Consider the following 140,396-nt stretch of genomic DNA (forward strand, 5'->3'; position numbering starts at 1 on the left):
CACTTTAACAAAACTCCACCGCCTCAATATTTTAGTTATTTAATGTAAATATACCCTAATATACATTTACTCATAATTATGATTTAAATACAGTCATGTTCATAATAAACTTATGATGTAAATAAAATGTTACCTGCCATCCACATTTTTTAAAAAAAAAGTTCAGGCCATAGCCCTATGTTAAGATTCACTTTGACACCACTGCTCCAAGATACCCTAGATCAGCGTTTCTTAAACTGTGTTCCGCGGAACCCCAGGGTTCCATAGAGATCATTTCAGTTTTGCAATACTTAAGTGCCTTTTTTCAAAATTTTAAATCGATCTCTGTGTTAAGTGTTGGTACATTTCGAAAGATGAATATCCTCAATTGTCACAGAAGGCCATGTTGGCACATTTTCCATTTGTAACCTAGGTTGGTTAGTGCGCACTTATATGTGTGAAACGGGGTTTACCACTTATGTACCAACAAAAACAAAATACCGCAACAGACTTGATATCAAACCTAATATGAGAACACAACTTTCATCAATAAAGCCCAATATTAAGAATATTTGTAATAATATATATATTAAAATTATAATTTAGAAGTCCTGTTATTGTCTGTTATTTAAAATATTTTTTGAATTAAATACAGAATAGTGTGTACATATTATTATTAAATGATGTTAATATAATTTTTATTGAAAACAATCTTTACATCCACATTAAAACTATTTAAATAAAATATGGGTTCTAATTGTCGAGCTATAATAACTTACTGTTGAAAGCTAAATAAAAAAAGCTGAAAAGCTAAAAAAAAAGTTGGGGTTCCGCGATAAAAGTGGACATAAAAAGGATTCCACGGATAAAAAAGTTTAAGAAACGCTGCCCTAGATAATAATCACATCTTTAAATTGTATCATTCACTGTAATTTTAAAAATAACAGAGTAAAATAGATTATTGTTAACTTACAATTTGCTATGCTGTGTCTTTGTAAAACAGAAACAACACATATAGGTAAGTAAATACTAATATGAATATGAACTATCGGAGTAAAATATTAATGTTTACAATATTTACATATATATGGATATTTTAATTTAAGCATAAACTTTTTCTGGTAATTAAATATAGTGCTTGCTTAACCAATTATTATTTATTAAATTAATAGGATGGTATACTGCAAGATTTAAGGTTTCTTAATGCACCTATTAATTTATATTTTTTTATTTAATATATTTGTAAATTAAGGTTATTAATAATAATTGATGTTTTATTTATTTATTAAAAGTATGCCCTGCATTAAAATTACCTACAAAGATATAAGTATATTTAGTAATGACAGGAACAATTATTGTCATAGTTTACTTTATCTGATAAGTTATAAATTGTATTATACAATTTTAATGTTTCAATGTTAATAGAGTGTAAAAAAAATTTCAACTTAAAGTATTAAATTACTTTAATTGTATCTTGTCATAGTCTAGAAAAAGAAGAGTTTTGAACTTTTCTTCTCTTAAAAACTTGTTAAGGAAAATACCTGACATAAACGTGATAAAAAGTTAAAGTTAAGTTAATTTTAACTTTTTAAAATTAAATATTCATTAAATTAATTTTTAACTTAACTGATTTTTATTGGTATAAATTTAATAAATAACGAGTTACTTTTAATCAAACCCAAGTTACATTAATTTATAAATAATTAAATAATAAATATAATGAAATTATTATTGATGATGCATAATGCATAAACAATTTACTTTTTATTATTTTAAACCATATTACTGACTATTTATATATTTAAAAAAATATATATTTAACTTAAGTAAATTGTAAGTTTTCATATTATAAATATTAACTTACCTGAGTTGAAAATATATCAGGATAACTACTAACTTTAAACTTACTAAAATGTTTTCAATAAACTTAACTTAATTAAATTAAAAATTATCATTAACTTGTCCAGGATTGTCAAGGACACATAATATATTATTATTTCAATTTTATTCTTTTATTGGCTTAATATAAGGTAAATAACAAACACTTCATTTAAGTTTGATATTAGGTTAATAATCAATCCACTGTAATATTAAGCTAGCAGCTAACTGTTAGACATACATTTTGGTATATTTTGCGTTAGTAAGACGGTGAAAACATAATATGCGGATATGACGTTCTCTTAAACATTTTATAATAAGTAAAACCATAATATTTCTTATAGAAATTACATAAGAATAACTCTCATTAGCATTTAATAAGTAGTAATTATTAATAAATATTTTATATTGCACACCAAATTATAATTATCAAGCTCGTATCCATTTACAAAGTATTTAGTATTTAATAGACTATATTATTATCCTTATGGCCTATACTAGTATTTAAAGAAGAATAACTAAGGAAGTTTTCATTCAAATTTCGATTACAATACATCAACATTTTCAGAAAAAATATCTGAATCACATTTTGCTTTAAAACATATAGGTTGTCATTTGAAAAACAAAAGTTGCTCCTTAGTTCACTCCTTAAATGTTGTGAAAAATCTAAGAACTCGAAATTATCGTCTTTAATGAAACTTAAAAATTCCAAAAATCAAAATTTGAATATATGCATAATTTAAGCATAAAAATGGGGTGAGCATGCTTAAAACACCAGTGGTGGCGGTGGGAGACGACGGTGGTCGGGCACACGCGATCGTCGCCGCCGCAGCCACCCCACCATCGACATCAACCCCCACCAAGGGTCCCGCTGGTTTGACTCGTTCTTCGCTCAAAGAACGATTCACCCATGATAAAGGTATGTCAGAAACTTGTTGATACGCATCGCCGAACACTCCTCACCCCGTCTATTAGCTGGTTAGCCGCTGTATGTTGGCCTGGTAATTTAACGGCCAATGAAATGAGGCGAACTACGACCATGGTGGGGAAGGGTGGGATGCGCTAACCGGACTACGTATCGTATTGTTGCCGACATACCTAACTATTTTATCATGGATTCACCGATTCCGAAATCATTATCCACTATCCAGCCACCAGTTGTCGCGAGTCCCTGTGCGGTGTAACGTGGACGTAGTCGTTAACGTCAACGACTTCCGCAGCATCACTTATCGGTGCTAACGTTTTTTTTTATGAATTTACCTAAAAAAAAAAAAGCAATAAAAAGGGGTACAAGTCGTGTGTATGTTAATATCATTCTTTTACTCGAACTGGTCCACGTCGATTCGATATTTTCATCATCGCTCGAGGCGTCAAACCGTTTTTTATTGGGGTAAGTCAAGATACACGCACTCACGACATAATTTACTTCAATTGTGTTTTATAATATTTATATAATACCTATAATATGTGTTTACCACCGTCTACCTCTATAATATAATCTATAGATACATTATAATGTATAACAAACGATTGGTTTTTTTTTATGCACACACGCGTGTCAAACATATTTTAATCACCTTAATCACTATACCCCAGCTATTGGACAGGTATCTATTTCCTTTCGTTTTCAATCTGGCCGGACGGACGGCCCAGGTGTGCTGTACGCGGTCGCGGTATATTACGTCCCCGCGACATCGCGATAATCGTGCGAACGGCCACCGTACAGGAAAACGAATAATCGATACATTTGAAAAGCCCTTGACACCACTTCCACGTAATCCCCTTCGTGTTTAAACTTATTCGCCGAGGTTAACCTTTTTTACGAATACCGTCGGTCTCTTCATCGGCTGTTGCTAAATTCCACCGGAGCCGCCGCCTCTCTCTGTATACATAATACACGACCATTATAAATATTATATTAATATTCAGGACGGGCATTATAGTATCGAGTCTGGCGCGCGTGGCGATTATTTAAGACGTTTATCGTACACAATGATGACGATGATGATAATGATGATAATAATAATAATAATAATAATAATATTGTGTTTACGCACAACGTCCGGCTCACGGGTAACGTAAATTATAATATTTGTACGTGTGGTGTGCGAACGTGTGTATCTGCGTTATAATAATAATATTTTAATAAAATATATATTGTGCGCCGCTGACGGAGCACATCCACCGAACGAGAAAGGTAGGTCAACCGCGTCGCGGGGCGAACGAACTAAAATCCAATAGTGTACCTATAATAGTAGTAATGGATAATGGATTAATACCGTGTAATACCGTCTATGGGTATCGGTTCGTTTCTGTTTTTTTTTTTATTATTACGCGCGTCTTCCGCTGTTTGACAAACATAATATTATTTTACGAGTTAATGATATAATGTTTTGCCGATCGCAAGCGTCGTCGTGTACGAGCGAATACATCAAAACATGATTATTTCTGCTCCGTGCGCCTACTTACTACCTATAAACATGATGATAATAATAATAATAATATAGGTACGAGATCGCAATGCACGTCAGTGGTGGTGGTGGCGGTGGCGGCGGCGACCTTGTCCGATTTAATTAGTCATAAAACAATAATAAAATAATAAATATATACTAAAAATGAAAACTGAAAAAACAATTGTGAGCGTACGTGCCACGGCGATCTACGTGAAATCGAAAATGTTTTTATGCACGCTGGTTTTCGGAATTATATATATATATGTAATACTGAATAGCTATATACCTATCTACCACCACCGCGCGGCTGACGTAACCCGCCGCCCACGCAGCCATCAACTGCTGAACGCCGCCACGCCGCTCATGTCGTACCTACATACGACATAATATTATTACATATGGGTACCTACATAGATAATGATATTATTATTATTATTATTATTATTATTATTATTATTATTATTACTATCATGGCTACAACGGTAGTCGGGATTACGATTTTTTTGCATCAGAAAAAAAAATTGAACTTCACGACACACAATATTATACAAACGTGACTGACGTCCGTGTGTCGGGAAATTTATTCGCAAAATAGAAAATTTTTTTTAAATATATACGCGATACACCTATACGCCTATAAATGGTATTTATCTGTCAGGGACTATATTACTTTCACTCCACTTCTTCAGTAGCAATTGTCTTGTGTACTCGATCATAATAATTCATAGGTATATTTTAATTTCTCTTATAAATCATGCCAATTAATCAATTAGAAACGTGAGATGGAAGGGGGGGTACATCAAAGACGTTAAAGTGACTGTTATGTGGACTCTTACGTTCACATATATTATGGTAGGTATATGATACCATGATACATCGATGACAACGTTTCATAAAATTTCAAAAAAATATCAATCAACTTTAATGCAAGCCAAATAAATATGCCATTCGGAATTTTGATCCGGTCCGTTCTATAGTACTTCGATTGTTATTTTATTTTTAATAACTAAAAATGAATTATAATTTGGAAGGTTATCATTTTTACCACTTGCAGTGATGGTCCACAATTCCTATAGTAATTCAATAGAATAAGTATGTCTTGGGCGACCAAATATAGTGACTGCAATAATAACACTGAAAAATCTGTATTTTCTAGTTGGTTTGTGATTTTACCAGCATTATTTTAAAACCTATATAAATAATATCTATCGCTATATTTTTTATATTGTTATTAAACAACATAAATATATTTTATTATTATTAATAAGACATTAACAAAATGGCGAGCAAAATGGTAATCGTATAGTAATTATGATTTTAATAAAAGTATATAGTAAGAACATTATTTTCACTATAGTATAGAGGCATATATATTAATCTAAACCATATTATAATCGGCGTCCAAAATTTTTAGAACTTAAATTTTAAATTCAGATAGTGTTAGACAACTGTTCGCAGTGTTTCAAACTTGAGCAGTGCCAGACTTAATTAAATCAATACTAATACTGTCGTTCATATGACAGGGCGTGCCTATAGGGCCATTCAATTGGTAGTTGTATGATGTTCTCCAAATATTTGGAGAGCGTAGTATGAATGATGAATTTTTTCTAGTTTTGAGACCTGTGCCAACTCCTTTTAAATGCCTTGACACCAAACGAAAACGTTTGACGATCGATAGCATCAGACCCTATAGACAATTTTTTACAATTTTATACGGTCATTTTATAATATAGGTACTTAACAAATTTTACCAGATTAGAATTTCTAATATACCTATATTAATGTTGGCTTCATAATTGACCAAGTATTTCAATTTCAATTTTTTAATTTAAATTAATAAATTATTCATTTTTCAGAGTTAGAATTGAGAAATCCGCCGCGACATGGCGACACGTACATCCATTACAGTATTTGCAATACTATTGGCTTACGTATGCAATACAAGTGCCATTCTATCTAAACAGCTTGACTGTCCAGAAGATTGCGATTGTCATTTCTTCAGAATTAACTGGGTGACTGACTGTTCGGAAAGTAACTTGACAAGCATGCCATATGAAGGACTCGACGGCAATGTCTACATACTTAATATGAACGGAAATCTTCTAAAAGAAATCGAACCGTTCCCGGCCAATATCAAACTTAGGACATTACAGTTGTCCGAGAACTTTTTGACAAAAATTCAAAAAACAACATTTGCTGGACTCCATTACCTGTTGGATATAGATTTGTCATCTAACTTGATCAATTATATTGATCCTAAAGCATTTGTGTAAGTTTATTTAGATAAACTAGGTACCTAGCCTCCTAGTTAGTGTATATATATATAATATAAAGGTATTAGGTATTTCGTATGTATACGGTTGTACAAAGGATATTTAGCCTATGAAAGGACACGAGCTCTTACTTCGGCGTTTAACTTAAATCGTATTTAAATTAAAAAAATTGAGTCACAGTTTTCATGTTTACTTATTCAAGGTCGATTCCATTGTCGGGTGACGTACCTACGTACATTAAATGTTTAAACGGCTAAACAGAATAATGTTACTATAAATATTTTAATTATCTTTTTCTATCCATCTTATCTTAAAATTAAACATTAAAAAAATGTTAAATATGTTACCCATAAACCTAATTTCATTCTTGATGTTAATTACATGATTAGTATTGTCTTATAGCTTAATATTTGTTTAAGTAAAAACTGATACTAATATTATCACCAAACTGTTAGTTCATTTTGTAATGATTCTTTTAATATTAATTTAATCAATACCTTTTATTGTAATTAGATAGATTTATTACAATACAAAATAATAAGAATTAAAAATTAAGAAATTAAAAAATTATATCTATTTATAGAGAAATATTTGAAAATGAGAAAGTGTTTAAATACATTTTTAATAGTATAAATTATAAACTTATTTGACATTTGTTATATTTATTACAGGGATAGCAGTGGATTAATTACGTTAGAATTACAAGGAAATCCATTGGAACAAGTCGAAGGTCCATTCTTATACTCAAAGTCATTGCGGTACCTGTACCTGGCAAATAGTCATCTAACAAAATTATCACCACAGTTTTTCGCCAATATCAGTGGTCTAGACAAACTTGATATTTCCGGAAACCCTCTTCATATCATTGAACCAGGCATATTTGGTCCTCTTACTAGTTTAAAACATCTAATTCTTAATAACTGCAATCTTACACACATATCGAGCGTAGCATTCAGTAGTCTTGGGCACCTTACGGTATTGGAATTGGCTGGAAATAGTCTCAAAAGTAATGTTGACTGGACTTTAATACTGGGTAATTTAGGCAGATTGGAACATCTCGATTTAAGACAATCGGGTGTATTAAATTTACCAGAAAATGTTTTTTTCAATAATACTTGGCTAAGAGGTTTGGTGTTGGCTGAAAATGAATTATCTGATCTCGACGTGGCTACTACTTTAGGTCACAATTTAGTTCATTTAGGTTTTCTTGACCTCAGTTACTGTCATTTAAAAGGACCTTTGTCTGGAGATGCGTTTGCTAATGCTACGAAATTGCGTACCCTCGTATTATCTGGAAACCATTTATCTGCAGCAGACTTGGCAGTAGCTTTATCGCCTTTATTAAAGCTTGTGAAACTTGAATTAAGAGACTGTGGACTGACACGGTTGCCCGCTAACACATTCCATAAATTTCCTAGGCTACAAGAATTGGACATATCAAGAAATCCTTTGAACAATGCATTTACAGCACTTTTATCTCCATTAGAATCTTTGGAACATTTAGATATGGGTTATAGCAACTTGCAAAGAATATCAAGAACGACTTTCTTAAAAATGTCTGCTTTAAAAACGCTTATTTTGTCTGGAAATAAACTTAAAAGTCTTGAATCAGGTTTATTCCAAAAACTTACTCGTTTAGAAGTATTAGAGTTGAATAACTGCGGACTTAGTCGTCTAAATGATACAGTGTTCTATGATAATTTTACATATCCAGACTTGAAAGAGTTAAGACTTTCGGGAAATCCTCTTCAAGTTCCCGAAGAAGGGCCAATACTACCATCTCAATTATCTGGTTTAAAAAATTTGGATATGAGTAAATGTAATTTGAGTCATTTGCCTGTTGATGCTTTTTCAACAACGCCAAACATTAGCCAGTTATTGTTGAACGATAATAAATTAAAGAGTGACGAAGAAGGATCTATGAAGTTTTTAGAATCACTAACTGGGTTGGAACAGTTGGACTTAAGTTTCAATAATATAACAGCAATTAAACCCGATAAATTTGGATATAACCATCAACTTATATCGTTACGACTGGTCGGTAACCCTTGGAAATGCGACTGTTATGTTGTGGATATATGGGAATGGGCTGCATCATCTAAAGGAAATATAGAAGTGTTGGTTGGTTCTACAAAATCCATTGCTTCTAATGTAAACAACAAAAATACAAAAGGATTGGTGTGCAATTTCGATCCTAAGAGCACGCCTGTTCAGGAAGCTAAACTAAGAAGACCTGGAAGAGAGCTTACATCTAGTGTGCAACGCACGTGGGCCAGATATGTACGCGAGGCGAATTGTCCACACAGTCCAGTGGCAGCAAGACCAGCCAGAATCGTTACTAGAGAAGTTCACGAATACCAGCCAATGTTGTCAGAAATTGAAAAAGAAACAGAAAATAAATGGTTACCTCTTATAAGCTTCTGTGCTGTTTTGTTGTTGTTTTCAGTAGTGATGATGAGTGTTTTAATGAAGCGTAAAGAAAATCCAACAAAGAAAGATAGAGACATTTATTCACAAGAAGACAATAATATGGTGCAATTCAAAGGAACTAAAAATGTATCTCGTAAAACTATAAAATGACAAACTTGTACTAGATAAATTAAATTCCATTTATACAGTTTGTAAGTCTTAAGCAAATATTTTCATTATTATAATAATTTCTTTTTATTTTAGTAACTACGTTCTATTCAACGTTCTACGTATTAAACAAAACATTATAAAATGTAATAAATGAATACTTTGAATTTTGGAACTTTATCATTCTTTGTATTATGTTTAAATTATTATCCAATATTTGTTTTCCCAGCAGAAAAGTTCCTAATAGTAGTTGGTTATCAGTGGTGTTGGATATAGTCATCAAAATCAATGTTTCTCACTTTTATATTTTTATTCCTAATGCAAGGTCATTCAGTGCAGGGTAATAGTAAACTTGTACATTTTTAAATAAACAATATACTAGGTACTAGTCGAGTTTCACTGTTTGTTTTATTTTAATTATTATTCGGATTGACTTATAAAATATATATTTTATATTCTAGTTATGAAGCTTTAAATGTATTATTTATGGGGTCACCAAATGGCGGACCGCGGATGAATTTTGACAGGCCCGCAGATAAGGAGAAAAGAAGCAATTTAATACGAAATTATTATTACGGGCGACTGTTGTAATAATAAATGTTGCAGGTAATTTCTTATCTTTGTACATTATTAGGTTAAAAACGAATTCCGATCCCGACTCACCAACGAACACCTTAAAATGATTATGAAGATAGCGACCACAAACCATAACCACGAATCCCGACTTAAGCAGCTAGTTGAGAGCAAGATATGCCATTTTTCACATTAAAAATATTAATTCATAATTGTTTCACTTATTTATTAAAAGTAATTCTATTTTTCATTAGTTATAGTTATATAATACCTGTATATTTTTTTATTAAGAAATTAAATGGTTTTGGCCAATCAGCATATGACAATAAATATTATGTACTTTGAATTTGTATGGACCGCGAGAATTTTCCAAATTCTTAATGTGGCCTGCGGAAAGTATTAATTGGTGACTCCTGAATTTTAGATAACCAAAAAATAAAAATATTAAATAAATATTCATTATTCTTGTTATGATAATTGTATCTATTAAATTGAATGTATATCTTATTATAGTATAATAATTTTTAACTATATTTCATACCATGTTATTTGTCCTATTGTGATTCTCCTAATGATCTTTATCATTTTAATAGAACAAACAAATATTTAAATTTATAACAGTTAAACCTTTAAATTTCAATTACTGTAGCATTATTATTAACTATACTTGATGAGTATTAACCATACAATATGAATGTGCATTAGTTTTTAAATGTATTTTAAAACTCGTACAATTTAATTTTAATGATAAAATATTTTTTTAATTCTCATTATTTTAAAGTGAAAACACGATTGACATATATATTGCATAATAGGTCATTGCATACTTTTTTTAGTGACATTATACATCTCACTAAAATAAGCAAAACCAAACATGTATTATGGTTGCCCACTAGGTGTAATGCATTGAAGGCTCAAGAATCTAAACAAAAGAAAAATTAAATTGTTCTTATGAAATATCAAACTTTACAATGGAAATGATAAGGAATCACATTGTGTCAGATAGTTAATCATTAATTTTAATATTTAATCATAACATAAATCAACACAACATATTATATTTTACTACAGTAATTACCTAATATAAAAATGAAACAGAAAGTTATACCTACTATAAATTTACATTTCAATGGTTTTTAAATGCTGTTTTATCTCTACCGCTATATTCATATTAAATTTTTCATAAACTAACTGTGGCATTGGATTCAATATTTTTCTAAAAAACATTACAATGTTAGAAGTTACGTAATATTTTAATAATTATTTATTGTGCAATTTCTCAAAAAATTTGACACAAATTCTCGATTGCAATTAACTAATAATGTACAATGGCGGTATGCATTAGGTCTTCCCAACTTGGAAGCCGTTCCAGATATATATATATAAATTAAATTTCTTAATACATTAAAGCTGATGAATATTTTTTTCATTACGAGAAAATCAAACTAATTTAAGCCCTTAACTTTGTACATATTATCTATTACAATATCTTCTCGTTTATTAATTTCTGTTACAACATTCCATTCATTTTTTAATGTTTCAACAATTAGTTCTAAATTTCGTTTCTTGTCATATTGAGATTTTCATTATCATGAAATACTGTTTTAAGTACCGTGGTACACAATCACTCATTTCGATCAATGGACTGCACATAATCTCTTTTAAAACAAATTTATAATAAAAAATTTACTTGTGCAAGAACTAAGGCGAACCGATTGGTTTAAATGTGTTAGCTCCTTTCGCCATGCAACAAATTTGTAAGGAAATAGAAAATATACATTTTGCTACAATTATGATAGATACTTCTAACCATAAGAACCTAAAAATTGTACCCATTTTATTACGTTATTTCAAACAAAATTCGGGAATACAAATCAAAGTTTTTGAAGTAACAAATTTAAAAGGAAAAACAGCAAATATTTTATCAACTTATATAATTAAAAGTTTGATAAAGCATAAGTTGTCAGATAAAATTATTGCATTTTCTGGTGATAATTGCAATACTAACTTTGGAGGTGTTTTAAGAAAAGGTTCAAATAATGTTTTTTCAATTTTAAATAATAATTTAAAAACGAATATTTTTGGGGTAGGTTGCGCTGCTCATATTTTGCACAACGCAATGCAATCAAGTGCTAATGTGTTACCTGTTTATGTAAAAATCATAGTTAACAAAATTTTTCAATTTTTTCATATCTATACAGTTGAGTTGAACATTTGAAAGAGTTTTGTGAATATGCAAATGCTGATTATAAAAATATTCTTGGAAATGTAAAAACTCGTTGGCTATCCTTATTACCTACAATAACGAGAATTATTGATATTTACCTGGGCTTAAAATCATACTTCGAGAAACAAGAAAAGTGTCCTACAATATTAAAATCGTTTTTTAAAGATTCTATTTCTATAGTATGGTTTCATTTTTTGCAAAGCCAATTAAAGGTTGTCTGTGATACAGTAACAAAAATAGAAGGAGATGAAATATCAGCCTGTGAAGTTGCAGAGGAATTAGAAATTTTAGTTGGAAAAATAAAAAATAGAAAAAATCTTAACTTCCTTACAACAAATATTTTATTGCTTTTAAATGGTTTAAAAAACAATAATATGTATAATGAAAACTCATTCAAAAAAAGTACTGATCTATTTTATAATACTATTTTATCTTACGTAGAAAAATGGGGTTACCACTTTGACCAGTTGAAAATATTTCATTGGGTCCAACATATAAACTGTCCTACTTGGAAAAATGTTCAAAAATGTATTAAATTTCTTATGGAAAAGTGCGTAAGATAGCAAACTTTATGCTTAGCAGATCACGTTTAGCTCCGTTTGTTTAAAAATTAGAGTGAATTGACCTCTTATAAAATTTAAAGGAAAGATTATTATCTAGGACATCTCATAGGCTTTTTATTACATTTTAAAACTGTAAATTGTTTGTACATCTTAAAATACTCAGAACTGAGATGCCCTAGATAATAATCTTACCTTTAAATTACATAAGAGGTCAATTCACTCTAATTTTTAAACAAACGGAGATAAACGTGATCTGCTGAGCGTAAAATGTATTATGTAATGCACTTGTAAGACGGAGACAACAAATTTCCTCTTAATACTTAGCTCACTGAGCTTAACTTGGTAACTAGTTGGTTCTTTCTGGGACTGTCTTTAGGTTAGTCGTATATATATATAGGTTCAATATAAAATGTATTAAAATTAAATGTACCATGTACCTACATTATAATTATCAATGTAGATGAATAAATTAGATTTTGGACGATGTTTTTAAGAAAACATAAAAAGACAGGCACAAATATAGATAATAAACATACTGGTCTGGCACTCTGGGGTGCAGAAAGATAAGTGTCGAAGTGTCTACTTTCTAACACAGGTTAAACTGGATTTACCACAGAAACTGAAAATTTCAAAAAAATTTAATCTGTGCTTTTACGTTGAATTTTTAAGGTGGATAGTTGTAATGCTCTCGAAAACGATGCATCACACTGATGACATTTAAAATAATTTATATGAAGGCAATCTGCGGTTTTAGAAGTCGTTCATATGAAAATATTTTTTTACAAAATTTACACTGATTGCTTTTGTCTGTAAAATAATAATTTCTAAAATTATAATATGTTAATAACATTTATTTTAAGTTTAGGTACCTTTATTTGATTGTCTACAGTGATCTTTCAGTTTAGTGTAAGTGGAAAACATAATACTACAGTTAGGACAAGCACATGATTTTTCTTGAGTGTGGTTTTTTATATGGTTAACTAATCGGTAACGTGCGGTAGATTGTAAAGTACAATCTGAAAAAAATATTTGCAAAAGATGAAAATGATTAAAAGTTATAATAGATGATATTGATGAAAACAATTTTAAGATACATTTATTATTTAAAAACCTGTCCATGGGCAGATGAAGTTAGAATTGTTAAATTTTGAAAAATCTTAATGCTGAGCCACATGATATGCATAGTATTGCATACATTCAAATCGATCATTAAAATTTTTCCAACTACATTCAAATTCACTTGGTAAATCTGGTAAGATGTTACACCATCAACATTCAACTTACATCCCTTAACATAACATAAAATATGTATTATGTAGTAAAATTTAAATTGTTAATGTGCAAGTTTTTATTGTAGGAATGTACATACAGGTATTTCTATAGTTTCACACCGCGAAACACTACGGTGTATACTTAGGAAACTTGTATTGTCACAACGTTTTCAGTTTTTCACTATAATCTATTTGCGTTAGAAAAAAGTGTGTAAACTTACGGGGAATAGAATATATTTGGTACTTTGTAAGAATCATTCATTTAAATTTTTAATATTTTTGTAATTTACGTCTTTAAGTGACGTAGGTATGGGTGTTTTATAATTGACAACCATTTTAAAATGTACTTTTCGCCACGGAATCACCTTTATAAAAATATAACTGAAAACAAATTCATAACCAGTGCGTTTGTATATTGTGTGAAATTAAATCATACAATATAGGTACTAATTAATAAAAATATCGAAAATCAGGCTTCTTACGATTGTTAAAAAAATTCTTCTCTACAATTTTTGTAATAGGTAGTTTTGCTGTAAATCACTTCAATAAGCCGTATTCCTGGTATTGCGAAACCATGTTTTTATATCATATTTTGTCTCTAGTGCGCCCTAATTATAATATTAACATAATATAAAATATTCTAGGCTGGCAAACCGTTTCCGCTCGAAATCGTTTTTCGAATACAATAATATTATATGATTGAATTCAAATTTAACACCATCCATTACAGTCCATTATACATTTGTAATCTACTGTACAGCAGAGTCACACACATTTACCTGCTATTTAAATTTTAATCGTGATTTTCAAATTTTTAAATTATCACGTACCTACGTACCTGCGTTTAATTTCTATGAAATACTTTATTGAAATACAATATTTTCATTTTTTGGTCGTGGCAATGTGGTGGATTGGGCCCAAAGATAAAAAATATTTATTTTAAAAATGACCAAAAAAGATACTAACTTTAAAATAATAACATATTACATATATTAATATGTAATATATTATTAATGATATTATACAATATACTACATTGTTCCAATAGGATAATGTTCATATTATGTACTCTTATATATTTTTTTTTTTGTCTGAACGTCCAAAGACATTTTTTTAGTAGAAAGATTCGATTTTTAACTTTGAAGTTTGGTATTTTTAAAAATGTCCGTACTTATTTTTATAATCAGGTCGGAATCCGTAAAAATCGCAAATTATTTCTACATAATATTGTCTTCACTCTTCGCTCCAAATTGTTTTTCATCGTAATTCGTAAGCAGTTTAAGTTTATCAGTTTAAATCCAATTTAAATTAATTAATACATCTATTACAGCATACCAAAATTATTTTATAATATTATTATAAATTACTAATAAAGTAGTAACTAAAGATGATAAGCGATTACAAAACTGTATGAATTTAGCTATCCAAGTTTTCAATCATCCAGTTGTTTGTCAAATCAAAATTTTACGCATACATTAGTAGTAACTAGTAGGTACTTAGTAACATTTTATATCATTATAATATTATATACCTACTGTAACCATAAATCAATGATAGTAGTTAATCTACCTATTGAATCTGTCTATTTTTGTCTAATTTTGCCTATTTGCATTTATATGGCAAATTTATTCCCTGAATGATTTCCGTGATTTTTAATATTGTTATACAAATTAAATTATTCATTTTTTATCGCACATAATATGGTGATCGTCATGAGAGTTTTTTGGATGATAAATTTGCTAAAAACGACGCGCGACGGTTTACTCAGTTGGCTTATAGAATTGTAGAATTGTAGAAACTTCGTAGCAGGCACGATATTTTATATAATGGAACAGAATCTAATAGGAACGTATGCTATGGTCGTGATTGCCGTTGAACGAGTAGCTACTGCTGCCGCGCGTCGTCGCAACATCCGCCGAGCCGCCGCCGCCGAAACTGAAGAAAAGTAACGATTAGACCATGAGTTCCTGGTACTCCAGCCCCCAAATTTTTGATTTAGTTTGTACTTTGGTATCGTTTTTACTATCCCGATCGACTTGATCAACCTCACAGACCAACATTATTATTATTATTATTATTGTTATTATTATTATTTTTATTATTATTATTATTGTTGTTGTTGTTGTTCAGTTTGATGCAGTGCCACTGATCGTTGCGCGAGCTAAATAAAACTGCACGACGGTGTGTGTATATCGAAGCAGGCTCCGCCTATTTAAACTTTGTAAAATACAGGTAAATTTGTTATACGACATAATTAATTTTCTAATGCACCAATCAACTCCTAGTAAACTCCAAAACATCAGAAATATTGTGAGGAACGTGCTTTTGTAAAAAACATCAAAATCGTACGTTTAGAAATTGAGTAATAAATGAAAAAGTGCGAACTTTTCAATAGAAATTTATATTGAATTCAGAATCACGGTAGCCGTCGTCATCGTCGCATCAGCGTTGCCAATATTTGTTATCTAGTCATCGGGAAAAAAAATGACAAAATTACCGAACTATAAACAATATTACCGTAAATTCGCGGATCGAGAATGAAAAGGTTCTATGACACAATATTCTATTGTTCAGCAGAGCGATTCTTAACTTTAATACCCAATATCTTTTTTTCAGGTTACCTTATGAATATAACCATAATTTTAATGAATAAATAAATACAATATAGATATATTCAGATACATTGTTAGTATTAAGTATTAGACATCCACACATTTTATAAAAACCAAAAAACTGGAAAAAAAAGTGTTTTAGAATAAAAAAGTTCTGTGTATAGAACCTTTTCATTCTTCCAACTAAATTATATGATATACATAGAACTTTTTTCTTTTTTTGTAATTGCATAAAATATTTTTACATATTATCAGAGTTACCGACACATGCAACATCAATATTTATAATGAAATTTGTTTTTACATTATTTTAATGTTTAATCGAAAACAATTATTAACAATTTGAGCGAATAAATAATTAAATTGCTTATAAGCATTATAACGTACCTACCTACTTTTATTGTTTTAATTATATTACAGATTTAGACTACATTATAATTTATAACCCCGCTAATACTTTAACTATAATAAGTAATATCACATTATCACATCATCGATGACACGTCTTAAAAAACATTAAAACAAAGTTATAAATATAAATTGGTGGCAATTGAAATTGATAATATACTAAATAGTTTTTAAATTCAATTTTTAATAAAAAGATAATATAATTAAGTCTATATTATATTATGCTTACTTTTATAAAAATATTGTACGATATTTTTTGTTTTTATTGTATCATTGACATGTATTTAATGTACCTTTTAATACTAACCAGCATTGAATAACATGACGATAGAACCTTTTCATACTCACGTAAATTGGTAAACTTATCAGAATAAAAAAGTTCTATCAAACTACAACTATAATCACGATTCAGTAATTTTTCATGACAAAGAACCTTTTCATTCTCAGCCCCCGTTCTTATAGATTATTAGGATAAACAATTATTTAGAATAGTATATAAATATTAATAATAATATTTTTAAAACAATAATAAGTTATATTTTAATAGTCCTTCGCCATTTAATTATTTTGTTCATCACGCTTTGTTTCTTTTAAGAAATAATTCCTCGCCAAGTAAATAAGTTATTGAAACAAAATAAGCATACTTAAATTCAATATACTTAGCATTTATTCATGATATCACATCTTTACAGTGCTTGAAGATCTTATATTTTTTTTTACTTAGCCATTTTTACACGTAGTTTACGAAAGGTTTTTGTTGTGATATAAATCAAAATAAAAGAAGAATTTTAATAATATTCACGCTAAATGCTAATATAATATATGCCTATTATAACAATTATTATATACTAATAATATATAGGTACAATTTTGTCATACAAAAATCAGTGCCGCATTTAGACATTGTGCGCTCCGGTGCAAAAAAAAAAATTGGCACCCCCTAAGCCCCGGTGAAAAAAAAATTGCTCCCCCCTCCTAAGGGGCCTAGCCATGGAAAATATGGGAGATAAAACCTCATTAAACTTTTAGATTTTGAGCAAAGAAAAGAATATTAGTTTAACAATGTGTGCTTTTTTTTAAAAATATTGTTTAGTAATATTGCTTGATCCTCTCTCCGCAATGATACATTTGAAGTTATGTCACTTAAACCTTGCTTATAATAAAATTCATTGTATAAGTTGTTTTTTTTAACATATTTAAGCAGGTACTAAAATTGTATAAAACTATGCAAATTTATATTTTATATTTTTTTGTATATAGCATTTTATAAAAATAATGTAACTATATAATATAATATTTAAATTTTTCTTCTACTATGTAGTGTTGCAAATTAATTACTTCTTAGAAATGTAGTAATCTTGAATTACTTGATTTAAGGTTTTACATATTTTAAACTATTTATTTTTGCATATTTTTATTATGTTAGGTTAATAGGTTAACTCTGATTAATACATAGGTAGATATAACTTATATTGTAACTTGTAAGTATAATTTATGTTAGACATAAGACATGTAGTGTTTCTATATTTACTTTCAACTGTTGAGGTTTTTTCACCAAACAAGTCTTGAATTTTTTTAACGTTGTTAACAACATTAAGTTGTTTTGTGTGTTTTACGTTGTTTTAAAGTTTTTTTACGATTTTGACTACCACTTAGCTGCGGTGGCGGTAAAATTGTGTCCGGACTCATTTTGCCGTAACCGCTACCGCCACCGCCAACCTTGACCGCTGCGGTGTGTGGGGACTGGGGACCTTATTATACTAAATTATTTTGTATAATACTGTTATTAAAATAATTAAAATTATAAAATTTTAATAATTCACAAGCAAACAAATTTCTGCCCACAAAATTTGGCACCCCCAAAATACTGACATCCGGGGCAGTTGAACCCAGTAAATAAACATAACAAAAAAATGACAAAAATATACGTACAAATCATATAATGTGCTATAACATGGGTATGATACTATATCAATTTTTTACTTAATATTTTAATCCTTTTTTACAATATCCTATTAGTTACTCAAACTTAATCCATGTTTCAATTTTTTTTTACCACTTTATGGATGACATCCTTCGGTGTAGTCAAACCTTTCATTTTTCCATTTTTCCATAACCAAACACACAAATAAAAAGCAATCGCTCATAACAATATTAATCGGTTTCGTTCTTTGTCGGTTCTAATATGTCTTCATAATAATAGTAAAATGACGACTGAATCAGCCATAACTGGATAACGGATTAATTATGATATTTATACTATGGAATAGCTGTACAACGACCGTAATAAAATTGTGCACTTGTGGGATTGAAAATGCTTGAATATGCAGCCTTTGTTCACTTTTAAAGGTTAATAAATATTGCTCGTAGTTTACGTCGTAATGAACTACTCATCTATGCTTGATCGTTTACCGATAATAGCGGGGAGGTAACCGCCGAATAAATTAAAGGCCGTGTACCGTAATTGCCTACACAACGCGCCGGCTTACGGATATAAGATGTAATATTATTATATCAAATTGTCACCGTATAAAAATAAAATCAATACTTCTTACCGTTATAAAAAATATTAATTTTTTTATTTTATTGGATTTATTGCAAATTTATATTAGTGATAACTAGGATTCGGGACTTCTTGCATTTGTATGTTTTTTGTAGTGGTCGTAGTACATTCTAATTTCTAAGTGAGTTATAAATTTGTTTTATGAAATGACGAATTTAAATACTTAGTTTGAATTTGCATATTTTTGCATATTTTTGCATATTTTGTCATATTTTAAGGAAAGCACATATTTGAGCAATTTTTAGCATATTTGGACATATTTCACATTTTTATATTTTTATAAACGTAAAATTGTCGGGAAAAAATCATAATTGGATGGTCGTAGTCTGTCGTATCTAACACGTACGTCTGTTTACGATGATAGTCTCGTTATCGCTTACTTATCTCTACAATATCCTATAAACTACTTAAGCTTAATCCGTGTTTCAATTTTTTTTTTCCACTTTATGGATGACATCCTTCGGTGTAGTCATAACTTTCATTTTTCCATTTTTCCATAACCGAACACAAAAATAAAAAACAATCGCTCATAACAATACTAATCGATTTTGTTCTTTGTCAGTTTTAATCTGTCTTCATAACAATAGTAAAATGACGACTGAATCAGCCATATCTGGATAATGGATTAATTATTATAATTATACTATAGAATAGCTATATAAAACGACTGTAGTTGTGCACTTGTGCGATTGAAAATGCTCGAATATGCAGCCTTTGTTCACTTTTAAAGGTTAATAAATATTGTTCGTAGCTTACGTCGTAATGAACTACTCGTCTATGCTTGATCGTTTACCGATAATAGCGGGGAGGTTACCGCCGAATAAATTAAAGACCGTGTACCGAAATTGCCTACACAACGCGCCGGCTTACGGATATAAGATGTAATATTAATATATCAAATTGTCACCGTATAAAAATAAAATCAATATTTCTTACCGTTATAAAAATGGTGTAAAAATGAATTGTTGTCTTAATATTGATATACAAGAGAACAGAATAAATAACAATACAAAATACAGAAATATTTTAATGTTGAACAAATATGAACTGAGTTTTGAATAAACGCTTATCATTTTTCGTGATGGGGTTTAATTAGTGGCATATTTAGAAGGGGGAAGGTGGAAATTTCCCTGGGGAGCCAAATTCTGTGTCCTCAAAAGGGGGGACCGTCACCAGACGTTATAGCAAAAAAAAATTATTTATTTTTTTATTTTATTGGATTAGTCGAAAATTTATATTAGTGATAACTGATAAGTGATAACCTGTAACTTTCCTATAATATCTTTTACATTTCTATACTTATTTCTATATAATAGTATAAATTATATTATGTATAATGAATTTTATTATATTGTTATAAAAACATCTTACATCTAAAATTATAATTTGTTTTATTTGATTATAAAGGTTGACTTTTTTATTGGGAAAAAATGGAGTAGTAATGGTAAAATTAAAGTGTTCTTTTATCAGTGGAAGTACAAATGCAATAAGGGGAAAATATACAATTGTACATTTGTACACCAATTTTTTTTTTTCGATTTTATTTAAAATTTTTCAATACCGGAATTAGGAAATTTCGATTTCGGTTTCGATTTTGTACACCGGTTACACAATTTTTTCCGGTTTTGTTTTTTGATTTTGTTTTCGGTTTCAGTTTTTAAACGGCTTATACCGGTTACTAAAATCGGTTTCAAGGCCTGGACTATTTACATTCATTCTTAAAAATTGGAAACCGGTATTAACTTTAAAACCGAAACCAAAAAAATTGGATATCGGTATTATAATTAAAAAACAAAACAAAACATTTTTTAACTTGTTAAGTTAAGTTATTTTAAAATAATAAAGTTAAGTAAGTTAAAAGATACTCGTATTTTTTTCATTAACTCGTTTAGTTAAAAGTTAACTTTGAAAAAAAGTAACTTAACTTATTGTAAAGTTAAAGTTTGCTTATTTTGTAAAAATAAAAAATACTAGAAATATAGTATGGTTTATTAGATAGTTTTTCTTTACTCACTAGAAAATTATTGGGTAAATTTAAATGATACATCAAAGTAAAAACTCATTCAAACATTTACATTGTTCTTCGGAAGAATTGTTATATCTCAGATATTCTCGGATTCTAAGACTCAAAATGTTAGTCTACTCTAATAATTGGTTGCTTAAACATATTGACTGCATTATGTGAATAAAGTGAGTTTTTATAAAGCTATAAAGTTAGATATACATTATAGTTATAAAATTTGTGTAAAAATGAACTGTTGTCTTTATATTGATATTCAAAGTATTAACTATAATATTATATAAATAAAATCGTTTGAAATAAAAAATTAAAAATAATCGTCAAAATGGGATAGGATTCCTACTACATCGTTGTCCGGAAATATAGGATATACAATTACATTACTACATATCCGAGAATTGAATCATCGATAAGATTTCTTTATAAAAATCCATCCCGATAAACGATAAGCGTTAATTCAAGACTCAGTCCATATTTGTTCAACATTAAAATATTTCTGTATTTCGTATTGTTATTTATTCTGCTCTCTTGTATATCAATATAAAGAAAACAATTCATTTTTACAACGGTAAGAAATATTGATTTTATTTATATACCGTGACAATTTGATCCGTTTTTCGTCGGGGCAAATAATATGATCTATTTTGCAAAATATGCTTCGATTTTCAACATTCAGGGTGTAATTCATGTATACTTTGCGGGAAGAGGATGTTATTGTATGTTACCTATGATGTTATTTGATTATTGAGTTTAACGATGTTATACTTTTAAATATTTTTTTAAATTTTGATTTCCGTAAAACGTTGTTTAACGTAATAAATAAACTAAAAATTGTAAATTTATCGTAAATTACATTTTTTGCTTGATTAATACTGACGTACCTACGTAAACTATGAATTTTTTGAAATTCATGGGGTTATGCTAATTTCAATCATCCTTGAGTAGAATTGTTTAGTGTTAGTTTAGCTTTTGGTGTTAAGTCAACAACTTCAATAAACTAGAATGTTATAAATATATTCACAATACGTATTACTTAAACTAAATGATTTTCGGATCACTAAAATCAAAAATATAAATGATTTAGAAAATGTGTTTTAGCTACTCCGATTCAAGGCGGGATAGGTTTTACGTGTAAAAGTGTCTAGATTAATAAAACTATTTCAATCGTTAAAGATAATATTTTTTCATTTTTTTTTTACGTGATAAAATTTCTGATAACAAGTTTGAGTTTGTCATGAAATTCTCTTGCAAACGACTTTCTTATATTTTTAAATTCAATATAATCAAAATAATATAGAAAGTATAGTATACCATATAATATTATATATTATTATTACTATTAAAAAAAAAAACATTACACAATATAATATATTACTATTTTCTACTAAATTTAAGTTATATTCAATATCAAGTTTTTATTTATTTTACATACAATACAGGCATTTTTCCAATTTCCAATTATTAATATTTAGTACAGTTATTTAAAAATACATTTTTACAGTTAAAAATTATAATGCAAATTACCAGCTTTTATTTTTGTAGTCATTGCCAAAGTTTTTAAAAATACATACTCAATATTATACGTTTATACAAATATTATTATCTACTAAAAACTATTTAAAAAAAAGCATTACACAGTATAATATATTGCTATTTTTTATAAAAATTAAGTTAAGTTATCAAAATACATTTACAAAAACTATTATTTTTTAAAATGTCTACACATGCTTTTTACAAACTCGTACCTAGTAATTTTGCCAGATCTTTATAAAAGTATACGTTTTTCATTGTATTCTTGTATTTCCATCGTCTTTCTGTCTTTTGTTTTTTTGGGATTTTCAACACTATTCATTTTGATATACGTTTCTGTCTGGATGTCATTGCGTAAAATATTTAACCAACTTATGATTGATTTAGAGTTGAATAATAGTATTTATTGAAATATGAATGAAAAGATTCACACGCATTTGTTGTGAGCTGGATGCTCGTTGAATTGCATGCCCATAATGTTGGATTAAGGACACTGTCCTCAGAAATATAATTTTGTACTAAATAATCGCAAAACTTAACTAATTTTATTACATAAAAATGTTTAGTTTTTCAAGAAAAAATTATAATATTTTTTATTTAATCATTTACCAACACAAATGGTTCATTTCTTGTAGTAAAAGTGGTTTCTGGTGTATTTAAAGCCATATGTGATTCAGTTATGGTAGTCGGAATAATGGGAAGAACTTTACGCCTACTTCTGTAAATTGATTTTCTAACCTACAAGAATTATGATTATGTCGAAGATGGTCGTGTTTAAAATATCCTCTTCATTTACCACCTTAGATTTAGATGTGTATAATGTAGCCTGAACACGTACGTTTCACGCATCGCCAACAAATTTCATCAGTGCTTAAATATTTTGAAGCGAAATTGTATTTCTATTTATTAAAAACCACCATGTCTTTATCTCGCTTACTTTTTATAAAGAGACCAAGCACCAGTCTTTTACCTGATCTGTAGCAAGACCTACCCGGGCAGACTTGCGCATTTCAGGTAGAAATTTCCACATCCTAACCTATTGGACAGTATTTATATCGGTCAATAGTGTAATAGTTACTGTATTCTGTCATTGCACTGATCATATATCTGTCGCAGTTCATGGGCCAATAGTCGGAGTATTCTGGCATTGCACCGACTGTCATACCGTTCAGTAGATTCCTCTCCCCCGTTGTGCGTCACTTTACTATCGCGGACCTCTCGTAGTAAACTCAAATGTATATTTATTCTACTGTAAAAATTAAAAACTAATTCGTTATTATAACAACATCCAGTGTTTCTCTTTTATAAATCTCAAATTATTAATACAATATTTCCAATCCACTACACTTGTATTATATTTTCAAATTATAGTTTTGAATTACTGTCAAAATTACGAGTATTAGCCGCATATAGCAATATAATATAGCCGCGTGAATCGTGAATAACATACTATTTATTGAATATAATTTTATTTTAATGTATATAAGTTTTTTATGTAATGGAGTTCATAGTGATTTTACAATTTTATGATTTGTATAATGTTGTACGTTATCAAATTAGTTGTATTAACGTAAGATTTCGGACATAATTTGTATTATTATTTTTTTTATAATATCCATTTTACATTTATAGGATTTAAATTTTGATTTTAAACTACTAGAAACCTGTCATCGTTAGCGCGAATGTGTAATTGACCCAAGAACACGAAATATTAGTTAGGTATTTATTATTACCTATCTACACATTAGAAACATATACATAATTGTTGAATTTTAATTTTGAAAAAATTGGGAGAGGGGGGCTTACTTTAAAATTGGGAGTGCTATTACGCTCTAGGCTCCCACCCTAGATAATTGCGCCTATGTAACTATTTTTAGACATCATTATGTTCGTTTCAAATTTTTTTTTAGAATTAAAATCAGAAAACGTTATCTGTCTTTAATTTTGTCAATACAATAAGTAAGTTGCCATAAAATGCATTTATTCGTGATTATAATGTTATAATAATATTTTTAAACAAACAATTGATGTCTGGGTTAAGGCGTCGGTTGCGACCCACACCAGCGCCGGTTCGAACCCGGCCGAGGAGTCATGTTGTCCGGAGAGAAGTGCAGCCATCCCACACCCGGGCATGGCAGATACCTACGAGTGCCTAATAAAAAATCTGCTTAACCAAAACATACACGTGTTTACAAACTTACAATTTCTCCCCTACAAACCAAAAAACAAACAGCTAATGGCCTTGGTTGCCGGGCTTCGTGATCAATTAAAAAAAAATAAAATATTGTCAGTGACAAATAATACTTATTAATATGTACAATGAGGCACTGTTCAGATACACTGTAACGGTTCGCAACCACTATAATATCATAATAATGACGTATTATAAATATAGGTACCTATAATTATTTATTATTGATCATTTCCCCGTAACACGAACACAATATTACAAAAATCGCTTATTAAAATATACCTAATTCAACAATAATATTTAAATACTTATTATATTTATATCTAGGTACAACTGCAGGCTGTATTGACTGTGTTTACATAGGTACTATGCAGGGAAATAGAAAAAACAATGTTATTTGACTACTGATTAATGTAAATTTAATTTATTTAATTAAAATTATTATTTTAAGGTACAATTAATGTTGGTTATACTGTAGTTGTGTGTGTTTGCCGTTATTTCCTACTCATGTGTAATGGTCATCGGTTATGGAAAATAACAATACAAAACACGGAAATTATTTAATGTTGAAAACTATACGAACTGAGTTTAGACTAAATGTGTTTTGATTTTTTTTATGGGTTTTTATAGAACATCTTATGTTCTTGTTGATTATGCTTGTTGATTCAGTTATTCTATTACAGAATTGATCATATCTATTTGATAACATTTATTATTCTTATATTTAAATGTAGCCGATTTGATAAAATATTTTGTTAGATCCATGTCATTTTCACCAAAATATGTTTATTTTATTATTTTCCAAACAAAATATTTATACTAGTTTTGTACTATTTATGGTCATTTGAAATATGAAAAAAAAATTATTATGTCAATAAAAATGTTTCCATTTATGTTTGAAAATTTTAAATTTTGGTACAAAATTCCTCATAAGTTTTTATCACAATTACTAATATAAGCTGACAGACTGTATTCGCTCATGATCGTTTTTGGTATTAGACATTGGCCATTACTTATTTGACGTGCAAGACATTCATTATTTAAAATATATATTTAAAAATGTAGAGAAGCTGTTTTCATGTAAATTTCATGACGAATAATTCAATCAGGTTTTTAAAAACTTTTAGGTAATTATAATTATAAATAATTTATAAAACATTTTCAAAAGTATTTCTTATACTCTATAAATGTTTTAACACTGTTCAAACACTTCGAAGGCTTTGAAGAAGACTGAGAAGAACCCATGTCGTTGGTAAACTAAAACAAAATTATGAGATCGTTAAATTGTATATTTATTTATTACAAACATCAAAATGTATTATACCTTATTGGTAAGACAATAATTATTGATGTATATTATGCATTATATTTTTAGGATTACTAGGTATATATGCAGTTGTAAGTGTCGAATAAAACAAATGTTTAAATATATTATGTAAACAGAATCGCTCTAACATACAAAATAATGCACTTAATTTAATTTATCTTAAACAATTAATATTGAACCAAAAAATACGTTTTATTATTATTTAATTTTCCATCGTAATCTCGATTTTTACGTCATACGGAACTGCTCGAAAAATTAAGATAAATATTATTTAATAAGGTAAAAACAGCGCACTGCAAACAAAATTATTTTTTCCCGTAAAATAATAAAATAGGATTTTAGTGTTAAATATTCCCTAAAACTCGAGAACGATTGAAATTATCATAACCCGAACAATGCGAAATAGTTTTATATCCTTAATTTATATACATATCAGAATGGTTAATTATGTAAAAAATACCAATAAAATAAATTTTTGAAAAATAATTATAATTTATTACCTACTTGTAATGTAAAATGAAATCAAAAATGAAATTAATTTTCAAAACTATAATAACGTTAAACGAAAAAAATCATATAGCATTTCTCAAAAATATAATTTTATATCGTTTTTGTAATGGGTGATTTTACTCAAATATTACTTAAAACATAATATAAAAAGTGATTCTTCGTTAATGTGTTTTGTCTATGTTGCGATTGAGCCACAGAGAGAAAACAAATAGTGCACTGACATCCTTTTAAGACTATAATTCACATTTATGTGATTATGTGGTTAAAAAAGATTGAAAATTTAATAGAAGACTCCTATAGTATAATGTTTCAAAGGCAGATGAAATATATTAAAAATCCAGTCACAATTTTTTTTATAAGAATTTAAAGTTTAAATATTGACAAAATACGTAAAATGACGAACATTTGCAAATTATTTTGAGTTAGAAATTCATAAAAAAATTTTCTTTTTAAAACTAAGATTAGAAAATGTAATACAAGATTCCTCATAAGTTTTTCTGCTCTTATCAAAAAAATAATGTCCACAAGCAAATCAAATTAAATTTTAATGAGCGTTTGGAGTTCATATTTTTACAACATTTGATATTCACTCGATATCTTATATAACGATTTTCTTATTTTGTTGTAATTAAAAAACGAATGACTGTATATACTTGGAAATTTCACTGAATGTTTATATTAGCATTTTCTATACACCATACAATTTTCAAAATAATATGACTCATTTGGAGCTGTTTACAAACGTTGTCTGTTTTCAATTTTTTTAGTTTTTTATCTATAAATATTAATGGTAAATATAAATTTAATATATTGTTACAATAGCAGTTGAAAAATATTAAAAATACATAAACACTATTTTATTTATAAGCATTTATAGTTCGAATTTTGACAAATTTTATCGAATTTAAAATTTAATAATTATTTTGTAGTTAAAACTCAAGCGATAACACAAAAGACTTGAAAATATAATAAAACCATAAAATCTTATCGTCAAACATACCTATGCCCAACTACCTACTCTCTGAAAACTGTTTTCCAAGGCATTGTTATCAATTAAAACAGACAATTTAATTACTGTTGAAAGTGAAGCTTGACGAACTAATGACTTTAGTATTAATACAATAAGTAATAACACGACTATATTATGATTATGTATAATATAATATATAAGTAACGTACAACTTGGACAATTATCTGTGACTATACACACCGTATGACAGTGTCCGTGTGAGTGAGTATTACATACATCAAAGGCCCTATATATATATATGCACATTTTTAGGTCTTCCCGTATCCCTATATAATATAGAAGGGGATAGTAAAATTTTTGCACAGCTATATCGTAACTGTATAATTATCTATCAGAAATTACAATGTACACGCACGTGTGTTTACATGGTTTAAATATTAATATTAATTGTATATTTCAACATTTACCTATAAAAAACAATTGCCATATGTATTTAAAAAAAAGTTGTTTGATTGAAAAATGATCTAAGTGTACAAATAGTGTTGTAAAATTAACACCCGTCAATTTTTTTTTACAATTTATTACAAATATCATTAAATTTAATATACTTACTAATTTTTCTTATACAATGATATTATATTATTGAATTCAGATTGAACACCATCCATTACAGTGACTGACTTTTAACCTACTGTACAGCAGAGCGACAACCACTTGCCTATCTTTTTTACGTTAATATTTATTTATTTATTTTTTAACCTTTCGTATTGTCTAATAAATGTTTTGATGTCTCCTTGTCCGGAAAAACTATTGGGTTTAATTATCATTTTTTCCATGTTGTGTTTTATGTTCTAAATTATTTAATTTTTCAGGTGTGCTTTCTATTACAAATTTTGAGTTGCTAAAGAAGATGGTATTTAAGTTCGATTCAGTTTTAATTGGACTTTCGATATCTTCGTATATGTGTTCTTTTTTGTTGATTCGTTAGGATTTAAGTTAATTAAATTGTTATAATTACTGTCGGAGGTTTGCTCTTACAGGGTGTTACCACTGGGTATCTTCCCTAATCTAACTACTCATGCCATATTTTACCTTTCATATATCAAACCTACTTATTATACAAAAAGCATGTATAGATTGTAGATTTCTTCAAATAAATAAAAAAAAAAAAAAAAAAAAAAAGGTTTGCTCTTAACTATTTTGATATAAGGTATTACTAGTGTCCAAAATTTTGTCTGCCTGAATCATTAATTTATTTGCGTTAATTTCAAAATCGTGTTAGTAATTGATTTATTTTTAGTAATATTACTTGTTTCCGGACTTGAATCGCTTAAGTTACTTTGTATGAGTAAATCTTTAATGTTGATTTTATCTTTTATTGAATTTTCTTGAACTTCGTATTTTTGTCATTCGCTTAAGGTTTCTTCAATGTCGTCTAATTCTGTGATCCCTTTATAATATTTTGATAATCTAGCCCTTAGATTATCTACGGTTCCTACGCTTTTTAATTGTTTAAATTTGCATAGGTCAATAAGTTCTGATTTTTTTATGTGAATATTTATCGCTTACACTACCAGAAATTGTACAGTTAATCGCACTTCACTTGTACAATAAAATAAATATATTGGTGTACTCACAAGGTACAAGCGTTTCTTTTTCCGTAAGAAAAAATGTATCGAACGCATATGTGTTACTCACTCGGAATACACACGCACAAAATTGCGTTCTGTGTTTCTACTGCACCCAAAACACGCAAAAAGTATATTTTACTTTAACAGGTTTTATTATATTAGAACTCCTTACAAAAATAGTAATATCAGCTTGAATAATATTTAATATAATATTTTATATTAAAATATTATTTAAAAAGTTGACTGTTTTTGACTATACAATTGTGAATTGAATTTGTAATGAAAAGATTTGCACGAATTAGTTGTACAATAAATACGATTGCTTTCTCTGCCCAAATTTCTGGTAATAATGTTGAATCATATTGTCAATATAATTTTCTACTAAAAATCAAATTAACTTTTAACCTTATAAGTTACTATTTTTTCAAGATTAACGTGTTAACTTTATTTTATTTCAAAAATATCTAAATTAAGTTAATTTTGGTCCGAAGAATAATGCAAATGTTTGAATGAGTTTTTACTTTGATGTATCATTTTAAATTTCCCCAGTAATTTTTTCGAGCGTAAAGAAAAACAATCTAATAAATCATATTATGTTTCTGGTTTTTTTTTTAACTTTACACTAAGTTAAGTTACTTTTTTTTCAAAGTTAACTTTTAACTTAACGAGCTGTGTAAATTAGTAATCACATAATAATGAAATAAAAAACTATGAGTCATTAAATACCATGTATAAAAATAAGTTGTAATTTCGAAGTCGTACATATAGTTTATGACTTTTGATCGGAAATGATCGATTATTTTTTAACTTTAAACTTAATTAAATGTTGACATTTTTGGTACCTACTTCAATGGGCAGCACTCATTTCGCCCAAAATCAACCTTTCCCGTTTCGACCAAAGCTATTTTAGTCGTTTTCAAATTAATTTGGCTATGATTTTTAAATAATATAGAATGTATAGTATACCATATAATATTATATACTATAATTACTATTTAAAAAAAAAAAACATTATACCATATAATATATTACTATTTTCTACTAAAATTAAGTTATATTCAATATCAAGTTTTTATTTATTTTACATACAAACAGGCATTTTCCCAATTTACAATTAATATTTAGTACAGTTATTTAAAAATACATTTTTACAGTTAAAAATTACAATACAAATAACCAGATTTTATTTTTGTAGTCATTGCCAAATTTTTTAAAAATACATACTCAATATTATACGTTTATACAAATATTATTATCTACTAAATACTATTTAAAAAAAAGCATTACACAGTATAATATATTGTTATTTTTTATAAAAATTAAGTTAAGTTATCAAAATACATTTACAAAAACTATTATTTTTTAAAATTTCTACACATGCTTTTTACAAACTCGTACCTAGTAATTTTGCCAGATCTTTATAAAAGTATACGTTTTTCATTCTATTCTTGTCTTTCCTTCGTCTTTCTGTCTTTTGTTTTTTTGGGATTTTCAACACTATTCATTTTGATATACGTTTCTGTCTGGATGTCATTGCGTAAAATATTTAACCAAGTTATGATTGATTTAGAGTTGAATAATAGTATTAATTGAAATATGAATGAAAAGATTCACACGGGTTTAGCAATAATAAATAGTTTTCGCTGATTTTGATATCTAACGATAGGGTTTAATCCGTATTAATTTTCAATTAATGCTAATTTTGATGTCGGACGATAGAATTTATTATATTATATTGGTGATTAATTTATTTGCGTTAATTTCAAAATCGTGTTAGTAATTGATTTATTTTTAGTAATATTACTTGTTTCCGGACTTGAATCGCTTAAGTTACTTTGTATGAGTAAATCTTTAATGTTGATTTTATCTTTTATTGAATTTTCTTGAACATCGTATTTTTGTCATTCGCTTAAGGTTTCTTCAATGTCGTCTAATTCTGTGATCCCTTTATAATATTTTGATAATCTAGCCCTTAGATTGTCTACGGTTCCTACGCTTTTTAATTGTTTAGATTTGCATAGATCAATAAGTTCTGATTTTTTTATGTGAATATGTATCTGTTAATTTAGTAATTTTCGAACCTAAGGCTATAAGCTATTCGTCATTCATATCATATTAAGATTTAATTGAATTAAAGATTAAATTTGTAATGAAGGAGGTTGATTTTTATTAATATATTTATACTTAACAATAACTACTTAATTTTTGAATAATTTAAGAATTAAAATTAAAATATTTTTTGAAATAAACTAAATACAATTTTGAAAGACGAAAGAAAATTAAACTAATAAAAAAACTATTTAAATTATTAAAAACCAAATCTACAATCCTAATATTAATATATGAGTATATTACAAAACGTTGCTCACCTTGGCGTATATGTGTAGACGCACGGTTAGCAAAATTGTACTCACGCGGCACAAACGTTGCTTGTCGGCTAATCGCTTGTCGGTAAGACAAAAATCGAACGCGTATTTATTAGTTAATCGGTATACACGCACACAATTGCGTCCTGTGTTTCTACTGCACCCAAAACTCTTATAACTGTTTTTTTAACTTTTAAAGCACTAACAATTTTGGTCTCGCTTACACTACCAGAAATTGTACAGTTAATCGCACTTCACTTGTACAATAAAATAAATATACAGTAGAACCTCGATAGTCCGGACGAATTTAGACCGAGCATCGTCCGGATTATCGATTTTCCGGATTACCGGAGGTTTTTCAAAATTACCTACTCAAATGACTAAGATTTTATTTTTAATTTCGCCATCTTTATATTTATTGCATTTTAAATTACAAGAATAATAATTAAATTAAATTAAAACTAAACTAATGAATTACAAAAAAAAATGTTTATAATAATATGTATGTAGAACTTAAGACGTATAGTAATCGGTAATTTTTTTCTGAATAATACTTTTAATTTTCATTTCAAAAGCGAGTTCTCTTAATTGACGTACCAACAAAATATCAGTGCTATCCATGTTCTCATCTTCTGCCCATTGCAATACAGTATTCAGTGCATTCACAGCTTCTGAAGGAGAAACTTTACTTGTACTGATTGAGCCACTTTCATCCTCGTCGTCAATATCATCCTCTTTTGCTGCAATTTGTAGAATTTGATCATCAGTTAAGATTTCATGATTCGCTAAATCTTCGTCTGCGCCACGGCAAGCCCATTCCTGTGCTTGAGAATCAGACATTTTATTCGTACATGTTTCCTGTATCTGGTTTATGAGCGTAGAAAGTTGAATGTCATCGATTTCAACAACTTTGTCGATTTCATTTTCTGCTTGGAAAGGAAGTAAGTGTTTCCACGATTTCTTTATGAGCATTGGCGGGACCAATTTCCAACAATTTGCAAGACTGAAAACTACGTCTTTTAAATTTATGGCCTTTAGAGCATCAACAAGGTTTTCACCATGCACCGGATCAGCAAGAACATTAACTAAGAGAGACTTACGATAGTTTAATTTAATATTCTGAATTACATTTTGATCCATCGGTTGAATAAGCGCTGTAGTATTAGGAGGTAAAAACATTGCAAAAATGTTGCCATCATCACTACGTAATTCTTCTGCTGATGGATGTCCAGGGCAATTATCCAACAATAATAAAGCTTTTGGAGGTAAATTTACATTTAAAAGGTGCTCACGAACTATAGGAACAAATTGTTTTTGAAACCAGTCTAAAAATAAAACACGAGTGACCCAAGCATTTTTTTGTCCACGATAGCATACGGGAAGGTTAACTGATTTAAACGCACGTGGTTTTTGTGCAGTCCCAATAACGAGCAAAGGCAGCTTATGAGTTCCACTTGCATTAGCACAAGGCATGAATGTTATTCGAGCTTTAATAATTTTTCTCCCAGGGGCGTTTTTCTCATGACTTGATGCTAATGTATGCTCTGGTAACATTCGCCAGAATAAACCGGATTCATCAGCGTTATAAATTTGTTCTAGGTCCAAATTGTTTTCATTTATGACTCGCTGTAACTCATTTCGAAATGGTTCGATTGATGCTTCGTCACACGAAAGTTTCTCACCCGTTATTTTAAGGCGCCTAATACCATGACGATGTTTAAAATTGTCTAGCCAACCTTTACTAGCAGTGAAACCATCTTCCTTCTTTGTTATTTCACGGTGAAATAAACGTGCTTTTTCGCAAATTATTTCACCACTTATCGGAATGTGTTGTCTCCGCTGTTGCATAAACCACATAAATAAAGCATTTTCGAGAACAAGATTTTCCGGCTGTTTTAAAGTTTTACGTGTGCCTGGACCACGTTCAGTTGTGCTGACAAACTTCATAATTTTGTCTTTATTTTTTTTTATGTCACCAACAGTCGATTTACCTATTCCGTACTTCTCAGCAATTATACCATAGTTCTGGCCATTTTCTATTAGCTTAATTATTTCAATTTTTTGATCTAAAGTCAAAGTTACGTGTTTACGAGGAGCCATTGTAACAAACAAGAATAATAACCACTCGACAAGAAAGAAGTAAACGAACTGACTATCGGGTATCGATTTATTATGTACTAGGAACAGCAGGTAATAAAAATGACAAAATTGTATTTGTCGATAACAATATCTTATAGATTAATTGGGTTGCGGGAATTCTCGTAAAATCTATTTACGAACAAATGGAATTTTGCCGTCCGGATTACCGCGTTCACCGGATTATCGGGGGTCCGGACTATCGAGGCTCTACTGTATTGGTGTACTCACAAGGTACAAGCGTTTCTTTTTCCGTAAGAAAAAATGTATCGAACGCATATGTGTTACTCACTCGGAATACACACGCACAAAATTGCGTTCTGTGTTTCTACTGCACCCAAAACACGCAAAAAGTATATTTTACTTTAACAGGTAAAAACACTAAACTTGATTTGGGTTTTACTACCCGAAACGTACACGATTGTCGTACTTTGCTTGTACAAAAAAAAATTGGTGTGCCTAGGGAATTTTTCCCAGACCACACGTAAAAACTGTTGTACTTCTCGTACATAAACAATTCGAAAAATTAAACGTGCCAAGGTTGAGGTACCAGGACACACGCACAAAAAAAAAACAGCCCGTGAATAAGAACCCTGTTGGGCGCCACTTTGGTATCACCCGTATTAGACAATACTCGGTAAACCAACTATACGCCTTACCCTCGTATTCTCTAGTTAATGACACTCTCTAAAGTTAATTAGAATTGCACTGTTATCTCGTTGAGGTACGATGGTATGCGCTTGTCAATTCTTAGTTCGTTCCTATCTAGTTGAAATGACTCAAAGATTACATATACCTTGGCACTATTTAGTTTAATAAAACTTCATTGACACATAGTACGTATATGCCGGCGCTGCTCCGATAAAAGGTAAGAACGTAAGAAAGACCAAAATAATGTTTAACTCGGGTTTTCAGGTCGGAAAAACTTGTATTGTATTAAAACAAACATAAATAAAACACTTAGCAAATTCAGATAGCCTAGCCCGTATTACGATCGGCGTTTCACACGCACGTCGTACCTATGTCCTCACCGAATCACTCAGCGACAAAGGGGCCCCCGTGCCTGCGCGTGCGGTGGTGTTATATAGAAAATATTATTGGCCCCTCAGCACATATTGCTTTGCTTCCTAACTAAAAACTTGCACAATACTTTTGAAAAATTTATACCCTTTATTTTTTTGTTGAAGTTGCAATATTTTTGTTTTTACTACTTCTCCTTTTTCTCCAGGTATCTGCTCATGTTGTGTAAAAGTTGTTTCGATAATATTTATCATATCAACTAAGGGACCAAACTTTCGATATTTGTAACAATTTAAAGAAAATTAGTTTTAGTAAAAATCATTTTTTCATCTACAGAAATCCAAATATTATTTTCACCAATTTCATTTTTAATTTTCGTTAAAGTATTATAGTAGCTCGGCTAGAGATAATTTTTACGTATCTCACTTTCATCTGGTATATATTTGCCAGTGTATTTCTCAAAAAAATGTACGAAATTGAGGAACTTGCATTTTATACCAAGGTATAATAGCTGCTACTAAGGCTAGACAAAAATCATTGTTAAAATCTTTTAAGTTGTTTTCATTGGGAGTAGCTTCTGATAAAAATAATTGTTTTTATGAAGTATTTAATTTACGTTTTAAACCATTTTTGTGAACATTAGTATGTACATGTTGTGTTACCTGTGATTTTTTGGTACAAGGAATATTTCTGTCACAAACTTGACAAAAAATTGTTGCACCATCTGTCGTGAAAACCGTTTGTAGTTATTGTATGACGAAATCCATTGAGCACATAAACTTTTTAAACTGCTTGAAGTTTTCAGCATATTTGTATGTTATGGTAATATGAGACGATTGGAAAGACAATATTATGTAAGCAATAATATATCACACTCAGATATAAACACGAGACGTGACGGACGACTAGTAGACGACAAAATAGTCGTGACAGCTAACGAAATAACCAATGTGCTATCGCAATCGATAAGGAATACCATAATAACATAGGCCATTACTTATTTGACGTGCAAGACATTCATTATTTAAAATATATATTTAAAAATGTAAAGAAGCAGTTTTCATGTAAATTTCATGACGAATAATTCAATCAGGTTCTTAGAATTTTTAGGTAATTATAATTATAAATTATTTATAAAATATTTTCAAAAGTAATTCTTACACTCTATAAATGTTTAAGCACTGTTCAAACACTGTAGTATGTACGATTAGTATTTCGGTCAAGATTGGACTTAGGTTTATAGATAATTGTACCTATTCAAAAACGCACAAAATACAAATTGAAGTATTTTTAATAAACAGAAAATAATATAATTTAAAATAAACGCACTAAATGATGTGAATATTATATACATATAATTGAAATTGAAACCAATGTCTTCGACTGATATACAAAAGATAAAACATCTATAAAATATTACCTCAAGTCACGTTGTGTAAATTGAACGTCATATTTTATTACATGCATGAATTAGGTACAATTATTGTAGTTGTGATTATTAAGACATAATAATATATTTAATACAATTTTATTTATTTCTTTAATTATTATAGTATAACGATATTATATAATGGTATAATAATAATTATAATATAACTTAATAATATAATATAATATTGAATATAGTTTTGATGACTCTATGGTTTAGGTCTTTAGGAGACATCGGTTTGACATCATCATTGCGCTGTGCCGGCGGAAACGTTTTATTTGGTTTCGTGGTTCTGGCACCCGCAGGTTTGAAATTCATCGCAAAATACACACTAGTTATTGTCATAAACTATTCGAATTTGTAAACCTTCTTCCATTGTCCAACTTAAATTTGTTCACTGCGTTTTGACGGTCGTTGATGACTGTTAACAATCTTTCGAAGAAGAAGATTTAAAAGAAGAAGGATTGTAAGAATAAAACTTGGGAGAAGTTGAAAAAGAATAATAATTGAAAGAAGTAGATTTTGAAAGATAAGACTTAGAAGAAGGCTTTGAAGAAAAATGCTTTGAAGCTGAAGGCTTTGAAGAAGACTGAGAAGAACCCATGTCGTTGGTAAACTAAAACAAAATTATGAGATCGTTAAATTTGATATTTTTTTATTACAAACATCAAAATGTATTATACTTTATTGGTAAAACAATAATAACTGATGTATATTGTGTATTATATTTTTATGATTACTACTACTGTAGTCGTAAGTGTCGAATATATATATAAATAGAACCGCTCTAACAATACAAAATAATGCATTTAATTTAATTTAACTTAAACAAATATTGAACCAAAAAATATGTTTAATTATTAATTTTCCATCGTAATCTCGATTTTTACGTCGTACAGAGCCGCTCGATAAATTAAGATAAATATTATTTGATAAGGGCAAACAAAATTGTTTTTTCAAGTAAAATAATAAAATAAAACTTAAAACCCGGATTTAAGTGTTAAATATTCCCTAAAACTCGAGAACGATTGAAATTATCATAACCCGAACAATGCGAAATAGTTTTATATCCTTAATTTATATACATATCAGAATGGTTAATTATGTAAAAAATACCAATAAAATAAATTTTTGAAAAATAATTATAATTTATTACCTACTTGTAATGTAAAATGAAATCAAAAATTAAATCAATTTTCAAAACTATAATAACGTTAGACGAAAAAAATCATATGGCATTTCTCAAAAATATTATTTTATATCGTTTTTTGTAATGGGTGATTTTACTCAAAGATTACTTAAAACATAATATAAAAATTGATTCTTCGTTCATGTATTTTGTCTATGTTGCGCTTGAGAGAGAGAAAACAAATAGTGTACTGACATCCTTTTAAGAAACGTACGTTTTTAAGAATATAATCCGCATAAGATATTAAGATAGGTACACAAATATTACATTTTATTGTTTAAAACTAACCAATCAGTGATTTAAACATAATGTATAAAATACCCATAATCTATATATTATATTATATGATTTATATTTATTATTTATATGATTATGAGATTTCAAGAAAATAATTAAAAGAACATCTTAATAAAAATTATTTTTTTAGTATTTCAACTTACCTAAATAAAATCAATATTTCTTATCGATATAAAAATGGTGTAAAAATCAACCGTTGTCTTTAAATAGATACACAAATTACAAGAGAGCAGAAAAAATTACACGAATTTTTTGTGTTGAACAACTATGAACTGAGTTTAGACTAAACGCTTTTGGAATTTCGTTATAGGTTTTTATAAATCATCTTATCGATGATTAATTGCTTCATTAAACTAAATACCAATTACAACTATAACTGTAGATAATAATTCCGAGTGAAAATGAATTAATTGAATGGTTAATTTAAATGTAATATGCCACTAAATCGTGTTTAAGGGAAAATTAGCTCACTATTGATTCAATAAATATGATTATTAATGCCACCCGGCATTAGTATAATGATACCATTTTAATAATATTATAATAATTATATAGATATGGATTTTATTTCATCATTATATAGGATTTACATTTAAGAAAACCAATATTTATCAAAGACGTGACATTTAAATACGATAGTAATAAATGTCATAAAATAGATATGATTAGACATTTAATAACAGTACCTACTACGAGACGGTTTGAAACAAAGTTCCTAACAATATAAAATTTATAAAATAGGTATAAATCACCAATATAATAAAATAAATTCTATCGTCCGACATCAAAATTAGCATTAATTGAAAATTAATACGGATTAAACCCTATCGTTAGATATCAAAATCAGCGAAAACTATTTATTATTGCTAAACCCGTGTGAATCTTTTCATTCATATTTCAATTAATACTATTATTCAACTCTAAATCAATCATAAGTTGGTTAAATATTTTACGCAATGACATCCAGACAGAAACGTATATCAAAATGAATAGTGTTGAAAATCCCAAAAAAACAAAAGACAGAAAGACGAAGGAAAGACAAGAATAGAATGAAAAACGTATACTTTTATAAAGATCTGGCAAAATTACTAGGTACGAGTTTGTAAAAAGCATGTGTAGAAATTTTAAAAAATAATAGTTTTTGTAAATGTATTTTGATAACTTAACTTAATTTTTATAAAAAATAACAATATATTATACTGTGTAATGCTTTTTTTTAAATAGTATTTAGTAGATAATAATATTTGTATAAACGTATAATATTGAGTATGTATTTTTAAAAAATTTGGCAATGACTACAAAAATAAAATCTGGTTATTTGTATTGTAATTTTTAACTGTAAAAATGTATTTTTAAATAACTGTACTAAATATTAATTGTAAATTGGGAAAATGCCTGTTTGTATGTAAAATAAATAAAAACTTGATATTGAATATAACTTAATTTTAGTAGAAAATAGTAATATATTATATGGTATAATGTTTTTTTTTTTTAAATAGTAATTATAGTATATAATATTATATGGTATACTATACATTCTATATTATTTAAAAATCATAGCCAAATTAATTTGAAAACGACTAAAATAGCTTTGGTCGAAACGGGAAAGGTTGATTTTGGGCGAAATGAGTGCTGCCCATTGAAGTAGGTACCAAAAATGTCAACATTTAATTAAGTTTAAAGTTAAAAAATAATCGATCATTTCCGATCAAAAGTCATAAACTATATGTACGACTTCGAAATTACAACTTATTTTTATACATGGTATTTAATGACTCATAGTTTTTTATTTCATTATTATGTGATTACTAATTTACACAGCTCGTTAAGTTAAAAGTTAACTTTGAAAAAAAAGTAACTTAACTTAGTGTAAAGTTAAAAAAAAAACCAGAAACATAATATGATTTATTAGATTGTTTTTCTTTACGCTCGAAAAAATTACTGGGGAAATTTAAAATGATACATCAAAGTAAAAACTCATTCAAACATTTGCATTATTCTTCGGACCAAAATTAACTTAATTTAGATATTTTTGAAATAAAATAAAGTTAACACGTTAATCTTGAAAAAATAGTAACTTATAAGGTTAAAAGTTAATTTGATTTTTAGTAGAAAATTATATTGACAATATGATTCAACATTATTACCAGAAATTTGGGCAGAGAAAGCAATCGTATTTATTGTACAACTAATTCGTGCAAATCTTTTCATTACAAATTCAATTCACAATTGTATAGTCAAAAACAGTCAACTTTTTAAATAATATTTTAATATAAAATATTATATTAAATATTATTCAAGCTGATATTACTATTTTTGTAAGGAGTTCTAATATAATAAAACCTGTTAAAGTAAAATATACTTTTTGCGTGTTTTGGGTGCAGTAGAAACACAGAACGCAATTTTGTGCGTGTGTATTCCGAGTGAGTAACACATATGCGTTCGATACATTTTTTCTTACGGAAAAAGAAACGCTTGTACCTTGTGAGTACACCAATATATTTATTTTATTGTACAAGTGAAGTGCGATTAACTGTACAATTTCTGGTAGTGTAAGCGAGACCAAAATTGTTAGTGCTTTAAAAGTTAAAAAAACAGTTATAAGAGTTTTGGGTGCAGTAGAAACACAGGACGCAATTGTGTGCGTGTATACCGATTAACTAATAAATACGCGTTCGATTTTTGTCTTACCGACAAGCCAACGTTTGTGCCGCGTGAGTACAATTTTGCTAACCGTGCGTCTACACATCTACGCCAAGGTGAGCAACGTTTTGTAATATACTCATATATTAATATTAGGATTGTAGATTAGGTTTTTAATAATTTAAATAGTTTTTTTATTAGTTTAATTTTCTTTCGTCTTTCAAAATTGTATTTAGTTTATTTCAAAAAATATTTTAATTTTAATTCTTAAATTATTCAAAAATTAAGTAGTTATTTTTAAGTATACATATATTAATAAAAATCAACCTCCTTCATTACAAATTTAATCTTTCATTCAATTAAATCTTAATATGATATGAATGACGAATAGCTTATAGCCTTAGGTTCGAAAATTACTAAATTAACAGATACATATTCACATAAAAAAATCAGAACTTATTGACCTATGCAAATTTAAACAATTAAAAAGCGTAGGAACCGTAGATAATCTAAGGGCTAGATTATCAAAATATTATAAAGGGATCACAGAATTAGACGACATTGAAGAAACCTTAAGCGAATGACAAAAATACGATGTTCAAGAAAATTCAATAAAAGATAAAATCAACATTAAAGATTTACTCATACAAAGTAACTTAAGCGATTCAAGTCCGGAAACAAGTAATATTACTAAAAATAAATCAATTACTAACACGATTTTGAAATTAACGCAAATAAATTAATGATTCAGGCAGACAAAATTTTGGACACTAGTAATACCTTATATCAAAATAGTTAAGAGCAAACCTCCGACAGTAATTATAACAATTTAATTAACTTAAATCCTAACGAATCAACAAAAAAGAACACATATACGAAGATATCGAAAGTCCAATTAAAACTGAATCGAACTTAAATACCATCTTCTTTAGCAACTCAAAATTTGTAATAGAAAGCACACCTGAAAAATTAAATAATTTAGAACATAAAATTCCAAAACACAAAATGGAAAAAATGATAATTAAACCCAATAGTTTTTCCGGACAAGGATACATCAAAACATTTATTAGACAATACGAAAAAGCAGCACGGGTAAACAATTGGGATGACAATGAAAAAATTAAATTCTTATCAACTGCAATAATTGGTTGCTTAAACATATTGACTGCATTATGTGGATAAAGTGAGTTTTTATAAAGCTATTAAGTTAGATATACATTATAGTTATAAAATTGGTGTAAAAATGAACTGTTATCTTTATATTTTTTAGTGGAAATAACACAGTACAACTTCCGGAAAATTATTCACCGACTATGGTAGCCGACTTGCAATACTCTCCAGTGACATCGGTTGATATCGAACGGTCCTTCAGCATATACAAAAACATTCTTTCAAACCGGCGTACTAAAATGACACCGGAACACATGGAACAATATACAGTTATTAATTAATATTGTAAAATTAGTTAAATTAAATATATTTAAAACCAAATTAATAAAAAATAAATTTAAACTGAATTTTTTTTTTAATATTAAAAGAATATTTTGCATATTTAAGGACATAAAACATCCTATATCTGGTATTTTAAAAGAATATTAAGAGAATATATTTGTCTATTTTATGTGACATAAAAACATCATATTTTAAGGATTGTAAAATAATATAAATCCTACCTCTACTTATTAGCATATGCGGACGATATAGAGCTAATTGGCAAGACAGATGATGAAATTAAGACTTTAGCAGAATTACTTCTTTACTAGGAAGGCCAAGTCAAAGATGGATAGACAGAGTTAAGAATTAAGAGTGACCTACAAAATCTAGGAGTAATAAACGGCGAAGAGCTAGCTTATGATAGAGAAGCATGGAGAGATGTGGTGATTGCTGCAGAGGGCCAATGTCCTATACTAAGCAAAAAAACAAAACTACTATTAAAGTACTATTAAAATATTTATATTTTTTCGTGGAGACTGAAGAGTTAAACCTAAGAAATGCGTACCTAAACGTAATTGATAATGTATATTATAATATATAAAAACAAAAAACAATTAAGGAATAACGACTCGATAATGTTTAACAAGACGTGATGGGTACGCACTTTTTATAGTAAACGAAGGCCCCTACTTTAATTTTTCCAAGTCGAGCACTGCATATAATAATAATATAATGCAATATAAGCTTTATTATGAAAATATATGTAATAAAATGTTATTTTCTACCGAACGCGTTTGTTTATTTGCTTCTATTTTTGTGCATGGGGGGTGCCTACGCCGATACATACAAGTAAAGTAGTTTGTGGCTTGGGTACACCGACAATCGACAAACTAACGTTTGTAAATTATAAGTATTTCACTGTTTGTTGTCGTGTACTCGTATAGTATATTTCTTTTTATCCGTTACGAATTACTAATTAGACCTGTGCCCAGGTTAGATGCATCAACAATGCATCAACATTGCATCAACATTGATGCCTGTACTGAACTTTTTTAAATAGTGCTGAATGGTTAGTATGGAAATTTGAATAGGAATAAATTCCGTCGGCTATCGATTCCACTAAATATTAACATAAAAAAGATAGGCAAGTGGTTGTCGCTCTGCTGTACAGTAGGTTAAAAGTCAGTCACTGTAATGGATGGTGTTCAATCTGAATTCAATAATATAATATCATTGTATAAGAAAAACGATTCTGAGCGAAAACAGTCAATCAGCCTATGATATTAGTAAGTATATTAAATTTAATGATATTTGTAATAAATTGTAAAAAAAAATTGACGGGTGTTAATTTTACAACACTATTTGTACACTTAGATCATTTTTCAATCAAACAACTTTTTTTTAAATACATATGGCAATTGTTTTTTATAGGTAAATGTTGAAATATACAATTAATATTAATATTTAAACCATGTAAACACACGTGCGTGTACATTGTAATTTCTGATAGATAATTATACAGTTACGATATAGCTGTGCAAAAATTTTACTATCCCCTTCTATATTATATAGGGATACGGGAAGACCTAAAAATGTGCATATATATATAGGGCCTTTGATGTATGTAATACTCACTCACACGGACACTGTCATACGGTGTGTATAGTCACAGATAATTGTCCAAGTTGTACGTTACTTATATATTATATTATACATAATCATAATATAGTCGTGTTATTACTTATTGTATTAATACTAAAGTCATTAGTTCGTCAAGCTTCACTTTCAACAGTAATTAAATTGTCTGTTTTAATTGATAACAATGCCTTGGAAAACAGTTTTCAGAGAGTAGGTAGTTGGGCATAGGTATGTTTGACGATAAGATTTTATGGTTTTATTATATTTTCAAGTCTTTTGTGTTATCGCTTGAGTTTTAACTACAAAATAATTATTAAATTTTAAATTCGATAAAATTTGTCAAAATTCGAACTATAAATGCTTATAAATAAAATAGTGTTTATGTATTTTTAATATTTTTCAACTGCTATTGTAACAATATATTAAATTTATATTTACCATTAATATTTATAGATAAAAAACTAAAAAAATTGAAAACAGACAACGTTTGTAAACAGCTCCAAATGAGTCATATTATTTTGAAAATTGTATGGTGTATAGAAAATGCTAATATAAACATTCAGTGAAATTTCCAAGTATATACAGTCATTCGTTTTTTAATTACAACAAAATAAGAAAATCGTTATATAAGATATCGAGTGAATATCAAATGTTGTAAAAATATGAACTCCAAACGCTCATTAAAATTTAATTTGATTTGCTTGTGGACATTATTTTTTTGATAAGAGCAGAAAAACTTATGAGGAATCTTGTATTACATTTTCTAATCTTAGTTTTAAAAAGAAAATTTTTTTATGAATTTCTAACTCAAAATAATTTGCAAATGTTCGTCATTTTACGTATTTTGTCAATATTTAAACTTTAAATTCTTATAAAAAAAATTGTGACTGGATTTTTAATATATTTCATCTGCCTTTGAAACATTATACTATAGGAGTCTTCTATTAAATTTTCAATCTTTTTTAACCACATAATCACATAAATGTGAATTATAGTCTTAAAAGGATGTCAGTGCACTATTTGTTTTCTCTCTGTGGCTCAATCGCAACATAGACAAAACACATTAACGAAGAATCACTTTTTATATTATGTTTTAAGTAATATTTGAGTAAAATCACCCATTACAAAAACGATATAAAATTATATTTTTGAGAAATGCTATATGATTTTTTTCGTTTAACGTTATTATAGTTTTGAAAATTAATTTCATTTTTGATTTCATTTTACATTACAAGTAGGTAATAAATTATAATTATTTTTCAAAAATTTATTTTATTGGTATTTTTTACATAATTAACCATTCTGATATGTATATAAATTAAGGATATAAAACTATTTCGCATTGTTCGGGTTATGATAATTTCAATCGTTCTCGAGTTTTAGGGAATATTTAACACTAAAATCCTATTTTATTATTTTACGGGAAAAAATAATTTTGTTTGCAGTGCGCTGTTTTTACCTTATTAAATAATATTTATCTTAATTTTTCGAGCAGTTCCGTATGACGTAAAAATCGAGATTACGATGGAAAATTAAATAATAATAAAACGTATTTTTTGGTTCAATATTAATTGTTTAAGATAAATTAAATTAAGTGCATTATTTTGTATGTTAGAGCGATTCTGTTTACATAATATATTTAAACATTTGTTTTATTCGACACTTACAACTGCATATATACCTAGTAATCCTAAAAATATAATGCATAATATACATCAATAATTATTGTCTTACCAATAAGGTATAATACATTTTGATGTTTGTAATAAATAAATATACAATTTAACGATCTCATAATTTTGTTTTAGTTTACCAACGACATGGGTTCTTCTCAGTCTTCTTCAAAGCCTTCGAAGTGTTTGAACAGTGTTAAAACATTTATAGAGTATAAGAAATACTTTTGAAAATGTTTTATAAATTATTTATAATTATAATTACCTAAAAGTTTTTAAAAACCTGATTGAATTATTCGTCATGAAATTTACATGAAAACAGCTTCTCTACATTTTTAAATATATATTTTAAATAATGAATGTCTTGCACGTCAAATAAGTAATGGCCAATGTCTAATACCAAAAACGATCATGAGCGAATACAGTCTGTCAGCTTATATTAGTAATTGTGATAAAAACTTATGAGGAATTTTGTACCAAAATTTAAAATAAAAAATGTTTTAATCTAAAGAGAGTTATTTGTTTAAACAAACTGTTGGTCGGTGGCCCAATTTCTAGCTGATTCTAACTAATCAAAATGGTATATTTTAGTTAAGTTCACACACAAAACTTGCATCTAATAAAATATAGATATAGGTAGACCTTGACAAATAAATTTGTGGTAAGAGCTTTAGAACACAAACCGTCAGTTCTTTTTACGAGGACATTAATAGGTGCATCTGTGTCACATCGTATTTATTTATTATAAGGATAAGCTGACCCACACTAGCTCGTGGATGCACAGCTTCACAGAAAAACAATTGAACTCTAATATTTTTATATTCTTTTAGCAGTATTTTGACCTTCATTATTTGTACTACACAGTGTGGGATGTTGTCAGGTGCATCTAACATTTATGCTGCCCAATTTTCTATTTTCCTAAAGATAAAATAAATTACCTATAATTTATAATTTTTATATAGGTATTTGTAAATATTTAAATTTTTGAGTAGAGTATTTTTTAATATTTTTAACATTGATATCAAGCAAGCTTGATAAAAAAATATAAATACAGTGAAACTTCTGTATAACAAAGTTATAATATGGAAATGTCACTGTATATCATAACAAGTGGATTAACCATGATTCGTGAAGATAAACAAGCTGATCATTAATCAGGACTGTATGCACTGTGACGTTTAATAACTTTAGGCGCCGACAAAGATTCCAGTTTCTTAGTTACCAAAAAGAATTTGTTCATTGAGAAAATCAGCACACGTCTAAAAGGAATCATTCTGGAATTATTGAGTTCTACCCACTTTCCTGCTGGGTCAGTACAATTCTCACTTTGTACACAATATTCGAACTTGTAATCTGCTACCTGAAAAACACGTAAAAGACATTATGTTCTATTATTTATATATTAAATAAATAATTTTTTTTTTCCTATTAGCATACTATGTCAAAGAACTGCTCTTCTGCATTTCTCCATAATATTTGCGAGCCTTCAACATATATGTTTCCCTTCTTACTTTTCTCCACTTTGTACAGTTTGCATATCATAAACAAATAAGCAAAATTATTTAATGGGTTCTCAGTTCTTTTATTGGACAATTCCTTGCTGAAATTATATTTATTATATATTACACAAATGCAATAGTTTTTGAAACATAACAACACTTATTAATTAAATACATTAGATATTTTAAATTAAGTTTAAGATTCAAACAAATCTGCCAAATGCATACTGAAATAATGAGTGTTTTCTATGATAACTGATAAGAGACAAAAGTAAAGAGAAAAAACATAGAATAATATTATACGCATTGATTATGTAAATAAAATAATACCAAATGATCCGAAATAATGGCCCGGATATAGATGGAGGTATGTTTAAGTATCTTTCGTTTATCAAAAATCCAACTTGATTTTTATCATCACTCAACAATTTATTTACAAATTGCATTGTGCCATTATCACCATGTTTTTCACTCAAGATCAACATTAAGTTGTGTACATTTGCTATACTTTCACTTCTCTGTAATACATAGGTACATAAATACTTCAATATTATATTAAGTACAAATATTAAATCAGAATATTAGTGGCATTACCTGCTGTGTAATATTGATAATTGAAGATATTCCAAATACTTGGTTGTAAGAAGTATTCAAATTATCTTTACATTTCACGCTGTCAAAAGCTTGCTATATTATAAAAAAATTGCATTTTTACTAAGGAAGTTAGTGATATAAAATTACATTTTTAATTTTAAAACTCAAATGACCTACTTAAAGTTTTACAAATAAAATTACTTATACAATTTTCTGAATATTTTAATGTTATTATATCTATGATAAAATATACATTATGCTAACTACTAGGATATCAGCAGATATGATAAGAAGAAGACTAAGAAATAAATGTTATTGACCAATGTATTAACCATGTAGTAACAATGTATTAAATATTTCGCAATAGGTTTTTATATGAAAATCAGGGTTCTAATTATAATCATTTAATTAAAATGAACAGCAACCAAGTTTTATTATGTTTAAATAGTTTAAATTTTAAAAGTTTATGATATGACTTTTACAAGAGGACTCCACACTTGCATGTGTTGTGTCCGTCTTACAAACGCATAAGATAGCACATTAAGGTTCAGCAGTTCCAATTTTGTGTGTTACTAACTCAACTAGAAAAATAAACAACTCTTGAATCATTAAACTATACCTTAATCACTATGCTAATGTTGGATTGTTTAATCAATTCTGAAGACATATCAGGTAGATCAACTTTGACTTTTAAGAAAAGTTGTAGTAAAAACCGTTTAATACTATTAAAGTCTGAGTATTTTGGATAGCGGATAGCAAATTTAATGTTAAATATCTGAAACAAAATAACACATTAAGTTAATACCATAATATATACAAAACCAGTTACATGTGTATTATACACACGGTTTTATGCCATGGTGGTGATATTTACAAATTGTGGCAAAATTCATGTACCTACGTATGTAATAGGTGTTTTAACACTTTTATAAGTGATCTGAAATATGTTTGTCAAATAATCAATTTTTCTCAAAAACAAGATTTATCAATGATATTAATATTGAAACTATGTTATGAGAAGGATCGAATATAATATAGATATTGTGTAATAACAAATATTTTGGTGAACTAAGCCAACCATTTCCAGTGTTTGTAAATTTGGCTTGGAAACCAGCAACTTGTAAATATGTCAACTGTAAACTCGGATTATTATTAAAAATTATTTTGACAAACAAAGTTTTCACAAGATACAATGGTTGATACTTAGTCATTAAATTTTGTTGCTCATACTTAAATCCGTTTTTGTTTTTTCGACAAAAATTGTTGGATCTGAATCTTCAATCGGTCTTATTATCCCTAGCTATACGAGGAAAGCTGACACATTTTAATAAAATATTATGAGTGTTTGATCCTAAGATTTCGAATTGTCAACGGGATTGTTAATATATTTTTACTTAACCACCTGCTTAATATTGTTATTGTTGGTGCTCGATACAGCACGAACTATGGTTCGTCGAATTTTCGATTTGTTCTTGCGGGCTAGTGCGCGTCGTTTCTTTGCCCTCGTGGTCGTGACATGATTTGATTTAGATTGCATATTTCGCTTGAAAAAAAAACTAAAAAGATACGCGGTTCGAATCACCGTTGGCTAATAGACTAACAAGTATCTTTACGAAATGGTGACTTGAATTGTGTTATATTTTGATAACAGCGTTTTGTTTTCTAGCAGCTAGATAAGGGAAATAATATTCTGTCTCCACAACAACATTAAATATTGTTGTGGAGACAGAATATAAAAAATTTTTTGTAAACGTTTCGTTTTCATTGAAATGAATTATCTTTGATCAATGAGCCAAGTGATCCAATCCACAGAAATATACTTCTTGTATATAATATAATATATTACGGAGATTAAAATTTATATTTAATGAAAAAGAATGCTGTATAATAATATTTTTTAATGTTTTAATTGTAATAATAATACTTACCTAATTGTAATGCTTTAATTCATAATTTTAATAATGATGAATTATAATAATTTACTATAAATAAAATGTATAAAAAAATTTTCATTTATTTTTTAAATTAATTTTGCCCCCCCCCCCCCCACCCCCTTAGAAAAATGTCTGGGGACGTCCGTGTAATATATAATAATTATATTTATATATAATATTATTCTCATATAGATTTATAATATATCCGTGAATCAATCTAATTATACTACTTAATGTGTTTTGTCTATGTTGCGATTGAGCCACAGAGAGAAAACAAATAGTGCACTGACATCCTTTTAAGACTATAATTCACATTTATGTGATTATGTGGTTAAAAAAGATTGAAAATTTAATAGAAGACTCCTATAGTATAATGTTTCAAAGGCAGATGAAATATATTAAAAATCCAGTCACAATTTTTTTTATAAGAATTTAAAGTTTAAATATTGACAAAATACGTAAAATGACGAACATTTGCAAATTATTTTGAGTTAGAAATTCATAAAAAAATTTTCTTTTTAAAACTAAGATTAGAAAATGTAATACAAGATTCCTCATAAGTTTTTCTGCTCTTATCAAAAAAATAATGTCCACAAGCAAATCAAATTAAATTTTAATGAGCGTTTGGAGTTCATATTTTTACAACATTTGATATTCACTCGATATCTTATATAACGATTTTCTTATTTTGTTGTAATTAAAAAACGAATGACTGTATATACTTGGAAATTTCACTGAATGTTTATATTAGCATTTTCTATACACCATACAATTTTCAAAATAATATGACTCATTTGGAGCTGTTTACAAACGTTGTCTGTTTTCAATTTTTTTAGTTTTTTACCAAGTATATACAGTCATTCGTTTTTTAATTACAACAAAATAAGAAAATCGTTATATAAGATATCGAGTGAATATCAAATGTTGTAAAAATATGAACTCCAAACGCTCATTAAAATTTAATTTGATTTGCTTGTGGACATTATTTTTTTGATAAGAGCAGAAAAACTTATGAGGAATCTTGTATTACATTTTCTAATCTTAGTTTTAAAAAGAAAATTTTTTTATGAATTTCTAACTCAAAATAATTTGCAAATGTTCGTCATTTTACGTATTTTGTCAATATTTAAACTTTAAATTCTTATAAAAAAAATTGTGACTGGATTTTTAATATATTTCATCTGCCTTTGAAACATTATACTATAGGAGTCTTCTATTAAATTTTCAATCTTTTTTAACCACATAATCACATAAATGTGAATTATAGTCTTAAAAGGATGTCAGTGCACTATTTGTTTTCTCTCTGTGGCTCAATCGCAACATAGACAAAACACATTAAGTAGTATAATTAGATTGATTCACGGATATATTATAAATCTATATGAGAATAATATTATATATAAATATAATTATTATATATTACACGGACGTCCCCAGACATTTTTCTAAGGGGGAGGGGGGGGGGGGCAAAATTAATTTAAAAAATAAATGAAAATTTTTTTATACATTTTATTTATAGTAAATTATTATAATTCATCATTATTAAAATTATGAATTAAAGCATTACAATTAGGTAAGTATTATTATTACAATTAAAACATTAAAAAATATTATTATACAGCATTCTTTTTCATTAAATATAAATTTTAATCTCCGTAATATATTATATTATATACAAGAAGTATATTTCTGTGGATTGGATCACTTGGCTCATTGATCAAAGATAATTCATTTCAATGAAAACGAAACGTTTACAAAAAATTTTTTATATTCTGTCTCCACAACAATATTTAATGTTGTTGTGGAGACAGAATATTATTTCCCTTATCTAGCTGCTAGAAAACAAAACGCTGTTATCAAAATATAACACAATTCAAGTCACCATTTCGTAAAGATACTTGTTAGTCTATTAGCCAACGGTGATTCGAACCGCGTATCTTTTTAGTTTTTTTTTCAAGCGAAATATGCAATCTAAATCAAATCATGTCACGACCACGAGGGCAAAGAAACGACGCGCACTAGCCCGCAAGAACAAATCGAAAATTCGACGAACCATAGTTCGTGCTGTATCGAGCACCAACAATAACAATATTAAGCAGGTGGTTAAGTAAAAATATATTAACAATCCCGTTGACAATTCGAAATCTTAGGATCAAACACTCATAATATTTTATTAAAATGTGTCAGCTTTCCTCGTATAGCTAGGGATAATAAGACCGATTGAAGATTCAGATCCAACAATTTTTGTCGAAAAAACAAAAACGGATTTAAGTATGAGCAACAAAATTTAATGACTAAGTATCAACCATTGTATCTTGTGAAAACTTTGTTTGTCAAAATAATTTTTAATAATAATCCGAGTTTACAGTTGACATATTTACAAGTTGCTGGTTTCCAAGCCAAATTTACAAACACTGGAAATGGTTGGCTTAGTTCACCAAAATATTTGTTATTACACAATATCTATATTATATTCGATCCTTCTCATAACATAGTTTCAATATTAATATCATTGATAAATCTTGTTTTTGAGAAAAATTGATTATTTGACAAACATATTTCAGATCACTTATAAAAGTGTTAAAACACCTATTACATACGTAGGTACATGAATTTTGCCACAATTTGTAAATATCACCACCATGGCATAAAACCGTGTGTATAATACACATGTAACTGGTTTTGTATATATTATGGTATTAACTTAATGTGTTATTTTGTTTCAGATATTTAACATTAAATTTGCTATCCGCTATCCAAAATACTCAGACTTTAATAGTATTAAACGGTTTTTACTACAACTTTTCTTAAAAGTCAAAGTTGATCTACCTGATATGTCTTCAGAATTGATTAAACAATCCAACATTAGCATAGTGATTAAGGTATAGTTTAATGATTCAAGAGTTGTTTATTTTTCTAGTTGAGTTAGTAACACACAAAATTGGAACTGCTGAACCTTAATGTGCTATCTTATGCGTTTGTAAGACGGACACAACACATGCAAGTGTGGAGTCCTCTTGTAAAAGTCATATCATAAACTTTTAAAATTTAAACTATTTAAACATAATAAAACTTGGTTGCTGTTCATTTTAATTAAATGATTATAATTAGAACCCTGATTTTCATATAAAAACCTATTGCGAAATATTTAATACATTGTTACTACATGGTTAATACATTGGTCAATAACATTTATTTCTTAGTCTTCTTCTTATCATATCTGCTGATATCCTAGTAGTTAGCATAATGTATATTTTATCATAGATATAATAACATTAAAATATTCAGAAAATTGTATAAGTAATTTTATTTGTAAAACTTTAAGTAGGTCATTTGAGTTTTAAAATTAAAAATGTAATTTTATATCACTAACTTCCTTAGTAAAAATGCAATTTTTTTATAATATAGCAAGCTTTTGACAGCGTGAAATGTAAAGATAATTTGAATACTTCTTACAACCAAGTATTTGGAATATCTTCAATTATCAATATTACACAGCAGGTAATGCCACTAATATTCTGATTTAATATTTGTACTTAATATAATATTGAAGTATTTATGTACCTATGTATTACAGAGAAGTGAAAGTATAGCAAATGTACACAACTTAATGTTGATCTTGAGTGAAAAACATGGTGATAATGGCACAATGCAATTTGTAAATAAATTGTTGAGTGATGATAAAAATCAAGTTGGATTTTTGATAAACGAAAGATACTTAAACATACCTCCATCTATATCCGGGCCATTATTTCGGATCATTTGGTATTATTTTATTTACATAATCAATGCGTATAATATTATTCTATGTTTTTTCTCTTTACTTTTGTCTCTTATCAGTTATCATAGAAAACACTCATTATTTCAGTATGCATTTGGCAGATTTGTTTGAATCTTAAACTTAATTTAAAATATCTAATGTATTTAATTAATAAGTGTTGTTATGTTTCAAAAACTATTGCATTTGTGTAATATATAATAAATATAATTTCAGCAAGGAATTGTCCAATAAAAGAACTGAGAACCCATTAAATAATTTTGCTTATTTGTTTATGATATGCAAACTGTACAAAGTGGAGAAAAGTAAGAAGGGAAACATATATGTTGAAGGCTCGCAAATATTATGGAGAAATGCAGAAGAGCAGTTCTTTGACATAGTATGCTAATAGGAAAAAAAAAATTATTTATTTAATATATAAATAATAGAACATAATGTCTTTTACGTGTTTTTCAGGTAGCAGATTACAAGTTCGAATATTGTGTACAAAGTGAGAATTGTACTGACCCAGCAGGAAAGTGGGTAGAACTCAATAATTCCAGAATGATTCCTTTTAGACGTGTGCTGATTTTCTCAATGAACAAATTCTTTTTGGTAACTAAGAAACTGGAATCTTTGTCGGCGCCTAAAGTTATTAAACGTCACAGTGCATACAGTCCTGATTAATGATCAGCTTGTTTATCTTCACGAATCATGGTTAATCCACTTGTTATGATATACAGTGACATTTCCATATTATAACTTTGTTATACAGAAGTTTCACTGTATTTATATTTTTTTATCAAGCTTGCTTGATATCAATGTTAAAAATATTAAAAAATACTCTACTCAAAAATTTAAATATTTACAAATACCTACTAAAAACATTGTAGCATACATTTTATTATTTTAATTTTCTTTGGAGTTAACACACAGATTTTGCCTGTCTCTTATTTAAATAATTGGTTCAAAAGCTACCTCAACAATCGACATAATTGATTTAGTGGCCCATAAATTATTAAATTTTTTATTGAACTCGCTCGGCATGAGATTTTTTAATAGATAAATAATTATCAATGTTAATTTGTTTTTCTTATAAAAAAATGTGTAATTACCCATAATGCAGTACAAAAAGAATAAATTAAATAATAAAGGGGGGTATACAAATAAGGGGGTATAACGATTATGTATGAATATTAGACCTTATACTAAGTATCATCAATGTAGTAACCTCCTACATTTTTACTTGCTCTTTTGGAAAGGGGGTTGCCAGAAAGCCAGTCATATTGCAAAAATTATGTCAAACAGAGCAGCAGAACATGCAAGTAGTTTTTGAATATTACTGACACGCACTCCAAATTTGGAATAATATTCTAATGAACTTATATAGAATATACCTCATCAGATGGGGTGAGATAAACCGACACTTAACCGGCCGAATTCTGCTGGTAATAAAATCTGTTATCAGTTGGTTAGCGTTAACTGACACTTTACGGGACATTGTAAGAACGGCCCTAAGTTATATATGAGCTCTCATTGGCCCACACGAACCTGTTCAGAGGGGTCCATTATCTTTTTGAAAGAATTAATAAAAATAAAAAATCTGTACGGTGTTGTTGATATTATTATACAATAATATTATAATTAATTATTTTTACCTATACCTATTCTATATATTCTTTTTGACAGGTAAGGACTATGAATTTATTATTATTATACTATTAATTATGTTGTGTTAATTATTATAAATATAAAAATTATAAATTATAGGTAATTTATTTTATCTTTAGGAAAATAGAAAATTGGGCAGCATAAATGTTAGATGCACCTGACAACATCCCACTCTGTGTAGTACAAATAATGAAGGTCAAAATACTGCTAAAAGAATATAAAAATATTAGAGTTCAATTGTTTTTCTGTGAAGCTGTGCATCCACGAGCTAGTGTGGGTCAGCTTATCCTTATAATAAATAAATACGATGTGACACAGATGCACCTATTAATGTCCTCGTAAAAAGAACTGACGGTTTGTGTTCTAAAGCTCTTACCACAAATGTATTTGTCAAGGTCTACCTATATCTATATTTTATTAGATGCAAGTTTTGTGTGTGAACTTAACTAAAATATACCATTTTGATTAGTTAGAATCAGCTAGAAATTGGGCCACCAACCAACAGTTTGTTTAAACAAATAACTCTCTTTAGATTAAAACATTTTTTATCAAAATAAAAATATTCTCATAAAATGTCTTATTACACTTAGATGTAAAGTATATCCTTACTCTATTTTTAATAAGTGACTATTATTGTTGTGGTCTGTTTCATCAAAACATTTCTTTAATAACTCCATTAAATACTTGATCATCAGTGACAAAAATGTTTTCTTATTTAATAATTCCATAAAATGTTTGTTCATACCTTAAAAAAATTGAAATTTTATTATTATTAGGTAGATAACTAATGTATAAATTAGATACTATGTATAAATTGAATAATACATAAATTATTAAGACACTGTTCTTATAAAATTAAATTCTTTCAAAATGTAGTTTAAAATTACATTGTCTAATTTTACACTAATTATGTATTTACTCACTTGGAATTTATCGAGGAGTCACTAATAGCTGTTCTTAATGACCTCTTTATTGTTTTTTTGTTACTGTGAACATAAACCATTACGATTGGTACTCTTTATGTCATACCGTCATTTAGTTGTGTTAGGGTGTGCATTAAAAAAATGCATTCACACAAAATCATGTGATGTACCACTACAGCTTGTGACAAAGTGATGTAATTTGAGTAATACCACTAAATCAATACATTCAAATTGTTTAATTATTCTAAGTCTTCCTAACTAAGTTAACTTTTTTAACCTTAACACACCTTGATTCTGATATTTTGGAACACGTTCTTTAGTAGCTGGAGAATTTCTGTATCTATTATATTATATCCTCTTGGATTCTTTTGACAGTATTTTTCAGCATCTGTTGAAATAATGATAATAACAGCGCAATCAATAAAGTTTTATTATAAACATACTGCGATAATATAGTGGAGGCTTTAAATAACGTAGAATCTAATTAATTCCATATATTCTAAATCCCGTTTAACATATTGAATAATCACCATCACTGTATACCTTGATAATGCAAATCGCAAAACGTCCAAACGATACACAAATGTACCTGGCCTGATTTGAATATTTAATATAGTTTGATCAATTATATTAAATTAAAACTACTACCTATCGAGTATAACACACATTTTAGTAATTTACATAAATAACTGTTAGGTAAATTGCAGAATGCGGACTGGTCACAATTTTAAGTTAATTCGGTTGTAAATTTATAAAATTGAGCACAGCAGTTCATTTTGTGACAAAGTTATGTCATTTAAGTAATTCAACTGATTCAAATATTTTAATTCTAAGTCTGCCTAACTAAGAAAATTTTTTTTAACATTTACAAACCTTGAATCTGATACTCTCCGTAACGTACTTCATTAGCTGGATAAATTTCGGTGTATTTTTTAATGTTTCAGTCCATACGCAATGTTGTTCTGCTTCAACATTATTTACTTTTATAAAATTCGATTTTCCCACGGATAAATACACCAATCTTCAAGGATTTTGAATTGAAATTTGTAAAAACTCAAAGGTATATTATAAATAATGAATGGTCATTAGGCTACGAATTGAACAGAAGTATATTAAAAATGAATATCTAGTTTAAATAACGGGCTAAGATATACATAATTTAATATCTTAAGATATTATATCTTAGTCCGTGGTTCAAATCATTTCTTGCCTGTAAATTTTAAAGATGGATTAGAATAAATATTGTATAATATAATATGTAGTATATTCTTATCTATCTCAGTGATTTTAATCAGGGTGAACCGTGATAACGGTTAGTTTTGAACCACGGTCTTATAAGATCTTATTCATCCGAATTTTGGGCATAGCTGTGAACTAGTGGACAACGCATTCCACTCTGCCCTGCCCACTATGCACGGGAATCATATAAGAGGAAGAAGGAACGAAGAAAGAAAAGAGAGAAAGAACTTAAAGGAGGTAATCATTGATGTATGAAATTAATACTATATTTCCCCCCACGTTCTCTTTTCTCTTTTACTCTATATCGTACCTCTCTCTCTAAGCGCCGGCCATTAGTTTATAGGTCTATGGCTGTGAATCACATTTCAAAATTGTCAAAACCAAGTCTATTTACTGATTAATCACCAATCCACTACCGAAAAGATTTGCTGTTCACCGGACCACAGAGTAGTAGTATGTTTTCTGTGGTTTATATATACGCAGAATGGTCATTTCCACTTTAATTCACGGGCAGCGATGATAATTATTGATGATCTATTATCATACTGTGGTTGTCGAAATCGCCTGTAAGCACCTGTCTGTATTGCTTTTTCTGCGGTACATCTTCATCGGTCAGTGGTTTTCATCATCGTCAGGGTCCGAGACAATCATTGGTAAATATATAATTAGTATAATATTATAATTGTTTAGATACGTTTATTGTTTTACTATGCAATGATTAATTAAATTCTTACGCTTACTATTAGGTTTTTTACCGCATCATGATTTACTGGTTCTATACCCTGTTCCAAAAGAGAGCACATCAGATTTACATAAGAAAACCGTGTTTGCCCATGACCACCCGGTGTGTTCTCTTTTGGAACCAGGTATATACCTAGCTAATATTTATCTCAGATATACCTATTATAAATTGTTTTCTGCTTGAAATATAGTTTCCATTGAATTGTGATATGGTCAAACTACATTTAACTCTATGGAAATTACTAATTATTAATTTCTATTGTTTCTGATATAATAATATATACTATTTAAATGTCAATATGTCGGTGACCAATTAAATCAATTCAGTGTGCCACGATAGTGGAGTAAATCAATTTACATAATATTTGTGAGAACTAAATCCTTAAATCTCTTACAAATATTTTAAAAATGGTACAAATATTTTTACTTAAATTGTATAACATACTGTTTACTGATCGACATACTGTTTACGGGCTCGGTTACATTTTATCACAAGAATACAAAATAGACACATATCCTCGTTCACATTATCTTTGTATTATTAATTATCAAGTAACATAATACCTACTTATTCGTTTTATAAATTTGTATTCTTATTGGCTAATTTATTATTATATCTTTAATTTTTAGTAAAATCAAAATGAATAATCATGAGTCAGATCAAGACAATAACAAAAAACAAGAACCTCAAATTGGTATTGAATTATATGGCAGTGTAATTAAAATTCCACTATCAACCTTCAATAATATTATAGAATGTGTAGTCACAAAATATATTTTGGGAATTCAGAATAACAAGAAGGATATTATTGGCCTAAATGATTTGGTAAATAATCAGCCTTGGAAAAAAAAATATAATGATTGTAAGACTCGTGCCACAAATTTAAATTTTATTGAAAAACAGTTGGAGAGAGATTTAAAAATAAATATGTTTGCACAACCAATGAGGTGTCTTTCTGGTTCGGTTAAGCAATATGTTAAAATTACACCGATCATCAAAGCGAAAATGTAAGATATGTATAAAAAATAATATATATTTTAAGTAATTTATATTTAAATAATTCGTTGGTTCTTAACCAAACTCAATTTGGAGCTAAAGTGTATTGATTTTACAAAAATTTGCGAGTTTTTTTTCTATTTGTCATTACCCATTATCTTTTAGTTTAGTAATAATACATCGATTTTCAACTTAGGCCATGGTTTCCGGTAGCAAACTGGAGCTAGTTGGTACTTAGGTAGGTCAAAAATTTCAAGTTAACTGGTAACAATTTTTTATTATGCAAAACCAGATATGACAACATCAATTTTGTTTTTTTTGTGAAACAACCTTAGATCCATGAATTTTTCATTAAAAGTTTAAATAAGATTTCTATACATGTTTAAATAGTTGTCTCTTTTAGAGTTTTTTTCTATAAATGACAATACAATTTTTCACTGTTTCAAAAAGCTTGAAAATATAATAAGAAGTTCCTCATAACTTTTCCATCATTTACCTATAAAAAAGTACCGTAAATACATAGTTACAATATTTTTTAAGCCTAAACTTAAAATGTTGATGGAATTTGTCTAATTCCCAAAACTCGCAAATTATTTTGTAGTTAAAAATTATAACATTTTAATCATTCAAACCTAAGGTTAGAAAATTGAATTCAAGGTTCCTCATAACTTGTTATTGTAGTTATTTAAAAAAAAAAGTTTCATGCGTTACTTAAACAATATATTTAAACCACAGGCCTATAATAGGCGTTTGATCTATTTATAGGCATAAGAAATTTTCAATTTTTTAAGTTATTTTTCAATTATTATCGATGAAATAATTTTTGCTTAACTAAAAGTTTGAAAATTAATACGATGTTCCGCATGAGTTGATGTTATAGCCATTTAAAAAAATTAAAGATAGGTAAATCCACAATTCTTTTTTTTTTATAAGTACTTATTTGAAATAAATACATGATTTCTCATAAGTAGTTCATACCATACTATTTTTCAAATAAGAGCGCAGTGCTTCATTATCATAGGTAGCCAGCAACACGCCTCTATCACAAAATGAATAATTGCTGCTGAAACTGCCAGGATATGCGCGAGTTTCGACCAGTTTTCGTCTACCGCCCGGTGTATTCTTATTTAAAAAATAGTTTATAACCAAAAAATCTAAAAATATATAAATTCAGTTTTTTTTTATTCTTATTTTATTTAAGAGTACCAAATTTGTTCACATATTTAAAACCCACCGGGTTTTAATGGGTTGGACCCAGTACTTTCGAACCCTGCAAATTTGAATTAAATTAGATTTTTAAACAAAGAATAACAAATTAAATTATTTGGAGTAAGTGCCCTCCATGGAAAGTTTCTTAAATTCATTTTTTTTTATGGCCATTAAATCATCCTTTATTTTACCTATTGTTCTATATCGTAACAGTAAATTGTATTATGAAAAATATAAAATTAAAAGGTTTTTGTTGTAATTTAAAAATTGTATGTGTGGGTACTTAAAACTTTTAACATTTATATTTTATTCTCACAATTAAATTTTTAAATGCATAATTAATTCAACTTATTGTATTAGTAACTGTAATATAAATTACTTTAATATTTCATCAAAAATGCTTGTTCGTATAGGCCGACAGACTGTGAAGGCTTTTGATCAGAATATCATTGAATTCTTATATAACACATGCATTATAATGATTAATTTGATGAGGTACTATTGACCTCACTGTATGTACAGTTCCTTACTTTCTCTCTTTTTAAAATTTTGACTAATTTTAATTTAATAAAAATATTGAATTCTTTTCCTAATATTTATATTGGTAATCATGAATTTAAAAGTAACTTCACTTGTTAATTAGTTTTATCATGCATAAACAAATTGTTTAATGTGTCCATAAATCAATTCAATATATAATATTATAGTTACTAAATAGTATTACACTTTTTTAACTATTTTTTAGGGCCAGAGATGCATTTAAGAATTCTAAGAAGAAATATCAAATATGTACTATATCAGATAGTGAAGATGATTGCATAATAACTGATACGTCGAATATCAAATCAATACAAACTAAAAATGATAATATTATTGATTTTATTGATTTAGATAATGATACCCAAAACTTGGAGGTTAAATATAAGCCAGCTCCGAAATCGAAAACAAATTGTAAATCATATAGTGAAGATGATGGCATAGTAACTGATACGTCAAATATCAAATCAATACAAACTAAAAATGATAATATTATTGATTTGATTGATTTAGATGATGATACCCAAAACTTGGAGGTTAAATATAAGCCAGCTCCAAAATCGAAAACAAATTGTAAATCATATAGTGAAGATGATTGCATAATAACTGATACGTCAAATATCAAATCAATACAAACTAAAAATGATAATATTATTGATTTGATTGATTTAGATGATGATACCCAAAACTTGGAGGTTAAATATAAGCCAGCTCCAAAATCGAAAACAAATTGTAAATCATATAGTGAAGATGATTGCATAATAACTGATATGTCAAATATCAAATCAATACAAACTAAAAATGATAATATTATTGATTTGATTGATTTAGATAATGATACCCAAAACTTGGAGGTTAAAAATAAGCCAGCTCCGAAATCGAAAACAAATGTTTCTATACCAGATCTTAAAAGCAATGATAATAATAAAGTACTGCCAATTAATACTGAAGCCGGCAAAACTTTAAGTAATGGAGAATTTTTATCCACCACTATACATAAACGGAAACCTGAGCCAAAATCAAAGACAATGTTTGTTAGTGATATGATGGTTCCTTTTAATGCTGAAAATGAGGAAATTCCTGGGAAAAAAATGCGTTTATATGAGTATAAAGTTATTAATAACAAGGAATCAAACACAATAAATTGTAATTCAGTAAAGAAATTAGAAGTTCCTGAAAACTATAACTATAATTTAAAGTCATCAAATTTAAAGTGGATACCACCACCACCACCATATCTCTTAATACCACAACATAGTAATAATTCTTCATGGAAAAACGTGCCACCAATACCTAATATGACAATCAAGGTTTCAGGAAATAAAGTGACTTTAACTTGGGACTTGAATTTGACTTGTGAGACGGCACAGATCAAAATGTATGAACTATTTGTATACCAAGAGAAAGATTCACCTCCAAACATCTCTACGTGGAAAAAAAAGGGCAATATAAACGCAGAATTGTTGCCTATGTGTTGTGAACTAGAAGTGTTTGATTTAGGATATATTTACCATTTTGCTCTAAGAGCGGTGGATATCCACAACAGATGTGCACCTTTTGCTGTTCAAAAAACTAAGATTTAGAATTTCAAGTATAAGTGTTTTATTTTAACTTTTTATTATATCTAAAATATTATTAGCCAATGATTTAAATATTGTAAAATATTAGTTTAAAACAGTTGATAAATCTTTTTTTCTCAATGATTTAATGATAAGTAGGTACTTATATATTTTTTAATTGTAGGCTATTATCACTTTTTGGATTTGACTGTTAACTTTTGTATATTGATATCTGGTTCAAATATAATAAATACAAGATCTGATATTACATACTATAGGTACTTTTATATTTTCGTAATACCATTTTTTAAGACTATTATCATTAATATAAGCATTTTAATAAGTGAAAAATACTGAATTTTGAATTGAATACGTAAACATTTTCAGAAAAACTATCCTCAAGTAATTTACACTATAAAATGGTGTTCTTTTTAAAAAAAAAATAGAAATTTTTATCCCTGCAGTACCCTCCTTAGGTAGTACAAAAATCTTAAGAATTTTTGAAAATATGATTTTAAGAATATTTATAAATTTAAAAAATCAGATCTTGAATAACTGCATTATTGAAGAAAAAAAGCTAGCATGCTTAGTAAATCGTCAGGCGCAAAGTGGTAGCAAAATTCAGGGAATAGATAATCTACCAAGAAAAATTTAAAATTGTTCTAAATATATTAATATATATAATAACTTTATTTAAATACTTCCCACCACTTGAGTTGCCGACAACAAAATATTTTTTGACGTGAAAACGAAATTGACTGAAATAGTGAAATTTAATAAAATTGAAAACAAAATGAATTAACTTGACTTACTTCATAAAATAAAAAATTAATTTGTTAATTTCACGTTAATTAAAAAAGAAATTTGGTAAGTTAATAGTTAAGTTAATGAAAATTCAAAAGTAACTAGTTAAGTTAAAAAATTTAAATTAAATTAACTTTTTAACTTAACTTTAACATTAATGCCCAGCCTTGATAACGATATTATAAAATATTGGTTTTACCTGCAACATATAAGTTACTATTCACATTTAATTATTCAGGTTTTATAAATAAATGTTCGACAGTTTAACGGAAAAATAAACTAAGGTAGATTGTAAGATAGTTTAAAAAATGAGGGTTAGTGGATGTCTGTGGATGATCTTCTGTACAGTATGTTACAAGCTGTTATATGTTGTTATATGTTTCAATGTATAACGGATTTTATTGAACTTGAATTCAATGATATAATATCATTGTATCAGAAAAACGATTCTGAGCGGAGACGGTTAGTCAGTCTGGATTTTTTATATTATTTTTATTTATTATAGCCTGAAAGTTGAATTAATATAATATTATTATTTTTATTCGTTGCTATGGTGATGAACAAAGCGTTAGAAATTAAAATCATGTTTTTAGCGGTTTATCATAATTTGTCGGTGGTTTTAACGTGGCATTAAATTACTATTGAGTAAATTGAAAAATTACCTCTTTAAAGTACCATCTTGATCCAATTTGCTAAAATATAAGATACTATATGTTTTATTTTTAATATTATTTATAATATTGTAATTAACCTTACCCTGCCATGAGTTGCTTAATTCCAATATGGTAAACATAATTTTGTCCCACTTTTTTATGATAGCACCCAAGTTGTTTTATATCTTTTTCTAAAAAAGTTGTTCTTTATTGTATTTTTTCTTTCTCTCTTGCTTTTAATGGGTTTAGTTACAGCCATACAGTTAAGTTGTATACTTTCTGAAGACAGAAGAATTTAAAAATTCAATGAAAAAACTGGTTTTCGTTCTCAATACACGGTCCATTTATTAATAATATTAATGTTAATGTTATGTTTGACATATTATGTCTATAAGTAAAACTGGCAACTGCAGGCACAATCATTTATAAAAATATACAATTAGATGGTAAAAAATGTTTAGCTAAATTAAATATGTTTGTATAAGATCAAGATCAAGGCGAAGAAGAGGAAGTGATGCGTCCAATTAATATTTCAGACGAGCTTGAAAATGGAGTAGGTAATTTGTTTAATTTGACATTACCTCAACATCAAAGGTGTGCTGCCCATACCTTAAATTTGAATGCTACTACTGACATTGAAGATGCTGAAAAAGATAAAGCCTACAAAATATTGAGCAGATGCGTGTTTGGAAAATGTCAAGCTTTATTTAACAAGCAGAATCAATCATCGCAATGTGCTGATCAAATAAAAAATGTTCTAGGCACATATTCAATTACTCCTAATGCTGCAAGGTACATAATGTAAATTTATATCCTTGTGCATATTTATGTATTATTTAACTATTTTGAATAAGAAAAACTCATATTAGATAACTATTTTAATTCTAAATTACATTCTTGGTGGAATTCATTTTATGACGCTATTAAATGCATTGTCAGTAATTTGAACAAAATAGATGAAGTATTTTCTGTAACGTCATTACCACCATTTTCTAGACCACATAAAACTTTATTTTTAATTGAGTATTGCAAGGTATTTATATAATATATTTTGTTTCACATAATATGTATTGTAATACAGTTGAATATATCTAGTATTAAAGTACTTAAAGTTATACTATGTATTAAAATGTTTAGGTTATGTAGCCAATCGCAAAGAGTTTAAACATATTAAAAGGGGACAAACATGACGTGTGTCTTGGGTATTTACTTCCTACATTAACTGCCATTAACAAATCATTAAAAAGCATGTCAAGTTTAAATTACTGTACGCCATTAGTAAATGCTTTGAATAAAGGAATAGAAAAAAGGTATTAGATTTTAATTATAATTACTTAAACTATTTTAAACAATTATTGTATTGTATTTGGTATTAATAGGTTTCAAAGATAAATGAGTTCTAGCACATGTCAGATATCATCTGCTTTAATTCCTAAATTTAAGTTGAACTGGGCCAGCTCAGAAGAAAAAACAAGTATTAAAGAAAAGTTGGTTGAAACTTTAAAAACTTGTACTGAGGATGCAGACAGTACATATATTTCTTCACAACCTTTGGTTCAAAATGATTTGTTACATCAAAATGTGACAGAGGATGATGATTTTTTGAAGATGACTTGCAAGAATCCCAGAATAATTATGATTTACAAAAAATTATTTCTGATTTTTTATTAAACCAATACATAAAATCTCCAAAAGATTTGCTAATAACATTGAAAGCAGCCTATATTGAGTACAATACTGCAGTACCATCATGTTGAACGTTTGTTTAGTGCAGGAGGACAGGTTTTTAGCAGAATAAGGGGTTCCATGTCTGATACCAATTTCAAAATAGCGTTATTGTTTAAGTTTAACAAATATTTTATTCAAGAATGATAATATATAAATTATAAATATTATAATAATTTATTTCATTATTTGTATACAATATCTTATGAGCAAAAACTAATAAAAATAATCATATAAAATAAAATATTTTTTTTGTATGTAAGCTCAGTTTGAGTGTCTGGTTATCAGTGATAACCGGTGAAATTCTATTCAGGGGTGATTTGAGAGTAATTTGCTTGTGTGCTAGTAGCCAAGAGGTAACAGTGAACAGTATTTAATATTTACAACTAACTATTATTTTGAATTTTCTTAAACTAAGGATTTTTAATTTTTTTCATCACCCTTTGAAACAATAACCTAAGAACCTTCTATCAAATTTTCAAGCTTTTTTAACCAACAAATAACATTTTATTGATATTTATGGAAAAAAAAAACTAAAAAAAATGGAAACTGAAAATGTTCATAAACAGTTCAAAATAAGTTAAAATATTAGGAAAATGGTATGGTGGATAGAAAATGCTAATATAAACATTCATTCAAAATTTCATATACCTACGGTTATTAATTTTAGAGTTGCACCAAAAACCAAAATCGATTTTCTCAAAAACAGATTTTGCGTAAAAATTTCGGTTTTTCCTTAATTTTTATGTTATTTCTCCCGGTGCTTTTGAAAACTAATGGGAATTTTAAATTTTGACCTCCAAAAAGTACTAACTAGATTCACTTTTCCATCGAGCAAGGTACTGAAGTTGAAAATCGAAGCATTATTTCGACTGCTAATCGTGTACACAGACACAAAAATAAAAAAGTAAATAAAAAAACACATCATTGTAAAATCAATACATTCATCGAAATATATATTCAGCAAAATTTACAAGGTGAACAATTTGAGATTTTAATATAAATTTAAGGGGAAGAAAATACGTCGGACAGGAGACACAATAAACCAAGATTGGAGGATACGAGATAATTGGTACGGATATGCGGTGTTGTAGGCCACTGGTCACCTTTGCAAGTTCTCGCGACCTGTCCCGCGGGTTGACGAATGTCGCAGGCGCGTTTGCTCATCGAACGCGTGATGGCCTTGCCCAGCAGGCAGGTTACAATGTCATTATCTTTTTGGTTGCCGTCCGCCGACCACCAGCGACCATGTCGTTTCCAGTCAACTACATCTTAATCCGTGTTTACGACTCATACAACGACAAGTCTGATTGCCAAATGTATAAGAAGTTGCCTATACAATTGTCCTAAAATCCAGTAATACGGAGGCCTTTTAATGTTCTGGACAAACGGACAATGAAAATATATTAATTGACAATATTATTATAATCAACATTTAATATTATTAATTAAATAATCTATATAACATTTTGTAGTACTGCGTATCACAATTTAAATCCAAAAGTGCTAGTATAAGCTTTAAACAGTATACTCCTATACAAAATAAATAAATAATAGACCTTTTTAGCACTCACGGTGGACAATGCACTGAACTAAATGCCGTCAAATTACGACTCAATTTTTGACGCCGAGAGATATCACTAACACCGTTTTATCTAGATCGTGATTTGCAACCATGTTAACTACGTACTAACATAAAGATTACTAGCAAGGAGGATAGACAATGTCAAAAACTATGAAACAATGATTGTATAGTATTTGATAACGTTTTCTTGAAGAAAGACAAATAATGCTGTCTGATATGACATTTAGTAACCTAACTTATAATTTCTTTTTAGAATAAACGTGTTTAATTATTATTTATTTTATTTTGTAAGTTATAGTGGTATGATGCCTCGATTTGCTCAACCTTCTACTCTTTCAATAAATTCTTCTAGTTCACAGTCCAAAATAACTGTTGAAGAACCAGTGTCAGAATTGGACTCAGAAATGGCTAATAAGATTAATATGAAATGTAAAGACATGCTTCTTGAATATGAGCAAATGCAAAATTTAGATGTATGTATTTAACATAAAAATATTTATCATATTATAAGGTACCTATTATAGTTTGAATCATAAACATCATTTTAATTTTGCTGTCTTGTATAGGATATAATTTATTCATTATCGGAAGATGAAACTTCGGTGATCCGCACAAATCATGATGAGTTTGTGAAATCAATGTCACTTATAACTTTAGATAGTAATCCAACTAACCGAACAACAGTGGTAGGAAAAATTTTTGCAAAACTTTTATCTAAAAGAATACTTTCTAAGGAAGCCATAACTCGAGGGTAATTAAGTATTCATAGTTAATAATACTCTAATTCATATAATTTTTTTTAATTTAAAGAATCGATGCTGTCCTTAAAGATTGGAATGATTATTTGATGGATTACCCTCAATTTTTCTCTTATATTGCTGCAATTATTGGTAATTTTTTTATCTATGCACGTAATTGGAGTATACAAATATCCTAATTTAAATGTTTTTTTTATAGCTCCATTATTACTATTACAGACTGCTTTCTTTGATTTCAACAATTTAAAGGATTGTTGTACATCAATACGACCAGACAATTCTCCTAAATTTTTCATAGAAGTGTTAAATACAATTCTTAGTTCTGTGGTAACGCAGAACATTAATGAAGTAAGTTATAGTAGATACTAAAATAATTTGTTCTTTTAGATTTTGTGGATCAAAATGGATTACGTTTATGTGATTTTTTATTGTCATTTTTTCACAGAACATTTATAGTATATTCTGAAGTACCTATGACATATATAAGCTTAGTATTTAGATATTTTCTTATTAAATTCGATAGATATCAGCATTTTCTTATTAAATAACATTTTGGATAAGCAACACCAATTTATTGCTCATTGTTTTAATTTAGATTTGATTCATAAGTTGCTCATAGTAGCAGGAGACGAGTACATACATAATTCCCACTTTGTGCCAATAATGCGGCACTTGTGAGTTAAATTTAAATGTATATAATAAGCGATACATGATTGCATTGATGTTACCTATCTCTAGTGGTATTTAATGTTTGATATTGGTCAACTTATGTTTGTTAATTATTTACATCATTTATTTCGTTATAACTTAATTATATGTTATAAACTTTTAAATATTGTGATGCTCTGGTTGTCTGATCTGTAATACTACTATTTTTGTCATTTCAGGAACGAGGTGGTATATTATGGATTTACAATAAGTGGCTGGCGTCAGAATATGTTCCACTTGGCATATTTATGCCTGATAACCAAATCAATAAATATTTTGAAAATGATGTAAGTTTTTAAACATTTTATAAGTATATTTTGTTCTATTGTATTTAATATACTATATTTTAGCGAATTGGAGCATTCATTTTATCTATAGCTATGTATGATAAATTGAAGATGACTGATAGTAGAGTAGTATTCAATATATTTCATAGTTGGATAAGTGTGAGTAATATAATTAACCAACCAATTTAAATTATTACATAGTATTTTGTATTATACATGTTGATAATCAATATTCTTATAAAATAATTTTATTTTTTCAAATTTAGACTAATATCAGTGCAGAAATAATAAAATACCCTCAGTTTGTGCGAGCATTAACTATAGCTATTGTCATTGAAAGTTTGAGTAAGTCATTTCTTTTGCGGTTATGCTAAAATAGTTACTTGATTATTAAATATTATTTTTTAACTTATAGATTCAAAACGTTCGTACGAGGATTTCTTTAATCATGTTCATATGAAATTGTTAACCTATTATATTTGGTCTGAACCACTTCCAGAACCTGAAATTCAGGCAAGAGAAGTGCAATGTCTGTACGGTATGCAAATTATATCTGCTGCACTTAAATATCCTAGAGGTTAGTTACCAGCTTTTTAATTTTTATATTTATTATTAACATCACTGTTTTTTTCCATAAGGAATGGTATTAAGACTGTTCCATAAGATCTATCAGAATAGTGTTTTAAGTAAAGAATCTTTTGAAATATGGAAAAAAGATGACAACTTCAATGCTGGATTTGTTGAAGACTTAGAAACAAAAACTATGACTGTTTTAGTTTTAAATCCATTTTTCATGTCACTTCAACCAAACGATTCTGATGAAGACAAAACAACTAAGTAGTATACAGCACTAATTTCTGGCTGCGTGTATTCAATAATCATCAGTTGGCACACATTATTTTATAGTAGATACTAGATACCATGTTATAAACAGTTTAAATAAATTTAAAAAAAAATTTTAAATACTTAGCCATTATTCATTTATTTTTGTTGGAATTAAATTTTTTATACATTTATAAATATTGGTAGACAGTGTTTTTTTTTTTTTTTGTTAGGATGTCAGCGCACTATCTGTCTTCTCCCTCTGGCCCATGCGCAACATATTGACAATACCCATATATACAAAAAACATTTTCTTATGTTTTTAAGTAATTTTAATTAAAATCACAAAACTAATATAGCATGATATTTTTGAGGGTATGACATCAATTTGTCTAAATATTGTCTAAAATCAATTTAAACACCATTTAAATTTACAAGTCATCTCTTAAACATAAAAAAAAATGATTTTGAGTAAATGCTTTTTGTCTATATTTTGTTAATATATTATTCTATATACAAAGATACTATTGTCCGACTATTGTCTACAGTTATATATTACGTATACTGTTTATAAATAATGTACAAACCAAAATATATAACAGGAATTTTTACACATGTCTAAACATATTTTTTACTATCAACTTATTTTATATTAATTTTGCAATTTTTCCCCATGTTAAACACACGCCTCAAGTTGGCCCGTTAAACCGTATGTAAATTATAATACATTGTTAAATGTAATAATTAATCGGTGTTAAATATCACTTATAATAATGTTATAGGTATCTTATGGATTTAGATTTTTTTAATGATTAAACAACTAATGTTACAACTAAATTAATTAATTTTTGTTTTTTGTGTAATTATTTTTATATTAGTACTGTTTGATGAATTTTAACATTATTATATAATTTGATAATCACATTGTAGTAATAATTATTATTTATTAATGAGTTGTTAAATATTTATGAAAATAATTATTCAGTAATTCCAACAATTAGTTGATCATGGAACAGTTTAAATATAGCCACAGTAACATCAAATATACAAAATGGTACAGAACCTAGTAAAAGCTGGAAAAATTTTCCAGTTAGAACTTAAGAAAAATTTAGTAAGAGAAATATTTTAAGTAACATTAAAATCTATTTATAGATAAATTATAAAATTTATGTTATAAACATTATAATATAATTATATTTTATATTTTTTTGTGGATGTTATTAAAAAATAATAAGGTAAATTTAGTCAATAAAAATAGGAAGAAATCCTTCAATGTTCGCCTATCAATTTTTTTAAAAGACAGCGATAGTGGTTTGTTGATATTTTATTACTAATTACTTAGTAAAATTAATTTCCAGTTAAAAAGTACAAAGCTTTATATTTTTAAGCATACATGTAACCAGTTGTCCCAAATTTATTCAAATTAGGTATAAGGTAATTTAAGTTAATATTAATATTCCACTCTACCAGACTACTATAAAATTAGAAGCAGAATCATAATAGTCATATACATTTAAAGATTTTAAGAATTATTATATGATTACGTATTTTCATTACACTTGTGTCAAATATTATATACCTAATCCTAACCCAGTATCCTTTTAAAGTTTTAACTTTTAATTGCTAACTGCTAATTATTAGCAACTAGCGTGTACGTATAACGACATAATATTTGTACGTATTACGTCGACTTTATCATGCAAATCACTGTAGAGTTTAGAGGGCAAGATCGTGAAGTATTCATGCCAGATGAGTTATATAACTATTAAAAAACAGGTAACTATGAAGTTTAATATTACTGTAAGTATTAGGTATATCAATTTGCCATGCATTAAACCAAAATAATTATTATCCGTTTTGAAAATGATGTTTATTTGTGTAATATTGGGAATAAGAGTAATATATATATCTTAATAATTTAATATTTAAGTATTCAACCAAGATCTACCACACAAATGTATACAAATTGTTATTTTTCTATATTAGATGAAGAACAGTTAAATAAATATCTGTTGGATATTTTACAAAACGAAATGTCCCAAAAAACAAATACTTCTGAACTCCAAGAAACCCAGACTTGCCAGACTTATCTTCAACAGTTGTTTTATGGGGAAACATCTGGTTGTGAGGATGAACACGATGGTAATTATTTTATATGATATGTGGCCAATGAACATATGTCATATTGTGTACATATAATTACATCATAATTTATAATATACTGTACAATAGATTTTACCATTGAATGGCATCGATTGATGTTAGTAATTACAAATTTATAAATTTGCTATTAAATTATTTTTTAAATATTAAAATTATCTGTGTATATAATACTACTTTTATTTTCTTGATTTTTATCAAGTATGGTAATTGAAATGAAAAAAGTCTGAATTTTGAAATCTTCAAGAATTTGTGTTAAATAGGAAAATAATAAAAATGTAACTCAGTAATGATGAGTAGGAAGGTAATTTAGCTAGCTTTAATATAAAATATTAATGAGAGGGATTTGATATCACACCCAAGGGGCATAACCACTTGAATTCATAAAAACGTTGACGTGAACATTCCCAAAATTTCTATTTTTTTAACTTTTCTCCTTAACTATGATAGGTAGAAAGTTGATAATTAATTAAAAAGGGATCATCAAGTCAATTCTAAATGTGGGATTAAAATTTTTTTTTTAAAATTATTTAATTTTTTACAGATAAAAAAATATTCTTCGCTAAATTTTCATTAAGCGAGGTAGATTTCCGAAGCTGGAGAACGGATTTTGTTGTTTGGTGTCTTGTTAGATTTACATTGGCCAGGAGAAGGGCAGTGAAGATTTTCAGAACTTTATCTCCAATCATTAATTCACTTCAAAGCTGTAAAGCTGAAAAACATCAAAAAACACCCAATAAAATTTGTTTTATCTTTTTTTTAATGGTCTGTAGTGAATTAACTATTAAAGATAAAGTTCTGAAAATCTTCACTGCAGTTCTCCTAACCAATGTGAATCTAACAAGACCCCAAACAATGAAATCCGCTCTCCGGTTTCGGAGATCTATCTCACTAAATGAAAATGAAAATGATTTTTTGTGGGTCTGTTCACACAGACATTTTTCTGGATTCAAACTGTTATACAGCTTGGGTGTGATATCAGTTAATATATTTCTAAAAATTAAAAATCAAGAAATTTTACATGTCGATCCCTGACTTGGCAAGCATTTTTTATCTGATTTAGATTTTATTTATTCTAATTAGATTTTTTTATGAAATAAACTCAAAACTGGATGGATATTTAATATAATTTCTATTCTATTTACATGCAACAAAATCATAAAAGAAATCAATATCTACAACTACTGAAATTATTGGTATTGGGAAAATTGTAAATAATTACTTAAGGAAACTATTTATAATTTGTTTCTAGAACATACTGCTGCTGATGATATAACAAACAATAATGGTGCCGTAGCAGTATTAGAACCAGGTAAATTAATGTACCTATTATTTTATTGAATATATATATATATTTACACTTATATAGTCATAAGTATGTTCAAATTTAAATATATAATTTATTAATTGGAATAATTTTGTCTTTTCGTTTTTAGACGAATCCACTACTGAAATGAACGGAGACATGACATTAAGTAGCCCAAGTAAGATTAGTCATTAAACACATAATTTTAATAAAGTAGTTAACTTTATAAAATAAAACAAATGTCATTATTCATTACTAATATATTATAACCTATCTAATTTGTGTCTGCAGATACAGATCGATGGCCAAAAAATCATGTACTGGTGCTTATCGATGCCTTTGAAATAAATAAACATATGTTTTCTTCGACAACCATAAGAAAGGAAAAGGTATGGCAAGTGATTTCAAAACATTTGAAAAACACAGGTATACATAAAACAGCTCTACAATGCGATAACAAGTGGAAAAATCTAAAAAAACTGTATATATAAAAAAACAAAGGAATAAAAAAGCCACTAGTTCTGGACCAAGTGCGTTTCATTTTGAATTTGAAGAGGAATTTGATAAAATTTACAAAGATGAACCCTCTATCAGTCCAGTGGCATTAGCAGGGAATGTTATTGTAGAAGAAAATGTAACAATTTTTGACAACGATAGTACCGAAGACATGCCTAAAGCAAAAAAAAGAAAAACAGACTCCATAAATAGTATACATATTTTGTTCATTGAGAAAGAAGAGGAAAACCGTCAAAAAAGACACATTGAAATGATGGAAGTACAAAATAAATCAGCAGGATGCTGTAGAAGCATATAAAAATACCAACCTAACCATTTTTAAAAATAATTCTACTAAATAATATTTTAAATGTTATGTTTGTTATAAATGTTCCTACTATTACAGTATACAATTGTTAATATATTCATATTTATTAAGTTTTTATTATAAATATATAATTTAAAATTAATTATTATTAGTATTATACATTTGTTGTTAACAGTAACAAAGGTATGTTATTACATTGTTTAAATGTTATTGTTATTGATAGTCAATATTTTAGGATAGTCATAATTGCCAAAGCTCAAATACTAAATCAAAACAAATAAATAAATATATAAAGTTAAAGATACCATAATTTGGTCTCTTTTCATACAGACAGACTGTGTATTTTCTATGTAACAAGTTAATTGCTCAGCAGTAATATCGTCACCAATATTAGGTTGTTGTTCGGAAATCAAATTATTCATCCATTGGTTATCATCAAACTGCAAACAAATATTATGCAGGACACAACAAGCAATTATAATTTGTGGAATCAGTTCTACTTTTTTCATATCTAAATACTTCAAACGTCTAAAACGACCTATATCATTGAAAATATAACTGTTAATTATATTTTTATTTTTTAATTCATAATGAAATACCTTTTAACAGTGCAAAGCATCTTTCAATGGACAACCTAGCACGTGACAATGAAACATTAAAAAACTTTTCTTGTTCAGAAAGGTTACCTCGATCAATATATGGTGGTGGAATGCACCATTCCAGTATTGGATATGCCTTATCTGCAGCAATGAAATATTGACCTGGAGCATATCTAATTAAAATACCATTATTTATTTAATATATTATGTAGGTACAATGATTTACGCTTGATTAATGAGTAAATGATTAATGTAATTAATATATTCACCTATTTTTGTTTTGCAAAACTCGTTCATAAATTATAGAGTTTGTGAATATTCTTCTATCACCTACAGATCCAGGATAATCAACAAATACATCAATGATTCTCAATGTATCATCACATACAGCTTGCAATGTTATTGCATGAAAACATTTTCTTGTAAGATAAGAATTAGCTGACTTCTTAGGTGCAGGTATTGGAATATAAGATCCATCAATAACACCTATTATATTATTCAGACAAGTCTTTGACATCTTACCAAAATTATGTTGAATTTGATTCATTTGTTCAACTTCGGGCCAATTAATAATTGTTGGGGATAATCTATGTAAAACAGTAGTTACACGGACAAAACTATCATGCAGGGAACTTTTACCAATATCAAATCTGTCAGAAACTGATCTAAAAATTAAATACAAATTTTATTTTATTAATCTTGTAAAAATATGGAGGATATTGTCATAAATATCAATAATAAATTGATAATTATACAGGAGCATAATAAGGAAAATAATACTAGGATATCTTTTAGTAGGATAAAACTGTCTAATTTTATTAGGTATTTAATTCTTTAAACAAACCGAAAACTATGTGGTGTAGCCAGTAACTAATTAACTGACAATAGTTGAAGCCTCTCGTCCGAACCTTTACGTCCTTCTATACAAGTTTTCCGTAGAAGGGGAGCACAAATTAGCAAACATCTTTCAAACAAGTTTGGTGACAACCTAAAGGGCTGTTGAAATTGTTTGTGTGTAAAATTCGGAATTACCTGAGAGATAAAATCTTACACTCTAAAAGGTTTTACTCTATTACCCCGTAAGCAATTGATGAATTCATAATCAAATTCATCATCTGAACTATCAACATCAATCTATAAACAAATTGTATAATAAACTATCAATTAACACAATTGTATTATAAATGTATGTTATTATAAATGTTTATCTTACAAGAACGATTTTTCTTCTTAATTTATTGTTCAATGAACCCATTGAATCCAACATAACGAATAGTTCTATGCTCTCGTGGCTCATCTTATACCTAATTATACCTAATCGAATGTTATGTATAACTGGTAGATAAACAATAGGACAGGACATAATAATTAATTAGTTAACTATAGTTTAGTATAAATGTTAAAAACTGTAAATTAAAATTGATTTTCTTATTTTGAAAATTATTATGATATAGCTTATCATTTATCAGTACGAAATGATTGATAACAATATATCGTTCGGTTACTCGGAGTCATGAACATTAGAGGAAGGACGCCGAACACAGTAGAACGAAGCGTAAAAACATGGTCCGGAATTATCGCATTCCGCCAGAATGCACGTCGGACCGTAATGATGTCGTTTTTACATGTATAGCATAGGAAATTTAATGGTTTTTTATTATTATAATCTAAATGGTGAAATTTATTCATAAATTACTATAGAACGTTTCTTTATGACCAAGTTGTTCTCGATCGAATATATGTGTTTCCAGTAATATACGACTTCTATAAAAAGAGAAATAGTTGTTTTAAAAAATACATTCGAACTTTTTATACACAATAATATAGATATAGGTAATATAATATCGAATGTTCATGCTCGGAGTAATATTGTTTAGAGTACAGCTGATAAACTCTACTATTCATATTAGTTAGAGTAGAGTTGATTTTGTTATCTTCGTAGATAAGCATTATTATCAGTGGAGTTAAAACAACCTACCAATTTTTTCGGGGTTAAAGAGTTAACCCGGAGTATAACAATTCTGCGTTACCGAACGGTAGTACGGAGTTAACTCTGCGTTCCCGAACGAAGTTGGATAACTATTTTTTTATAGAGTTAACTAGAGTTGAGTTTTCGAACGCACCCCAGGGCCCAGAGTGACGACACCTTAATATCAATATACCTTGGTCGGAGGTAACGTGTTACAATCATAACAATCATCACAAACACATCATTACAACCATAAAGGGAGACGGAGCGCACAGCTGGCGCGCTGATACCACAGTAACTGTAACAATATTGGAACGGTTTTGTGGGTTGCTACACGTATTCCCCCGAGGGAAATAGAAAAAACGTACTTGCTTTTTCCAAGGCTCGTAACCGCTATAAACCTTTAAGAAACAGTTTCCGAAAACAAAATCAAAGCCGAAACCGAAAATAATTGGATACCGGTATTATAATATTTTAAAAGACGGTAGTTTTTTTGAAAATCTTTGTATCATGCGATCTGGCGATTCAAATAAATTAATAAACTAAGAATGGACTTAAATAGTCCAGGCCTTGAAACCGATTTTAGAAACTAGAATAAACGGTTTAAAAAAATAATATTTAGTGAAACAAAAGTTCCAAGGGACAAACATTTTGTGGAACAAAAGTCCTCAAAAGTGTGATAGTATCAACATTGGTCCAAATATTTTAGGGAACAAAGGGTAGTGACCCGAACTATACGCCTGATACGAGTTTTTTTTTTTTAATGGTGTCATTGTTTTGACAATGGCATTTCGGCGCGAAATTACAGCCTTGCGTCCTCCTTGTCGTGGCTTTTTTTTTTGTTTATACAAAATAGGTACCTATACATCTTGCCGACTGATGTTACATTGTAATTCGTGATTAGTGTTGAAACTAATAAGTAATAACTATAGGGTTTAGATTGTTTAGTAACCATTTGGTGAATTACTTTTCATCACTTCACGGTCGTTACGACGTTACGTTATTCGCGCACATTTACCATTGTTAAGCGTCCGTTCATTGTTCAGTATTCAGTGTTCGATTGAAATCTATAACGTTCAAAAGTACGCATTATTGATATTGTATTAACTTTAAATCGATCCTATCTCAGTATTACTATGGCTGAATTGAAGAAGCATTTATACGTTCAAAAAAGAGGTATGTAACCTAACAGGAATATTATGTTTATTCGAGCTTCTATTTTACCAATATATTATTAAAGGTATTTATGATACTAGGTATATTACGTTACGTGTATGTTTATTATTTTTCATCAATTAAGTCTTACGTAAACGACTGCGCGTCATGATGTTATTGAGTATCGTAAATAATAAATTATTAAACTGTAACTTTATATGAAAAAATAAACAATTATAAATACATTGTTTGATAAGAAATCAATATATTAATAAACGTCCATAGCAATTAATTTTATTGTTTCATCTGTTATGTCTTTGACTGTTTCATCTGTTTTTGACTTTGCACATACATTTTGTAAATATTCATTTCTACTAAACCAAAATTAAAAAAAATATGCTAAAATATGCAAAAATACGCAAAAATAAACAATAAACATCATTATTTGCCTAAATATGCATGTTTTAATTTTTTTTTTCAATATTATTTCAATAGTGAGGTATTAATTAGGTATTAGTATATTATAATATATTAATATTTTTATTATAATTAATATTTATAATATATATATTATAATATTATATATTACACATATTGGCAAGAAAAAGCAAGAGGGGCCTTGCCTCTCACTCCCCCTTACTTGTGGGTGCCCTTGCTATATTCTGTAGCATTGTCTTTTTTGTTAAGACTGATTTACAGGTTTATGCTGTTATTAGTACCTATCTTCAAAATTCAAATAATACATTTACCTGAAATAAAACAACAATAATATTATTATGTATACAATTTGGTTTTAATTATTATTTTAGATGGCACTATTGAAAAAGTTCACTATGATGCAATTACTGCACGTATTAAACAGTTATGCTATGGCTTGGAGAAAATTGATCCAGTAAGCTAAACCAAATAAATTATCTTTATTAATGTATACAATGACCATGGACAATGTTATGTTAATACACCTCTGAATATATCAGCTGTACACTTATCATGGTTCATTTTGTATAACATAATAATTATAATTAAAAAGTTGTGGTAAAATTGCACACAGTTTGTTTTCTATAAAATAATTGTAATTAAAAATAAAATAATCTTTAAGTTCAATATTTTAGATTAGGACACAAAACTTGTATTATATTTTTTTAGGCAGCAATGGCAATTTGTGTGATCAAAAAATGTATGTACGCTGGTATTACTACATCTGAACTAGATGATGCAGCTGCTGAAACGGCAATTACAATGGCTACTATTCATCCAGATTATGAAAAACTAGCAGCTCGCATTGCTATTTCTAATTTACATAAGCAAACTAAAGAAAAATTTAGTGGTACATATTGTTATTAAATATAGATTGAACAGAAATCCTAACATTAGTTATATCAGGTTATGCTTCTAAGAAGAAGGACATTATTTCAATAAAATGTTAGGTTTTTAAATAATGAATTAAATGTTATAAATAAATAAAAATGTTGGTATTCAAATAATTTTATAAAGTAATTATTTAAAAAAAAAATATTCAAAATATTTTTTTATAGCGCATTATGCTTAATCTTATAAAGTAAGAGCTAAAAAATTATTCGAACATTTCTATTTGATTACATTTATCTATGTTAAGCTAAATAAAATATGAATGATCTAAATAACAATTTTCACAACTTAAGTTTTTTTATTGGTTATGAAATTATTTATTTCTGCTTTATAAACTAAAGCCATTAGCATTGCATTTAAAAGCATACAAAAAAAACTTTAGTTTTTGTTAGTCTAAGGGGCCAAGATTAATATTTACTCTCATGTATTTCTACAGTTCTACATTACTCTCTAGTGTTTCTCTGTACAGTAAAGCTTATAGTTTATACTGAATTGTTATATTATAAAGAGGACACCAACCTGTAATGTTGTCTCCTCCTTAACATATTACAACATAAAAAGTTTGTGTTCAGCAGTACCAATTAAATGTAGTAACCCTTAATAATAAAGTAAATTAACCTATTATCAGACTTCAAGGTAATAAGTAATAACATTATCTGTGTTTTGCAATATTTTAATTTGTAAGTGAGTTATGAGAATTTTTACATACTCATAATTGGCTTAAAAATGAAAATATCAAAAAACTCATGTAAAACCACAGATAATGTTTTTACCTTTACGGTTAATTAATAAGTCAATTCACTCTATTATAAAAGGTTACTATACAAAAATGGACATAAATTTGCTATATTGTACGTATGTAAAACAGAGAGAACACATGCTGGTGTCTTCTTATACGTATGAACCAAATATAGATTTATTTTATTTTATTTATAGATGTGATTGATGATATTCATAAAAATTATAATTATTGGAATATTGGCTTATCAGATGATATTTATGAAATTATCATGAAACATAAAGATCGATTAAACGAGGCAATCAATTATGAAAATGATTATATTTTAGACTACTTTGGATTTAAAGTAATATAATATAATTTTGTTATGTACATTATATAATACAATATAAATGTGATCAACACTAATGATTGGATTATATGTATTTGTTTTTCAGTACTTAATCCAACATTTTTTAGTTAAATCTGAAAATCAAACTATTGAAAGACCTCAACATTTGTTTATGAAAGTTGCTGTAGGTATTCATGGAGATGATATTGATTCAGCTATTGAAACATACAAAATGTTATCTAAAAAGTTGTGTATGTTTTCTCCTGTAGTTATGCAACTACAGCCAGCTGCTAGAAAGCTCAACGTGTCAGTTATTAGGTAAAATTTAAGATTTTCTATAAAAAAAATGTATACTAATGTTTGTATTTTATTAGTCATTATTCAGTAGCAATGATAGCAGACAGCATTGATGGTATTTATGATACGTCCATCCGTTTGTCATCATTTATTTTGCCTTATTCGAGTGTTGCTGTCCATGTACACAAAATACGTGCTGCAGGCACTTATATTCAAGGCAGCTATGGGAAATCTAGTGGTCTCCCTCTTATGTTGAAACAATATGATTCCATGGTCCGCAATTCAGAAACATTAGAAAGGCCTAAGAGCATTAAAGGTGTAACAATTTATTGTGAACTCTGGCATGCAGATATAATGAAAGTCATCGACCAAATAAGAATGAATACTATCGCTGATATAAAATTAAAAAACAGTCAACTAGCCTTATGGATACCAGATGAATTTATGAGAAGAGTACAAAATGACCAAATGTGGAGTTTAATGAGTCCTGATCATTGTCCTGGACTTATAGATGTTCATGGAGAAGAATTTGATAACCTTTATAAAGAGTAGGTTATTAAAATTATTTTAAAATTATTTCATTTAAATAGTAAGTTATTATTATTTTTAATATTCTTAGGTATGAATTAAAAAGTAAAAGTTTTGTTATGAGACAAATTGAAGCAAAAAAGTTATGGTCACAAATTATTCAATCTCAGATTGAAACTGGTTTGCCACTATTGTTATTTAAAGATGCGTGTAATGCTAAAAGCAACGAATCTCATTTGGGAACAATCCAATGCGCTGGTAGAAATGGAGATACTGTACAATTTACTGCATCTGATGAAGTAACCTTACATATTTTATCTATAGAAAATTACTATATAGCATAAAAAATAAAAAGACAAATTCATATCATTTTATATGTCAAATACAGTAATATTTATGTTTATTATAAATTTAATTTCAATAATATTCATTAGGTGGCCACATGTACTACTGCTTCAATTTCAGTAGATATGTTTTTAACGTCAGAAAATATTTTTGATTTTTCCAAACTTAAGGAAACAGCAAAGAAATTAACTTATGATTTGAATAAAATAATTGATTACAATAATGCTATACTTAACAAGGTAAAATTCTATACTTTATCATAATATTCCACTAAACAAGTGTTTAATAATTTTCTTTTAGGAAAAACAGTTGGAATTAGGCTTAAAACAAAATCAATTGGCCATTGGAATTGGTGTCCAAGGATTAGCAGATTTATTTATTAAAATGAAATATCCTTTTGATAATAAAGAAGCTAGAATTCTTAACATACAAATTCACGAAACTATTTATTATGGTGCTTTAGAAGCAAGTTGTGAACTAGCTTCTACAAATGGACCGTATAAGACATATCCAAATAGTCCGACAAGCAAAGGGGTAAGACAACTATTATTAAATATAAAATATGTGTACATAAACTTTATGATTTGATTTATACAGTTATTACAATTTGATTTGTGGAATATAAGGCCTTCTAATTTATGGGATTGGAATAGTCTAAAAACAAAAATTACACAACATGGATTACGGAATTCTCTGGTGACAGTTACTTCAAATACTGAAGTTGAGTCAACAATTTTTGGAAAAGTGAATTCTATTGAACCATTAGACACCAATGTTAAACGTAGGTATATTTCATTGGGAGAAGGTAAACCAAAAGAAATTCAGGTAATTTTAATTTGCTTATTTTAAGTTTTTCATTTTATTTTTGAAAAATGTTTGTGTTTAAGGTTGTAAATCCACATCTATTAAAAGATTTGCATGATCGTAAACTTTGGGATGATAATTTAAAACATCAATTGATGAATAATATGGGTTCAGTACAGGTAGGTAATTTATTAGATATTATATATCAGACATTTAGGTCTAATGTATTTGTGTGCTTAGGAAATTAAAGGCCTGCCAGAAGATTTAAAACAACTGTACAAAACAAAATGGGAAATTGATCAAAAAGATTTAATAACTATGGCTGCTGACCGTGCTCCATTTATTGACCAATCACAAGCTTTTTCTCTTAATATGATTAAAGCAAATGAAGATATAATTTCTGAAATGCATATTTCAACCTGGAAAATGGTAACCTTGGTAATTTTAAAACATTTAGAAAAAAGCTCTTATTTGTATTGTTTAATGTGTTTAAGGGTTTGAAAACTGGGGTATGTCAACTAAGGATTAAGCAAACTGAAGAGCATCTACGAGATTAATAATTTCTGTAAATATTATGTTTTTAGATTCTGAGAGGCACGATGAATGTATTGATATTACAATCATGTGTATTTTTTATTTTATATTATTAAATTTTCATGAGCATTTAAATTTCCAATTTTTACAACTTTGGATATTCACTTGATTTCTCATGAAGCGATTTTCTTATTTTGTTGTAAGTTATTCAAAAACTAATAATAAACAAAATTATAATCATATATTTATTTTATCAATTCCTAAACTTGATAAAATGTTCAAAATATTTTGACTCGTTTTGAGGTGTTAACAGGTGGCCATTTTCTATTTTAAATTTTTATAGTTTTTTTTTCTATTATTATTAACAAAATTGTATTCGTTGGGTCAAAAAGCGTGACAACTTAATATTAGGCTCTTGATATATTATTACAATAGCAGTTGAAAAATATTAAAAACACGTATACACCATTTTTTTTTTATAATCATTTAAAGTATAGTAGGTTACTTAATAGGGCTCAGCCCGTTAATAAATAAATATAAAAGTTCAAAAAAATGTCCATTTAATAGTATCTGTAAAATATATTAATAATATGTATAAATATTTTATGTTAATAAATATAAAGTTGAATACAATCACATCCACATGACATATTATTAAGACATTAATTATAAGTTATAACACTTATATAACAAGTTGGTGGTATAAAACTTAATACGATTCTACTCATTCTAGTACCCAGTAGACATAATATATTTGTACAAAAATGCACGATTCATCATTTAAATAGGTTTACTTTTATTTACTTTTCAACCCCAAAAATATCTCTTAAATAACTGGGTGTTAAAAGTTGGTGGTACCTGTTGACTGATATCACTGAAGACATATTGTACGTGATATTGAGTATCTAAAAGTAATCCTGTGAAATCATCTATGCTGCACTAATTAATCCCGCGTTTCAAAAAACACACATAGTAATAATTATTTTCATATATAATATATTTTAAATTAATAAGTGTTGTATTTTAAAATACATAAAAAAAAAAACATAATTTTATTGTCTTCATCATACAGATGATAAATCAATAATAGTAAATCCTTGTAGGACAACCTATACAACATTGTTTAAATTATAAAAATAATGGTTGTTATATAACTGCCGACTAGAGATTAAATATTATAAACAACATTAGATGCCTAAAATACATTGAAACCGGTATAGTTTGTCAAAGCCAATTTTATTTCTATCAGTGTTATTTCTTTTTTTTTCCAGTGAAATTAATTTCACAGCCCAACTTATCTGTTATAATGTGTTCTAGAATTCTCCTCCATAGTACTGTGTAATCTTGCCCTCCATAATTTTATATTGAATACACTGTACATCAAATGAAAATCATGTTATACAATATTGCTAGGAGTAATCAAACTTTTATAATATTGTCATAAGAGCTTGCAATTAAACTTATAAATAAAATCACTTAATATTACTAGGTTTTCAACAAAAGTTCTATTTTTCAACTAATTTTATAATTCCTTTAATTGGTTTCATTAGCAGCTGGTAATAACTTCTTATACTTTGACAAAAAAGTGAAGTATTCTGCTTGATGGTTTATCAATTTGCTTTGCTCTCAAGAAGTTTGCTAATTATGATAGATTGGCCACACAATAGTGTTTGAAAATATCCTGGAGAGTGAAAACCAGAGCACAATTAATATTGATTAAAACAATAAATAAATTTAATTATAAATTATTAATTAAAATTAACTATATATTTAAAAAAAATACTGATGTTCGATGTACATATTATACTAGTGTTTTGATCAACTTGTTTAGTTGAAGTCCTTTTATGATGGTTTTGAACAAATTGTGATTCATGTTCTAAATTATAAAGACTATAATACATTTGGGTTGTTAAAATAAAATTAATGAGTCCTATAATTTTACCAGCACATCCACCACTGAGAATGTCATAATAAGTTGATGAAGGAAGTTATTTAAATACTGGTAATTGATAAAACAGATCAGGCATCTAGAAAAATATAATGCATAAATTACAATTAATATATTTTATGGAAACTTACAAATAATTAAAGTTATTACAATCACTATAATTATTTTCATTTAAGAATTTATTTTGTGATTCATAATTTCGAGATTCAAAAGTATATTAATATTTAATAGGAAAAAAATCTGAACCTATTATAATTTATAAAAACAATTATTTTATCTAAATAACTCATTCAATATTTGAATTTACCAAAACAATCAGCATTTATCATAAATAATTTCTTTTTTGATTTAACTTCTGTAGAGCAACTCTGATCAGAAGAAGATACTGAAAAACATAGTTACCTATTTAATTAAAATAATGTAAACTAAACTGTATTATAATAATAATAATATAATATAATACATCAAGCAAAATATAATTTACAAATAATAAATTGTAGTCAAAAATTTAAAAAAAAACTTACTTTCATTAGAAGTTATTTCAGGAATCAGTTTTTTTATGATCTAGGTAATAAAAAATTGTTATTATAAGTAATAATATATAACAATTAATAAACAACACTAAGTAAAACATACATAATTATTTATAAAAAGTTATTCAATTTAATCAAATACCTGAATTCTGTGGTTTTGTTTTTTTCTATTTTAAATGTTTGTGAACATAAACATTTAACAAAATTGAATAATTATTCACAATTTGATAAAATATCTTGACAAATATAGTATGAGATTTAGAAAACTTGTATCCTTCAAGTTGTTTGGAATCGGAACAAATACTTCTCAAGAGTTTCAAACAAAACCTAGGTCTCTCAAATATTATAAGCAATTAAAACCAACAGAGTTTAGGCAAATTTTGTTATACACAGATGCCTTTGTTATAAAACGTTGTCTGTCTGATGAAAAATACAATAATTTCTCAACATTTAATGTGGCCATTACCATACTTTGTTCTCTTTTTTTAATAACTTTTCATCTGTAATTTGCTAGGAAACTGATTCAGCATTTCCTGACTACATTTAAATTTATATATGGGAGCTATATGATAAGCTACAATGTTCATAGCTTACTACATTTAAGTGATGATGCAGAAAAATTTGGAATACTAGACAATTTCAGTTGCTTTAAATTTGAAAATTTTGCTATGGAAATTTAAAAATTAGTCCGGAATTTTAATCGGCAGCAAATTATAAGAAGTATAGAAGAAGTTACCAAAAATGCAACACATCACTTTAAATATAGGTACCTATACATCATGTGATAAAATAATATATAGTGGTGATAATATGAATGGACCTGTACTATCGGGTTGTGAGCAACGATCATATAAAAAAATTTAATTTCATAATTTAATCATTAACGCAGGGGATATAAGTAACAATTGCTATAGTGTCAATGAAGGAAATACTATTGTTAGAGACTAGAATGAAAAATATTATAATGTACAATAATTGTCATACGATTATAGGCTATGAATATACAGCACAATAAAACCTTTATTCTATCCCTGGCTTAGAATCAATATTATATTTATGATGTAGGATCACTTAGTGTGATTCTGAAAATGTGGCCTTTAGAAGATATTAAATGCAAATTATATGCATATGAAACGATGAGTTAAAATGATTCTGGGGCAGTATTTCATATTTTACATACACGGGAATATTCCAACAAAATAAATTGCATTTTTATTCTTCATTTAAATATACAATTTTGTCAATTTTTAAACTTCAAATATACATAAATAAAATTGTTCTTATTTATTTATAGATTTTTGGGTTTTAGCAAGAACTACTTATGCGGAACCTTCTATTAAATGTTTGAGCATTAACTATAAACTAATTTGCAAATGTTTGTAATTTAGACAAATTGTGTCAACATTTAAGCTTAAAATGCTTAAAAAAAATTGTTCTTATATTTATAACTTGGTTGTTCTCATATTTAGGTTGTAATAAATTTGACACAAATTGCTTTTATACAAGTATAAAAAATTCATATCATTGTAAAACCAAAATATTCATCGCCCTCTGCAGAATCTAAAAACTAATTACATCTGATGCACAAAAGGTTATTAATTATATTATTCCTATTATAGATTTCCTTAACTTTAAACAAAAACAAAATATTTTTGATAGAATAAATAATTTTTTTTCAAGGTTATAAGACAAAAGGAAACTAATGGTAATCTACTTTAATTAAGTAGCTCAAAGCAGAGAAAAATGGAAGGAAGTTTGTTTCGTAGCCATGGGGGACTCCAATGGTCTCTTGAAGAAAATAAATGTATTATTCTTATAATTAAATATAATATTATTAATGTATATAATTAATTATACTTTAAACCTTACGAGTAATTGAGTCCATATAAACCAATAAGGGCGCTTTGTTGGATTCCACATTTGCAACATAATTTGAAGATGAACAAGATGTTTATTTGCACAAAAAAACCATATATTGGCAACGGAACTTGTTGATGGAATATTTCTTGTATCTATTATATCTGTTAAAATTAAATAAACATCATATTTTAGAAATCGAACATATATTTTTTTTATTTTTTCATAGTTATAAGGCCGGTACTAGGTGGTTAAGACCCAAAATAATTATACTTAATATTTAATAAAAGGAACAAATAAATAAAAAGTAATCAATTTTTATTTTTTTTTTTTTTTTTTGTTGGTATAAACATATTATACAGTATATTATATTATTATTATCATACATACATTGATATATAAAAATATGATCTACACATTTAAATATGAAAAAAATTGTACTACCATGGAGTAATAAACTTTACTAAAGATTATTTAAAAGAACATTCCCAAGTCATTATCATAGATTAACTGATTTAAGAAGGAAAATAATTACTATCTCAAGCATGCTTAACCAACAAAAATAGGTAAGGTTTGCTGCGGTCATTAAGGAATGATTTTTGAAAATTAATATGGCATAAATTAAAATCAAAATGTTTTAATGAATTATAAAAGATTGCCAATTGCAACTTAACATTATTAAAAATATATACATATATATATATATATATATATATATATATTAATATAAAGAAAAAGGAATTGTGTTTATGTACTAGTGTTTTTACTGCATGGGCTAGCTTTATTTATTTTTCTTATATTAAATCGTAAGAAGTTTATAATATTGTTCTTTTTTTTTTTTTTAAAGTTATTACATTATATCCTACTATTATTATAAGCGCGAAAGTTTGTAAGTATGTTTGTTACTCTTTCACGTAAAAACTACTGAATGGATTTTAATGAAACCTTACAATAATATAGCTTATACATCAGAATAACACATAGGCTACAATTTATAAAGATAAATCGTGTGCATTTTTTAATTTTAATTTTAATTATAAAAAATGTGTAAATTGTATACCTATACCTTTTTTAGTAAGAAATAGTCGCTGGCTAAAAATAAATAACATTCAAACAATTATTATAATTATTTAGTTTAGCAAAATAAAAATACAATTTATCAATCACGGAAGCGTGATTTTGTTTTCTATTTAGTAAATTAGAATTGTTTGCAAGAATAGCATTTTTAAAGTATAAACATAATAATAACCACCATACTGTATTTTTCGGAAGTGTAGAAAAAGCACGTACTAAGAATTATGCCACGAAAGCGTAAGTCTAATCTTTCCCAAAGCTCTAATAAAGCTAGAACTATGAAAGTAACTAGACTTAATGAGACGTTTCCACAATATCTAACTATAAAAATGTGAAATGAAAATCTCTGTACAGGCTAAACTTTGTAACTTCTTATCAGATCTTCTTGATTTTTTTTTTTGAAACGAAAGAGTATTTCACGGAGAAGATTTATATGAAAGAGAATTTTAGGAAAATCCACCTGTGTATGATATATTGGTTGCTATTGGTTAATTGGGCATATTTGTTGATTTGTGTTATTATCTTTAGTCAATATATATAAAAGATCTGATGAGTAGTTCCAGAGTTTAGTCTGTATAGTTATAGTCTGTGTATTTATATAATTAGTGGGTAGATTAGAAATCTGGGAAGAAAATAGGCTAATTTAAAAAGGGTTAAATTTGTTTTTTTTTATTCATCGGATTTTAGTACGGTTAGGTTAGGATAGGATTTTGTATAAATTGATAATATTAATCCACCGTAGGTGGAATTAAATAAAAATAACAAACTTGGTATAACTTTGATACTTTAGAGTTAAATCATATGTACAAACAGCACGGGGTCCGCGATCTACCGCAGGTAGATTGCCTATCTGATAATGTACTGCTGTGAATCAGAATTTTTATTCCGGGAAACAGAAAAGTTAAGATAAATTTTGAATACTATAGACCGAATATTAAATATGCAAACTTTGAGTCATATAGAGTTGATACATTTATACATTTATACATTTACAAAGTGCACAGGATTAGCTAGTAGCAAAATAAAACCTTGTATTTACATAAACTATAATAATATAATGCTAATTACTTATAGAAAAAGGTAATACAAAATAAAATAACAAATGATTAAATTTTTTCTTACCATCATCTAAAAACAATGATGGAACAGTGCCTGGTTTCAATCTGTTCTATACTTCAGTATTATTGAAACAATCATCTTCAAAATGAGTACTACAAACTCTTGTACTACTTATTACAATTTTAGTAGGATCTTTTTCTATTCTGCATTTTTCTATCTACTTTTTTCTCAGCGTGAAATTCTTGGGATAGCAAAAGAGACTGAGATTCTTTTTAAAAATTTGTTAAAGCAGTTTTCTAACGAAACATCGTAATCCAGATCTTAAAGTATGGTCCTTTAAAATTTAAACACATCATTCATATTAATAAAATATATTAATATTAGAAACAGTTAGGTTACCAATTATAAAGTACAAATTAAAATATAATATGAGGTAAATACATATTTTAGTGATAAAACATTCAATAGTCTAGTTTGTATAGTCTATATATTTAGAATAGTCTAAAGACTATTTTTGGTAGAAACTAGAGGGTATGGATCCTTCCATGTCTTTGTAACCAAAAAAATGAACTACAGAATAATAGTTGTAAATAACATAGAATCAGATCACTACTCACTACTATTATAGATCACTTGATAACCCAGCTAACATTTCCCAACCATTGCAATATTGTTCAGGTGTAAACTAACAACAATTATTGATGTTTACAATCAATGATTCTCAGTACCTTGTTGGCTGTACAGTATATGGTGCAAAACAAGTTGTGTGTACATATTAATTCGTATATTATGATACAATAAACAGCCTACAAGATGATTATTTCCCTATAGTAAATATACACACAGCTTTTTTTGGGCGTTATTAATTGACTATTTTGATTTTATATTTTACAAAATATTGGTTTATATTATGTACGCATTAAAGTATATCAAAAATGTTCAGTAGCTAATTTAAAATAGAAATTGATACGGTTAGGTATAATGAAAGAGGATAGTTATTTTTATATATAATCTTTATATATAAATGTGAAAATGAAAACCTTTGAGGCCTATATTCTCGGAAACTACTAAACCGATCGTTATGATTTTTTAATTGAAAAGCTCATTGCGGAGAAGGTTTATGGCATTTGATCGATTCTCTAACTTAATAAACAAAGGAGTTATCAATTATTATAAATAATGGCTTGTTACGTAATAATAAATAATAATAATAAATCAGTATTATTTTCAACTCCTATAACCCATGGCAACCATTAACAAACAATTTTTATCGTAAATCTCAAAATTCCTGTTTGAGAACCTACCAGGGGTGATCAATTCCCTTTTTAAATTAGTCTATGATACTCATGAAGAATGTGGCTTTCTATTGTTGAAAAAATGTTCGAAATCCGTTCAGTAGTTCCAGAGATTACCCTCAACAATGATCCCGTGCACTTCGTTGCCCGTTAAATGTATCAACTCTATATGACTCAAACTTTGTTCAATTCGTTATTTAATATTTGGTGTATAGTATTCAAAATTTATCTTAACTTTTCCGTTTCCCGGAATAAAAATTCTGATACGCAGCAGCCAGCAGTACATTATTAGGTAAGCAATCTACCTGCGGAGATCGCGGACCCCGTGATGTTTGTACGTATGATTTAACTATAAAGTATCAAAGTTATACCAAGTTTGTCGTTTTTACTTAATATAATCAATTTATACAAAATCCCATCTTAACCTTACCGTACTAAAATCAGATGAATGAAATAAAAAACAAATTTAACCCTTTGTACATATTAACTTAACTTCATCCCAGAGGTCTAATCTACAAACTAACTATATAAATACACAGACTAAACTCTGGAACTACTTATCAGATATTATAGACAAAAGACAATAATACAAATCAACAAATATGCCCAAGTAACCAATAGCAACCAATATATTATACACCGGCCTTTGTATGTATTTTAGTACAGAATTTCTCGAGTTTAAACCATAGAACCAATTTTTTCCAGTGTTTTTATTTCTTATTCAACAGGTTTTGTACAGTTAGTTAGGTTAGGAGTTTGTATTAATCTTCTGTAGGTTAAATTAAGTAAAAACGTCAAACCTGGTATAACTTTGAGACTTTAGAGGTAAATTATACACATACATAAAAATCACATGGGATCTACTGTAGGTAGACTGCCTACCTGATAATATACTACTCAAACAATCACAAGCGAATCTCACAGGTAATACTGAGTGGGATGGCTATACATTAAAATATAATATAATTTAAACTTAAAAGGACATTGCTTCCACAGTGTGGTACATCCAAAAGGAGTTGAGCAATGACTAGGAATAACAATAAACAAGTAATTAAAAAAAATTAAAGTGAAGTATATTTAAGAAACATGATTAAGATGTATAAATAAGTATAATGTAATATTACAAACTACCAAATATTATTTGTTTACTACTCTTAAACTAGATTACTTAAAATAATACATGACCAAGACATGGATATAGATGTTATGAGATTGTCTTACAAATAATTATGAGTTTGAACAAAATGAAATATGAACTTACAAATGTAACATCTAATATTATACTGACACAGAACAATAAATTAATAATAAAATTGTAAATTATGAATTACTTTTTTGTTTCAGCGTGTAAAAATCTATTTAAGTTACCAGAATTAAATAATTACTGTTAAAGGTTAAACTTAGGAAACTAGGATATATCAAACTAAAAATTTACACTTTGTCAAATACTTGTGCATATTTAGATGATAATGAACTAACTAATTTTAAAAATATTAACGCAATTTTAAATTAAAATCTTAAATGTAATAATATTATTATAAGATTATTAACTTGAATATTTAGGAATTTAAGATAGAATAAATTAAAAATAATTAATTACCAACTACAACTGAATTTAATATTTTATTATTTTCATTTTTAAATTTTTTTTTATAAATTACTTTTAGAATTAAATTTTACAAAAATAAGTAGTGTGCAATTTTAGTTATTAATTATGCTCAAACTTAAAAAAAATACTATGACAAAATACATGCTTAAAAGAACTTGTTTTTAAAATAATAATTTGAAATAGTTAACTATAAATTAATAATTAGCTTAAAATTTTATTAGAATACTAAAAAAACTAACCTATAATAATTATACTTTGACGAAGATCCATGCATATAATGATTCCTTTGAACTTGCCTTATAAATAATTTTTGAGAATATTTGGAGTCATGATTTGAATATTGTAATTGAAATAACATTTAAGATATAATAGTTTACAAATAATGAACAAAATTAAAAATTACTAGGAACATTTAACTAAATATATATAGTACTTTTAGCAGTTCATTTTTTATTTTATACTGTAAATTAATTTATCATAATTATTGATTTACTTAACTACTTTGATGATGTTTGTTATTTGGTAATTTTTTTTAAACATTATTGCATTAAGTTAATCTAATTTATATCTTACCATCAGTTATTGTATAGTTTAAGTAGTACATTTTATAGAATTATTTGTATTCCAATATCTATCAAACTTTTGTAGAGTTGTTTTTAAATTTACTCCTTATCTTAATAGTTAATGAAAAAAAAATATAGTGGTTTAATATCTAATATTATGATAAATAATATTGTTCCCTAAATTATGCCTCTTAAGTTATTGATAAAAAAATATATAAAAAAATCTTAAGGGAAAAATAAATTTTAAATTATGAAACTGGGGTTTAGAAATATAAAATTGATTACCAATTTAAGTTGTATAAATCTTAAGCTTTGTTTTGTGTATCCTCATTGTTGTTAGGATTATCATTATGGATTGCGGCTAACATTGATTCTATGTCCAAGTCTTCTGTTTTGTTTTCCACATTTTCATTTTCTTCATCATATTCTTTCTTAATACTGTCAGGAGTTTCTTGATCAACTTCTTCTTGTCCAAGCGCAGCTGTATCTTCTTCTTCTTCAGTAGCTTTTTCATGTGCAGGCTCAGGTTTTATTTCCGATTTGGCTTCTTTTACAGTCTTATCTTCCTGAGAGTTTTCAGTTTCTTCTTTTTGTTCAACATCTGCAGATCCTTCAGAGGGGACATGGTCATTCAACATCATATCCATGTCAACAGTTCCTTTGATGTTACCCTGTTGATTTTTGTCTACGTCCATAGGAGACTCTGCTTGTTGATTATTTTCTTGAGTCTTGGGTGGTTCTGGTTTCATAACTTTAGTTATAACCGGACAAGAATCTTCAGTTCCTCTTTTCTATAAGTAAATTAAAATAATTAGGACATGAAGATTTGTTAAAATATGAATTTTTCACTTACTGCATTTGAGGTTGATGGAGTTAACTGATTATGATCTTTCTGAATGTGATCAAGGCAATCAATTCGACAATTAAAGGATTTAGAACATACTTGACATCTATAAATTCGCCTCTTCTGTTGCGGTACCTAAATGAAATAAAATATTTAATTTAATTTAATTTAATTTATATAAATTAAGAGATCAAATCAAAATTGTGTCTCAAATTATTATCTATTATAATAAAAGTAAATGAGTTACATAATTAATAATAAATATTGTATCATTGAAAGAAATTCTTTTACAATTAAAAGTCAATAAATAAAAACATTAGTACTATAATATAAAATATTTTTAAATTATGATCTTATGGAACAACCAAATACGATATTCATAATGAAAATTTGTATTTTATCCTGTTCTTAGTGTTCTTACACAGTAATATGGTTCAATGATACAAAATACAATTTAAGTTGATTATAGTTAACTGAGCATTAACATAATTTGATGGTGTCAATGCAAAAGGACATAAGCAACACTTTTTATGAAATCAACTTTTTGTAATTAAGGCATAAGCGACGTCATTCTGTATCGATTGCTCTTACTCATTTATCGATACGATATAAAACAAAAATTTAGATTTAATCATAAGCGCCAAAAAATGTAAATTAATTAACAGGTATGTGTATAAATAGGGAATAAGCGACATTTACTTTTAAATGTTAGCATAAGCGCCATAGGATTTTACTGTATGGGGCCTAGGCGACAACATTATTATTATAGTTAATAATACATTTTATGTAAAAAAACCATTTTTTGTTATCTGTTTGGTTGACAAAAATTAATAATAATAATAAAAAATAATACAAATAATATGTCGTAATCTTAAAAATGCAATATTGTATGAAGTATTGAAGTTATTAACATTTTTATTCTAAAGAGAATATTTAACTACGTTTTTTATTAAAATAAAATATCATTTATTTACGATTAATGATTATAAATTATAATATTATTATCAATGAAAATGAATTATGATAGACTATATTTGTGTTTTATAATAATTAATAATTTTTGTGTGAATATTCACACAAAAAGAAGAAAATTAATAGGACATAAGCGCCAAAATACTAGTACTAAAATTTTAAGTAAGGAAATTAATGGGGCACCAAATTATATAATAATACCCAATTCTCACTGATATTAATGTTGAACTAAAAAAAAATGAAAGAACAATTGTCTTAAATAGAGTATAACTTATCTTTTTTTATTCTTATCATATTTTTTAAATTAAAAATATAATCTACAAAATGTAATTATTGTTAAAAATTAGTTTTTTGGCTCTCCTGAATAATTTTGAAAATGTCGCTTATGCCCTTTTGCATTGTCGCCATAAGAACTAAATTTATATAGTAAAAGCACATATTTTTTCTTATACTTACTGGGGTTAATTCTTTATCCGTTGCTTGGTTTAGAATAGGTTTTTCTGGCTCCTTTTTGTTCACATGATTGCGCATGTGGAATCTACAATAAAATTATAAATAATAACTTTAAAATAATATTAAATAATGTACATACCGAACATGCCCAAGATCTTTTGATTGGAATGTACAAAAGCCGCATTTGTATACTTTCATTTTGTTAGTGTTTTCTTGTTGTGTTGGTGGTTGTTGTTGTTGCTGCTGCTGTGGTTGTTGTTGTTGCTGCTGCTGTGGTTGTTGTTGTGTTTTTAACAATTTTAATGGAGTTTGGACCGGCATAACAAGGGCAGCAGTAGTTACAGTAGAAGAAACTCCTATTGTCAGACCACTAGATACTTTACGCTGACCTTGTTCTAATTGATCCTCTGCCTCTAAGTGTCCATTGACAATCTAAGTAAAAAATAAAGATATTTTTTTATAAAACAATTTAATATTATGTAGCTTATTTCTAATTAGGCTCTATCCTTACATTAACATCCTTAAAAGTATGATCAGGAGGCAATAGTCCATATTTCTTTTGTATATATGACAACATTGCATTTTTAACAAGTTTCAGATCATTTTCCGTCTTGTCCATATGAGTCAAAAGTGAGTTACATTTCTTGCATATATAATCATTAGGGGTTACAATAACCACAGCTTCATCTCCTATAAGCTCAGCAATTTTTTCTGGGTAAGATACATTACTATGTGGTGTAATGCTTGAACACACCCGTGTACGTTCACCGTACAATTTTGTATCACATATAAAACATACACCCATCTTATCTAGAAAATAAATAATGTAATGTTCTAAGTTATAACTGATGATTAAATTAACAATAACTAATAGAATATTAAGAATACTATTAGAACTAAAAAATACATTATACATTGTACTTTATAATAGTTATTAACCTACAATATTCAACTATACAATCTAAATCAATCATCATAACAAACAAAATGATATAGGTAGCCTAGCTAGAAACAATTATACGTCTACTTTAGTATAAGAAAAGTTGTGTTACAAATAAAAAAATTTAAATCAGTTACTAATTAATTTATAATAGTTATTAACCTACAATATTCAACTATACAATCTAAATCAATCATCATAACAAACAAAATGATATAGGTAGCCTAGCTAGAAACAATTATACGTCTACTTTAGTATAAGAAAAGTTGTGTTACAAATAAAAAAATTTAAATCAGTTACTAATTAATTGAAATCTAAATATGATGAAAATAATAACCAGTTGCACAGTAAATATTCTCCTCATAATAGATAGTGTGAAAAATTGGTTGCTTAGCTTGGATTAGAGCCTGAGTGTTTCTTACCCACACCAAACTGTTTTACATTTGTAAGACGGCATGGTCGGTCCAAGGGAGGCATAGTGTATCCATGCATCAGGCCCCGTGTTTTCAAAGGACCCCCACGCCTTTTGTGGTATTATAATTGGTAGAATTCATATTGTAACAAATTCATGAAATCAGGGAGACTTATTTATTAAACTATTTTATTTAACCAATTATCAAGGGACCCTAGTGTTAACCAAACTATGTTCCAACAGCCATTTTGTGTATTTTGTTAAGTCTTAGGAAGAGAACCCTGTTATATAAAAAAATTATTTTTCACCAGGCCCCGCAAATCCACGGAGACGACACATGTCAACATGTGGGTGTAGGCAGTGCTATATTTATGCAAGGACAAATGGGACATTAGCACTGGGCCCACCGACTTCATGTGTACAAAATTAATTGTACCCACCTACACCTTGTTACCATACTTTGGAAAAAACAAAATAGATTTGGATTTTACTTGGATATTTTGGTGGGTTATAAAGTATATTGCATTTTCTCTAAAAACGACGGCCTAAATCGACATTGCCGACAACGATATCTAAGGGACGTGTTCATAGTCTATGCTTAAGAATAAGTCGTATTGCTTGAGCTATACTCATGACTCATAAGAGGTTCATAAACGATGCTTTGGGTTGAGAAAAGAAAAAATATTACTTAAATTAAGTTTGGAGGACAATACCTACCTTAAGTATTGCTTTTAGTCATAACCACAAATTTTTATTTTTGAAATGATCAAAATTAGCCTAAGTGATACTAATTCTTAAGTATTGACTATGAATACGATACTATTATCGTGGTAATATTTATACACACCGTGTAGGGTGATCTTAACGCCTATTACGTATAAAATTGTGAATAAAATATGATCGACATAATTAATATACAGAACAAACAAACGAATAATTACTTGTGATGAACGTCCGGTGAAAATGAAAAGTTGGCGGATGAATTAAGCGTTGTACACTCAAAAATATATATGTTGTGTTATGCGAATCGCGCGAAACAATTCGGTCGCTTAAAAAAATAACAAAACTCGTTAACGAGCGGATCGCCGGACGGCGGCCATTGCGGTACGAACGAGTGAAGGTCGAACGACGGCGATACGAGCACCGCTCAAAGTTGAAATGCAAACGAGGGACGACGCGACGGGGGAAAACGAACAACGAAAACCGAACGCTGTTGCCACGCCGAGATTACAACGTTAAAAAAACGATTGACAAATGGAAAAAAAAAAATTAAACCGGTAAAACAAAACACGGACAGGCTACCTTAAGATCGACGAACCGGAGTTGTTTGTGGTCTTTGTCTACGACGCGGCGAATTGGCGCAATGAGAAAATGGCGTCCGACCTTTAACAGTGCTGGCGATCAAAAGATTAATCAATTTACAGGCCAGCGGGGGTGGTCTGAAACGGGCCTGATGGAAAAATAACATATTATAAATGATACACGGCGTGCCCGTTTCAGCTTATCAATTTGTCTGCGCTACCGTTTGGTATGTCGGGTTGGTGACATTGTCCCGACCCTGATGCGGCGGTGAAGGCGCCGCGTCCGTTACTCCTACGGGCTGTTTTGTGCGACGGATTTCGAGGGACAAAATATTATCAGCAGGGGCGGGTCACAAACGGCCAGCGTTCGAGCGCGGGAATTACTCGCTGACGCAAACGCCGACGGCGGGACGCGTCAATTTGTCATGATTGCAACCACAGTTGAAAGTTAAAAAGGTGGATAAGTGGATGTCGCTCAGCTGTACAGTAGGTTACAAGTGGGTCACTGTAATGGATGGTGTTAAATTTGAATTCAATGATATAATATCATTTTATAAGAAAAACGATTCTGAGCGAAAACGGTCAGTCAGCCTATGATATTACCAAGTATATTTGATGATATTATTGTGAATAAAGTAATTTATATATAACCTATTTACGTGGAGCCTTGTTTTAAATGTTCAATCCTTAGCCATAAAAGTTAAACATTTTATACATTTTTAACTACAAAATAATTAATAAATTATAAATTTGATAAATGTTGTCAAAATTTGAACTTTAAATACTTATAAAAACTGCTAGTAGAACGATACATCAGGAGCCTTATATATAATATTTTCACGCTTTTTTACCCAACAAATAAAATTTTATTGATATTTATAGAAAAAAAAACTAAAAAAATTGAAAACTGATAATGTCCGTAAACCGCTCAAAAAGAGTCAAAATATTTTCAAAATTTTATGGTGTATAGAAAATGCTAATATAAACATTTAGTCAAAATTTCATGTCCCTACAGTCATATTTTGTTTTAAAGTTACACCAAAAACCAAAATCGATTTTCTCGAAAACAGATTTTGCGTAAAAATTCCCGTTTTTCCTTAACTTTTCTTTTGTTTTTCGCGTCGCTTTTGAAAACGACTGGGAAATTTTTACTTTTGACCCCCCAAAGTACCAACTAGAATCACTTTCCTATCAGAAAAGTTACCGTTGAAGAAAATCCAAGCAATTTAACTGTCCTAAAAGGTGATGACAGACACAAAAATAAAAAAATAAAAAAAAACACATCATTGTAAAATCAATACATTCATCGTTCCACTCAGAATCTAAAATAATAAATATGAACAAAGGCTAAAAAATGTAAGTAAGGAAATAATAAAAGAATCGGAATTCAAATTTTTTATTTTCAAATAATGTATTATAGGTATTTAAAGTTATCCTACACAATATATAAAATACATAGATATAATATTACAGTCACCATTATCGCTTTATTATCATTATCGTCTATCGATTTTTTAGTAATCAGTAATCACGGTGATCGGCCGTTCTTCACACTGACACTATATAGTGTATACGACGCTTTATTCATATCATTATCGTCTATCGATTTTTTAGTACCTAATCGCTGGTCGATTTTTTAGTAATCAGTAATCACGGTGATCGGCCGTTCTTCACACTGACACTGGTGTATACGACGAAAACTGACGGTGCCAAGGCCATTCTGAACGATGACTTATAATTATTATTTACTCATATTATTACAACTACGAATTTATAACTACCAAGGGGGGGGGGGGGCTTGAATCAAACACTGAATATCATTATAAAAGCATTTTATTCAGGGTATTTTAGAGTTTTTTTTATGGGCATTACCTACAGTTATAATATGACAGTCATATTATGTAATTTACTTAAATTATAATTATTAACAAAATTAACAGTTTTATCCCGTGTTAAGAAAGATAAAAAAAAAATTAATGCATCAAGTATTGTAGGATATAAATGCATTTTATTCAGGGTATTTTAGAGTTTTTTTTATGGGCATTACAGTTATACTATAACAGTCATATTATGTAATTTACAAAAATTATAATTATTAACAATATTAACAGTTTTTATTTATTCTGTGTTTATACTAAGAAGGTTAAGACGGGTAAATTTTAGGCGGTTAAAAATTATATCAGAAGTCGTAAGTTATAAGTTTGTATCAGTTACTTCTTTTAACTGTGGTAATAGATAACCATTGTCCATTAATTTTTATTTTAAAATCTTAGAATATTTTATAGCAAGTGCTCACAATAATATTATAAAAGTTATTTTAAAAAAGGCTCTGTGGGGATATATTCCCATATCCCCCAATAATTACGCCACTGTTATCAAACTTAAATGTAAGAACATTATCTGTATTCTCTTGTTGGTTTTTTTACGATATTTTAATTTACAAATTAGTTATGAATATGTAAAATAAAAATTTAACTTTTTCCTAAATCGCGATATTTAAAAAAAAAACAAGGAAAATGTATGTCTTTTTCATCGTATCACACGGATCACGGATGATAATAGATATTGTTATTATCTTAGACCATAGGTATACTAATATTATTCTGTGATATTATGATCTCAGGTTATTATGATAATGTATAATCACGAATCTCGATTCTCAATATTCGATTTAAAATTAATATTTTTTACTTCTGTAATTTATGATTCATATTATACAGTTATTAGTTAAAATGTTTATTGTTTAATATAATATTATAATATATTTATATATTATATGATATAAGTCTCATATAATAATAAAATGTTTATTTTGTACAGTACCTGTATTATAGTGAAACTAACTACTAAGTTATAATTGAAACAAAATGGTTGTAAGAGCATATAATGAAGAATTAGCATATCTAGAGAAAAAATCTCCATATAAATGTGAAATAAAGAAAGTATTTCAACCAAATATGAGGGTAAGTATGTGGATGGTAACTATGGATTTTGCTTAAAAAGTTTTTGGTGTTAATTAGAAAATGTTCATTTTTATAGGTTGAAGAGGTATTTTATGTTAGTTAATTTTTGGAAAAACTTATGTTGGAAGAATTACAAAATGCATGTCGACCAGAAATGATTTGTGGATTTTTACCTGGAGTTAAACCTGGAGTTAATTTGCTAATGTGGCTGCGTTTCCTGGCATTGTTCATAAATCTATAGGACTTTCAGATGTACACTCTGGTTATGGATTTTCTATAGGTTAGTGTAAAGTAATTTTTTACTTAATCTGTAAGGAAGTACAGTGTACTCTCGATTGTCCGCGTAATAGGGTGGCTCAGCAAATTCCACAAATAATCAGCTAAATTCAAATTGAAACAAAAATTCAATAATAAAATTATTAAAAATTATAATTATGTAAATCTTGTATTGTTATATACGTAGTATTTAAGGAAAATTAAATGAAAACCCCTTTTATGTTTATTTTTTGGGTTAACCGACAACCTGATAACGTATGTTGTACGTTAATTGCATTTGATCATGTACATGGTTTGTTCTCCAGAGCAGATAATCAAGAGTACACTCGATAGTACACTATCGATAAATCGTGTTATGGTACACTTCACTGTAGTTGAATTTCCAAATGGTTCTTACTGGGCTTTTTATATTATATTATTATACATACAAATTATAATAATTATTCATGAAAATTGATTTCACTTATAGATATGCAATATGCTTATGTTCAGTATAAGTTTTCATTTAGCATCAATATTAATTGTTCTTTTTATAATTTTCATTTTATTTTTAAGAAATATGGTTGCACTCGTTTTGGATGATTCTCAATCAATTGTTTCACCGGGTGGTGTAGGATTTGACATTAATTGTGGTGTACCATTACTCCAGACAAACTTATTTGAAAAAGATGTCCAGCCCATCAAAGTTATATTATAAATTATAATACTAATATCATTTTTACCATCAAAATATTATCATATATAATATTACCCCAATGCTATTTAGGAACAATTAGTTCATAGCATGTTTGTTCATATTCCTGTTGGGGTAGGATCAAAAGGAATCATACCGATGAATGCAAACGACTTAAAAGAAGCCCTTGAAATGGGGACGGATTGGTATCTAAGGTTAGGTTATATAAATTAAAATTTGAAATATTATTTAAAAAAAATTATATTTATGTCAGGTTAAGCATGAGATGAATACAAAGAACATTGTGAAGAAAATGGTAGAATGCTGAATGCAGATTTGTCTAATGTTAGCATGATGGCTAGAAAACAAGGTTTAGCACAGATAAATTACTAATTAAGAATATTGCATAGTTAAGTCAGGCATGCCAAACTCAAAGTATTAACTGAGCTAATTATATTAAATTGATTAATATATGGACTGCACATAAAAATGTATTGAAAAAAATAATATTTTATTCATTACTTACAATACCATAGAATATTTATTCGATTACAGTTTTATAGAAGATAAGACAGAAAATAAAATAATGTATACTTATCTCTAACATAGTTGGGACACTAAATTACATTTATAGATTCTGAGTGATTTTACAATAACGTTTTTATTTTTTTTACAGAAAGTCAAATTAAATTTTTATGAGCGTTTGAAGTTCATATTTTTACAAGATTGGATATTTATTCGATTTTTTATGTAGCGATTTTCTGATTTTGTTGTAATTCAAAAACGAAAAATTGTAGACACTTGAAATTTATATCATATGTTTATTTTATCAATTCCTATACTTGATCAAATTTGAAAATATTTTGATTCGTTTTGAGTTGTTTTCAATTTTTAATTTTTTTTAGTTTTATTTTTCTAAAAATGTCAATAATATTGTATTTGTTTGGTCAAAAAGCTTGAAAATTTAATATAAGGCCCCTGATATATTGTTACTTTGGAAGTTGAAAAATATTGTAAACACATATGTGCAACATTTTTTTCAAGCGTTTATAGTTCAATTTTGACAAAATTTAACAAAATTTAAATTTAAAAATGATTTTGTATTTAAAAAATGTATTAATATTCAACTTTTATTGCTAAGGACTGAAAATCTAAAACAAGGATCTATGTAATTAAGTAAATATACTTTATTTACAGTTAGATCACCAAAAACAATTAGTCAGTGGCATGGCAAACTTCATTATCTTATGAGGCACAATAATTTATATTATTAATTATAAATACTTTTATTTATTAATTACGTATTTACCTAAATGGTAACTGAGAATGATTGGCTTAGTCTTAGTGTGCACTGAATCATTTTTTGTGTATAATGATATTACATCTTTGAATTTAAATTTAACACCATCCATCACTGTGACCCACTTATAACAGTGTACAGCAGAGTGACCTACTTGCCCACCTTTTTATATTTTTTTATTAATTAATTTTATAAAATCATAATTATCCATTAATATTAGTATTTAGTAGCCATAAAAAAATGAGCCGAGGATTACTTATTTGAAATGCCTGGTTTAAGTGCTAAACAAAATTATTGTTTTTAATTTTTTAATATTTATTTGCTTTTTTATAGTTAGGAACATTAGGAGCAGGCAATTACTACTCAGACATACAAGTAGTTTATGAAGTTTATGATAAATGGGAATTGAAAATATTGGTCAAGTATCTGTTATGATACATTCTGGAAGTCGATGTTTTGGACACCAAATGGCAACTGGTATTATATATTGTATTATATAGTTGTTCAGCTTTTGTCTCTAATGAATCTTAATATGTTCGAGTCATCTCTGTAAATCCATTGATCAGTACATTTCTATGTGAATATTTTGTATGTCTTAAGCCCAGATTAAGATGCTTTTCCATATTTTTTCTAGTGGTCATATGATATTTAATGTGAGAACCAGTGGTGTAGTGGGGCGTATACGCGGGTATACGGTGTATAACGACTTCTCCAGTTTTTGGTTGATGCGTATACTTATAATATAATTTGTGATACGCAGGTATACGGGTATACTGTATAGCTATAAATCAATAATATAAATAGTATTAACGAATAACCAATAATACCAAACATATTTCCTTGTGATCATGTTCATTAGGAACTGTTATTATTTTTACATTTTATACATTTATTTTTAACTTCATTGCATGGATCTATATTTATTATATATATATCATACGTCTAAAATTATAAGCTTATCTATAACGATAGCCGACGCCGAGATTCACGGTCACATGCATTACTGAAAATAATTTTGTCAAAAAATATTATTTTATGTACCTACACTGTGTCACACAATAATTACATAAATATAACAATTGATCTACAAAAAATTATGTTTTCATTTATTTTTAATCATTCAAAGTTGTGATACCTAATTTATATACTACCGAGTATACATTTAAGACTATAAATATTAATAAATATTTAGGTTTTTTGACTTAAAAAGAAGTGGTGATAGAGGGGTTAAGAAATTAACATAGGTAATCATAAACAATTTAAATGTATAATCATATATTTTAGGAGTATGATTGTAAACTATAGAGACTCAATTGCGGTAAGGTAGTAGTAAAGTGTATGTAATTATAAATATATCATTAGTAATAGCGTAGTATATTTAGTGGTTGGGGAGGGGGGGGGAGAAGCCCCCCACGTTTACATATCAAGCACATTAAAACGTATACTCAGTAAAAAAATTACGACTACATCACTGGTGAGAACATTATGTATTCTATGACATTTTTTATATTTTATAATATTATGTGTATTTTTACAATTTAATTAGTTTTTAAGTTATATTTTCACGATTTTACTTAAATTCTTAATTCAATGTCTAAATCTCTTAAAACAATAAAACATAAATATAATGTTGGTTGACAGTTGTCTACAAATTTTAATTTCTAAAAATGTTTAATTTTACATTATAAGATTGTGCAGTTTCAGCTACAATGGTGTTACTGATATTAAGAAGTTACAGCTTATAATTTGTTATACTTGCATACATTACATGAACATTTTGGAGTGCATGTTTTAACTTTTTAATGCATGTTCTTTGTTCAATTAAAATGCATCTTTCATGAATATTGGCTGGGATTCAGTGTATCTAAATCTGGGCTGTCAGAACAGTTTTGTAAGTTAAAAAATAATTTATTTTCAAGTATTGAACTAAAAAGTAAAACTGATATTTTCAAAACTTATATAGAAAATACATGGCAATTAATGGTTATTGAGAAATAAATAATTTTGAATATTATACTAATTACAATTTATAAAAATAAACCAAGTAGTAAATAGTAATGGAAAGAAAAATGTATTTAAGATGCTTTACTGGAAATGGAAAAGGCTATGAAACAGGACCAAATTGAAGTTAAAGACAGACAATTATCTTGTGCTGGTATCAATTCCAATGAAGATCAAGATAATTTAAAAGCCATGTCAGCTGCTGCAAATTTTGCTTGGGTGAATTGAAAGTTAATGAAATTTTTGGCACGTCAAGTATGTATAGTATCAACAATGTTGTCAATTTGTTCATAAATAATTAATAAGTATTTATTTTTTTAAAGGCTGTTGCAAAACAATTCAAATTGACTCAAGATGATTTAGACATTCATGTCATATAATATGATGTATCTCACAATATTAATGGTAGAAGTACCTGAGTTGCATAAAAATGTCACTGATGTGGTGGACACTTGTCATGAGGCAGGGATTAGTAAGAAGGAACTATCCTTCTAAGGGATAGTAATGTTAAGACCAATTTCTGTTATCAAATGATAAAAATAAGTTTTCTTTACCTCTATAATTTATAAATTACATCTAATTACATGTTTATTTTGTATTACATGTTGATAAATCACATTCATATTATGTAAATGTTTTATTTGTATCTATTGCCATTTACTATTGGCTATAATGCTATTTATGTGCCACAATATTTCTACAATTTTGTTCAGGCAATATTCTAGTATTATTGAGTTATGAACTTATGCATTTTAAGCTATACATGTCATTATATTTAAATTGCTTAATAAAATAGGTAATAATTTAAATATACAATTAAATTAAAATTTGAACTTCAAAAGTCTATAAAAAAATCATGCCAATGTATTTTTGATATTTTTAAATTGCCATATAATAATTAATTAGTTCATTGTGTGTTTAACCACATTCAATCCATAGTTAGGAAACAAATTTTTTTTCGTCATAAATGTAAATAATATTAACAAAATTAAAATATATATTATGTCTATTAAATGGTAAGATAAATATTTGTTCCAAATTTTAAGTTTCTGTGATAATTCATTTTTGAATTAAAACTAAAAAACAAAATCAATTTTGTATTCAAATTCTTTGAATTTTTTACGTTAGTTTTTCTCAATCCTTTTTGCATCTTACTCGGATTTTGACCTACCTAAAGTACCAATCAGATCCAGAAATTGCTACCAGAAATCAACCTCAATGTTGAAGTTTATAGTTTATTTCTGCACCAAAACATGATGAACAAATGACGAAAACTACATTTATTTGTTTTTTATTACAATTTTTAAAAGTTTTATATTATATTTATTTATTTGATTCGACTAACAACTTGTGTTCTGTATATTTAATAGGTTATTGTTATTAATACCATAATATAGTACATAACTGACATTTTATGATGTAGTTTGACTGCCTGAGACTCTTAATGTCTAAATGAACAATTTTATGATATCGTAGTACTATCCATTATCCAGTGCCCAGTTTGAACGTTGTAGTAACGTAATGGTAAAATTATTAAGGTTTTCATGAGTTTTCATTAAAGATTTTGGGTTGGCTTTACTTATTTTGGTTAAATATGCAGATAAATTTAATGTTCATGGCCTAAATGTAGCCTTCCTAAACTATTAATTGATGAAATGATTATTGCTATTTTTCATTTTGGATACATTCATACACATCTATAACTTGTAATAATGCTGTAAGCTGTTATCTGTAAACCGATATATAGGTATCACTTATCAAGTAAGGTACTATTTTTATATTTATATACCTACATGCAATTAGGTGAAACAGGTACCATTTAAATACTTAAAAAAAAAGTTTGTTAATTTATTTTCAAATAAGTGTTTACTGTTTAGAATTTTAACACAAATAGGTTACATTTAAAAATTATTTCAAAAACTTTTGTGAGAGTTCTTTAGGACCAGAATATTTGTCTCGGCGAGTTTTATTTTGTTACATAAACAGTTTATTTAAATTACAATGATAATGAAACAATGAGTGATATGATGATATGGTACTATAAGTATAAGTATAAATGTATAGTCAATTTTAAAGATAATTAAGGGGTTCTATATGTTTGTCAATATATAGGTTATAGGTAGCATCCCTCATCAGTCATCATGTCATTGTGCTATTATTATTAGGCATTTGTGCCTAATAATTGTGCATATACATTTTTAGTATTTTTCAACAGCTATTGTAACAATATTTTATCAGGAGCCTTGCATTAAATTGTTTACGCTTTTTTACCCAACAAACAAAATTTTATTGATATTTATAGAAAAAAAACTATAAAAATTGAAAACTGACAACGTTCATAAACAGCACAAAAAGAATCAAAATATTTTCAAAATTGTATGGTGTATAGCAAATGAAAATATATCATTTAGTAAAATGTTCATGCTTCTACAGTTTTTCCTTTTTTTGATAACTACAAAATAGCAAAATTCGTTACATGAGAAATCGAGTGAATATCAAATGTTGTAAAAATATGAATTTCAAACTCTCATCAAAAATTTAATTTGACTTTATTGTAAACAATTTTTTGGTCGATAAAAAAAGACAAACTTATGGATAATTTTGTATTACATTTTCAAATCTTAGATTAAAAAAGAAAAATTTTTATGAATTCTCAACTCAAAATAATTTGCTAATTTTCGAGATTTTTCTATATATTGTCAAGATTTGAACTTTAAATGCTTATAAAAAAAAAACTGTGAATAAGGATTTTTAATATTTTTCAATTGTCATTGTAACAATATAGTAGGAGCCTTGTATTAAATTTTCAAGCTTTTTTACCCTACAAATAAAGATTTACTGAAATTCATAGAACAAAAGAATAATAAAATTGGAAACTGAAAATGTTCCTAAACAGTATATACGTTAATTTGTTTTAAAGTTACACCTAAAATCAAAATCGATTTTGAGTAAAATTCCCTCTTTTCCTTACTGCCCCAAACCGTGATGACAGACTCTAAATAAAAATATAAATTAAAAAAAATAATAAAAAAAAAGGTGGATAAGTGGATGTCGCTCTGCTGTACAGTAGGTTACAAGTGGGTCACTGTAATGGATGGTGTTAAATTTGAATTCAATGATATAATATCATTGTATAAGAAAAACGATTCTGAGCGAAAACGGTCAGTCAGCCTATGATATATAACTATTTACGCGGAGCCTTGTTTTAAATTTTAAATCCTTAGCCATAAAAGTTAAACATTTTATACATTTTTAACTACAAAATAATTTATAAATTATAAATTTGATAAATGTTGTCAAAATTTGAACTTTAAATGCTTATAAAAAAAAATTGTGCCTATGTATTTTTAATATTTTTCAACTGCTATTAGAACGATATATCAGGAGCCTTATATTAAATTTTCACGCTTTTTTACCCAACAAATAAAATGTTATTGATATTTATAGAAAAAAAAACTAAAACAATTGAAAACTGACAATGTCTGTAAAAGGCTCAAAAAGAGTCAAAATATTTTCAAAATTGTATGGTGTATTGAAAATGCTAATATAAACATTCAGTGAAATTTTCGAGTATCTACAGTCATACGTTTTTTAATTACAATAAAATAAGAAAATTGTTACATGAGAAATCAAGTGAATATCAAATGTTGTAAAAATATAAATTTCAGACGCTCATAAAAATTTAATTTAAGTTTCTTGTAGACATTTTTTTTTTGATAAAGGTAGAGAAACTTATGAGTAATCTTATATTACATCTTAGATTTAAAAAGAAAAATTTTTATGAATTCTCATCAAAATAATTTGCTATTTTTCGTGATTTTTCCGTATTTTGTCAAATTTGAACTTTAAATGCTTATAAATAAAAACTGTGACTAAGGTTTTTTAATTTTTTTCATCTGCCTTTGAAACAATAGCCTAGGAGCCTTCTATTAAATTTTCAAGCTTTTTTAACCAACAAATAAAATTTTATTGATATTTATAGAATAAAAAAATTGAAAACTGAGAATGTCCGTAAACAGCTCAAAAAGAGTCAAAATATTTTCAAAATTTTATGGTGCATAGAAAATGCTAATATAAACATTCAGTCAAAATTGCATGTCCCTATGGTCATTTGTTTTAGAGTTACACCAAAAATCAAAATCAATTTTCTCAAAAACTTTTGCGTAAAAATTCCGGTTTTTCCTTAATTTTTCTTTTGTTTTTCACGTCGCTTTTGAAAACTACTGGGAAATTTTTACTTATGACCCCCTCCCCCCCCAAAGTACTAACTAGATTCACTTTCCTATCAGAAAAGTTACTGTTGAAGAAAATCCAAGCACTTTTACTGTCCTAAAAGGTAATGACAGACACAAAAATAAAAAAATAAAACAAAAACACACATCATTGTAAAATCAATACATTCATCGTTCCACTCATAATCTTAAAAAAGTAACCTGTAAAGTAGAAAAAATCCATAGTTTATTTTAATTTAAAATTTACTAAAAATATTGTTTTAAAAATATTTTTTTTATTGATGTTTAAAACATCCGTTTTAAACGTTTCAAACAAATATTTTCATCAAATTTCAGTTTTTTTTTTTAATACATGTTTATTGAATTATTTTTAATGTATTTAAATAAACGTTCTCAAAATACCTACTACTGTATCTAGGATAGTAATTTACATTCCACGTTTAAATATAAAATATATTTTCATTACAATCAAAAATTGTTGTGAGTACCTACCCATATCTTAACAAGTACCTGTATATTAACTGCAGGTATAATATTATACCTAAACAGTTCATAAATTCATAATTATATTCAATTCAATCTCATTTGTCATTACAAGGAGAAATGTGTTGGTATTATTATGTTTGTTTTTTAAATTTTTTCTTCTCACACTTTTTTTACACACAACCAAGAATATTTAATGGACGGAAACTTTTGCGTTTATCGTCATTTAGAATTACAACGTTATACAAGTTTTGCGATCATGGTTATTTAAAATAGTGTATAGGTAACCTATTAAATTTAAGAAGTATAAAAAGTAATAACCAATGCGGGTAGAGAATGGCCCGGATACAGAATATAATATAATCAATTCTTAGATTGTTTACATGAAATAAAAATTTCTAACCAATAGACCTTTTAAATAATAGATTTTAAAATATTTCGTTTTGTGTTATTTTTTGTTTAATGATATTCTATAAATTATGATTTGCGTTATGTTTGTTTAATGATACATAATATATTTTGTTAATCGTTATGTTTTGTTTTTCGGTATTTAATTATTTTTGATTATCGCTTTCCGTTATAATTAAGTTTACTAATTTCATTTGTTTTTTTGTCAAATATAAATTTATAAACATAACGTTAATTTAACGTCTGCAAGCCCTGCTAAACCTAATGTCCGTATGCATTATCAATAAATTGTGTGCCACATAAGACATTGGTAGTTTAACATTTCTTAATATGTGACAAATAAATTGACTACGCATACGTTCATAAGACTTGTTTTAATATAATATTATGAAGTAAATAATAACATTATATGAAATAAAGGCCAAATTAAAAATATATTGGACCAATGGTCTTAGCTGACGTATTAATGTTTTTAAATAATACATAGTATATTATACAATATACAATATACATTTAATATAAATCTAATGCTTGTGAATATTACCGGCTAATGAATATTTCCACACATAATAATTACCAATATAGGTATTAGTTGTATCAGCATATTTTAACGGAAAAAAATTATACATTAGCATGTGTGTGCCTTGTAATAAGGCCCTAGTGTATCAATATACAATCCATCTTGGTTCAGCTTACGTTATCGACTAGCATTCGTCTTCATCAAAAAAATAAGAACTGATGTTTTTGTGTAATAACTTAAAAATCCGTTAAATTAAATATTCTTGTATTCTTAGTAGGTATACATTTTAAGTTTGTAGTAACGCGTATACGTTTATATACGCTAATTATAGTGGAGTTGGGGCATTGTACCTAAATATTATATTTTAAGGACGGCTCTGGACGGGGATGGTCGAGGAAAAATATGGAAAGCACCCTATATACTATATAGGGATGTATACAGTATACTCACGTATGTCTCAATTCATACATTTTCACGATATTAATATATTATTTTTTTACGGCGACAGTGTATGCCTAGCTTTGTGAAATAATTTGACCTAGATATGGGCAACCGCAAGTCACAATCAAGATTGGATTTAGCACTGGGTTATTTTTTTTAACGTGGTTTAAACTAGTTACTCTCTAAACGTTTCTGAGATCTCTAAAAACGATCTCTGAGATTTTCGTTCAATTCAATTGAGTTGTTTTTGAGATTAATAAGTTCATACATTTGGTTTTAACATATAGATTCTTTTACGAGGCGTGACAATTTGTAGCAAGCTTTTAAGTAGGTACCTAACATGCCCAAGTAATCAATGTCAACCATTTATATATTAAAAAAAAAAAATACGAATTTATAATATTTATTGTATAATCTACATTCAATGGCTACCATTAATAAACAACAAAAAAAAAGTTCAATTTGTACCGCGAATCTCAATATCCCTGTTTGACTGCCTCTTTAAAATGTAGCGTACATCGGAAAATCCTATCTTATTGCATTGTAATTTAGTGGATCCACCATTCCAAATTTCAGGTTCGTTCATTTTGTAGTATATATTATTGTTTAATGTTTCATTAATAACATTTTTATAAAAAATACAAATTATATACAAATAAGTAAATAACTCACAAATACATTTATTTCATACTAATTTTTGTTATATACAAGTAATTGTTAAATTATTATGAAACATATTTTGTTGTAATAGTTCTTTTACATTTTAATGTGTTCAAATTAAAATAAGGAGAGATTTAGACATTTTCTGTGCATATTGTAATAAATAATAATGTAATACAACCAATCCGTCCAATATTGTTTAAAATAACCAAATTATGTTTCTATTATATTTTAAAAAGTATTTTTGTACTGTTTGTATCATTATTATAATATGATTTGTTGATCAATCAAAATATATATTTTTATCTATTTCTTACCATCTTTTGATAATCTAAAAAGCCCAAAAAAACTCCTTACAGGATCCAAAATTATAAATCTGTCACTATCTAAACCTCTTATGGATAAGTTATCTTTAGAATTGAAATATATAAGACCTCCAGTGTAACATGAATCTGATGCTTGATTATCTTGATGTCGAGTTGAAGTACAACCAAGTATTTTTTCATCATTTTTCATAATATAGTATCCATTGATGTCATGTTTATCTGAATAGTATATCTATAATAAAAATAATTAATATACTTAGGTAATTGGTCATGATTCGGTTATTTCATAGTTTCATCTATAATAACTAAATTATTCTTAATAATTTTAATATTATTATTTTTTTTTTTATTATTGAACTTAACCCCGGTGCCCCGGTGCCCCGGTGCCTATGGCCATTAGCTGTTGTAGGGGATTATGAACTATGGTTGATAAGGTCGGTACGGTAGGGTGTTGTATTACGGTTGTTACGGTAGGTCGGTAAGCAAAGACGTTTATGTGTGGCAAGGTTTTTACTACTACGAACCCGGGTGGTCACCCATCCGGAAGCTAGAAGCTGTGGGTTTTACTTACTCTCAGTCGCATTCCGCCCCGCGCCAAGCCACATGTTAATATTATGATAGTATTTTAACCGACCTTTCAATATTTAGTTATAAATTCTGTAATGAAAATCGAAAATAACTTTTAGAAGGAATGAAGTAAAAAATTGTTTTAGAAATTAATATAAAAAAAAAAAAATATTGCCTTTGTTATTGATATATGATTGCTATCCTAAAATACATAAGTACCTCCTATGTAAGTATGTAACCCAGTTTAATAATATGGATCATGTTCTTACTTGAGCATAAACAAAATAAAGTCCTGGTTTTAATACTTCAACTTTGCCATTTTTCATCATGAAATGATTTGAGTTGTTTAGATTTATACCCCAACGATGTTGGGTCCAGTCTCTAAAATCACCATCTGGGTGTTTCAAACGTCCATTTCCTATGAAATTCAAATTTAATTATTTTCTTTAATTGCTTTAAAATTAATAAGAATACTTCATTAATAATGTAAATATATAATGATATTCAGTGGTTGATTCAAGCCCCCCCCCCCCTTCGGTAGTTATAAATTCGTAGTTGTAATAATATGAGTAAATAATGATTATAAGTCATCGTTCAGACTGGCTCCGGCACCGTCCGTTTTCGTCGTATACACTAGTGTCAATGTGAAGAACGGCCGATCACCGTAATTACTAATTACTAAAAAATCGATATACGATGATGATATGAACAAAGCGATGATGATGACTGTAATCTTATCTGTATTTTATGTTTGGTGTAGGACAACTTTTACTACCTATAATACATTATTTGAAAATATAAATGTGTTTAGTACGCCGAGTAACCTATATTTCGTGTATGTATTGTGCCAATGTAACATCGTGCCATCATGTGTGGTATCGTTCGTAATATTGTTTATAATAAAGTTACAAAAACGCCAGTGTTAATTTTTAAATCTTTTTTTAAAAAAAGGAAAATTTAATGACGATAATAATACTCTTTCTAAAAGTATCAATGTAGAAACTAAAAATATATTATCAGACAACAATATTATTATTCCAGAAAGATATTTTAAAGATTTTTTTTTTTACAATAATATATAAACTAATTTAATACATTTTAATGTTTTTTTCTAGTTTTTTAGTTTTTTGTTTTATAATATTCCAGTTGTTCAAAAAAGTTTTTAGAAATTAAATATACTTTATCAGTTTTTTATGTTGGAAAAATTTGAGTTATACTTTATTTGAAGACCTAACATCAATTCCTAAATTTTTCAGTTCTTACAAAATAATGGTGAAAAATGTTGGCTCTCACCCCCCCCCCCCCCCCAAAAAAAAAAAAACAAAAATTTTAGATCCACCACCGATAATATTATATTAATTCAACTACCTTAGATGACGTCATACCCGAATATTATGTTGTCTCTACCCTACTAACACATAATATACCAAAATGTATGTCCAGCAGTTTTAATTTTGGTAAATGGACATTTTCCCTCAAGACATTTTCCCGCCGATTGTTTTCGGTCTAGAAGAACACCTCCCCCCCCTCAATATATTTTTGACGTGGACATTTTCCCCTTTAAGTTAATTATTGACTAATAATATAATATTATATATTATTTAATTTGAATTTTTTTTTTAAATAAAATATAAAATTTATAAAATATTATTATTTTTATTAATATAATAGATTATAAATGTATATGTTTGATCTACTGAACTACTTACTAGAAATGAGGGGGAAATGCCCCAATAAAAATATATCGGGGGGGGGGGGGATGTCCGCGATTCTTAATTTTGTGTTGTTAGCTTTAATGTAAGAAATACATCACATGTGTTCTCTTGTTTTAATTTTTAAGTGATTCGTGAGCATTTTAAAATATTAATATTTTACATACTCATAACTAATTTGAAAATTAAAATATCGTAAAAAAGTCAACAAGAGAATACAGATAATGTTCTTACATTTAAGTTTGATAAAAGTGGCGTAATTATTGGAGGATATGGGAATATATCCCCACAGAGCTTTTTTTTTAATAACTTTAATAACTTATATAATATTTTTGTAAGCGTTTGCTATAAAATATAAAATAAAAAATATTTAAAATAAAAAATAATGGACAATGGTTATCTATTATCACAGTTAAAAGATGTATCTGATAAAAACTTATAACTTACGACTTTTGATATCATTTTTAACCGCCTAAAATTTACCCGTCTTAACCTTCTTAGTATAAACACAGAATAAATTAAAACTGTTAATATTGTTAATAATTATAATTTTTGTAAATTACATAATATGACTGTTATAGTATAACTGTAATGCCCATAAAAAAATTCTAAAATACCCTGAATAAAATGCTTTTATATCCTACAATACTTCATGCATTAAATTTTTTTTTTTTAATAAATTTGCTATAAATTCTTATATAAATTTATTATGCCTAAATGATAATATACAATTTAAAGGATAGTAAAAAAGTTTTACAGATAGAGCTGATCATTTTTGACTTCATTAATCTGGAAAAACAATTATTATTTCCATACGTAATTATTTTTTTTTTTCATATAGAGTTAGATTGTTTATTTATTTACCCGTATATAGTTAATGTTTTTCCAATTTATATAAAAATCATGTAAAAATCTTAAAATATACAAAAATAATAACCTTAAAATTTAAAATTGTTATTAAGAACGCTTGAATAGACTACAATATTGTTAGTGCATCGGGATGCAATAGGAAATCTTGAAGACATAATAGACATTTTAGCAAAAAAAAAAATGAAAAAGAAAAAATGGACTTTATTAATCAATAAATCATACATTTAATTGAATTTAATTGTTTACGTTATTATTTTTGAATTACCATTGACCATTTACCTCATTTAGTTTATAATAATCTTATGTATGACAATTTACGAACAAGGAGGATGTGGAGGGCATAGCCTACGATTATAAAAACTTATATCCCACCCCAGAACCAATTCCTAATTACGCCACTGTTTGATAATGTATTAATTCTCTCTAATATTTAAGCTAACAACACAAAATTGGAACTGGTGTATATTTTGATATATTATGCGTTAGTAAGACGGAGACTATACATGTAAGTACGATCTCCTCTTAAGTTAAATTATATGTTTTATTTAAAAATTATTATTACCATTATAATGTGGATGTATTTTGGTACTATATTTTGAAGAATCGCTTATAAAATGTGCTGCAGCATTTTCTGGAGTTTCTTTAAAATCTTCGTACAATTCTCCAATTTTTTTAGACTTTTGTCGTCTATAGGTCTTCATTGTATTTTTTTCTTGAATTCTTTCTACACCAGCCTTTCCATTTTTTGAGCTTTAATTAAAAATTAAAATTATAATTAAATTCAATTAGTTAGTAAATATTTTATCTTTTGAGTAATCGTTTTAATCTATTAGGTAAATATAACTAATGTAAATAATTATCTTAATATAATGAGTGTGTAATGTTAGCCTGACCTAGCTGTAATTTTTATATATCCATGATCTATTGATTATTGTTCCTACATAACCTAACTTAAATAAATCAATGCTAATGTATAAAATAATTGTATTAAAAAAAAATAATTTCATATAAGAAATTCAGACTTATATGACAGGTTGACTGGTCATATGATTTACATTCATTGTGTTATTACTAAAAAGAAACTTTATTAATATTAGTTGAATATCAATAAGATCCTATTAAAAAGGTTTATCTACAAGGAATAATATTCCTAATGTCCATATGCATGATAGTCAATTTTTATGTCACATACTCACATAAGGCATAGTATAAAATGTATTATGTGACACATACTTGACTATGCATACGAACATAAGTGTATAAAAAATATTACCTATTTAGTTCATTTTTTACTATAGTTGTTGCATCAATCACTGCGTTACGCCGTTCTCTGGTTTTTGGTTTATTTGATTCATTTGAATGATATTGATTTGCTGGCCAATTATTGTCCATTAAGTCTTTGCCCATAAATCGATCTCCTTCATCATAGTCTTCTGCAACTTCTTCATAGTCGTTGCCACCAGTTTTAGATTTATGTTGATCTTTGTATGTATTGCTTACATGTTTAGCTACAAGTTCATATCTAACTATGTCAGTGAAGGTGTTCAAATCACGAATTGCATCCTCAACTGTACCTACAAGTCGATTGATCGATTGATTAGTGTCCACGTGCCATTTGTAGGACAACGTAACAGTCAAGAGACAACTGAATATGCATAATAAAACGGAAAAAATTAGAACAATCATTTGTATCGGTATAGAAGGTATTGGAAATTGTTTGGTAGACGGCAACATTTTGTAATTTCGAGCGAATCCGTTGCCTACAACGTCCATGTTTTGAGGACTTAGCTTTGTAACTTGTATGTTGGTGGTTAACATACTTCTGGGACGTAGCAGAGCAAATCTTGTTCTGTAATGATTTCCATAATGTTTCTCTTATAACATCGAATGTTTTTTGAACCCGGATATGTAAAGTAAACATTTTTATCTAATCTTTAAATAAACTTTGGTAGGAATTTTATCAATAGAAATGTAAATAGTTTCATTTGTGTGTTTAATACAGCTGCTTCTAAATGATTTATAATTGATTTCGGTATTATTATTCAAAATAATTATCACATTGAGTCGACTACTATTTAATAGGAGTTTTAACATGTACATTAATTGTTTATTTAGGTGTTAGGTAGGTTTGTTAATACGTTATATTATATTATATACTTGTTAAACTATCAATAGGTATGTATCGAAATATCGAATTACCTACTATGATTTATGGTTTGCTCAACTTCATAGCGTGTAGTAATTATTTATGCATCAGTTATACATAATATAATACATATTCAGTATTTATAATTATTTTTTATAATAATTATTGGCCGCTATAGAGGTGGTGTATTGATTTTGTGTTATGAATTATTATGATAATACATTTGAAAACATTAAGCAATTGTTAATGTATAGTGTATAGAAAATGCAAATAAAAACGACCAGTGAAAATTGCATGTATATACGTTAATTTGTTTTAGAGTTACACCTAAAACCAAAATCGATTTTGCGTAAAAATTCCCGTTTTTCCTTAATTTTTATGTTGTTTTACCCGCCCCTTATGAAAACTATTGGGAATTTTAAAATTTGACCTCCTGAATGCACTAACTAGATTCACTTTCCCATCGAATAAAATACTGTTGAAGATAATCGAAGCAGTTTTACTGCCCCAAACCGTGATGACAGACACAAAAATTTAAAAAATTAAAAAATTAAAAAAAAAAAACACAGATCATTGTTAGACTAAGATATTAATATTATACAGGATTATGGAACACAAATAATATTTGTTGGGGACTTCAGCACTTCACCACTAGTTTGGATTGAGGTGGTAAAATAACACAACACGTTTACACATACTCATACTCATACACGTATCTATTTTATAAAACACTAAAAATTACACCTAATAAGTAATAACTAATATCGTATATGAGTATATGTGTTTTATTATGGATATTATCGTGAATCATAATCTAAAAATAATATAAAAGAGTCATGCAAAAATAATAATTAATATTTTGCTATTATTTCACTGACTATTTGCTAACTACCGGCGTTTGTTTGGAGACGATCGGACAAAGTGGGTGGGTTACCTGAACTTGGCCCACCCAAATAAATAATGCTTATAACTGCCTCAATAATGATTTGCTAACTTCTATAGTAAATTTGCTATTATTTGCTAACTATTTGCTAACTTTTGGTATTGGTTTGGGTCTTATCATAGAAAGTGGGTGGGTCAAATTCATGGACATAAAGTTAATACAGTCATCGCTCAGAATCTAAAATGTCTTCAATTTGTATTTAGTTTTCTTACGCAAATCAATAGCTATAGATACTAAGAAAATCTGATGCGTGTGTGTGGTTTTGTCTCAGCACTCAACACTGCCCTTTGGAGTATTATCATTGAATTGAATAACTGTAGAATCTTGAATTTGACTCTAAATATTTATATTATCATTTTTAATACTTGATATAATTTATGTATAATGAAATTTTTGTTCGCGAGTAAAATAATCTTGCGAAAATTGAGTAAATTAATAAACAAAGTTTCCAGCTGTACTTAGCGCAAAAAAAAAATTTTAAATGCATACTCTACTTTTTATAAACGTGTTTAAACTTAAAATCTATGAAAGTATGTAAATTATTTTGTAGTTAAAAAATATTGATATTTATCTTGATATTAACATAATCTAAGTTTTAACAATTTAACTCAAGATTCTTATAAGATTTTTTTACTGGAAAAAAATTAGACAAAGCTACATTATTTTTACGAGTGATAACTATTTAACGATTTTAACGTATAATGATTTATCGTTTAATTTTTTTTGTTTATTCAAACAATATTAACTGTTAAAACTTGAAACTGCCCACTATTATCGTTACTTGATATCTTTTTATAATATATAGACTCATAGCCATATAGGTATGCACTTTTTTTTTTATAGATAGGTATGTTAAATTCAAATTTTTATTAAATCGGATTTTCAAGGAACAATTAACATTTATTGTTGTTTTGTTACTATTCAAAAAAAAATTATTTATAGGAACATTTCGCCACTAAGACTAAGTACTACCTATATATATTAAAGTAATATACATTATTTACATTACTCAAATCAATTTTCAAAAAAATTAAATTAATTTTAAGGTATTTTAATTCATACCAGGAACTTATTTACACCGTTCTACCGTGTGGTATGTTGGTATTGACTTATAAATTAATAACAGCTAGTAATGTTTTATGAAACAATATTGTGTAATGTATGGGAATTGTTTTTGTCAAACATTTATACCTACCGGCTAGCGTATTACTAATATAAAACTAAATTATAACTTATAGTAATATTATAAATATATATGCTGCAACAGATAGTTTCAGCCAAGGCTGGGCAAGTTAATGATTTTTTTTAACTCAGTTAAGTTAAGTTAATATGCACCAATAACAAAAAGTTAAAAGTTAATTTAACTCTAGGTTAACTCAGTTAAGTTAAAAGTTAATACACACTTTTTGTTAACTTTTTATTAAGTTAAAAAAAAGTTTATTTGTTTATACAACACTAGCGTACTTAATTTTTTTCCAACCCAAAACTAAATTATAGGATATAGTGTTAATACATCATACAGTATTTCCATATAAGTTAGATTCGAATAATATAAATTTTTAACTTTAAATAATTTACGATACATATTTTTTGACATGAAAACAAAATAGACTGAAATAGTGAAATATTATAAAATTAAAAACAAAATAAATGAACTTAACTTACTTCTTAAAATGAAAAATTAACTCGTTAATTTCACGTTAATTAAGAAAGAAATTTAGTAAGTTAACAGTTAAGTTAATAAAAAGCCAAAAGTAACTAGTTAGTTAAAAAGATGAAAAAAAATTAACTTTTTAACTTAACTTTAACTTTTTAATGCCCAGCCTTGGTTTCAGATCATTCCTAAGAACCGTTTTTCATAAGTATGCAATGATTTATCGTTGAAATCAAATTAAATATACCCATTACAGTCTCCTATACTAGACACATACTATAATACAGCAGAACGACTTCCTCTTTTTATTTGTTTTATTTTATATGGATATCAATAACCAAAAACTTCAATCATAAACCTAAAAAGGTGGACAAGTTGGTACCGCTCTGCTGTACAGTAGTTGTCGAGTATGCCATTGTAACGGATGTGTTATATTTGAATTTAATGATGAATCATTGGATACGAAATACGATTTTGAGGGGAGACGGTGCGTTAGCCTAGGCCTAGCTCATTGGCACCGAACACGTATGGCTATTGGGGTAAATGAACCATAACATTTGTAGGTGGTGGGTGGGTAGGTGGGTGACTGCTACTAGCTTTAAGGTCTTGTTGAATTCGATAAATTACTACTAAATATACAATATCGTAAAAATTATAAATTCAAAAGCTCATAAAAAAATAAAGTTCCGTTTAAGTACACTTTTTTTTGCTTATTATAGGTAGGAAAACTTATGCAAAATCTTCTATTAAAATTATTAATCTTAGGTATGAAAAGAATAAGTTTTATGAATTTCTAACTAATAAATAATTTACAACATTTAAACAATTGACTATTAATAGCTGAAAAAATTTCAAAATTGTGAAAAAGTTTCAAATATTCAAAATTGTTTGAAAATATTACCATGTATGGATAATAGTCGTTTTAACATTTAATAAAAATGTCAAGTATCTAGGTTCATTCGTTTTTAAGTTACAACAAATTGTTTAAGACAGAAAAAAAACACACATTATTGAAAAACCAATCCATTCTTTCGCTCCGCTCAGAATCTAAAATAATAATTACTAAAGTCATTTTGTTAAACACATATTATACACAATACCGGTTTGGTATCGTTTTTTTCATTTATGAGGGATAAATAAATCGACACGATAAGAAAAAAATATGTTGTTTCAAGCACCACTAGTTACGTTACATACTAGTTACGGTATCTGTTTTATTTATCATTATTTAAAAAATGTATTTCACGGTATAGGTACCTGTAAAATATATAAGTCACTGGCCATGCTTATAAGCGTGATAGGCGTGATTAAGGCTAAAAGCTACCAAATATTTCCATAGCATCCAAATAAAAATTGAACAGTAATAGTCACGGAGAAGAGGTTTTCTTCAAATTTTGCAAAAAAATTTTTAGGAACGAATATTTCGCAAGACCGACAGCGGTAGTCCGGTCTCCAGTGTTCGACGATAGAGCTGGTGGCAGGCGACGCGACACTCGAAATAATACATAGTGAGGTGATAGTCAAACTATCGAACAACACTTTATTGTCACGGAGCTTATTTCTATGAAGAAACGAATGGGTACAAACAAAACTCATGCAGTTGAATAAAAATAACCCGTGGTACAACGGTCGAACGGTATATTAACCCTTTTTCTGTGTGTGTTGTATTGTGTACGACGACGGCGACAAGTTGTCTTTTCAACGGTGCTTATACGAAAGAGAGCCCGCCGGTGGCCGGTACTCGTCCAGCGCGACTTGTCTTCCCGTCCCAACCTGTGCTTTTGAGACATGGTGGGGGACTTGACGGTGTCGCACCTTTGATGCCCGCGGTGTAGACCGGTTGCTGTGGTGCCTATATACCTTGTACTGACCGCCGAGGGGGGGGGGGGGGCTAATAAAACTATTTATTTAAAATAACCCATATTATATCTAAATCAATAAGTGATATTTTTGGGGGGTCAAACCTTAGTAAGGGGGGATAAGCCCCCCTAGCCACCCCTAGTGGCGCCAATGCACACCGGAGATGTACCTAACCCGTACACGCACATTATAGAATATTATTATTGTTCCAATATTATATATGGCTGTACTGATATAGTAATAAGCATGCGAAGTATTATAGAAGTGAAGGAGTTCACGGAGTGGGTAGTCGTCAGTTGATTTATTAGTACCTTCAAATTCTAAATACCTATCTCGTTTATTTTTGTTATCAATTTGGTTTCCTAAAATATTATTGTGAGTGACGGTGTGGGTGGAGAGCATAGGTGATATTTAAAACCATATATTATGTGGCTTAACACTCATATTTTACGTATATTATGCTAATCTGCTGTAGTGTTGTGTAATAATTCATCTACGCACCTCTCCACCGAGTTAGTAGTATATCTGTAGGTGGCTTATAATACCAAATTATAATATACAATTTATGAGACGTGGTTACATATATACGGCTGTCCTATGACCTATATACGATATAGTGGTGTATGTGGAGTATAATTATAACTGGGAGGAGTTTATTAATATCTACCTTAAAATTTCCAATATCGTGATCAATTTTAGGACGAGGTGGCATAGGACCATAGTTTTGGGGTGTTGTGGCACTCAATCTGGCGTGTAAAAAACCATTTACACTCCTATACTGAGTTTGTATATTATATCTCTAAGAGGTCTAAAATAAATATAATATGACATTTATATATATTCATATTATATATTAATTATATCTTATTCAACAAATTTCAAATTTATTTTAATACACATTTTCTGCCTTTTAAATTATACCTATCATATTATTTTCAATACAATATCACGGCTGATATAAGTGGACTTATATTATAGTTCCCATTGTGTTAAGAAAATAATTAACAGAACTCCTCAAAGAAAATTCCTAAATACGCCATGCTGAGTTATAACCACGGTATTTACCTACCTTTAGCGTTTATAATATAATAGACGTGTACAGGATTGCGATCCGGGGCCGCGTCGAAGTAAATCGATCCGACCGACGTGTAGGTGCCTACAACGGGTATGGTCGAATTGCACTTATTTTTGTCGAACTGCACTTGGGTTTAAAAAAGGTAATGGTCGAACTGCGCTCGAGTAAAAAGCAAGTAGTGGTCGAACTGCACTTGGGCTCAAAAAAGGTATTCCAACAAAAATATCATGCATTTAAAGGGATTAAACGTTTATAAAACACTAATTTCCCTTCCCAATTACAGGCTTAGGGCTGACAATGATTTTAATCATTGGCGTAGTTCAAAATTATTGTTCTATACATACCAATATAATATACATACCATTGTCCATTATATTGATATAATATTATACATACATATTATATTAAATCATAAAATATTATTAGGTAAAACTTTTTTTTTTTTTACTAATTTTGATAATTTTTTTAGTAATAATATATGTATAGGTATAATTTTAGATTCTGAGCGAAGCGATGAATGTATATTGATTTTACAATAATGTGTGGTTTTTTTTAATTTTTATATAAATTTTATTTTTATTTTTGTGTCTGTCATCACCTTTTATGACAGTAAAAGTGCTTGGATTTTCTTCAACAGTAACTTTTCTGATAGGAAAGTAAATCTAGTTGGTACTTTGGGGGGTCAAAAGTAAAAATTTCCCAGTAATTTAAAGTTCAAATTTTGACAAAATACGGAAAAATCACGAAAAATAGCAAATTATTTTGAGTTGAGATTTCATAAAAATTTTTCTTTTTAAATCTAAGATGTAATATAAGATTACTCATAAGTTTCTCTACCTTTATCAAAAAAAAAATGTCTACAAGAAACTTAAATTAAATTTTTATGAGCGTCTGAAATTTATATTTTTACAACATTTGATATTCACTCGATTTCTCATGTAACAATTTTCTTATTTTATTGTAATTAAAAAACGAATGACTGTAGATACTTGAAAATTTCACTGAATGTTTATATTAGCATTTTCAATACACTATAAAATGTTGAAAATATTTTGACTCTTTTTGAGCTGTTTACGGACATTGTCAGTTTTCAATTTTTTTAGTTTTTTTTTCTATAAATATCAATAAAATTTTATTTGTTGGGTAAAAAAGCATGAAAATTTAATATAAGGCTCCTTATATATCGTTCTAATAGCAGTTGAAAAATATTAAAAATACATAGGCACAATTTTTTGTTATAAGCATTTAAAGTTCAAATTTTGACAACATTTATCAAATTTATAATTTATTAATTATTTTGTAGTTAAAAATGTATAAAATGTTTAACTTTTATGGCTAAGGATTGAAAATTTAAAACAAGGCTCCACGTAAATAGGTTATATATAAATTACTTTATTCACAATAATATCATCAAATATACTTGGTAATATCATAGGCTGACTGACCGTTTTCGCTCAGAATCATTTTTCTCATACAATGATATTATATCATTGAATTTAAATTTAACACCATCCATTACAGTGACCGACTTGTAACCTACTTTACAGCAGAGCGACATCCACTTACCCACCTTTTTTTTTTTATTCGTTTTTTAAATCTTCATATACTATTATAATAATAAACGTGAACGTCCATAGTGACCTTACATTTTAACTCCTTATTTTGAACGTGTGCAGTTCAACCACTACTTGCTTTTACCCGAGTGCAGTTCGACCATTTCTTTTTAGGTAATAAGTTCAATTTGGCTATCCCGCTACATTAAAAGAACATAATTTTTTATCGTTGTAATTTTTTAACTTCTTAACTCTTTTGAATGACAACATAAGCATTTTTTATTTCATATTCCGAATCAGAATATTATTTGAAGTATTTTGGTTTATAAAAATCTGATTTCGGAAAAGTAGTTCACATGAGTAATAACTTTATAAATATTTAAAGTTTAGACAAGCGGAGTAATAGATCAACCTTTTTGGGGGGTGCCCTTGTACCACTCCAATCCACGCCACTCGTCTTTAAATATTTATAACTCATAAATAGAGACCGCATTTATATGAGCTTAAAATTAAAACTAAGATGCTTCTACGCTCTATAATTTCATGAAAATAATCTTTTATATATGCAAAAATATTCTTTTATGAAAACATATTCTTTTTCATAAAAATGTATTGAACACTGAAAAAACAAATAAAGTAACAGTTTATAAAAATAAACAGTTATATTTAATCTATAATATGGTGATATACTGCCATACTGCAGGTGTACCTATATTTAACTGTTGTAACACAGACTTATGAATTCAAAAAATAATAATAATAAAAGCAAAAATTAAAAAAGAAAAAATAATTGCATATATTTCATTAACAGAATAATATTATGTATTCAAACTCAAACTTAAATAATTCAGCCTTATGAATTCAAAAAATAATAACATTAAAAATAAAATAATAATTGCATATAGTTCAACAACAAAATAATATTATGTATTAAAACAACTCAAATTGAAATAATTCAGCCTTATGAACTCAAAAAATAATAATAATAACAAGTTTTAAATTATTATTAATAAAAAATTTTTTTTATCTATTAGATTTTTATAAAATATTAAAATTTGAACCCAATATGGCAATATATTCCTGAAACATGTTTTTTACACAAAATATTCTTTAACCTTAAAATATTCTTTTTCATGCGCTAAAAAATGTTGTATATTAGTTCATTGTTAAATGGATCGCCGAGAAAGCTTGCCCAATTGGTGCTGCTACTCTCAGTAAATATATGTAAAAACATAAAAATCCGGTCTCTACTCATAAACAACTCGTTCAAAATTCGATTTGCACATTATATCGAAGTATCCAGAAAATAATTCTACTTCGTATAATAACCATCTTTATGTTATATTTAATTTATTGTGTAAAAATCCGATTACCGTTTATGATAATAATTATGCACAAAATTAAAATAAAACAAAAATATGCTATGGTACTTGTGTACTTACCATAATATTATGATGTTAGAGCGTTCAAGTTTTTAGAAAATATTTTTGTTTTGTTTTTATTAACTGGTAGAAGACATGCATAAAATAAAAAAATAGGTATCGTCTGTTAACAGCAGGTGTAGGTACGCACACATATCATAATAATATTATACACAATATTGTCTACGAATTCACCATGCAGCACGTACACCAAACTATTTGTAACGTTTATAATAGTCACCTAACATAATCCTAAAATTCTTTATAGTTCAAGTGTTGTAAAATTATATTGAATAGGAGCTATAATAGCATTAAACTAGCACTATAGTTATATAGATAACATTATTATCATAATTTACAACTGACATGAATAGGTATTATAGCAGTATTATATGTACTAAAGATAATATGATATAATAAGTTATAACCCTATAAACATATTAAGTGAAAACTGATATTTTCAAGTATCGATAACCGAAAACAATATGTCACCTGTCCGTATACACTTAAAACAGTATCATGATAACGAGTATGATTTATGGGTAATTGTAAGGTTTATTTATGTTGAAATTATATCTTCTTGTGTGTGTTCCGTGTTCGTACAAATTAAATTCCCATTCTAATTCAAAATCAACACTTTTTATTCGAACGCTTTTCGCTGAACGAGTTTTTCTAATAAAACAAAAACAGTCTAACCATATTAAATCGTTGAATTCCAAAACGATTAGTGCTTACGTAGAAATTTTGCACATAAATTAATGTTATGACATTGCGTGAAAAGTTGTAAGTAACAAAACGTTATTTTAACAGCAATAATCAGGAAACGACTTTAACAACCAATATAACTATATTATACCTACATAGAGACTATAGGTGTGAGGTATAATATAATTACTATACCAAAGTCGAGTAAGTCGATCCGAACAACTCTAATCTCATTTAGTGAGCCAGAGGTCACATAATCAATAGTAATAATACCTATACAGGGTGGTTTGCCAAGCATGCTCACCCCCTTTTTCTTTTTCCATAATGTAGCAATTCAAAATCTGATTTTTAGAATTTTTAAATATAGTTAATTACAATATTTTCAAATTGTTGAGATTTTAGATTCTGAGCGGAGTGAGGGATCTAGTGGTTTTACAATGGTGTTTATTTTTTTTTTATCCTGTATACAAAGAAGAAGTGCTTTGATTTCAACATATTATACCTTATCTTTTAGCAAATTGGATCAAGATGATACTTTAGAGTGGTCATTTTTCGATTTTCTCAACAGTTATTTAATTCCACGGGAAAACCCACCGACTAATTACAAAAAACCCAAAAAATTATCAATTATATTGTTATAATCAAGTTTAATTTATGAGGTTATTACCTCATTTATGACAACATAACGAGGTTTTAAATATTAATGATTCTACGACCTACAAAATACTTGCATAGGTCTCGTATGAAACCGCAAACGAATCGCAACATACATAAAAGTACTATACAACCCAAATTTTGATTATATATTAAACTAGCTGATCCCGCTCGCACTTCGTTGCCCGTTAAATGTACCAATTCTATATGACTCAAACTTTGTTCAATTCGTTATTTAATATTCGGTGTATGGTGTAAAGGTGTTTAAAATTTATCTTAACTTTTCTGTTGCCCGGAATAAAAATTCTGATTCGCAGCAGTATATTATCAGGTAGGCAATCTACCTGCGGAAGATCGCGGACCCCGTGCTGTTTGTACGTAAGTGTAGGATTTAACTCTAAAGTATCAAAATTGTACAAAGTTTGTCATTTTTACTTAATTCTACCTTCGGAGGATTAATATGATCAATTAATACAAAAGCCTAACGCAACCGTACTAAAATCCGATGAATAAAAAAAAACAAATTTAACACTTTTTAAATTAGCCTATTTTCTTTCCAGAGGTCTAATCTACACACAAATATTCATATAATATATTCTACACATTATCGGACTTTATTTATGCCTAAAACCTGCTCCGTGGTATCCTCTTTCATTTAAAAAAACTGCATGACAATTGGATAAGAAGTTTCGAAGCCAAACCGTAACAAAGAATTCCTCTTTTGCTTGATTTCAGTTTTATATATATAGATTAGTCAAACAGTGTGTTTTTCCTGATAAAATATTTTAATGCCTATAGATATAATAATATTAATATAATATAATATTAATACCTAGTCACTCAGTTGTTAGGGCTTACATGTCTATTTAATATCGTTTTCGGAATTTTTTTCTACATAGTAATATACAGGCTTTTTTCTGGCAGACTGACCGAACAAAAAGAAAATAATCAAATACCTCAATGTTATTATATGAATAAGCACACCATCGTAACCATAACCAATATATATTATATTATCCTCTTGTGTACAAGATATCATAATATTGTGTATAACATAATAATATTTCGGTGCTTATTTCGTATTTCATCTTATAGTATTGGTATAATGGCATAAACGTGCGGGTGTTGCGAGGAGCCATATGTGAGGCAACCGTATATAACCTATAAAATAGGAGGCGAATATTTTTAATTTTGCCCTGGGTGCTAAATATTAACGGCACAGCTCTGCAAACATGTAACTGGAGTTAAAATCTTAATAATTTAGGACATTTCTAATAAGACATGAAACCATAATATAATCACCTGTTACATTGTTATGTTAGTTGATATCGTAAAATAATTTCAATATTTGCTATTCATACCTAATAAAAAAAAAAACTATACATAGGCAGGTTTAAGTTGTATGTGTTGGTGGGTGTGTTGCTTCAATATTTGCCCTTATGGATAAAAATATGTTGTTGACGCCACTGACAGAGCCTTGGGTTTCGGTTCTATAGTTATTCGTTTTACATTTGTAATACTATATAGAGCACGGCAAGCCGTATCGGTGGCCCAGCCTGTATAAATTGTTATCGCGGCGTGCGTGCGGATTAACTGATAACTGGTCCTTGGAGTACTTATACTTTATGGGATATTATACGAGAAAACATAAAAAATCACACTAATTCCAATATTATTTTTCGAAATGCCTGCACACGTAAAAAAATCCGTCCACAAGATTGAATATAATACCTGCGTAGATGGTAGATTATAGATAAGTATACTTATCATATATTGTATATTAAATATGATTTATAATTGGTATACTGAGTACCTTATTGTCGTGTTTGCCTCCACCGTTAATTTTAATTTCCTGTTATTATTATGAAAACAAGACTATTGCCAGTATGTATAGCTCTATTAAACGAACATTTTAAATTATAATTTTATGTATTTTTTCGTATAGAACACGTAATAAATATATTATTAAAACTGTTGTTTTCATGTCAATTTAATGTGAATTCCAAGATAGCCAGGGAAAAGTGTTTCACAAATCCTGATATTTCCGATATTTCTGATATTTCAGCTCTCCTCGATGGTTCAGCCCCTGTCCTTACTTTACTCTGGATAACCGTATATTATGGTCATCTCGCGGGATTGTCACGCGCTTCGCCCACGGCCGGAAGTTGAACATATATATATTATGTTGTTGTACACGTGTGGTGTTTTATTCCATACTACACACGATCTATACGGACATTTTATGCGAGTTATTTATATAAGTAATCAATAATCATATATATATTGACGCACGCCGTTCATGGTCACGCTCGATATTCGTTGTACTACTACACACGCAATTATTACTATTAATGTTACGCGGCGCGTACTATATACGATTACTTTGATCTACACTTTGATCTACTCTTTGATCTACTGCCTATATAGGTGTTATATATTAGGTAATCGGGTAAATAGTTATATCATGCAAACAATTTAAGATTTACAAATTTAACGTTTTAATTCTTAATAACGATAAACACAAAAATTATGTAACGTTTTAATTGTAAATAATATAAAACAGAATATTAAATATTTAATAATATTTATATTAAACGTAATTATGTATTTCAGTAACGAAATGAATTAAATTTCTCTTTCGAGGACCGTCGGGTCCTTCGGGCCTCCGACAGGATAGTGTAATTTTACTGTATTCGATTTGAATGCAATGATTGCATTCGATAAAAAAACGATTCAGAGCGGACGAGGGAATCTTTTTCATTTAATTTTATTCGTTTCTATGCTGATAGATAAAGCGTTTTAAGAACAACTTAAGAACGATTTATATACATGAGCAATTTATATAATTATAATTATAATTTATAATTAGGAAATATCATAAAAATGGAAAAAAATATAAAAGAAAAGAAAAAGCTCATAAGTCGCTCAAATGTTTTGAAAATTTTACCATGTCTAGGTAAGGCTAATATAAGCAAACAACCCAAATTTCAAGTTTTTACGAATGTTTTTAACCGAATTACAACAAAAAACTACCAAAATTAAAATGTCTATAAATAGCTCAAAAATGGCTAAAATTTTCCAAACTTTAAACCGTAAGGAACAAAATTCAAAATACAACAAAAAATATCTCTTGTCATTTTTCATTTGAAGCAATATTAGAAAACGTCGTCCGTAATTATTTAATATTATAAAATCGTGAAATCGTACGTTTTTTCTCCTTTAACCGCTTTTATTTCGAGTAGCGTTTCGAAAATCGAAAAATGACCTGTCTAAAGTACCAGCTCAAGAACATTACCTTTCAGAAAAGATGTTACACTTGATACTTTTGAGCAAGTTTAGAGGGAGAAAAAGTGTCTACAGAATAAAAAATAAAAATAAATAAACATCATTGTAAAACCATTACATTCCTCGCTCTGCTCAGAATCTAAAATGGAAAAGCAAACGTCAAAAACCGAATTATTTATACATTTATTATTTAAGTATACATAATAATAATATCTACTCGTTTCACTCCACTAAAAGTTTTGTATCGGATAATTTTAATTGTTTTTCGGCTCATACTGCAGCCTGCGTATCTGTGTACTGGTTCGTGTGTTTCATGAAACAACAAAAATGTTATTGTTTTCGAAAGAACAATAAAATATATAATAATAAAGTGACTTATAGAAATTGCATTGTACCGAAGTCGAAGTAAGGTGCCCGGTTGGTGTGGCTCGTAAAGTTAAATGAACAACGAAATAGTGAGGCTTTTTCACCCGAATATCACCCGTACACTAAAATAAAAAACAATTTTATTCGTCCAGTTTATAATAATTTAATAATAATAATTTATTTTGCAAATAAGAATACAATACATTTCAAAAATAAGACAATAGACAGTATGCAACATTCCTTGTAAGCATAGCTTGTTTAATAGTTTTTTATTATTGTTATTGTTATTGTCATAACTGTACAATTACTATTCGGTTTGTTTTTTCACATTACCTGTCTAATATTTGTATTTAAAAGTACGTAGGAAGATATTATATAATATTATATTGTAATTATTGTATTATTGTTAGTTACTATTATTATATACCACCAAGGCTGGGCATTAACGAGTTAAAAAGTTAATATAATATTAACTTTTTAACTTGACTAGTTTCTTTTTCTTTTCATTTACTTAACTGTTAACTAACTAAAATTCTTTTTTAATTAACATGAAATTAACGAGTTAATTTTCCATATCAAGAAGTAAGTTAAGTTAATTTATTTTGTTTTTGTTTTATTATATTTCACTATTTCAGTCTATTTCGTTTTCATGTCAAAAAATATTGACCATTAATTGCTTAAAGTAAAAATGTATATCATTCGAACCTAGCTAATATGGAAATACTGCATAAAGTATAAACACTATAGTCTATAATTTAGTTTTGGGTTGGAAAAAAATTAAGTACCTTAGCGTTGTATAAACATATTAACTTTTTTTTAACTTAATAAAAAGTTAACAAAAAGCGTGTATTAACTTTTAACTTAACTGAGTTAACCTATTGTTAAATTAACTTTTAACTTTTAACTTTTTGTTATTGGTGCATATTAACTTGACTTAACTGAATTAAAAAAAATCATTAACTTGCCCAGCCTTGTATACCACTGCATGGTCGATGAGCTAGTCGGCGATCTAATTATTATTACCGTATAATACCTATGTAAACATGTCATATTTCCATCACTTGAAACGTACCTATAATAAAATGGTGGAGAACACAATGCGTACCTATATGGTTAAAAAAATAATACCTGAAGTATAAGTTTTTCATTCAGTTTTTTTATTTGAGTATCAATGAAAATTATTTTGTTTCTAATTTATAATCGACCATGTAGTTTAGGCTTATTAGAACTTTGTATAAAAATTACAGTCTCAGTCTGAATTAGTTTTAAAACTTCGATAAATTTATATATATTAGGATGCGGAGACTCAAAATAGCTATTAAATTTGCTATGGAAAGATTCGCATGCATTGGTTGTACGCTGAATGTTTGAACTTTTTTCTGCCCATATATGAGGTGGAAACATTGAATCCTCTGATATATATGTATCTACTAAATAGTCCGAAAATTGAGTTATTTTATCATCTAAAGGCTGTATGGCTGCTAGTTCCATTGAAAACATATCTCCGACTTCCGCTGCGTTCAATAATGATAGGCCAAATATGCACGTTAAATATTCTCTAATCGAATCGTCATTACAGTATTGCGAAGCTAATCCAAGTAATTATCATGGTTCAACTTACTTTCGTTAAATATTACTTCGTCATTTTCTACTTTTAAAAATGCTGTACATATTTTTGTTGTACAGTTCCACCGTTGTTTGTCGAAGGCTAACATCTTTTTAAAACTAAATTTAAAACCTTTAATTATTTTAACACGTTTTCCTTTTTCACTAATCATGTTTCGCACTTCACATTGATCCGTTCTAAAAATTACGTACAACTCGTACAACGAGAACGAGTGTTGGAAATCTACTAAACGTTACTCGATCAAGTATATTATATACTATAGTCTGACTCAGGTCTAGTTTGCAATATATCTTATCATTACACAAAAGAGTATAATATTATCTTAATGTTTAGTCGTTAGATATTGTTTAATGTAGGACTAAGACCTTTAATAAAGGAAAACGTAGAATTTAAGTGGACTGTATGCTTTTATTTATAATATAATAATAATAATTGTGGAGCCGCTCGCTGTGCTCGGTACAAACTTCGATACGCGACTAACTCGACTAATCACAAAATAATATAAGATAAATAATGACAATCGCGACAGTGTACGATAAAGCGACTCGAGCGCTAACATACTCCCGGCATTGAAAATGTTAATTTTCAACATAAACATAAAATAATAATAATTTTAGCCCAAGATACTAATTATACATATATCGTAGGCATATAAATGAATAATAAAAAAAAAATATATAAATAATTACAATAGTAATACAAATAAATTAGTTTCAAACTCAGCGAACAAACATATTCAATAAACACGTAAATAGTATCAAAACAAATAAATAGAAAAATAAATGGCTAATAAAATATAAAACCGCGAACAAAAAACATATGCATAATATACAATATAATTTATAAATAAAGACAAAGTAACAATGAAACGTTACATACTATAATCTGACATTATTTAATTTCATATTGTGTAATAATTAGGAATTTCATAGATAAAAAAAAAAAAAAATTTTTTTTTTTATACCCTTTTAATCAATATTACTCTCGAAAGGAAGTGGGCACAACGTTCGAACTGCCCTTTTCAACTTACGACCTGCTGACGTAACCTCTGCTGATCGAATGACTCCGTCGGATCCTCGATAGATTTGTTCAACTAGTCCCAATCGCCATTGCAATGGGGGTAGATTGTCCTCCTTCACTAGGACTACTGTTCCCACATTCAGCTTCGGACCTTTCTCCTTAGACCATTTGGACCTCTCTTGAAGTTGGCATAAGTACTCTTTACTCCAACGGCGCCATAACTGTTGTGAATATTGAGTAACTCTACGCCATCGTGTTAGTCGATTAACTGGTATAGCGGTTACGTCATCCTCTGGTACCGCAGTGAGAGAATCTCCTATAAGGAAGTGCCCAGGAGTGAGGGGGCTGGGATCAGAAGGATCAGTAGATAAGGTGGTTAAGGGACGCGAGTTTAAGCAGGCTTCAGCGCGCGTTAGTACAGTACATAATTCTTCATATGTTAGATGAGCTTCGCCTAATACCCTTCCTAACAGTATTTTCATAGATTTTACCGCCGCCTCCCACAGTCCACCGAAATGTGGGGAACGAGGAGGGATGAACTGCCACTTGACACCAATATTTGTGAAATTTCTTTGCAAATCTTCATGCGATTGTTTTGACTGGAATAGTTGATATATTTCTTTTAATTTATTATTGGCACCAACGAAATTTGTTGCATTATCGCTATATATGACAATGCTCTTACCACGACGGTCGAAAAAACGGTTTAACGCGTTCAAGAATGCTTTTGTCGTTAAATCGCTAACTGCCTCGATATGAACGGCCTTGGTCGATAAACACACAAAAATACATGCGTATGTTTTTATAATCGGTGATTTACGTAACGAACTAGATTTTATTAAAAACGGACCGGCGAAATCTATGCCACATTTTAAAAATGCCCGTCCTGGTTGCACGCGGTCACTGGGCAAGTCACCCATAATAGGTTGCACGAAAATAGGTTTATTACGGAAACATTTTATGCATTTGTGAACCGTATTACGCGCTAAATTTCTACCGTTAATTGGCCAGTATTTTAACCGAATAGTTGATAATAAAGCCTGGGGTCCACCGTGCATTAGAAGCATGTGCTGTTCATTAAATAACATTTTCGCAAATAAACAGTTCGCGGGTAATGCGATGGGGTGACGTTGAAAAATGTCGATTGTCGCGGCGTTTTTCAATCTGCCGCCAACGCGAATGACGCCATTACTATCGATAAATGGTCGAAGACGAAAAAGTTTACTGTGGGTCGAGACAGCCTTACCGTTCGATAGTTCCCGCAGTTCGTCAACAAAACCGATATTTTGCGTATATTTTATTAATTTCAAAGTTGCTTTTTCCAACTCTTCTGGTTGTAGCAAACCTGTTAATTTAATATTATTATTCTTACGCGTACGCACGTTATATTTTAATATATCCGACGAAGCGTCCCAGAATAAACCTAATACCTTTTTTACAGAATAATTAAGTTCGTGTTTATTTGATATTTCTATATCTTCGCTAGGTAGACTTGATGTTATTAAACTCGCGTCGTTTGATGACCATTTTCGTAACTTTAGACCGGCACTGTTCATAACCATAATCAAGCCGTCGCGTATTTTAATTACTTCCTGTTTCGTGTCGGCTCCGGTCAATATGTCGTCCATGTAAAAATCTCGATTGATAATAGGCGTGATGTATGGGTATTGTTCGTGTACCGTTTCGGCTAGTACTTGTAAACAACCTGTCGCTAAATATGATGCGGGTACTGTGCCATATGTGACCGTGTTCAGTCGATATATTTGTATAGGTTGATTAGGGTCCGTGCGCCATAATATTCTTTGATAATCGCGATGTTTATCAGTCATTAATATTTGCCGGTACATTTTAACTACGTCGGCCGTTAAAACGTAATTATGAGTTCGAAATCGTGAAATAATGTATAATAAATCGTCTTGGATAACCGGGCCCTTTAATAACACGTCATTAAGACTAATACCGTTATCTGTTTTGCAAGATGCGTCGAACACTACCCGCAACTTTGTAGACGTGCTACTGTCTTTTCTAACGGCGTGGTGGGGCAAGTAACACGTTTGATCTTCTTTTTCGAGTTCGCTCTCATCTACCCGTTCCATATGGTTTAATGACTCATACTCTTTCATAAAAGAAAAATATTCTTTCTTTAATTCCTTATCTTTTTGGAACTTACGTTCTATTGCTAAGAAGCGACGTTTTGCGATTTCGTACGACTTTCCTAGTTTTATTAAATCGACCCGAAACGGTAGGTGTACGACAAAACGTCCCTCGTCATTTCTAATAACGGTCTTATTAAAATATTCTTGACAAGTACGCTCCTCGATCGTATAAGGTGGTGTATCGCTTACGTCTTCAATCAGCCAAAATCGTTGTAATGCGTTCTCTAGCGTGGATTCACTATCGGTTGCGCTAAAAAACGTGTTCGAAGTCGATGCCTTTGATAAACTATTTTCCGATATTGCTCCAGCGGCCACCCATCCAAATACTGTTTCTTGGAATAACGGCCCAGTCGTCGAGGGACGTATTTGTCCATCACATAAAAATTGATAAAAATGCGTTGCGCCTAATAATATGTCGATTTTTTGGGGCGTACTAAAATGTGGATCGGCCAATTTAATGTTATCGGGAACGTTACATGTTGTTGTTATATTTCGCGGAGGTAATTGACCCGTGATCTTTGGTACTACTATCATTGGTAGAAATACCGCGTAATCACTTACGCGGGATTTTATTTTTAACCATACTGACGACGACGCATGTTGTACTATTTCACCGATACCGCTGATTACGTGTTTAATTTTATTTCTTTTTAAACGTAGTGTCTGCACCATCTCTTCCGTTATAAAATTTTTCTGAGGCCCGGAGTCTAATAAAGCACGACATGTTGTCGTTTTCGTGTAGGGACTCACAGCTAGGGCTACTACCGTAGCTAATAACACCTGTTCACCCGACGCGAATGCGTGGGCGGTCACCGTGCTTAAGGCAGGTGTTTCTCCCTCAGTTTTACTGTTTGCTTCTGATGTTTCACTCGTTGAATTTGGTTGGTGTTTGTAATTGTTTATGTGTAACATTGTATTATGTGGCTTGGAACACCTTAGACAATTTCGCCCAAGACATTTCCTTTTGTCGTGACGCCGGAGGCAAATGTTGCACAAATTAAGGTCGTTTACCTTTTTAATTCGGTCGATCGCTGATAGTGCGATAAACTTGGGACACTTGTATATAGTGTGCGATAGTTGACATACGTAACATTTTATTTCCGAGGTGTTGACAAATGAAGTAGATGATGTGGTATTTTTTGTGCCTTTTTTACCTGTGTAATTATTATTTTCGTTAACATTTTTCGAAACACTGCATATTTTTTTAGACGATTCAACAGCTTCTAATACGTGGAAACGTGCTTCTAAAAATTCGATTAATTCGTCGACCTTTTTGATTTCGTCTCTCCCGCACTTCGTTTCCCAATCGCTTATAGTGACTGCGTCTAATTTAGTACATATAATATGTGTTAACAACGGTCCCCACTCTGACGGTTGTTGATCCAATGCTCTTAAGGCCGATATATGACCACGTAAACCATCTGAAAATTGTCGCAAGCCCGTGGACGAACTCGCTTTGACTGTAGGTAAATCACAAATACCTTTTACGTGTGTTTGTACTAATAATTTTTTATTATTGTATCTCGTAACCAAACTGTTCCAAACGTGTTCATAATTATTAACTGTGGTCTCTAGGTTCTTGACACAGTTCGCCGCATCGTCGGATAGTGACGCACGTAAATGAATAAATTTTTCTATTGTTGTCAGGTGTTTGTTATTGTGAACCAGTGCGGTGTATATATCATAGAACGGAGCCCATTCGGAGTATACACCTGAGAACACGGGTATTTGTAACGCAGCTAATTTTATCGATGGTACGGCATTACTTATCTCTCTTACACCGTTTTTTTCTTTTCCTACTTGTGTGTCGATGGACAAGTTTTCTTTTATTTCTGATTGTTGAAGTCTCTCTTCCGCTTTGGCCATTGCCTTGAAATATAACTCTTCGAAATCTACTTGATATTCTTCATGTTCATTTGCATCTTCCTCATCCCGAATCTCCGACTGTACCTGTTGAAACTCTTCCCATGCTTCTTCAATCTTTGGTCGTCGTATACTTATTTGCTTAGGATCATTGTCCGGAGTAGACACATAAGTCCAAAATCGTGTTAAATTGCCTCTAATTTGTCCTCGCCGCGCTTTTAGAGTGTTTACCATTTTGCCGATATAAATTAATATAATAAATATGTGACAGCTGGCAACTGATAATTTACGGTATATCGAGGGTTAAGAAATATATAGGCTATAGCGTAATAAGACGTAATTATACCTAACTAGCGGTCTATTTACCAATTCGTAAAGAGATTATACTATAACGACGGCAGAATTTTAGCGATAAGAATTCGACTAGGTATACGCTTTTGAACGTTTTGATCGTTCGTTTTCTACGCTGAAATAATATCGTAATCGTTCGTATCTCCAACAATTATCGCATTTATTTTACGAGTTGACTGTTGTACTGTACATAACGCGGCTGATTACACTCGATGTCGGGATAGGAATATCGGGAATTTTTATGAACGTATTTTAAAAATACTAGGAAATTGAGATTCTCTTACCTTACATTTGTCTTCATCAAGATGACCTTGGCACGGGAATCGATCTTCTTCGAGCTTCTCGAACGGGTACACGTGAAATATAATATTAACTGGACCACAATACTATGCTTTTTACGTTTCATACGCACAAGAATATATTCCAACGTATATTCTTTCGATAGATATAAATTTTAATATTATACTCTTCAAATCACGAGAAACTGCACGCGCGAATATACTTTGGTTTAATATAACTAAGATAATATTTTATTATTTTATATACGACTATATTATTCTTAATATTTTAACGAAAACGACGTTCACGTGCGAATCTTTTTCGACAAGGCTATAATTTTTTTTTATTACGCCTATTTAACCGCACGCACGTGACTTTTAACCGACGCACTCAAAATAAACACAACTATAATTACTATATTATACGGTTTCCGTCCGGTTCGAATGGACCATGTTTAATGTAGGACTAAGACCTTTAATAAAGGAAAACGTAGAATTTAAGTGGACTGTATGTTTTTATTTATAATATAATAATAATAATTGTGGAGCCGCTCGCTGTGCTCGGTACAAACTTCGATACGCGACTAACTCGACTAATCACAAAATAATATAAGATAAATAATGACAATCGCGACAGTGTACGATAAAGCGACTCGAGCGCTAACAGATATAATCGTATCAAATATCAATTAATTCGCCTCATTATTAAAAGTACATTATTTAGTAAAAATATATTGATTATAAACCTATAAAATGACAAATACCTAATAAAAGTAATAAACAAATTTTGTTTTTTTATAACTACTTTTTTAAAAGTTAAACCACGTGGGTCGTGAATGATTTTTCACGGGAAATTTGGGTCGCGTACAAAAAAGATTGAAAACCATTGATTTAGAGTGTAAAAAGCATAATCCTGCACCACTGTCTCCCCAATCTACACCATGTCCTAAAACTAAAAAAATATACACATAATAATACATTATGAAGAGAGAAAGTTCAATATCTAGGAGAGAGATAGACTATAAAGAGGCCTTTTTTGAGGTAAGGTTACAATAACTATCAATTATAAAGGAACCCTTATAACCTCAACAATTTTCCTAGGTTGGAAACTTGGAAACACCGAGATCCGGTATGTATTCCGATGTACGGTTTTTCCGGTAATACCGTAGATACCGGTAGTAAAATATAAAATACCGGTCATTAAAGGTTGTTCGCAGAAATATGGTAAGATTACCATGAAACATTTCCGCCAGTGGTCAGATACGAATCTATAGGGCAATATTCGCAGTAGGACCTGTGGACAAATTAATACTACGACAATTCGACATCAAGACAGCATTCCTGTACGAGGAATTACAGGGAGAAATATACATGGTACAACCACCTGGTTACGAAGATGGATCGAATCAAGTTTGTAAGCTTCAGCGAAGTTTGTATGGCTTAAAACAAAGTCCAAGATGTTGGAATATACGTCAAATTATTCTTGCAATATTTGTTGACGATGGTTTAATCGCTGCAGATAATGAAGACATAATTAAGGAACTTTTAACAAACTTGGAAAAAGAGTTTGAGGTTACAAAACGAAATTTAGAATATTTTCTATGTATGCAGGTAAACATAATGAAACATGGGTCACATACAAAAAAAAATAAAAAATAAAAACTAAAAATATAAATGTATATTGAATATATTTTACGCAATTTAGCAATTATTACTTAGAAGTTCGAATCTACATTATATCGCACAATCATAAATACAATTTTTTTTTTTACTTAGCTATTTTTTTACACGCGTAGTTTACAAAGTGTACCTATGGATATTAAATATATTATGTGAGATGCATCCAAGTCATTACGCCATATAACCTATACGCTTACTACGCCAGCATGGGACCCTGATATTATCGGATGGAATAACAACCAACTCCCTCACTCACATATTATTTTTAGAAAAATGTTGATGGTAAAATCGTTTATTTATGTCAAGTAGTTTATATATAAATTTTTTTTTTAATATCAATATGTTATTGAATTAAATTAATTTGAAACGTAGGTAATAACTTTTTCTAAAAATTCTTTTTAGAATTTCGTAACACAATATGTTTAACGTAACGTAATATGTTTCTTAAATTATTTATTGTCCATATAATTTTCATAATTTTTGTCATACGTTTAACTGTAGAACTTCTTTATTTTTTAATTTTATTTCTCAGGTCATTATGTTACACACTGTACACACTATACTAATATAGTACCTATATATTGGCTTTACTTTTTATATGGTATTACATTAATATTATGATTTCATAAAATAATCGTGTAATCAATTACGAAATATGTAATAATCTTGTCTTATCGGTTTGAACTACCTTATTAATTTATTTACACACTAGGTACCTAACCTCCAAAAAGCATATTATATAACTCAAAAATAGTGATGTTACGAACCCTGATTTTTAAGGTCGAACCGAACCCGAACCAAACTCTTCTTTAAATTAACGAACTCAAACAGATCCGAACCTACATATTTTTAATCGAACTCGAATCGAACTGAACTTTTTAAATATTTTATCGATATCGAACCGAACATTAAAAAAGTCCAATGGTTAAAAATGTATTATTAGTTTATTCATTATTGTTTACTATTTAGTATTTAGTATTTACTATAAACTAATGATTATCTTATAAAATATAAAGTTGCTTGCTAGTTGTTTTAAAATTTAGTTTTAAATAAGATTTAAGATTTTTAATTGATACTCGAATAGGTAAATAATAATTAATTGACAATTGTACTTACATGGATACAC

At 28.2% G+C, this 140,396-nt stretch overlaps 8 protein-coding genes, 1 long non-coding RNA gene and 3 pseudogenes across 10 annotated transcripts; 7 read left to right on the forward strand and 5 right to left on the reverse strand.

The window, feature by feature from the left end:
- The first annotated feature begins 3,131 nt into the window (after positions 1–3,131).
- On the forward strand, positions 3,132–9,163 carry LOC132936570 (leucine-rich repeat-containing G-protein coupled receptor 6-like). The gene is made up of 3 exons (XM_061003313.1): positions 3,132–3,247; positions 6,167–6,579; positions 7,255–9,163. Exons 2-3 carry the CDS (start codon positions 6,194–6,196, stop codon positions 9,161–9,163), a joined length of 2,295 nt encoding a protein of 764 aa, XP_060859296.1. The 5' UTR covers positions 3,132–3,247; positions 6,167–6,193.
- Positions 9,164–22,328: 13,165 nt separating this feature from the next.
- On the reverse strand, positions 22,329–34,022 carry LOC132938187 (jerky protein homolog-like). Its single transcript, XM_061004890.1, has 4 exons — positions 32,520–34,022; positions 23,898–23,963; positions 23,537–23,665; positions 22,329–22,394 (listed from the first exon to the last, which is right to left on the reverse strand). The coding sequence occupies exons 1-4, from the start codon at positions 34,020–34,022 to the stop codon at positions 22,329–22,331; spliced, it is 1,764 nt and encodes a 587-aa protein (XP_060860873.1).
- Positions 34,023–46,501: 12,479 nt separating this feature from the next.
- Positions 46,502–49,011, reverse strand: LOC132938195 (BRCA2 and CDKN1A-interacting protein-like). Its single transcript, XM_061004900.1, has 6 exons — positions 48,877–49,011; positions 48,094–48,249; positions 47,475–47,567; positions 47,211–47,398; positions 46,819–46,981; positions 46,502–46,741 (listed from the first exon to the last, which is right to left on the reverse strand). Exons 1-6 carry the CDS (start codon positions 49,009–49,011, stop codon positions 46,532–46,534), a joined length of 945 nt encoding a protein of 314 aa, XP_060860883.1. The 3' UTR covers positions 46,502–46,531.
- A 525-nt stretch (positions 49,012–49,536) lies between these two features.
- On the forward strand, positions 49,537–53,882 carry LOC132938204 (BRCA2 and CDKN1A-interacting protein-like). The gene is made up of 6 exons (XM_061004907.1): positions 49,537–49,554; positions 52,135–52,290; positions 52,817–52,909; positions 52,986–53,173; positions 53,403–53,565; positions 53,643–53,882. The coding sequence occupies exons 1-6, from the start codon at positions 49,537–49,539 to the stop codon at positions 53,850–53,852; spliced, it is 828 nt and encodes a 275-aa protein (XP_060860890.1). The 3' UTR covers positions 53,853–53,882.
- A 3,256-nt stretch (positions 53,883–57,138) lies between these two features.
- Positions 57,139–62,294, forward strand: LOC132935472 (uncharacterized). The gene is made up of 4 exons (XM_061002034.1): positions 57,139–57,235; positions 57,335–57,651; positions 58,370–58,747; positions 60,691–62,294. The coding sequence occupies exons 3-4, from the start codon at positions 58,380–58,382 to the stop codon at positions 62,063–62,065; spliced, it is 1,743 nt and encodes a 580-aa protein (XP_060858017.1). The 5' UTR covers positions 57,139–57,235; positions 57,335–57,651; positions 58,370–58,379; the 3' UTR covers positions 62,066–62,294.
- Positions 62,295–64,638: 2,344 nt separating this feature from the next.
- On the forward strand, positions 64,639–65,370 carry LOC132934412 (uncharacterized; annotated as a pseudogene).
- Positions 65,371–67,046: 1,676 nt separating this feature from the next.
- On the forward strand, positions 67,047–69,881 carry LOC132935536 (uncharacterized). The gene is made up of 9 exons (XM_061002129.1): positions 67,047–67,281; positions 67,375–67,559; positions 67,619–67,698; positions 67,766–67,914; positions 68,454–68,561; positions 68,625–68,720; positions 68,828–68,906; positions 68,977–69,138; positions 69,200–69,881. Exons 1-9 carry the CDS (start codon positions 67,111–67,113, stop codon positions 69,400–69,402), a joined length of 1,233 nt encoding a protein of 410 aa, XP_060858112.1. The 5' UTR covers positions 67,047–67,110; the 3' UTR covers positions 69,403–69,881.
- A 4,054-nt stretch (positions 69,882–73,935) lies between these two features.
- LOC132938211 (putative nuclease HARBI1) lies at positions 73,936–75,589 on the reverse strand (annotated as a pseudogene).
- Positions 75,590–76,817: 1,228 nt separating this feature from the next.
- On the forward strand, positions 76,818–82,458 carry LOC132935874 (ribonucleoside-diphosphate reductase large subunit-like). Its single transcript, XM_061002511.1, has 13 exons — positions 76,818–77,416; positions 78,205–78,287; positions 78,542–78,722; positions 79,700–79,848; positions 79,940–80,151; positions 80,208–80,678; positions 80,750–80,957; positions 81,093–81,242; positions 81,304–81,537; positions 81,601–81,828; positions 81,891–81,986; positions 82,048–82,236; positions 82,302–82,458. The coding sequence occupies exons 1-13, from the start codon at positions 77,377–77,379 to the stop codon at positions 82,362–82,364; spliced, it is 2,304 nt and encodes a 767-aa protein (XP_060858494.1). The 5' UTR covers positions 76,818–77,376; the 3' UTR covers positions 82,365–82,458.
- Positions 82,459–86,607: 4,149 nt separating this feature from the next.
- LOC132934949 (probable inactive protein kinase DDB_G0270444) lies at positions 86,608–97,499 on the reverse strand. 2 transcript variants are annotated; one of them, XM_061001381.1, is made up of 7 exons: positions 96,842–97,498; positions 95,060–95,358; positions 94,688–94,980; positions 94,552–94,633; positions 93,133–93,258; positions 92,565–93,070; positions 86,608–86,843 (listed from the first exon to the last, which is right to left on the reverse strand). In XM_061001381.1, exons 2-6 carry the CDS (start codon positions 95,351–95,353, stop codon positions 92,585–92,587), a joined length of 1,281 nt encoding a protein of 426 aa, XP_060857364.1. In that variant the 5' UTR covers positions 95,354–95,358; positions 96,842–97,498; the 3' UTR covers positions 86,608–86,843; positions 92,565–92,584. The 2 variants fall into 2 exon arrangements, with proteins under 2 accessions (XP_060857364.1, XP_060857366.1); XM_061001383.1 differs by lacking the exon at positions 86,608–86,843 and adding an exon at positions 89,133–89,146 and having other exon boundaries at positions 96,842–97,499.
- Positions 97,500–99,922: 2,423 nt separating this feature from the next.
- On the forward strand, positions 99,923–105,297 carry LOC132936701 (uncharacterized). Its single transcript, XR_009663521.1, has 7 exons — positions 99,923–100,164; positions 100,241–100,444; positions 100,996–101,328; positions 101,388–101,483; positions 102,747–102,890; positions 104,494–104,669; positions 104,738–105,297. It is a non-coding gene; the product is annotated as an uncharacterized LOC132936701 (long non-coding RNA).
- Positions 105,298–110,955: 5,658 nt separating this feature from the next.
- On the reverse strand, positions 110,956–117,347 carry LOC132934615 (protein eiger-like; annotated as a pseudogene).
- Between the last annotated feature and the right edge of the window lie 23,049 nt (positions 117,348–140,396).

The sequence above is a fragment of the Metopolophium dirhodum genome, chromosome 1, assembly GCF_019925205.1.
Source record: "Metopolophium dirhodum isolate CAU chromosome 1, ASM1992520v1, whole genome shotgun sequence".
In the NCBI taxonomy this organism is placed as follows: domain Eukaryota; kingdom Metazoa; phylum Arthropoda; class Insecta; order Hemiptera; family Aphididae; genus Metopolophium; species Metopolophium dirhodum.

Bases quoted from the DNA above. Each gene is read 5' to 3' on its own strand.
- LOC132936570 (XM_061003313.1), top strand. From the start codon at position 6,194: ATGGCGACACGTACATCCATTACAGTATTTGCAATACTATTGGCTTAC. The intron at 6,580-7,254 runs GTAAGTTTATTT...TATTTATTACAG, and splicing joins ATTGATCCTAAAGCATTTGT to GGATAGCAGTGGATTAATTA.
- LOC132938187 (XM_061004890.1), bottom strand. From the start codon at position 34,022: ATGGCTCCTCGTAAACACGTAACTTTGACTTTAGATCAAAAAATTGAA. The intron at 23,964-32,519 runs GTACGTCAATTA...ACTGTCCAATAG, and splicing joins ATAGCACTGATATTTTGTTG to GTTAGGATGTGGAAATTTCT. The intron at 22,395-23,536 runs GTAAATGATTAA...ATAACATTCTAG, and splicing joins GAAATGAACCATTTGTGTTG to TTTATTGAAGTTGTTGACTT.
- LOC132938195 (XM_061004900.1), bottom strand. From the start codon at position 49,011: ATGCAATCTAAATCAAATCATGTCACGACCACGAGGGCAAAGAAACGA. The intron at 46,982-47,210 runs GTATTATTTTAT...ATATAATTTCAG, and splicing joins CCATTATTTCGGATCATTTG to CAAGGAATTGTCCAATAAAA. The intron at 46,742-46,818 runs GTATGCTAATAG...CGTGTTTTTCAG, and splicing joins AAGAGCAGTTCTTTGACATA to GTAGCAGATTACAAGTTCGA.
- LOC132938204 (XM_061004907.1), top strand. The intron at 52,910-52,985 runs GTAATGCCACTA...TATGTATTACAG, and splicing joins TTATCAATATTACACAGCAG to AGAAGTGAAAGTATAGCAAA. The intron at 53,566-53,642 runs GTATGCTAATAG...CGTGTTTTTCAG, and splicing joins AAGAGCAGTTCTTTGACATA to GTAGCAGATTACAAGTTCGA.
- LOC132935472 (XM_061002034.1), top strand. From the start codon at position 58,380: ATGAATAATCATGAGTCAGATCAAGACAATAACAAAAAACAAGAACCT. The intron at 58,748-60,690 runs GTAAGATATGTA...ACTATTTTTTAG, and splicing joins CCGATCATCAAAGCGAAAAT to GGCCAGAGATGCATTTAAGA.
- LOC132935536 (XM_061002129.1), top strand. From the start codon at position 67,111: ATGATGCCTCGATTTGCTCAACCTTCTACTCTTTCAATAAATTCTTCT. The intron at 67,699-67,765 runs GTAATTTTTTTA...TTTTTTTTATAG, and splicing joins TTATATTGCTGCAATTATTG to CTCCATTATTACTATTACAG. The intron at 68,907-68,976 runs GTAAGTCATTTC...TTTAACTTATAG, and splicing joins TATTGTCATTGAAAGTTTGA to ATTCAAAACGTTCGTACGAG.
- LOC132935874 (XM_061002511.1), top strand. From the start codon at position 77,377: ATGGCTGAATTGAAGAAGCATTTATACGTTCAAAAAAGAG. The intron at 78,288-78,541 runs GTAAGCTAAACC...ATATTTTTTTAG, and splicing joins GCTTGGAGAAAATTGATCCA to GCAGCAATGGCAATTTGTGT. The intron at 80,958-81,092 runs GTAACCTTACAT...AATATTCATTAG, and splicing joins AATTTACTGCATCTGATGAA to GTGGCCACATGTACTACTGC.
- LOC132934949 (XM_061001381.1), bottom strand. From the start codon at position 95,353: ATGGGTGTATGTTTTATATGTGATACAAAATTGTACGGTGAACGTACA. The intron at 94,981-95,059 runs GTAAGGATAGAG...TTTTTTACTTAG, and splicing joins ATACTTTTAAGGATGTTAAT to ATTGTCAATGGACACTTAGA. The intron at 93,071-93,132 runs GTAAGTGAAAAA...ATTTACTTATAG, and splicing joins CTCCATCAACCTCAAATGCA to AAAAGAGGAACTGAAGATTC.